The sequence below is a fragment of the Cervus canadensis genome, chromosome 11 (assembly GCF_019320065.1).
Source record: "Cervus canadensis isolate Bull #8, Minnesota chromosome 11, ASM1932006v1, whole genome shotgun sequence".
NCBI lineage: Eukaryota > Metazoa > Chordata > Mammalia > Artiodactyla > Cervidae > Cervus > Cervus canadensis.
Genome location: NC_057396.1, coordinates 76123001 through 76265971, shown reverse-complemented (window position 1 = coordinate 76265971; position 142971 = coordinate 76123001). Strand labels below are relative to the sequence as shown.

Sequence of the window (142971 nt, the reverse complement as noted above, 5' to 3'; positions counted from 1 at the left end):
CTTCAGTGGTTTTCATCTTCCTCACTTGGTAAAGTGTCATCCATCTTAGAAGCACCTTAAGAATGAATACAGCAATGATTTAAACTCTTCCACATCTTCCTTACTTGCTACTCTCCCTACCCTAGTGCCTCACATAGTAAACAAGCTGCCTGGAATTCAGGAGACCCAGGTTTGATCCCTGGGTCAGGAAGATTCCCAGGAGAAGGTCATGGCAACCCACCCCAGTATTCTTACCTGAAGACACCCATGGGGATGTCCACGGGGTCACAAAGAGTTGAAAACAGCTGTGTGACTAACACACACACATACTCCCTTCCCTACTCTGGACTCTCCAAACCATGGAGCTCAGCAAAGATTCCTCAAAGTCCAGTCTGATTTTTGATCAACATTTTGCTGATTTGTTTGCTTATAACTTAATGATTGCCTATAACCTCAGGTATGCAGATGGCATCACCCTTATGGCAGAAAGCAAAGAGGAACTAAAGAGCCTCTTGATGAAAGTGGAAGAGGAAACTAAAAAAGCTGGCTTAAACTCAACATTAAGAAAACTAAGATCATGGCATCCGGTCCCATCACCTCATGGCAAATAGATGGGGAAGCAGTGTAAATAGTGAGAGACTTTATTTTTCTGGGCTCCAAAATTACTGCAGATGGTGACTGCAGCCATGAAATGAAAAGATGCTTGCTGCTTGGAAGAAAAGCTATGACCAACCTAGACAGCATATTAAAAAGCAGAGACATTAGTTTGCCAACAAAGGTCCATCTAGTCAAGGCTCTGGTTTTTCCAGTAGTCATGTACGGGTGTGAGAGTTGGACTGTGAAGAAAGCTGAGTGCTGAAGAATTGATGCTTTTGAACTGTGGTGTTGGAGAAGACTCTTGAGAATCCCTTGGACTGCAAGGAGATCCAACCAGTCCATCCTAAAGGAAATCAGTCCTGAATATTCATTGGAAGGACTGATGCTGATGCTGAAGCGCCAATACTTTAGCCACCTGATGCGAAAAACTGACTCATTGGAAAAGACCCTGATGCTGGGCAAGATTGAAGGCGGGAGGAGAAGGGGACGACAGAGGATGAGATGGTTGGATGGCATCACTGTCTCAAAGGACATGAGTTTGAGTAAACTCTGGGAGATGGTGATGGACAGGGAGGCCTGGAGTGCTGCGGTTCATGGCGTCACAAAAGAGTCAGACATGACTGAGGGACTGAACTGAATGACTGAGTTTAATGATTCTCAGACGTTCAATGCCGCGACATTCTTTTTACAACAAACACACATCCTTCTTTTTTGCTCCTCTAAGCTTTAAAAACAACATCATAGCTTTACAATTAAATTTAAAATTAGTCTTCATCGTCAAATTTTCAGGAACTCCTTGAGATAACCAGAGGCTATCTGATTTACAACAGTCCATCTCTATGGAGTCAGTATAGTACAAGTCAGTCAGTACAAGATGAGTCAGACCAAGCCTAAAGCTCTAGGTGGTGAGATTGTGGCTGAGATAAAGACTGGGCGTGGAAACTGGGGCTCAGAATTGACCAGGTTCACCCTTGGACCCAGTTGTTATCCATTTCTTTATATTTTAAAAATAACATATGGTTTTTTATGTAAATAAAAATAAATAATAAATTTTGGAAAAAAATGAGTTAAGAGGAAACAGAAGTGCAGAAAAATTAGAACGAAAATGGAGTTTAGTAACAAGAATGCTGTAGACAGGACCAAATTTGGCTCGAAGCTCTCTGAAGGCCAAAATAAGGAGAGAGACCTCTTTGTTCTGTGGGACTTACCACGAGATCGAAACCACGCAGTGTCCCAGAGAAGCCAGTTTCAGGAGGAGGTGCTATGTGATGTCCAAGAGCATCTCCCAGGCAGCTCTTGGTCCATCGGTCCCCGTTCTGTCCTTGGCTGGGATGGAGTTTCAGCAGCCCCTCCACCCTGCTCCTCAGAGCTCTGAAAGGAACCTGGAGACTCAGGGGTTCCCCCAGGCCAGCACCTCCCCTTTTCCCATGTTTTTTATTTTTTGTCTATCTGCCTTGAATATCTTGAGTCAGTGAAAACTGAGTTACATTGATCATTGTATTTATTCAAGCACTTATACTAGGCAAAATGATGCTTAAAACGCATTCATTCATGACATAATACATGTAAGTATCCCAGAAGGGCAAGGAACCTAAAAGGATTTTACGCCCAGTCTTATCACCTGGGGCCTCCCGAGATCTCTTCTGGTTTTCTTTCATCCAGCAAACTTGTAGAGCAACTCCTGCGTGTTCTGTCAGACAGTGAGCTCTGGAAATGAGTCCAGTGAGCACAGCGCCTTCCCTTCCCCATCCAGGGAGCTCCTGATCAGGCTGGATGAAGGGCTCATGCCAAGGGACAGCTCACAATTACGTGCTTAAAGAGGTTAGGAGGAGTAACAGACAGATTCTTCCTGGGAGATGGAAGGAATGTGTGGCTTTCCTGGTGGCTCAGATGGTAAGGAATCTCCCTGCAATGTGGGAGACCCGGGCTCGATCCCTGGGTCAGGAAGATCCCCTGGAGAAGGAACTGGCAACCCACTGCAGTGTTCTGGCCTGGAGAATCCCACGGACAGCGGAGCCTGGAGGACCGTGGGGTGGCAAAGATGCGGACGCGACTGAGCGACGACCTGAAGAGATGGTGATGTGGGGTGGGGGAGAGAGGGCAGCCAGAAACGGATTCTCCTGCGTCCTCGGGGAGGTGACCTTTGGCCCTAGTCCTTCTTTTCTTCCTTTATGCGCTTTTGGCTGTGCCAGATCTCCATTGCCACCCAGGGGCGTTCCCGAGCTGCTGTGAGCCGGCGGGGGTGGGGTTCCTGACTAGCTGCAGCGCACGGGCTTCCCATCGTGGAGGCAGCTCTTGTTGCAAAACCTGGGCTCTTGGGCCCTGAACCCAGTCTGGATTGATGAGCAGGGTTTCCTCAGCCGTCACTGGACGTGGAGGTCAGCGTGTGCAGCAGAGTGAGTGTGAGACACGGGGAGAGGCTCAGGGTGACAGGGTCGCCCTGTGCCCGCTGACACAGTCACCTCCAAAAGGAGAGCGGGGACTTCCCAGCCGGCCCAGGCGTTGGGCATCCCCCTGCCCGCACAGGGACACAGGTTCGCTCCCTGGTGCAGGATGATGCCACAGGCCGTGGGGCATCCGGGCCTGTGCACCACGACTGAAGCCCGAGGGCCTGGAGCCCCACTCCACAGACGTCATTTCAGCGAGAGGCGCCCGCACCGCGGCCAGGGTGGCCCCATGGCTCACCGTAACCAGGGAAAGCCCGAGCGAAGCAGGAAGACCAGTGCAGCCAAAACCAAAACAAACAAATAATTTAAAAAAAGTAGAGTGACGCATCTTTCAATTAACAGGCCCTAGGTAATTATTATTTGGGCTTCCCTGGTGGCTCAGATGGTAAAGAATCTGCCTGCAGTGCGGGAGACCCAGGTTCGATCCCTGGATCAGGAAGATTCCCTGGAGAAGGCAACGGCCACGCACTCCAGTATTCTGGCCTGGACAACTCCATGGACAGAGGAGGCTGACGGGCTACAGTCCACGGGGTGGCAAAGAGCCGGACACGACTGAGCATGAAATTTCACTTTCATGTAATTGTTTATAGTGCTTCTCTTTGGTCTCCACAAGGGTCCAGATTTGGATGACCAGTCACATAGTCAGTCTCCTTAAAGGGCGGTCCATCTTGCCCCGCTTCCTCTTATTCCACACCAAATCCTTTTATTAGGCCCCGATCCCCGCCCTGCTCTCATCACTCGGAGAGCTCAGCTGTTGAAGCCTGGAGGACTGCTCCAGGAAATGCATCGAGACCATCAGAAATGGGCATTCAGTTTTTGATGCAAGGACCCTCCCAGGCCTGTAGAACTGAACTAATCTGAAAATATGCCGAGCTGACCCGAGTCCAGTCCCATGCCAGAAATCCTGTGAGTGCCCCCCCAGCTAGAGTGTGTGACCCTAATTCGCTTTCCCATAATGTTTCATTTGAAGCTCTATGACATTCTTACTACGGGTGAGCTGTGTTTTGTAGGTGCCTTACCCACTCAACTGGGCCCCAAACATACACCTTTGTGTCCTGAGGCCTCGTGATGAGACAGCTCACTGGGAGCTGCCAGACGAGGGCCACATGCCAGGGGACTTCCACGCACTTCTCATTAAATCCTTGTAACAACGTATGACATCAGTCCACGATTACCCCCATTTACCAGCTGAGATTAGTTCTCAGGGAGGTGAGACCATTTTCTCATAGTCACAGAGCTAGGAGGCAGCTGTGCTGGGACTCAAACCCAGTTCGTCTGATTTGATTCTGGAATGCCGCTCTGAAAGCAGTGGCAAGTCAGACTCCATAATGCTGGTGTCATCAATTCCAGATTGAGAAAGGCCAGGCTTTTTCATTTTGGCCACCTGATGTGAAGAACCAACTCACTGGAAAAGACCCTGATGCTGGGAAAGACTGAAGGGAGGAGAAGGGGACGACAGAGAATGAGATGGCTGGATGGCATCACCGACTCGATGGACATGAGTTTGAGTAAGCTCTGGGAGATGGTGATGGACAGGGAGGCCTGGCGTGCTGCAGTTCACAGGGTCTCAAAGAGTCGGACACAACTGAGCGACTGAACAACAGCAAACTATTTCAAGGGACTTTGCATCCATTAGCTAATTTAATCTTCTCAGGTAACCTGAGAACTTAACATGCTATCTACATTTAACAGAAGACCAAACTGAGGCACAGGGAATTTCCAGAGGCCCACATCTGCCCCAGACCAAGCCCGTAGGTGTATTGTGGTCCTCAGCAAATAATTAAATGAAATAATCTTTCCAAAGGGCAAATTCTAAATACTCACAAGGCATGAGCCATTTTTCTTCTTCTTCTTTTCTTTAATTTTCAGACCATGCCATGATGTATGTGGGGTCTGTTTCCCAACAGGGGATCAAACCCATGCCTCCTGCATTGGTAGCATAGAGTCTTAACTACTGGGCAGCCAAGGGTATCCCACAATTATTATTCTTAATATTTGAGTCATGTAACTTTGGGAAGGTCAATGTCTGAGCCTCAATTTCCTCACTCAGAGCATGAGAACTACTTACCTACTTAAGGTTTGTGAAGACAGAGTGAGATGCTATCATAAAGGTAACTTTCACGTAAAGAAAGCCTCTATAAATGGTAATGACCACACTCTGAGTTTGTCCTTGTGACAACCACAGACCCACACTCTGGGCTTAAATCGTGATGAGGCTTTTGTTGCAAGAACATTACAAATGGAACACTGGCCCCAAAAGACTTGTATTGGATTAAAGAATGACATTTACTCTGGTGTACTGGAGAAAAATAGAATCTGCAAAAGGAGACCTCTTCCACCGTGGGTGAGGACTCTGAGTTTTCCAAAGCTGAGTTTCACAGAATAGAGGATGAAATGGAAGAGTTTTCCCATGGCTTTCAAGTCTTGTGTGTGATCATAGTTTGCATCACATTTTACATTGTGATCCCATATATATGTGTGTGTATATATACCTGCCATTTTAGGGTGAGTTAAAATGGTTGGTTTTGGGCAATTTTATGTGATTAACTTATTTCACAAAATAATCGTTATAGCTGTTTCATGCAATATACTGTTTTCTGTCTTTAAAAAATTTGCTTTAAAAAAATGATTAAAAACACAACCTAATTCATTCTATCATCCACAAGTAGGTCAGGCCCTATTTGGAAAACAGAAATAACAGACCCTCTAACTTAAAACGAGTCCAAGAGGGAACTTTGGGGATTTAAGGCAATGACTCTGGGAAAACCAATGGACAAAATGAATTTTATAACAACAAAAAAAATTTCTAACACAAAGCCACATCATATGTCCTGGGGTCAATACTGATCCTACCTTGTCTGTTGCTTCCCCTCCTACCCCGTCCCATCCCCCACCAAAGAACACCAGGAACACACCTATATTTGAACAAAGTTGGGTTTATTGGCTCTTTGCAACAAAGAAAGTGCCCAACCTAAGAATATGGCAAGAAGAATGCGGGCGGAGGTGCTCGCAACAAGAGGGCTTCAGGGAAAGAGATTGTTCCAGGAATCGAGCTTGAATTCGGTGATTTGGGGCCCAACTTGAGAAAGTACAATTTAGTCCCTGAACCTTGAGAAAGCGGGGCCCATTCTACGAGCAGGTATCTCACCTGTGGTCACCCAGGCAGTGGAAGAAACAGACTGGAAGAAATCTCTGACCAGGGGCGAAGGATGCTGCCGTTTGGTCCAAGTCTAGACAGAATTGTTGGCATTCTCTGAGCAGTCAGACGGACCTGGGCTCGCAGTGGTTTCTGCGGTCCCATAGACTGTCTGCTCCTCTGCCAGGATGCCCTCCGGCAGTCTCCTGTAACCCCGCTTCTGGTAGCGCCTGAAGCCCCAGTTTACCGCCAGAGCTAGAGCCACCACGCCCACGACGGCCCCCAGGCAGGCGCCCGCGATGGCCCCAGCACTGGGCCGGGAACCCCCCTGACCCAGGAGCAGGGCTGCCAGGGCTGGGTCGTGGATATCGGCCTGCCGCCAGCGGCCGGAGCCCTGCAGCTTCACCCAAGCCTGCTGACCGCTGGCGTCCACCAGGACCGAGGCCCTGCGGCCGCTGCTGTTGCCCAGCAGGCCGGGGCGGGCAGCAAAGGGCGGCAGCCGGACCATGAGCTGCTGCGGGTCCAAGAGGAACCCGGCCCGGACGCAGTAGAGGATCTGGCAGCCGCTGCTGAGGTAAGCCGGGTGTTGGCTGTAGCCCGCGGGGCAGGTCATGGGGCTATCCGTGGCCACGTTCAGGTTGAAGATTTCCTTCAGGAGCTCGGGGCCCTGGCCCCTCGTCCGGGCCGCCAAGGGGTTGCCCGTCTGGCAGCTGAAGAAACCCCCGAAGGGGACCGCGTGGGCCGCGCCCAGCTCCCAGTCACTGCTGACGCACACCTTGAGGTCACCCAGGAGGGTCAGCGGGGAGAAGGCCGAGGGGCAGGCCTGGGCCCCGGTGCGCGCGTTGGGGCGGCCCGGGCTGTAGAGGCCTCCAAAGAGGAGGCCTGCCGCGGCCGGCTGGGCGGCTCCCGAGGGCGCGCACCAGGACGCGCTGACGCGCACCACGCGCTGGACCTCCACGAGGCCGCACAGCTTCCGGCAGCAAGTGAAGAACAGGAAGCAGGTGGGGCACCGCAGCCAGCACGCGTGGCTGCTCTCACGCCACACCTTGACCTCGCTGCTCAGCAGGCTGGCCGTGTAGTTGGCCGGGCAGGAGGTCCGACCGGTGAGCGGGTTCGGGACGGTGAAGGGCGCGCACAGGCGGCCCCCCTCGGGGCCCGTGATGGCCTCGCACTCCTGGAAGACGCCCCCGAAGCTGAAGTTGGCGTGCTGGACGTCGGTGCAGGAGCCGTCGTCCACGTTGGCCTGCGGGTCGAAGTTGGGGGCCCCGCGCTTCACGCACCCGGGGTGCATGTTGACGGCGTAGTAGCGGCCGATGGCGCCGCTCACGGCCGCCTCCACGCGGCGCACGGCGGGCGCTGGGAGCTCGGGCAGCGCCTCGGGCTGCAGCAGCGCGGGCAGCGGCAGGCCGGAGCGGCCGATGGCCACCAGCCGGTTGGCGACGCCCTCCTGCCACTTCTGCAGGGTGAGGCCCTCGTAGAAGGGCGGGCCCCCGCGGCTGTGTATCTTGGAGGCCACCGTGCCCCGCTGGTATGCCTGCACCAGCTGGCTCTGCTTGTCCCAGGACACCGCGTCGCTCACCCCGACCTTCCGGTCGAACAAGGCGGAGGCGGCGAAGGTGATGTTGAGCCTCTCCTCCTCCTCGTGGCCCACCAGCTGCCGCCTCACCTGGTCCTCCTGGACCAGGGTGGCCCCCACCTCCACCTCGGTGAGGACGTGCGTGCCGTATGCAAGCACGAGCATCTCCGCCAGGTACTCCGCCTCGCGGGTCTGGTTGCTCTCCAGGTGGTCGCTGAGGGTCAGCAGGCGCTGCCGGAAGTCGGGGTGGAAGTCGGGGGTCCCCTGGACCCTCACAGAATACATGCTGTGCCGCCGCTGCACGCGGGTGGTGACCGTCTGGTACTGCAGGCTGTACCTCCGGACGTTCTGGCAGTCCACGGAGAACTTGCCGTTGAGCATGGAGAGGAAGGAGAAGTCCGCGTTGACCGAAGCCGCCCAGGCGTCAGTGTAGTTGACCCAGCTGTCCATCAGGTCGGCGCGGGTCTGCACCACGCTCTCGCGCCGCGGCACCGCCAGCATGCCGTCGGGGATGAGGTACTCGCCGTCCTCGGTGGTCAGACACTGCGAGTAGGCGCGCCCGAGCACCAGCCCCAGCTCCATGTTGCGCAGGTTGTCCCAGCCTACCCCGGGCAGCGCCCCCAGCACCGACACATTCAGCTGCTGCTTGCAGCCTTGGAAGCCCCAAAGCCCCCCGTCCGCCCTGCCGCCTGGCCCGGCCCAGAGCAGGACCAGCAGGGGCGCCAGGCCCAGGCCCAGGGCCGGGGGTGAGCTTACCCGGGACAGCCTGCCGCCCCTCATCTCCTCCAGGACTCCGAGGTCGCTGAGGGGGGCTGTCCCCGGCCTGGAGCTGAAATAGGCTCAGCCTCAAAGCCCGGAGGGACTCAGCCCTACTCAGGCCCCTCCCCAAGCAGGCGGCCCCGCCCAGGCGCCTTTCTGGAAGTCCTCCCAACAGAGGAGCCAGGCGGTTTCTTATCACAAGCACCGAGGTGCATGAAGCTGATTCCAGGCTTGAGGTCAGTGCGGGGTAGAGTAGACCGGAGAATGACCTGAAGACCCACCGACTATCCAGGGCCCAAGAACTTTTCTCCTCCCTTGTATTTGCGAGGAGCTCTCTAGGGCCCCCTCCCTGAGATCGTCAGCTGCTCTAAATACCCTACGCTAGGGCTTTATAATCCCATTTTAAACTCTCACCAGTCTCTCTCTCTTTTTTCTTTCTGACCTCTCTGTACCTCAAACGGTAAAGAATCTGCCTGCAATGCAGGAGACCAGGGTTCGATGCCTGAGTTGGGAAGTTACTCTGGAGATGGGAATGGCAATCCACTCCAGTATTCTTGCTGGAGAATTCCATGGACAGAGAAGCCTAGCGGGCTACAGTCCGACTAACACACATGGTAGTCTCTTTTTACACGTTAGAAAATAGGCCCCAGAGAAGTCACGTAAAGTACCCCAAACCGCAGGTTCACATTGGAGCCAGCATTTGAATCCAGGCTCATCTGCTGCCAAAGCACAGTTTCCATCCACTGATCTTGGTTTAGGGCTTCTTCTTTCTATGCAATGTCAGGATCTTCTTCTTCTTTTTTGGAGGGGAAATTTATGTGCTGAGTCGTTCAGTCGTGTCTGACTCTTTGCGAACCCCGTGGACTGTAGCCCACCAGGCTCCTCTGTCCATGGGATTTCCCAGGCAAGAATACTGGAGTGGGTTGCCATCCCCTTCTCCAGGGGAATCTTTCCAACCCAGGGATCGAACCCATGTCTCCCTCATTGCAGGCAGGTTCTTTCCCATCTGAGCCATCAGGGAGGGACTTGTTCTTTATTTAAAAAAAATGTTTATCAATTTTCAGTATCAGAACAGCTACACCATTGTTTTTTTCTCCCGGTGGATCCCCAAAGAGACCACACCAAACGAAAGAACACTTTAAGGAAATTAAGCTGCAGCATACTCACCTAGCAGACCTCACTGAAATCTCATCCGAAAGGGGGGATTGGGTAGGGAAAGAAACTTTAAAAGATCAGCACGCTGCCAGCCCACAGGCTGTAGAGAGCTCTCACAGCCACGGGGGTCACCGGTGTGCCCCGACCCCAAAGAAACAAAGTTCCAAAATAATACAAAATTTAAAAACAGGTTTGTACATAAGCTCTTCAAGCTTTGTCCAGCAGTAACCGATACAAACCACAATGAGGTGGCACTTTTAGAGACAGCAGCTTCAGACCCAGAAAAGGGTGATGAGATGAGTTTCCTATGGTTAAATCAGTGCAAAACATACTTTTCTTTCCTGTCTTTCAAGGAGGCAGGAGAGCAAATGTGTTCACCTCAACATAAGGCACATGATCCACTCTATGAGTTCAGGTTGAGAACAGGGTAGAGCTGGGACAAAGATTTGGTTTCAGAGGTTTCACCATCTTAAATTTCTTGGGTCACTTCTGATGAAAAAAGAGAGGAAAAAGGTTTCAAAGATACCATAAAGTTGAAAACTGGAACAGCACTTTTTTTTTTGGCTAACTCCTCCTGCAATCATCTTTGTGGTTTGGCATGTACTTTTTCCAGAGCAATGAGGTTTCCCCAAATAGAGTCTTTCTCTGGGCTGAAAGGCTCTCAGTAAGGCAGGCCCATACCTTTTCCCCTCCCCTATGGAGAAGGTCTTTGAAAAGACCCTGATGCTGGGAAAGATTGAAGGCAGGAGGAGAAGGGAACGACAGAGGATGAGATGGTTGGATGGTATCACCGACTCAATGGACATGAGTTTGGCTAAACTCCGGGAGCTGGTGATGGACAGGGAGGCCTGGGGTGCTGCAGTCCATGGGGTCGCAAAGAGTCGGACACGACTGAGGGAATGAACTGAACTGCTGGAGAAGGCGATATGCATTAAGCCGAAACGTTACCTTCCAAAAGTGAGAGAAGGGTTAGATTGTTGCTTCAGAACCATGGAATTGTCTGGAACGTTTTTACAAATTGTTCTTACATCAACAGAAAAAGGTAATTACAAAATGTGTACATCACAGCAGGCTTTTAAAGACACTTTGAACTGTGCTCACATTCCCTTAAACTTTATCCCCAAAGGTGTTCCACCTCTAGCCCAGCTGGGGTATCTGGGGAAAGGCAGAGACAATTTGGCAAAAGGGACACGGAGGTGGGGGTGGGAGAGGTGGCAGAAGGAGAGAAGCGGGCTTCCAGTTAAATGAAGATCAGTCCTCAGTCTGCAGGTGAGCTTCAGACAGGCTGTTCTCAGCGGAGTCGGGGCGGTGGAGGAGCAGCGGCAGGGGGCGACCAGGCACTCTACATCTCATTCAGGTCGAGCAGCGTCTGCTCCAGGATCCTTTGCTTACAGAGATGCTCTTCTTGGGTACATTTCACTTTCTCTTCCAAATCGTCCATTGTCTTTTCCAGCCCGGCTACTGATCTCTCAGCAAACTCAACCCCGGTCTTTGCCTCCTTGAGTTTATAGGTAGGAATCTTTATCTCTTCCTCGTATTTGTCTCCTTTTCGAGGGTACTTCTCTTCAGCAGCACTCAGACACTTCAGGTTCTGCTCCATCAGTCAGATGCGCTCATCCATCTCTCAGCAGTGGCACTCTGCCAGCTCGGCTCGCTCCTCTGTGCTGCCAGGTCCCCCCATAATCCCTAGCTTCAGTTCAGTTCAGTCACTCAGTCGTGTCCAACTCTTTGTGACCCCATGGACTGCAGCACGCCAGGCCTCCCTGTCCATCACCAACACCCGGAGTTTACTCAAACTCACGTCCATCACATCGGTGACGCCATCCAACCATCTCATCCTCTGTCGTCCCCTTCTCCTCCCGCCTTCAATCTCTCCCAGCATCAGGGTCTTTTCCAAGGAGTCAGTTCTTCGCATCCCCAGCTTACAAGCAGCCTCTTCCTACTTGCGGTCTGCCTCTTGTGCAGTGTGCTTAGCATCTTTGAGTTGGATTTCCCGGAGTTCCATTTCTTTCTTCGTCTTTTAAGGCTCGGTTTTCACACCTTCATGCCTCTCTCGGGCTCATCGGCAGCTCTCTCGGCTTCCTCCAGCTCTTGCAGGGCAGAGGCCAGGCGCTCTTGAGCTCAGTCCAGCTCCCCTTCAGCCAGCTGGATCCTAGGCTCAAGGAGGCCACCTCAGCCTGCCCTGCCCCGGGCCCACCTCTCTCCCTGCATCTCCCGCTGGAGGCGCTCAGCGCTCTCGCCTGCATCACCAGCCTGCTGCCGTGGAACCTGGACCTCCTGCTTCACCGCCTCGATGGTGCTGATCCCGGCCGTGGGCCCCAGCCAGCTCCCGCTCGGTGCTGTAGTAGCCTCTCGGGGTCTTCTTGGTTTTTGTCTCTCCGAGGACTTTTGGTCCTAAGAAGGCTCTTGGAGAGGGCATAGGGAACTACCTGAGCAGTGATGTCCCTCCAGTTACACCTGTTGGCAGTGGTGTGTTGGGAGCAGAGGTTTATTCACCCTACCTTGTGTGGAGATGCAAGACTCTCCCTTCCCTGAGGGGTGGATACCGGCCTCGCCTTCACGAGTTGGTGCCCAGACTCTGTCATTTCATCATTTGGATGCTCCCACTAGCATGGTTTTCTTCTCTGAGTCCACTTCCCTCGTCTGCTGCACGATGAAAGTGATACAAAGCTGTTCAGGTTCCAGCCACTGATGAAATATGCCCAGCACGTTTCCTGGCACAAAATAGGGTGTTCACTCAGTGGAATGGGCTCAGGGGCTGGCTCAAGTTCTGCGTTTTCGCCGAGTTGGTGTGAATCTAAACCTAGTGCCCCTCTGGGGTTCCCTCCCATCTCTTTGCGTGCTTATGTTTGCATTTCTTTGATCCAGAAGTGTCCCCGGTTTATTATAAGATAATTTGGGAGGGATGATTCGCCAGGGAGAAGACTGTTCTCAGAGTAAAGCTCTCCCCCCAGCTCTGAGTGCATCTTCCTGTGACAAGGACAAGTCCTCACACTGTTTTCCCACAGTCTGGACTTGTGACCTAGGAACAAGCACCTCGTGTCATAAATTCAAAAGAAGCTGGGTATTTACCATGTTTAGTGATAACTCTTACATTTGATAGCAGTGGATCCGAGAAAAGATAGACCTGCTTCAGTGGAGTGGTAGCCTTTGCCAGTGGGGATCAGATGCCAGCAGGAGGAAGGCAAGGAAATCTGTGAGGGTGTTTCCTTACCAGCCTGGGCAGCATTGGTGAGACTCAGGGGTTAAAAGGGTCAACGGGTGCCCAGCACTCCTGTCCCCCAAATTCCCACGGCAGCATAAGGAAGACACAGGCAGGACGGTCTTGAGCCAGATGCCACTGCCCTTCGGGACCGTGGACAGAAAGTGTGACTTCCTGTAAAGCAGGAACGAACAGGACTTTTCTAGCTATTCATTCTAAGTGAAAGTGGAAGTCACTCAGTCGTGTCTGACTCTTTGCAACCCCATGGACTATACAGTCCATGGAATCCCCCAGGCCTGAATACTGGGGTGTGTGACCTATCCCTTCTCCAGCGGATCTTCCCGACCCAGGAATCTAACCCGGGTCTCCTGCATTGAAGGCAGATTCTTTACCAATTGAGCTATCAGGGAAAGCCCATTCACTTTAAAAATCACAACAAATGATTCTTACGGAAAATGAAAAGAGTCAAGAGATTAGATAAATGAAAAAGCCTCCTTCACCCAGTTTTACCTTCCACAAACAGACACTGTGATCACAGGTGTATATCCTTTCGGCCATGTGCACCCAGGCACAGAGACATCTTTGCATGTCTGGTGCTGGGCCATATGTTGATTTTACTGCGGAGAAGGGGGTTCTCAGGGAAAACGGGGTCACACAGAGGTAGACTTGGCAGGGAACCGATCTAAGCCCCCAAGTCCTGACTCGCGGGCTGAATCCACTCACCGCCCTGCTTCACAGCAGTGGGCCGTGGGGATTCCAGCTTAGAGCCTGGGGAGGACTCACAAGCGAGTCCCCTGGCACACGGGCGGGAGAAGCAGCCCGGATCCCTAACACCCTGCACGGGGCCGGGGAAGACTCGAGAGCTCACGGCCTGCAGCAGGCCTCCTGAGGTTACTGGCTGAATATTGATCCCTGCCTGGAAGGTCTTCTGGTCAAATCCAAGTTCCGGTGCGCGATGCTGTGACCCTAAGAACCAGAGGTTTTTATTTTTATTTGTTGAGTATTTCTTTCCGGCTACCCTGAGTCTTTGTTGCTGGTGCGGACTTTCTCTGGCTGCAGTGAGCCGGTGCGGCTCTTTGTTGCAGTGGCCTGGCTTCTCTTGTTGGGAACCACAGGCTGGAGGTTCTCGGGCTTCAGTGGCCGCTGCACACAGGCTCGGTGGCTGTGACTCTCAGGCTCTAGTCCAGGCTCCGTAGTGTGGCACATGGGCTTAGTTACTCTGAAGCTTGTGGGATCATTGGATCAGGGCTCAAGCCTGTGTCCCCTATATTGGCAGGAGGATGCTTACCCACTGAGCCAGCACAGAAGTCCCGAGTTTGGAGCTCAGGAAGGGTTATTACAGGTTGCCAGGCCAGGAGAATGGGCAATTCAGGCTGAAAAGACCCTCACTCCCCCAGAGTTTTCTGGGGTAGAGTTTGAAAGGCTAAATTTGGGGTGAGGACCTGAGTCCATGAGTTTCTTCTGATGGATTGGTGGTGGGGTAACAGGAATCTCAGGAATCTCCACCTTCTAGTTCCAACCAGCCTGGATCTATGTGCCTGTAACCTTGTGGTCCGCAAGTGGTCATCATCCTCCAGCAGGGCAGAGTTGGGGGAGGAGGAGAGTAACTGAGAGATTAGTATCAGACTGTTATCTACAGCCCTTCAGGAGGCGCTCAGAGTCCTGTGATTCTCTCCTAATAACTGCTTGAGCCTGCTCTTTGGAACTTGGGGAAGGCCTAGAAGACTAAAATCTTTTTTTTTTTTTTAATTTTAAAAAATCTTTCTAAAATTTGAAATTATTTATTTTCTTTTTGGCTGTGCTGGGTCTTCACTGCTGCCTGCAGGCTTCTAGTTGTGGGGAGCAGGGGCTGCTGTAGTTTCAGTGCCTGGACTTCTCACTGCGGTGCCTCCTCATTGCAGAGCTCGAATGCTAGGGCGCGTGGGTTTCGGGGGCAGCAGCACACAGGCTCCGTCGCCTCACGGCACGTGGGATCTTCCTGGACCAGGGATCAAGCCTGTGTCACCTGGAGTGGCAGGTGGATCCCTGACCACTGGACCACTAAGAAAGTCCTTTCTTTCTTACCTTTTTAAATAAGAGACTGGGGACAGGTAGGAAGTTCTGTACCCAAGAGACCTCTTCAGGGTCCTGTTTAATTTCAGTCTCATTTCACTCCCTATGTGTCTCTAGATGCTTAGTTGAGAATGGAATAGAAAGGATGAGGATGAATGCAAAGTGATCTTCAATGGTACCACTAAGGAATAAATTCCTTTCAATAGAACCACAGTATTATTAACTGCAGCATTACATATGTATATATTTTTTAAATAAGGACAAACATCAAGTAATCATGCTGCTTGAACACTATCATGCTGCTTGTCAAAGAGAAGGAGGCAGTAGAGACAAAGAAGTCGTCAGGGGAGTTGAGGTTCAGCAGAGCAGGGTTTGGGGCAGAGCATGGAGCTTAGTCCCCAGTGGCTCAGATGGAAAGAGTCTGCCTGTGATGCAGGAGACCAGAGTTCAATCCCTGGGTGGGGAAGACCCCCTGGAGAAGGAAATGACAGTCCACTCCAGTATTCTTGCCTGGAGAATTCTATGGACAGAGGAGCCTGGTGGGCCACAGTCCAGGGGGTTGAAAAGAGTTGGGCATGACTAAGTGACTAACAGTTCCCACTCATTAGCCTGTGAAATTGCCCAGCCCATAAAAGCTAATCACACCATATTTCTAGGGCTTCTCTATGGCTCAGATGGTAAAGAATCTTCCCACAATGCAGGAGATCTGGGTTTGATCCCTGGGTTGGGAAGATCTTGTGGAGAAGGGAATGGCAACCCACTCCACTAATCTGGCCTGGAGAAATCTATGGACAGAGGAGCCTGGCGGGCTACAGTCCCTGGAATGGCAAAGAGTCAGACACGACTGAACAACTAACACTTTCACACTTTCACTTTCATGGCATTTAGTGGCTCTGTGATCTTGGACAAGTGACTTCATCTCCTTGAACTTCTTTTCTGAAACCTCTGTGAATGTGAGGGGGAGAAGAGGAACACAATGATTTAAGCAATATTATACCAACTAAGGGTCAGATAAGTCAAAGGGTCTGGGGACTTTTAGTTTGGTCTCTTTATAGATCAGTACCAAGGGTGGGCATGCTCATTTGCTCAGCTGTAGCTGACTTTTTGCAACCCTGTGGCTTGTAGCCCACCAGGCTCCTCTGTCCATGGAATTTTCCAGGCAAGAAGACTGGAATGGATTGCCATTTCCTCCTCCAGGGTAGCTTCCTGACCCAGGGATAGAACCCTGCATTAGCAGGTGGATTCTTTATCACTCAGTCACCTGAGAAGCCCCGGTATCAGGGGCAGCCCAGACTTCGGGATTTCGACATCCTGGATTTGAGTTGATGGGGGTTCTCAGTTATCTAAGTGACTCCTGTCTCCTCTGGGAGCACCCCACCCCCACCCTGCCATCCATACCTAAGAGGCACCTGACCAAGGGACTTGCAGGATCGAAGACCAGCTCTCCCTCCTCCCCTCCATCCCCAGGCACCTGGGAATCACTGCCTCCTGAATGCTCCCTGCCTTTCCCGTGATACTTTTCACCAAGGGTTCTTCCTGGGTTTGCCTCACCTGGCAATGGATATATGTATTCTCTGCGGCTTAGCTTGGAAAGCTCAGACAGTAAAGCATCTGCCTACAATGTGGGAAACCCGGGTTCGATCCCTGGATCAGAAAAATCCCCTGGAGAAGAAAATGGCAACCCACTCCAGGACTCTTGCCTGGAAAATCCCATGGATGGAGGAGCCTGGTAGGCTACAGTCCATGGGGTAAGCAAAGAGTCGGACATGACTGAGCAACTTCAGTGGTCACTGGTAGCTTGGAGAAGACCTAGAATCATCAAAGATATGAGGAAACTGGCAGGGGACATAAAATCTAGGAAAACCCTGACCACATCCCTGGTTTAACCTGTACTTATACCATCATTATATATTTTTTAATTTGTTTGTTTGGGCCGAACCTCGTAGCTGGTAGAACTTCCCCAACCAGGGATGAAACTGTGGTCCCCTGCAGTGGAAGCTCAGAGTCTCCACCACTGGGACCAACCCTACCCAGAATCATTATATCTCAACCTACATTGGTTCATAGGATTCCAAAGCGGCTCAGTGGTAAAGAGTCCACCTGCCAGTGTAAGAGATGCAGGATACTCAGGTTCAAGTCTTGGGTCAGGAAGATCTCCCAGAGGAGGAAATGGCAACCCTCTGCAGTGTTCTTGCTGGGAAAATCTCATGGACAGAGGAGCTTGGTGGACTACAGTCCATGGGGTCGCCAAGAGTTGACATGACTGAGCATGCACACAGAGTGGTTTGTAGCTTGGTAGAAGAGGAAAAATAATTTCCCTCCACCTTTCAGAGCTTGACTGTGACCCTCTGTAATAAAAGATGGGTCGACAAGAGAAAGACACATTTAAAACATGTCTATTTCATGTATGTGTGAGAGAGAGGTAGGGGGAAATGAATAGCTTAAAGAGGCTGGCTTTAGAATTTAGGCTTAAATATCCTCTTAATAGGAAAAGACGAGTGCCACATGGAGACTCCTTAGGGCAAGGGTCTGCAACCTCCAGGATCTAATACCTGATGATCTGAGGCGGAGCTGCTGCAATAATAATAGAAATAAAATGCACACAAATGTCACATGCCTGAATCATTGCAAAACTATCCCCCCGTGCTCCCTGGACCATGGAAAAATTGCCTTCCACAACAGCAGTCCCTGGTGCCAAACGGTTTGGGGACGGCTGTCTTCAGGAACAGCAAGTGATTTTTAGAAAAGGTGAACGGGCCCTTAGGAGTCAGGTGGGAGATGTGATTGTGATAAAGTTCATCTGGGTCTGTCCGGTGTTAACCTGTGTTGAGTCCATCTTCCCTGGATGATGAACTCTTTGGGAGTGAGTTTATGATGATAAAGTTCCTTTGGGATTATCTGTCTTCAGGAAGATAAGGGAAGCTAAAAAGGAGTCCCTTCCAGCATTTGCTATTTTTCAAATGCCTTTAGCTCAAAATAAGCAAAATGCCAAAGCCCCCTGTTTGTGGGGACCTGCCCTGCTACCCACCAGCTTATAGCCTTGATTCCAAGCCTGTGAAAAATAGATTTTTGGGTTCCACCGAACAGGAGCTTTTGACAATGAGTTCTGAGAATCTGTAAATTGACCATGTTCTGAGACCCTTACTACCTATGCTTCACAGAGCTTGCTCTTCATCATAACCCACCACTCCATCCTCTCATTAGCATAACTTTACTGTTCCAGGAGGTTCTTCTCTAGGCAAGTGGCCTAGTTATTCATCACTGAAATTTTCCAAAATATTCCTCAGCTCCTCGAGGACAGCATCACCAGTTTGCATCCTAAGATTATGCCATTTCTTTGCCGTTCCTTGCTTCTGCTGCCAGCCTTAGACTGTTGCGTTGTGATCTCTGCTCAGTCTGAATCAAGACCACCCCCTCCTCCATCCCAGGACTTCCCTAGCACCCCAGTGGCTAAGACTCTGTGCTCTCAATGCAGGGACCCCAGGTTCCACGCCTGGTCAGGGAACTAGACCCCCCATGCCACAGCTAAGAGTTGGCATGCTGCAACTAGCTGGCTAGGTCACCTAAGGCCAGGAGTAGATAAATGAATAAATTTTTTAAAAGGACCTTCCCTACTTCCCCATTGAAGGACATGCCTTAAACCAAACTTCCCATTCTCAATCAATTCTAACCTTGCCCTTCCTTCTCTGAGAGTCTGCCAAATCTCTGTGGAGATGGAGTTCTCCTTGTCTCATCAGGGGCTTGTTTTGATGATATTTGGGGAGCTGGCATTCCCTGGGCTCCAAGAGATTCCAGGGCACAGTTTGGTCAGAGAACTACTGCACAAAATCACGTCCCAACTGCTGGGCCTGAGGCACAGGGTCCCCTGGGGTTTGGCTGCTGCCTCAGTTATTGCTCAAGCCCTTTGCCCACTGACTCTTTTTAAGAAGCCATACACCGTCCCTCACTCTTTTGTGTCTTTAGATACTCTGTTTTTCTCCATGCTCTTCTCTCTGCTCATCCTTCTATATCTCAGCATCTTTTCCACACCTGTTCTTGGAACCAGTCTCCGATGGTCCTTAATTAACCATCCCTCCCAGGATTCACGCACACTGTGAGGTCCTAACCCACAGTGAATCCGGACTGGCACTGTGACTTGCTATAACTAATCCATTGTGGTAAGCATTCAGCTGGGTCATCACTGGGCCTAAATGTAAGGCCTAGAAACAAGGAAGCGTGTTATCCTGAGAGTGCTGAGACATCCGGCTAGAGGCCACGCAGAGTGCGCCAGACCAGGAAGGCATCTGGACAGCTGCAGGGTTGCTTTGCCAGCATCCCGGCTTCGCTCAGCCTTTGCGTCATCTCTGTGGAGACTACGTAGGTGAGCTCCCAGCCAGCGTGCCATGGATAGAAAGAGTGTCCAGGGGCTTCCCTGGGGGCCCAGTGGCTAAGACTCAGGGGCCGGGGTTGGATGCTGGGTCAGGGAACAAGATCTCGCATGCCTCAACTAAGACCTGGTACAACCAGATTACTTGCTTAATTTTTTTTAAAGCATTTAGCTCAACCCAAAATAGTTAGTCATACAGAATTGCTATTTTAAGCCAGCAGTTTTGGGGGTCGTTTGTTACACAGCAGTAGACCATAAAATATGCATTTTTTAGACTTACCTTGAGAGCCACTCCTTGGTGAAGTTTTTTTGCATTATCTCACTCAACTGCCTTCCCGTGGCCACAGTGGGAAGGAGAAATCGCCTAGTTCCCTGCTGGTGTGGGAAAGAAGACATGCAGCTTCCAGAATGGAAATTTCCATCTTTTTCTGGCCTCCTCCTGAAGCACCTTCCATAAATTCAACCTGTTTTATGGCCAGTGGGCCTTTTTAGGTGAGACAGCAGTTTAGGAAAGACTCTGCCAAGGATCAGAAAGATTTATGATATACACTACTGCCAGGAGATCGTGTCTTGCCTTACAGAAATTAAATCACTTTTCTTTTATTACTTTCAACTGTTTGATTTTCCTGTGATTAATATGTCTGCAAGAATATTTAAGAATACACGTGTGTGTACGTGCCAAGTGCTTCAGCCGTGTCTGACTCTTTGTGACTCCGTGGACTGTAGCCCGCCAGGCTCCTCCGTCCATGGGATTCTTCAGGCAAGAGTACTGGAGTGGGTTGCCATTTCCTCCTCCAGGAGATTTTCCCGACCCAGGGATCGAACTTGGGGTCTCCTGCATTGCAGGTAGACTCTTTACCCTGTGAGACACCAGAAGTCAGAATTGTGGAGTCAACCGTTGGACTGACAGGGAAGTCCTACCCTGAGAGCTTTAAAAAATATATTTTAAAATTTTTATTATTAAAATCTCTTTGTATTGAAATATATTTGATTTATAATGTGTTAGTTACAGTTGTACAGCAAAGTGATTCAGATTTATATATATAAATATACACACACACACATATGTATACACACACACATATATAACATTTGTTAAAGCTATACCACTTTGTAGAGGAGACAGCAGGCCTTCCCTCATAGCTCAGTCAGTAAAGAATCTGCCTGCAATGCAGGAGACCTGGGTTCAATCCCTGGGTTGGGAAGATCCCCTGGAGAGGGAAATGGCAACCCACTCCCAGTATTCTTGCCTGGAGAATCTCATGGACAGAAGAGCTTGGTGGGCTACAGTCCATGAGTTCACAAGTTGGACACAACTTAGCGACTAAAGAGAGAGAAGAGAGATACATATATATGTATATACTTTTTAGATTATTTCCCATTATAAACATTGATGGACTCTGCAACCCTATGGACTGTAGCACGTCATGCTCCTCTCCAGGCAAAATACTGGAGTGGGCTGCCATTCCCTTCTCCAGGGGATGTTCCTTACCTAGGGATTGAACCCAGGTCTTCCACATTGCAGGCGGATTCTTTACCAGTTGAGCCCCAAGAGAAGCCCAAAACCATTGCTGAAACCCGGGATTGAACCAGGGACCTTTAGATCTTCAGTCTAACGCTCTCCCAACTGAGCTATTTCAGCTTTTTTTTCTCCTTCTCTGCCTGTATTTAAAAGCCCTGACAACAAGATAAATGGCTCCCCCTCAATTCAGTTCAGTTCAGTCACTCAGTCGTGTCCAACTCTTTCCAACTCCATGGACCGCAGCATGCCAGGACTCCCTGTCCATCACCAACTGCCGGAGTTCAGCCAAATCCATGTCCATCGAGTTGGTGATGCCATCCAACCATCTCATCCTCTGTCATCCCCTTCTCCTGCCTCCAATCTTTCCCAGCATTAGGGTCTTTTCAAATGAGTCAGTTCTTCTCATCAGGTGGCCAAAGTGTTGGAGTTTCAGCTTCAGCATCAGTCCTTCCAAAGACTATTCAAGATTCATTTTCTTTAGGATGGACTGGTTGGATCTCCTTGCAGTCCAAGGGCCTCTCAAGAGTCTTCTCCAACACCACAGTTCAAAAGCATCAATTCTTCAGCGCTCAGCTTTCTTTATAGTCCAACTCTAACATCCATACATGACCACTGGAAAAACCATAGCCTTGACTAGATGGACCTTTCCTGACAAAGTAATGTCTCTGCTTTCTAATAGGTTGTCTACGTTGGTCATAACTTTTCCTCCCTAGGAGCAAGCGTCTTTTAATTTCATGGCTGCAGTCACCATCTGCAGTGATTTTGGAGCTCCCCCCCCCGCCAAAATAGTCTGTGACTGTTTACACTGTTTCCCCATCTATTTGCCATGAAGTGATGGGACCAAATACCGTGATCTTGGTTTTCTGAATGTTGAGTTTACATGAACAGTATGAAACGGCTCCCCCTGGTGGTATTTTATTCTGAAAATGGGGAATACCCAGCAGAAGGCAGTGCGGACAGCAAGCTACATCACTTGGCAGACTGTTTTGTGAGCCAGAAAGTCATTTTCCGTTTCCCTCAATTACGGTGAAAAGCACACAGCATAAGATTTACCATCTTACCCTTTTCTAATCGTATTGTTCAGTGTTAAGTATATTCAGTGTTGTGGAACCAATGTCCAGAACTTTTTCTTCTTGCAAAACTGAAGCTCCACACTCATGTAACACCTCCCGGTCCCCACTCTGCACCCCCTCAGTCCCTGGGACAGCTCTCTACTTTCTGTCTCTAGGAATTTGGTTATACTAGATAGCCAAGGTAAGTGGAACCACACATCATTTTCCTTTTTGTGACTGGCTTGTTTCAAGCAGCTTAATGTATTTCAGTTAGCTTAATGTCTTCAAGTTTCATCTGTGTTGTAACATGTATCAGCCCATCTGAAAGAAAATCAACCCTGACTATTCATCGGAAGGACTGATGCTGAAGCAGAAACTCCGATACTTTGGCCCCCTGATGCAAAGAGCTGACTCATTGGAAAAGACCCTGATGCTGGGAAAGATTCAGGGCAGGTGGAGAAGGGGACGACAGAGGATGAGATGGCTGGATGGCATCACCGACTCAATGAACATGCATTTGAGTAAGCTCCAGGAGCTGGTGATGGACCGGGAGGCCTGGCGTGCTGCAGTCCGTGGGGTCACAAAGAGTCGGACTGAGTGACTGACCAACAGCAGCAGTGCATCAGAATCTCCTTCCTTTTTGCAACAGTTATTTTTGCACATGCCTCCTCTCGCTTTCCTTTTTTGTTTAATCTAAGGGTTATAGGGCATTTTCGTAATTTTACTAATCTACTTATTTATTTTTGGCTGTGCTGGTCCTCCGTTGCTGCACACAGGCTCTCTCTAGCTGCAGCAAGCGGGGACGATGCTGTGTGATGCCCCTCTTCTCACCGTGGTGCTTCTCTTGTTGCAGAGCTTGGGTCCTAGGTGCTCGGGCTCAGTCGTTTGGTGCTTGGGCTTAGTTGCTTCCAGGCATGTGGAATCTTCCTGGACCAGGGATAGAACCATTTTCCCCTGGACTGGGAGACAGGTCCTCATCCACCGTGCCACCAGGTAAGTCCTGTCTTCTCTTTCTTGATTCGACACTTCACAGTATGTCAGGCAGCCCACTCCAGCATTCTTGCCTGCAGAATCCCACGGACGGAGGAGCCTCGCGGGCGGCAGCCCATGTGGTCGCAGAGTCAGACGTGACTAAAGTGAGCTAGCGTGCATCTATTTGTAAGTGGAGTGTGCCAATGTCTCCCTTCAGTTCCTTCCTGGGCCGGCCACATATACTTCTTTACGTACATGGGCTGCGTACCTGGGGTTCTATGGAGGGAAAACTGATGCAGTCACTGGGCCATCCCTCAGCAGGGCATCTGGGTCCGCGTATCGGAACTGGGCCATTGTTCCTTCTTTAATTCAATGTCTCTGTGTCTGGGAATTTATTTCAAAGAAATGACTCAAGGAGGAAAACAGTATTCATATGCAACAAACTTGGAGCGGTGCATGGAGGTAAGACTCTCCCGTGAGAGCCCGCTCTGCGGGCGGCAGGGGGCTGACTGCCCCCAGCTGCTGGCCCTTCAGGATCTGCTGTGCCATTTGCCCCAAGTCTGTACTCTGCTTGGGAATAAGAAGGGCCTCTCTTAGAAAGTGGGCTTTAAGGGACTTCCCTGCTGCTCCAGTGGCTAAGACTCTGAGCTCCCAGTGCGGGGGCCATGGGTTTGATCCCTGGCCAGGGAACTAGATGCCCCATGCTTCAAGTAAGTGTTCACTGCTGAAACTCAAGATGCACGTGCCACCATGAAGGTCGAAGATCCCGCATGCTACAGCTAGGACTCAGCCCTGCCAAATAAATCAGTAAGTATACAAGGAAAGGGAAAGTAGACTTTAAGCTAAAACATCAAGGATGAACACAACCTACTCAGGCAAAGAGTGGATAGAAGAGTGTTCTATCAGATGGGTTATTCGTAAGACAGAAAATAATAAAGTTTTACCCTATTACCTTGGTTACCAAGGGCTTTTCTTCCAAAGAACCCATCTTTTTTTCCACAGATGGCCCCAAAGATGCTTTCCCCTTGAATCTGTAAATGCTACTTCCAGCTGAAAACCCCTGGCCAGACAGGGACCTCTTATCAAGGCCCTGGATCTTTCGAACAGACTTGGTAAGTGTTCGTGTCATGATTAAGGTTATCCGTCATTTCCTGGATGGTTAGGAAAAGAAAGAAAAAGAAGGGCCTCCGGAACACTGGGGAATCCGTGCAGACAGAGAGCTTGTTCATTTCAGCCCTGGTGTAAATATCACAGGGCAATGAAGTGGGGTTTCCACAAAAGAACACACACTCCTCCCTGTTTGGGTGGACGGATGATGCCTGTGTTAACATTAGTCCACCTGTCCGCCAGCAGCTGAAGCTTGAATGGGCTCCTCCTGTTTCTGTGGAGAAGGGTATCACAAACCTGGAGAAGCCCAAAGACTGGGGAGACTCAAGATGTGGGGAGAGGGTCACAGAGCATCCCATGTCTGTGGACAAACCTGGAAATAAATTCCTAGATGTTGAGGGCTGCTGGGGTTGGGGTCTGTGTGCAGCCTGTTCACCGAGTGGGGTCTGCTTGAGCAGCTTGAGAACAGGGAGATCATGACCTTCAGAGGCAGCCCAGTCTGTCCCTGGTCTGCTCTGACCATTAGACTTGCTTTTTGCTTAATAGAAATTGGTCTCCTTGATGATTTCACATCTCAATCTCACACCTGGAGCCACGGTGAAATTAAAATTTTTTTTTGTTTTGTGTTTCTTAGTGCTAGAGCCCAGTTGTGTCCAAGCATGGGCCGTAGCCCACCAGGCTCCTCTGTCCATGAGATTCTCCAGGCAACAACAGGAGTGGGTTGCCATTTCCTTCTCCAGGGGATCTTCCCAACCCAGGAATTGAACCCGCGCTTCTGCCTGCACTGAAGGAAGATTCACAGTGATGTTTCGTTGTTGTTCAGTCGCTCAGTCGTGTCCAACTCTTTGCAACTCCATGGGCTGCAGCACGCCAGGCTCCCCTGTCCTCCACTATCTCCAAGAATTTGCTCAAACTCATGTCCACTGACTCAATGCCATCCAACCATCTCATCCTCTGTCGCCCCCTTCTCCTCCTGCCCTCAATCTTTCCAGCATTAGAGTCTTTTCCAATGAGTTGGCTCTTCATATCAGATGGCCAAAGTATTCGCACTTCAGCTTCTGCATCAGTCCTTCCAATGAATATTCAGGACTGATCTCCTTTAGAATTGACTGATTTGACCTCTTTGAAGTCCAAGGGACTCTCAAGAGTCTTCTCCAACACCACAGCTCAGAAGCATCAGTTCTTCGTCACTCTGCCTTCATTATGGCCCAACCCTCACATCCGTACATTACTGTTGGCAAAGTGATGTCTCTGCTTTTTAATACACTGTCTAGGTTTGTCATAGATTTTCTCCCAAGGAGCAAGGGTCTTTTAATTTCATGGCTGCGGTCACCATCCACCATGATTTTGGAACCCAGGGAAATAAAGTCTCTCACTGTTTCCATTGTTTCCCATCTATTTGCCATGAAGTGATGGGACAAGATGCCATGATCTTAGTTTTCTGAATGTTGAGTTTTAAGCCAGCTTTTTCACTCTCCTCTTTCACCTTCATCAAGAGGCTCTTTAGTTCCTCTTCGTTTTCTGCCATAAGGGTGGTATAATCTGCATATCTGAGGTTGTTGATGTTTCTCCCGGCAATCTTGATTCCAGCTTGTGTTTCATCCAGCCCAGCATTTTGCATGATGTACTCTGCATATGAGTTAAATTATCAGGGTCACAATATACAGCCTTGACATACTCCTTTCCCAACCTGGAAACAGTCCATTCTATGTCCGGTTCTAACTGTTGCTTCTTGACCTGCATGCAGATTTCTCAGGAGGCAGGTGAGGTGGTCTGGTATTCCCATCTCTTTAAAAATTTCCCACAGTTCCCACGGATAGCGTAGTCAATGAAGAATAATTAGATGCTTTTTGGAATTCACTTGGTTTCTCTATGATGCAGCCAATGTTGGCTATTTGATCTCTGGTTCCTCTGCTAACTTCTTTAGCAACATGTAACTGTGAGCCTGCCCCTTTGCATGAGTTCTTCTTCCAACCTGCTCAGGAACTCTTTGAATGGCAGGGGGGAAGCTGCTGTGCTCATCAGAATCATTTCCAGAGCTCAGATTCAGGCAGAAATCCGGCAGATGCTCTGTAAGCTTGCTGATTGGAGAAAACCAGAAGAGCTCTTGGGAGGCCTTGGGTATGTGACTCAGCTGTCAAATCATTTTAGGTCACCTGCCCTTCTGAGATTCATAAATGTATTATTATTTCAGGTATGAAACAATTCTAAACTTCATTTTACCTACTATATGTGCTTGAAGAAATGCAATGATCAATACAACTCATTTTCATTGCTTCCAAATATTGGAGGCAAGCAGACAAAAAATAAAGATAAAAAGGATGGGAAAAGGGGAGGTGGCAACATGGGGAAACCCCTGAGTCTCCAAGTTCCTTTCAGAATCCTCAGAAACAAGGTGGAGGGGCTGCTGAATCTTCATCAGAGCCGACGACAGAACAGGGACTGATGGACAATGTGCTGCCTGAAAGGTGCTCTTGGACATCACACGGTGCCTCCTCCTGAGACTGGCTTCTCATGTACACCGTGAGTCATGTCTCTTGTACACTGGGTCGCTGTGATCTCATGGACACTGTGAGTCGTGTAGAACAAAGAGGTCTTTGTCATTATTTTGACTTCCAGAGAGCTCAGAGCTAAATTTGGCTCCTTCTACAACATTCTTGCTGCTAAACTCAATCTTAGTTCCAACTTTTCAACACTTATATTCCCCCTTGATTAATTCACTTTTTCACAATTTTATGAGATATGCATTTACATAAAATACCACATTATTGTTTTTAAAATAAAGAAATGGATAACAGAACTGAGCAGTTGTGGAGGGAAATTCTCAAGGGTGAACCTGGTAAATTCTGAGCCCCAGCTTACACGCGCACTCCCATCTCAGCCACAGTCTCGCTCCCTGTAGCTTTAGGCTTGGTCTAAACCATCCTGTACTTTACAGAGGACAGACTGCTATCAACCAGATAGTCGCTAGTTCACTCATGGAGTTCCTGAGAATTTTACAATGAAAATTAATTTTAAATTTAATTTAAAAATTATGATGTTGTTTTTAAAACAAGTTGGAGGTGCAAATAAAAAGGGACTGTGTGTTTCTTGTAAAAAGAATGTTGCAGCATTGAAAGGCTGGCAATCACTAAGTGATAAGCAGACAAATCAGCAAAGTTGGGGGTTCAAAACTCAGACTGGAGTTGGAGGAATTTCTGCTGAGCTTCATGGTCCGGAGAGTCCTGAGTAGAGAGGGTTGGAGATAAGATGTGAAAGAAAGGAGGGTTTTCCATTCTTTCATTTCAATCATTCATGTATTCATTCTTTGGGCTTCGCAGGTGGCTCTGGTGGTGAAGACTCACCGGCCAATGAAGGAGACGTAAGAGACGTGGGTTCTATCTCTAGGCCTAAAAGGTCTCCAGTCTTCTTGCCTAGAGAATCCCATGGACAGAGGAGCCTGGCGGGCTACAGTCCATGGGGTCACAAAGAGTCAGACACGACTGCAATGACTTAGCACGGACACACACACTCATCCTTAAGGGGCTCCTAAGAAGGAGGACCCTTTACGAAGTGGGGAAGATGAAAAACACAGAAGAAAATATAGGAAAGCAATCATTGTGGCTTGAGTTAGGCAAAGGTTTTTAGATATGGTGGCAAAAGCACCATTCATAAAAGTACAAATTAATAAGTTGAACATTGAAGGAAACCAGAAAATTATTTTGAGCTAAAGGTCATTAAGAAGCAGCAAACACAGAAGCTCCTGCTTTTCTGCCTAAAGGCAGGATTTAAATTCTACCTTTTCTAAGCCAGACTCTTAGCAGCCCAGAGACGGGACCAGAGGAATCTGCAGGTAAACTTTACTCCATTGGTTTTCCTCTCAGCCCATATATCTTTACCTTCCCAAAGTTTGCCCACCTCGGAAGCCTGAGTTTTTGTTCATCTGGTCATTTTTCCACATGTGTATTATTCTTGCTGCAGACGCTACATAAATTGGAATTTTAAGCCACCACGTTGAGTTACTTTTGGTTCGGTTTTCTCCTGAGTAAAGTGCAGTGCGTGCTATAATAAAGTACTTTAAAAAAAAAAAGAGCTTCAGCTGAGAATATAAGGTGGGCAGAAATGAAGTTTTGCCTTCTCTACAACTTCATCAAAGTTTAAAAGCTGGGCTGAGAGGAGATGGACCCAAAGCTCTGAAACATAAAATTCACATAAATCTGGGGTCAGCAGACATGGCCCACAGTCTGGGACCTGTTTTTTGTCAATAAAACTTCATTGGAACGTGGCCACACTTATTTGTGTGTGTGTCCCCTATAGCTGTCGATTTTATAAAACTGTAGACCCTAGCACGTCACCACCTCACAGCTTAAAATTCCCAGCGCTTTCTCTCTGCAGTATTGACTCCCTTTAGCCAAAGCCCACTCTGCAATGGCAGAGTTGAACAGTTGCAACAGAGACCTTGAAACGCAGAAGTCTAAAACACTTAATGTCTAGTCTTCAGGAAATAGTTTGTTAACCCTTCATATAAAGCACAGAATGTCCAACCGACACCAAGAGCTGTTGACCCCTTCAGCAGTAGAGTGACTGAGGACAGAGGCGGCCAAACACACAATCCTCATCATGGTCGTCCGCGTCCCTCCAGCCCGGAGTGCCTCTCTCCGAGAATCCAGACCCCCTCTGAGTTAGCCTGTGTGTCAGACAACCGGTGTCATTTCCGTGAAAAAGTCAGGGAAGCATCGATGTGAACAGTGACCACCCTGCTGCACACCGCCTGCCCTTCCCTCCGTCTCTGTCTCTAGCTGCCTCCCTCCTCTCGTCCTGGTGACCTGGGGTGAGCACCTACATTACCGCAGGGAAGACGCAGCCCGGGCCTTCAGGGAGCCCAGCTTCCAGCAGAACAGAGACACGGACATAAATAACCGCTGTGCTGGGTGCTGAGTGATGTCATAGTTACGGAGACAGAGGATGGCTGGAGCCTCTCAGAGGGAGAGAATGAGCTTGTGATCGCCTGTGCTCGGCGCTGGGTTTAAATGGATAACCGACAGGGGACTCTGCTCAGCGTGATGCGTCAGCCTGGATGGGAGGGGAGCTGGGGGAGAGCAGATGTATGTACACCTGTGGCTGAGTCCCTTCACTGTTCACCTAAAATGATCACAACATTGTTAATCAGCTATATCCCCATATACAATTTTTGAAAATTTAATTAAAAAGTATGGCTTTTATTGAAGGCAGGAGGAGAAGGGGATGACAGAGGATGAGATGGTTGGATGGCATCACCGACTCAATGGACATGAGTTTGAGTGAACTCCGGGAGTTGGTGATGGACAGGGAGGCCTGGCGTGCTGCAGTCCATGGGGTCGCAAAGAGTCGGACACGACTGAGCGACTGAACTGAACTGAACTGAACTGATGGCTTTTATATTCAAATAATTCAGTTTGAATCCCAGCTCAGCCAACTCCCAGTTCTGCAACATTGGGCGAGTCACTTATCCCTTCTGAGCTTCAGTTCCCTCCTCTGTAAAGTGGAAACGACCATGGCCTCCAGTGCGGTGGGTTTGTGGGGATGAAATGAGTTGCTTCGCGCAGAGCACCCAGTTCAGTGTCAGAGCGCGCCGCTGTTCTCAGCAGCGGTCCTCACGGCAATCAGTAACAGACGCCGCGGTGATAGCCGGCGATGTGCCAGCTGAGAGCGGCGGCAGGCAGGAGACGGCCGGGACGCGGGGCACAGACAGAGGGGCTTTCACAGAGAAAGTGGCCTGTGACCTGGGTCTTCAGGCGGGATCAGGAGGCAGTCATGTGGAAAGGGAGGTGCGGGTACAGGCAGAATAAAATGAATACACTGAAACCCTTCTTGCACGATGCGCATTTGTCCAAGACGGGAAATGCAGAGCGGGGTGATTTTCTGATGCAGCCTCAGTCTCCTCCAGCAGTCCTGACCAGCAGAATCAGAGGGGTCTGCACCTGGACGTGGACAAGGGGACCCTTTTAGGTGCCCTTAGGACTGAGGCAGAGGAACTCTCCCGACCCCTGGGGGGTTTATTTTTCCTTTCCTTCCTTCTTGTCCAGGTCTCTTTTCTGTTGACTTTGAAGAGGGTCACTGATCTAAACCGAGACCCTGGTGGTTGAGCCCCAACTTTCCCTTTCAGCTTCTTTCTCCCCCACCCCTTGCACCCTGCTTCTGTGCTCCACACTCAACTCATTTAAAAAACACACTTGCCATCTCCTATGTTACCTGGTAGCTCAGCCAGCAAAGAATCCACCTGCAACGCAGGAGACCTGGGTTCGATTCCTGGGTCTGGAAGATCCCCTGGAGAAGGGAACCCACTCCATTATTCTGGCCTGGAGAATTCCATGGGCTATATAGTTCATGGGGTCGCAAACAGTCAGACACGACGGAACGACTTTCCCTTCATGTTACGCCCAGTGTCTGCAGGCACGGATGTTCCGTGTCTCCTGCGTGTTCACTCTCCTCCTGGCTGGGAGGGCTGCTTTGCGGTCTCTCCCTCTTTCCGGGGCTCACCAGCCTTACCACCATCTCCCCACCCCAAGCCCTCTGTCCTGGTCTTCAGAGGTGTTCTCTGTGCTCCATGCCCATGCCACTTTTAATTCAGGTGTTCCATCATCTAGATTTTTTTGTTTGTTTCTGGTCTTGCCCCCATAGACCCATCTGTGCATAGGGGCTTGATTGCTCACTTGAAAAATGTAGACCCTGACATGTCACTCTTCAGCTGAAAAATTTTCCAATGCTTCCTCTTTGCAGGGTTGCTATCCTTTAGCCAAAGACCACCAGAACACCACCTGGAGTCACCAAAGCCGGGTTTATTGGCTTGTTGCAACAGGCACCTCAAAATGGATATGTTAGGAGGGGTTTGCAGCCATAGGACTCAGCCTTGGGGAAGGATTCACTGAGGCGTGGTTTGTTCTGGAGCTGGCTTCTGTCAGAAAGCAGGGCCGGCTCTGTTACTGATGTCTTGGTCATCTTTGTCTGCAAGGAGCCACCCTTGGTTACCTATGTGGAAGTGCCCATCACACACTGACGTCTGTCAGAGCTGGCTGTCAGCCCGTTGTCTGTGGTCAGCAGTGCAAAGAAAGCTCGGCTCCCTGTCCTCAGAGAGCCTTGTTGTTAGGGAGGGAGGAAGAAAGCAGCCCTGGTGTCCAGGGATGTCCAGAATGGAAACTGACCCCCTGGACCGTGATGATCCTGCAGGCCGGCCTGAGGCTCAGGGCCAGTGACCCCAAACGTTTCAACAACTTCACAGAATTGAAACCTCAGGCAGAGTTATCCTGAGCCCGTGATACGCGCTGCAGAAGAGGTCACTGCGTGGATGTTTCTAACCACACACCAAAGTAGGGTCACGGTGCCACCGACAAAATAACCAGGCATGGACTTGCCTCACTTTCTTTCCTTCTAAACAGTATTTATTCATTTATTTGGCTGCACCTTCTTGCTCACATAGACAGACTTTTTTCCTTAAAACTCTCTTGAAGCGTGGCTTTGCGGACATATTTTTCCCCCAGAAGCTAAACATTTATCTTTTTATCTGGTGGCATGTGAGATTGTCCGTCTTCGCTGTGGAGTGCGGACTCTTCCTTGCGGTAGGTGGGAGCTGGCCCCCTGACCAGACGCGGAGCCCAGGCCTCCCGCACTGGGAGCTGGCAGCCCCAGCTCGCCCCTACCTTCCCAGAGCATCCAGACCAGAGCAAACCTGATTCCTTCCGCCCTTCGCGGAATCACCCAGCCACAGCCTGAATGCGACACCAGGCTCTCTCCAGCAGCATCTTGAGGACAGGAAGCTCCCTCCTGCCTGGGATCCGCGGGTAATTCTCCCTTTGACGTGGTGCCTTCCCCGCAGGTCTCCTGGCGGCTGTCCCCGGTCAGCATTCAGGTCTCGGGGGACGTAACCGGTTGGGAAAGGCCTTGATGGCTTCCCTCTCAGTAATCCTGCATCGCATTTTCAAGCTTCTATATGCATTCTCTCACTCACTCGGTCATATGATTATCACTCTTTAGAGGCCGTGTTTTAACGCATCATGTCTGCCTTTGGCGGTGCTGGGCGTTGGTCACAGGGGCTCGCTCTGCGGGCCGTGCGGGCTTCTCGCTGTGCCCGCTTCTCCGCCGCAGACCGCAGGCTCAGAGGCAGGCTCAGGAGTTGTGCCCCGGGGCTTACTGACCCTGGGCCCGTGGGGTCTTCCCAGACCAGGCAGGGAACCGTGTCCCCTGCACTGGCGGGCAGACGCGTAACCGCTGGGCGCACCAGGCAAGCCCCTCGGTCGTATCACTGCACGCTGCCCGCCTCGCCCCACCCGAGCGCCGGGTCTAAGGGCTCAGGGGCTGTGTTCACAGCCTGGTGTCTCTAACATTTCCACAAAGAGCCGCAGCATACCTTACCCGGAGCAGAGGAGCACCTTTTCAACGAGTCTCTGTCTCCGGCAGCTCCCACCTCTGATTGCTGTCTGAGTCTGTTTTCTAAAGCAAAGGGCAGATACCAGAGCTACCCCTCTGCACAAACCTTCCTTAGAGTCCTTCTTCAAGACGTCATCCGCTTGCTCCTCTTGCCGAACCTCCCACTGGGGCTCTTGGAGAACCCCAAGCTGCAGGCATGAAGAACATTCTGGAACATGCCACAGGCCTTCTGGCGGCCAGACCTTGACAAAGGCTGCTGCTTCTATCTGAGACGTTCTTGCCCATCCCTTACCCCCCCTTATATTTTTTCCTGAGGGCAAAATCCTCATCATTTTTCAAAGCCTGGCTCCCAAAGAGCCTCTTTTAAGAGGCTCTCCATCCTTCCTTCCTCGGGGCATCTCCGTGGTTAGACTCTGGAATGACTGACTCTGCACCCTGTTTTCTGCTGTCTTTTCTCAGGGGAACATGCGTGTTTCTGGGGCAGGGTACCCTCAATCCTTCATGCCTCTGTTTCTCCAGCTGTAACATCGGAACCTCAGTACCTGCCTCACAGGGTTCTTGGGAGATGCCTGCCACTCTGGGTGTGAAAGAGTGAACGCGTGCAGAGGGACCGCCCAGAGGCCCCCTAAGACGAGGCCGGTCTGATGGAGAAGCTGGGAGCCCAGTGCGGAATGCCCCGGACCAAGCCAGTTCCAGTGTGCAGCTGGGGCCGCGGGGCGCACCTCTGGCTTCCTTGTGCAGTGCGTCTTTGGTTTGCTCTTTATTCACCTAGTTTTGGCTGCCCTGTGTCCTCAAGGCTGCGTGAAGGTCTCTCTCTAGTTGCCGGCAAGCAGGAGCTACTCTTCATTGTGGTGTGCGGGCTTCTCACTGCGGTGGGCGGCTTCTCTGCTCCTGGAGCACCGGCTCTAGGGCGCCAGGCCTTCACTAGGTGTGGTGCATACACTCACTTGATCTGCGGCATGTGGGATCTCTCTGGACCAGGGATCGAACCCGTGTCCCAGGCATCGCAAGGCAAAGATATTCTTAACCCCTGGACCACCGGGGAAGTCCTCCTGCAAGGTGTTTAATGATATGATTAAACTAAATGACGTTTGAGCTCCCTTCTGTGTGAGGACAAGGATGCTGGTACACGGCAGGATGACTCCAGGTCTAAACGCATGCTTTAATGCATCCTGGGGGGTGTCTTGGATCTTTCCTGCAGCTCAGATGGTAAAGAATCTGGCTGCAATGCAGGAGACCCAGGTTTGATCCCTGGGCCAGGAAGATCCTCTGGAGGAGTGGTGGCAAAACCCACTCCAGTGTTCTTGCCGGGAGAATCCCATCACCAGAGGAGCCTGGCGGGCTACAGTCCGTGGGGTCGCAGAGTCAGACACGACTGAGCGGCTAACGCTGCTCCCGGAGGGTGCCTTGGTTTGCATGTTTCCTTGGCTCTCTACCACGCGTCTCCGGAACGAGTCTGATGCTTGTGGAAACTGTCTTTTGGATGCAGTGGACAGCCTGGTCTCAGCTCTCCGGGGCCGGGGGCGGGGGCATGGGCGGGGCCTGATTTCCTGGAGGCTCTGCGTGAAGCCACGTCGGCCTCTAGTGGCCAAAGGCCCACGGTGCAACAAGCCGGCTGAAGTCTAGGCTCTGGCCGGATGACCCCAGGAAGCCCCCGGGACTTATCCCTGAGATGCTTGCAGAGCTCTGTCCTCAGTAAGAAGTCTGACATTAGTCCCAGCTGTTGGAGGCGTTAAGTATACTCGATGTTCACATGTCACTGACAAATACTCTCAGATACTCAAATGTGTCTGTGCTGTATAAAATCCTGTGAAGTGAGTTGTTATTGCCATTTCAGCTCAGAAGAAACTGACTTGCTCCCGAGTTTGGAAACTTAGTACAATTTGTTAGAGAGATCGTATAAAGTCTGTCACTGGCAGCGTGCATGGGGAGTGAATCACAGGGATGGAGCATGGATATCTCAGACTAGAGTGATCTGGATTCCTAGGGGTCCCACGGCAGCCAGGGGTAGAGGGGTGAGCTTTGGAGCCAGAGCTCTCCAAACCTCTCGTATACCAGAGGAGGGAACTCGGACAAGTTAACACTCGTTGTTTGCCCTGTTAGTGAAAGTATTTCAGGGGAGTTGTTGTTCAGTCACTAAGTCCTGTTAGACTCTTTGTGACCCCACAGACTGCAGCACGCCAGGCTCCTCTGTCCACCACTGTCTCCCGGAGTTTTCTCAAATTCATGTCCATTGAGTCAGTGATGCCACTGAACCATCTCATCCTCTGCCACCCCCTTCTCCTTTTGCCTTCGGTCTTTCCCAGCATCAGGGGCTTCAAAAGAGTCAATGACATAAAATAGCGTAGAGATGTCTAACGGTAAGTCAATGCAGCATTCCCTTTCATATGACTTTGAACATGTGGATAAAAATGCAGAATCTCCTGGGCGTGTTTTAATAGTTTCCATTGTGTATTTTCCTCAACTTAGTTTCTGCCTAAGGTTTCTTCTGTTGCATGTAAAACTGGATAAAAGGAAATCTCCCTCAGCTGCAGGCAAGCTGGTAAACGTAGGGGAAATCTACCTTTTTGAGGCTGCCTGGCCGGCTGTGCCCCGGGGCCTGGCATCAAAGAGCTTTACCCAGCACGCTCGAGTGAGCCTGGCCCTGGCTGGAGGGATTACGTTTCATCCCGTGTTGAAATCACTTGAAATTCCCCTTGCTCATCCAGATACAGAAATAAAAGCAGCAACTCGTGGTCTTGCTGAGGCAAAATCTTTTTTGTTAGCCAAACCCTTATTCTTTCATTTTTGCATCCATCTGCCAAAATAGACTGATCAAAATAGGATATTTTAAGAACCGCATGCGTGTGGATTTTCATATCTCACACCCCACATGTATTTCATCAAAATATCAAATTATATTTTTATCGTTTTTATCTGTAGACCTTAGAATTCTATAGAAGCTTCTAATGAAATGATGACTTTTTTTTTTATCATTTTCATTTTTAAAAAATATTTATTTGGCGTGCCAGGTGTTAGGTGTGGCACACGGGATCTTTGGCCTTCACTGTGGCACACAGATGCTTTAGTTGCAGCATGTGGGATCTAATTCTAGGACCGGGGGTCAAAGCCAGGCCCCCTGAGCTTGGAGCTTGGACTCAGCCACTGGACCACCAGGGAAGTCCCTCATTTTCACCTTTTAAATGTACTGCCATTTGGACGGCTGATTCTTGGGTCTGAGGCTTGAAGCTGAGGCAGGATGAGAGGCAGGAGGCCAAAGCATCCTTTTTTCAATGCCCTGGCCGGAACACTCACGCAGACACACACAGATTCATCAGTTGGAGTGACATCCACGTCTTTCTTTTCCCCCCTTTTTCTCTCCACCAATCCCTTTCTCATCCCCCTGCTTCCTGCACTTCTATTTTACCCAAAAGAAAGAGAAGGCGTCCAGCGACGTCAAGAGCTGAGGGTTCACAGACAGAAATTCTTCTAAACGACTGTTCAGCTGTTTACCGGTCCTGTCCCTCTTTGACCAGCGGTCACAATGATGAGTCATCCATCGGGCTTGAATCCACAGCCGCCTGAAACAACTGTGAGTCCAGGGCTGTGACCTCACACTTTCCATTTGTATTAAAACTCTCACTTCCTTCAAACCTGACTGTCTTAACGTCAATTTTCTTCCAGGCGTGGACTTTCAGTTTGTGCTCATTTTCGAGTCTTCTTCCAAATCACCTTCGGAAATCAATGCATGAAGAATTTTCCAACTCTCATCCATGCAGTTCCTGGACAGGTTCAGGAATCTGTCCTCACAGAGAGGACTGCTCCACGGTGGTGTTTGTTTATTTCTGCTGCGCTGGGTCCTCACTGCGGGGCGAAGGCTTCTCTGGCTGTGGAACGCAGGCTTGGGTGTCAGGCAGCACGTGGGATCCTAATTCCCTGACCAGGGATCGAACCCATGTCCCCTGCGTTGGAAGGTAGATTCTTTACCACTGGACCATCAAGGGAGTCCCAGTTCTCTTTACAAAATAGGAGTTCGGGGCTGGGAACTACATTTGTACCTTTTCAGACCTTATTAAGCCTGGTGTTCTGTGAGAACCTAGAGGGGTGGGCTGGGGGGGGGTGTTCAGGAGGGAGGGGATGTCCGCATGCCTGTGGCTGACTCATGCTGACGTATGGCAGAGCCAACTCAACGCTGCAGAGCAATTACCCTCCAATTAAAAGTAAATTTAAAAGAGACCTTACTATATGTAGCATTATATACATGTATTGGAGAAGGCACGGGCACCCCACCCCAGTACTCTTGCCTGGAAAATCCCATGGACGGAGGAGCCTGGTGGGCTGCAGTCCATGGGGTCTCGAAGAGTCAGACAGGACTGAGCGACTTCACTTTCACTTTTCACTTTCATGCACTGGAGAAGGAAATGGCAACCCACTCCAGTGTTCTTGCCTGGAGAATCCCAGGGACGGGGGAGCCTGGTGGGCTGCCGTCTATGGGGTCACACAGAGTCGGACACGACTGAAGCGACTTAGCAGCGGCAGCAGCATATAAATGTATGGAATACTGTCAGTCCCTTACTTAGTCTGTTTCATCTATTTCAGATAAGCATGATGCAATGTCTATGCATTCAGATCCACACGTTTATGTCTTTGTTATTATGCACAAGTGCTCGTTTCCCCTTTATCCTTTTCTAAGAAGTCTGTCCACATTTCTCTTGAGGCATATTGCAAGTTTCCTGCAGTAGAAAGCGGCACACAGCTCCTAGCATGCTGCCGCGGAATGCCCTCAGAAGACACGCAACTTTTGTGACCTGATCTTTCTACCTCCTCTCATCCAGTAGTTAGTACTTACACTTTTCCTGGACCCGCTGCCACTTCAAATGTGCGTCTGGTAGATAAAAATTCCTTCAGGTGTGACTCAGCAGAGCTGAAGCCATGTTCCACTGGCGTCTGAAACTCCTACACGTCTGCCCTGCCACGGCCGCTCAATATGAACACACAGCAGGGACGTACGTCCCTGGGGGTCCGCTGGCTAAGACTCCTCGCTCCCGATACAGGGGGCCCAGGTTCGATCCCTGGTCGGGGAACGAGATTCCGTAGGCCCCACCTAAAGATCCTGCATGCCACCACGAAGACCAGAGATCCTGGGCACCGCAGAAGACCCAAAGAAGCCAGAAAAATAAATACACTAAAAATTGCACAGGGACGTCCCTCTGAGTCCAGTGGTTAGAACTCTGCCTTCCGATGCGGGGAGCAAGGGTTCCGTCCCTGGCTGGGGAGCTAAGTAAGAGCCCGCATGCCTCCTGGCCAAACTAACCGAAACTTAAAACAGAAGCAATATTGTAACAAATTCAATTAAGGTTTTAAAAATGCCCCCCCACCCCCCCCACCCACACACACACACACAAAATCTTTTCTAAAAAAATTGTAATGATTGGGGGCCTTAAAGGTGTAATCAGTACTTCTCACAAAGAAATGTCAGTCAGATCATTCTTCATTAAACCAAAAGAGCCTAATACACTGTACAGATAAGTCTAAGCACTTCATATTCATAAGCAAGTATTTTATCAAAGTACTGCTCTTAAGCAGAAGAAGGAAAAGGAAAACAAGGAAAAGCTTGAATGAAATACTCCTCTATGCATTCACTGCAAAGTGATACATGCCATGACCAACGTTACAAACACAGCAATAAACTTCCAGTGGTGACCGGACCCAACTGTGTGTTGTCGCCTCATTTTCTTCGAGTAAGGCCACTCGTCCCTGGTTCTTCTCAAGGTTTTTCTGTTCCTCATCCCGCCCCTGAGACACGCTGGACCCCTGCCTCCTCGGGAAGCCTTTCTGCCCGCCCCTGCCTGTCTTCAGCCGCGTGCCCCTTACACGCAGCTCAGACTGCAGTCCAGTCCCGGTCTGACGGAGCCTGGCCCGAGCGCTGTGCACCCTGAGGTCGCGGGGCGCGGGACGCAGACCCATCAGGCAGCCGGGCCTGGCTGACTCGGGGTCCTTTAGGAAGAAAAGAAGGCTCAAGTGAGCAAACCGAAGTGATCTGAGCCCCCAACCCTGCGCGCGCATCCATTGGCACCGTGAAGCGAATGACGCCCCGGGAACTTCTGATGCCCCTGCCCCGCTAGCTCATAAGCCGGCCTGAGTGACCTTTCCCTGTAACGCCCGCCTTTAGTTGGTGCCTTTCAGAGTTCCTCCCAAGAACATTAGGCGCAGAGCCGTGCCCTTTACTGAGACGTAGGAAGGCCGCGCTGCGTGGCTTCAGAAGCTCTGCATGCCCACGGGGAACGGAGCGGGCCTCACGCCCTCCGCGTGACTGAGGCCAGAGGGCGGCTGGTGCAGGATTTGGACTTTTTCACCCGAGCAGCGCCCTACGCGCCGCTCCGGGAGGTCTGGGCTGCGGGCCTGTCGCTCACTGCGGTGCGGAGTGCAGCGGGCTGAGGCAACCTGGTGGGCGCTGTGCCCAGGCCCGCACTCCAGGGCATCAGCGGGCACCTGAAGGCGCAGCGCATGCCCGCACAGCGCCAGCTTCCAGAAGCGGGCGGGCCGCGCCGAGGCTCTCCACGGCTCGCTTCCTTCCAAGTTCCGGCAGCAAGTGCTAGCGCCGCCTCCACGCCCTCAGGACACAGTTGGGGGCTCTTTTCTCAGCCCCGGGGATAGAGTACCCGGACGCACTTCCCAACCCTCGGGGGCAAAGAGGAGCCGTGACAGAGGCCCGTAACCAGGCGTCTAAAGTGCAGGGCACACAGGCTTTAAGATGCGAAACGCCTGGGTCCAAATTCAGGGTGCCATCTGCTAGGCGGGTAACCCTGAACAAGTTGTACCCATTTCTGCGAGCCTGTCTTCTCATCTGCCAAATGGAAATACCACCGCTTCCCTCAGCAGCATGTGGGAAATCATGATTCCCATAAACCCCTGGCAGGGCGCTTCAGTACAGTAGATACTCAACACATGTTAATCACGATCTTTATTATCTGAGAGTTTGAACTGGCGAGAGTCCATGATTTTTAACTCACTATTTCAGTCTTCTCAGAAGAGTCATCCACGACTGGTGTTAAAAAGTCTATTTATCTGTGAGGCTGTGACACGCCTGCAGAGGCTGTTGAGTGGGTAGGAGAGATGAGAGCACTGCACTGGGGGGCCTTGCTCCTGCCCGCGTCCCTTTATTGCGCGCGCGCACACACGTGCGTGCACACACACCCCCCAATAAACCTGTATGTCCATCATTCCTTTATGGCACATGCACACACACACCCAGAATAAACCTGTATGTCCATCATTCCTTTATGGCACACACCCACGCCCCCCAGAATAAACCTGTATGTCCATCATTCCTTTATGGCACACATGCGTGCACACACACACACACACACGCCCCCCAGAATAAACCTGTATGTCCATCATTCCTTTATCACCGGCGCGCACACCCATCGCCCCTAATAACCTGTATGTCCATCATTCCTATGACACATGCGTGCCACACACACACCACCCCCAAAACTGTATTCATCATCCTTTAGCAGCGCCGCGCACACTACACACACGTCGCCCCCCGAATAAACCTGTATGTCCATCATTCCTTTATGGCATGCTTGCGGGCACACACACGTGCGTGCACACACACCCCAGAATAAACCTGTATGTCCATCATTCCTTTATGGTACGCGCACACACACGCACACACCCCACAATAAATCTGTATGCCCATCATTCCCTTATGGCATGCGCACACACTCACATGCACTCACCCCAGAATAAACCTGTATGTCCATCATTCCTTTATGGCACGCGCGCACACACGCATACACACACGCACGCACCCCAGAATAAACCTGTATGTCCATCATTCCTTTATGGCATGCTTGCGGGCACACACACGTGCGTGCACACACACCCCAGAATAAACCTGTATGTCCATCATTCCTTTATGGTACGCGCACACACACGCACACACCCCACAATAAATCTGTATGCCCATCATTCCCTTATGGCATGCGCACACACTCACATGCACTCACCCCAGAATAAACCTGTATGTCCATCATTCCTTTATGGCACGCGCGCACACACGCATACACACACGCACGCACCCCAGAATAAACCTGTATGTCCATCCTTCCCTTATGGCATGCGCACACACTCACACGCATGCACCCCAGAATAAAGCTGTATGCCCATCTGTCCGTATCTCCAACCCTGTGAAAATGCCTGTGGTTTTAGAGGTTTTCAAAACCAAGACTGGGGAACCGAGGCCTCGGAGAACAGAGTCTATTCCGTCAGGAGAGAAAGCGAGGGAGAGGGAGCGGGAGCGTAACCACTACATTTTCCTGGGGAACCGAGGCCTCGGAGAACAACAGTCTTTCCGTCAGGAGAGAAAGCGAGCGGGAGGGAGCGGGAGCGTACGCTACGTCCTCCTGCCCCTGGCGGCAGAATGGCCCCCGCGTGCGGGGACCCCACTTTGTCGAGAGATGGCCCGCAGGTCATGCACGGACCTCACCGTCCACTGAGAGAGCTCTCGCAGCACCTTCAGGCCCCACAGCTTCTTCTCAAAGAGCCCGGCCTCCCCGGCGAGAGGGGGCGGCCCGCCGGCCTCGCTGGGGGGCACCCGGTGCTCCAGCAGCGCCATCAGCTCTTCCAGCTGGTACGCGAAGGCCGCCACCTGGAGGAGGACGGTGTGTATGGCCTGGTGGAAGTCGTCTTCCGCTGGGGTGAAGTGCGCCCGCTGGTCTTCCAGCAGCCGGGCCAACATCCCGTGGAAGGCGCGGTAGGCCTGGAGGTTCTCCTGCAGCCGCTCCGCCTCGGTCAGCTCGCTCCATCTGCTGGAGCTGGCCGTCGGCACACCTTCCAGGGCGTCCAGGTTCACGTTCCCGCTCAGCCCCTGGTGCTTCATCTGGCCGAGGATACAGAGAAACGTCACCGCTTCCGCAGTCACGCCACCGTCCCCACTTCACCTCTAAGCGCAGTCTACTCACTTCCCTGGCCAAGGGTCCAGACTGTAAAGAAAATATTCTAGAAGAGGACTTCTTCCTCTGGGATCCGTGGCTGGCGTTAGGAAGACCCTATTCTCCCGGAATTTATACACACCGCTTGGACTATCTGTTCACTTTTCTTGCGAGAATCTGCAGCTTTTGCTAGGTTCCAAAGGCTGAAAGCCACTGCCTGGTCCAGAATAGTTTTTCCTGCCCACCTGACACTCTCTGCTGGCACCTAGAATTTTACAGTCATACTGGAGTTTAAGTATTTTAAATATACCTAAAGACACTGGCCATCCCTAAGCAGCTCTACAACACAGCCTTGACGGAATTGTTCTAACGGCCCTCTCCACTGCCCACTCTCACTGGCGAGGACTTATTAGAAGTCAATAGCTATATATATATATATTTAATTTGTATTTGAAAGTCTGATTTCTGAACGCTGGGGCTTTAGGAAGATAAACCAGCCCTCCAAGAACCTAAATTCAGAACTTTCCACGGGAGCCTGCAGTGTTCCCACAGCAGGCCCTAGGTAAAGACTGACAGGAATCCTCCTACAGAAACATACCTAACTCCATGGTTAGCTCCTTAAGAATCGGACACTTGCCCAGTTCCCCAGGGATTCTTCCAGGAGACTTTTTTTTTTTATAAGTGACCTTTCTATTTAGACACACAAACAGTTCTGACTGTATAGGGTCCTAATACTATAATAGGAAAAACTGGTTGGTTTATGCTGCTCTTCACCCAGTTCTATACACCTCACTCAGACTTTTGTTTATGTAGTTAAAAAGGTCAGAACAACATATATATATGAAGAACCAAACTTGGGAGGGCTCATGGTTCATCTACTCTGCCAGAATTGAGACAGATATTCAAACTAGGAACAGCCTCCAAAACATACAGACAATTCTACCTAGAACCCCAAGTACGGCTTCCTTATTTAAAGAACATGTTTCCTAAATAGCGTATAGAAAAAAAGGTCTTAGGACTTTTCTTTAGGGAAAGGGCCATGTCAAACGACAGGTGCCCAGTGTATAAAATGACTGCACAATTAGGGCTTTTGAACCGGTAAGAGGGCAGAAATATGACGGTGAAGGGTGGGGTCAGAAGAGAAGTGAAAATAGACACCAGCAAGGTCGGCAACTTACGTAAGAGTCCACCAGAGCAGTCAGGTCTGAACGGATCTTCCGTGCTAGCCAGATGGAGCGGCTACACAGGTCCCGGCGGCGAGGGGGGAGCAGTGAATGCTCCGCAGAAGCCATCCCCTAACTCAGCGGCCGGGCCCAGCAAGCGGGGGAGCTGGGTCTGTCTACACTGGTCCCAGTCAGAAATGTGCCTCTCAGGCCAAACGCACTGGGCATCTCTCTCCTAACGGGACTGTGCACCCCCACCCCCAGCCTGACTCAGAGGTGGCGGCGAATTCCTGGCTGTGGATTTTTGCGCCTGTGGAATCAAAGGCCCCTTTTCAATCAGCTTTTTGTCCTGCAGCGTCTGCCTCCATCCCTCTCCTCCTCTGTGCCTTGGGTACTTGTTTGCACGCCATTGTTTTGCTTTTGCACTTAGCAACAAGGTCGCTGTCACACTCTCTCTCAGGACGCCCCTGCCTAACGCAACCTATCTCACACACACGTACCATCGGTTCCTCTTGCTACCACCCGCCCTGTGCTCCCCGGGCCCTTCTCTCTCGTCTCTGGCCTGGTACACAATAATACTGTTATTATTCCTGATACGGCTGCCATTCGTTAAGCATCTACCCTGGGCCAGACACTGTTAACTGCTTCAAAGCCTTTATTTGATCTTTAGAATAATTCTACAAGATAAATAGTTTTCTTCAATTTGTATATGAAATGCAGGCTTAAAGAAGTTACTTAATGTGCACAAAACCCAGTAACTAGGTTCAAAATTTAAATATAGGTCTTTGATTCTACAGCTGTTTCTCCCAGTGACTTTCCAATTTCATTCTTTGGGTGGGGTTCATATTCTGTTCAAGACACAAAGTTTACATGAGATAGATCCTGTAAAAAATACAGCACTTTCCCCCACTCCCACCCTTTTGCTGTGTTTGAAACTGAATTTGCACTTGATTACAAGTCAGCTAAGGGGGCATCTCTATCATCGCAATCATGGTGCCTCCCTTGTAGCTTCCAGGACGAGGCAGGGACTGTTTAGGCCTGTTCTCTTCCAAAGCGGAGGAAATGCCCAACCCTGACTTGCTGACATTTGAGGCAGCCTCACTCAAGTGACAGCAGGCTTTTCTTCTCCTTCCTTACCCCAGTGATACCAACCACACTGCTTCTTCACAAAGTAAGAGAGTGAGCCGGACTGCAAAGCAACGGCAGCATTTCAAAGTGCCTACAGCGTCGTTCGAGCGCGTGTTAACTGTAGGTTCGAGGGTGATGCCAACTGGGTTAAGAGTCGCATGTTTCATCCCCAAATGAATCAAGCAGCTCTCACTATTTTATCACAGACACCACCTGTGAACTAAAACCCATGCCCTCTCAGGGGAAAATTCCCACAAACAATGATCGAGGGACGTAGGGGTGAAGAAATGGGCGAGGGTGGCTGACACAGCAGGCCTTTAAGGAAGGCAGCAGGAGTCTATCTTTTCTTTAACTCTCTACTTTCATGGACATTGAGTTTTGTGAAGAAGCACCGATATTAAATGCTATCAGGGTTTTGTCATTATCAGAGTGAAATTAACCCCATAGCTTCCGTTACCACATTAACATGGCCACCCTTTCCAGATCGTCGAGACATGGAAAGGATTTCCAACCCTGCCAAATGATCAGAATGGCATCTCAGTGTTAGAAATCAAGAACTAAACAGTCAAAAGTTAACTGCCTGATTCTCAGCAAGTGCAAACACCAGTTTCTGCCACATAAAGCTGCTCTGAGGGCACCTGGTTTTCTGACCAAGCAGCATCCATCATTTCACCCCAGCGTAACTATAACTCAGTACAACCAAGGAAGACCAGTTGCTTCCATGAAGACAATTTTTATTTTTCTTCTTTACATTTTATTTTGGATATGCCTTAGCTAGATTAAGAGAAAACAAGGATTTGAAAAGCAGAGTATCCCTTTTATTATAATTTCTTTTTACATAACCTTTTCGACCTAGATTCAGGTAACTACCTGTCTCTCTCCCATCAAAGGAGAAGGGTCCTGCATATTACAACAGGCAAAAAAGGCTTTTAGGAAATAAAATATTTTAAATTGATTCATTACAATTTTTCAATTTTCTTGAGTACATTGGAAGGTGGGAAAAAGGCAGGAGGGAAAGATGGTGCTTCAAACAGCCTGACCATAATAACCTTAGTGAGGTTTAGTACACTCTATATTTTTTCTCCAAACAGGTTCTAAGGAGGTTCAAGTGCTCTATGTGGGTGCTTTTCCATACTTTAATGTATCTATTTTTCACTCCCAGTCATCCTGGCCAGTGTTTATCTAAATTCTCTGAAACATATTAAGTCTCAATTATGCAAAATAACCCCGGGCAACCACAGGCAAGGGGAAAGCACGCCTTGGAGAAACAACGCCTGTTTTCAGAATCCAGAACCGCCCAAGATGGAGAACGTGCTGTGGGAAGAAGGTATTAAAATGTAGCAGAACTTGATTAAGAGTAGGAAATGGAGAATGTTAAGACTGAATTCCTTAGAAGGACAGTGATGTAGATATCTGAGGAGCAGAAAGTTAAAGGGAAGAGAAACTGGTGACAGTTTACTTAAAACACCTCTTTCCTTTGCTGGCATCCCTTTCTCAAAAGGGGGGGAAAAAAAAACTAAATCCATGAAAAATACCTGAAAATTCACCGCAATCTGCTACAATAATTTATTGAAGCAAATTACAGGCAAATGGTAGCTATGAAGAGTGAAAAGGGGAGCTTGAAATCATGAGGACTGATGAGTTGCTTTTGGTGGGGAGGAGTGTGATAAAGGGAAGAAAATATTTTCCCTCTGTCTTCAAGTTTTCTTTTAAAAATGCAGCTTGCTTTTGTGTAGGTGGCTAAAACATTCGATGGCTAACTGCTGCAAATAAACGTGACACTGACAAGAAGTGTCGGGTATGGACGCCTGCTAGTGAACCAACGGACTTATACGGGAAAAGAACTTCGTTGTAGGCCCATCCGATTAATCTTATAGTAGTCCCACATCTACTCAACACACCAACGTCAACTCCAAGTCCTCAGTGTGGCCAGGAAAGCACATTCCGTATTCCTCCCATCCTCACTCCTCTCTCTGCCCCGCCCTGCAGGCGACGGCTAAGCCTCCACAGGGAACACAAACCTAAGACTCTCACTGCAGACTGCCCCCCGGCATTCCAACACTCACACCAGTGGGTGGAGAGCCAGCCTCTTTCAGAGATGACATTTTGTTACCCTTCTTTTTTTGGGGGGGGGGGGAATGAGAGAGAAAACTGATAAACTTTGTAGTTTTAGTGTTTGTGAAAAACAAGCTGTTCCTTATTCTGTTCTCAGCAAAGCTCCATTCTTTCTAACAGCTGTTACACATCTCTAACAATGAACAGGGCAAGCCTTTAATTCCAGTTTCTGAGGTATGTAGGATAGAAACTGCCCTTCCGGTTCTCTAAAAATGAGCCAAAGTAGGTTTTTAGTCTTCTGAAAGTTATGAAGTTGAACAAAACTGTCACTCTCCCATGGACAGCAGTAAGCAATCCAGCCCATGAAAATCCCTACCTCAAGGGCAATGGTAATTCCTGGAATTTCAGGTGAAAGCCAAAGCACTGTACAGGTTATTAACTGTGCTGAAGACTGTCTTCTTCTGAAGTGTTATTACAAGGGAAGCAGAACAGAACGATTTCCTTTGACTTAAAACCGTCTGACTCAGACGATTCCTTCTCTGACGGCAGTGCTCTTCACCAGCTGGGAGCTGGGACGAACCCATGATGAAACAAAGCAAAGACAGAGGGGCCAGAGCTGGGCTACAGAGGGTACGTACAGAGAAATGACGGGGACAAAAAAGCAAATGAAGAATTCTCAAGAGAAAACCTTGCATCTGTAGTTCAGACCCTGAATAACCTCCTTCACCCCCTCAAAATTCCTGAACCTCGATGCTCTGCAAGCTCAAACAGTGCTAGTTACCACACCCCCACCGTCCTTCCCTGAAGAGGCTTCCAGAAAAGCACTGTAGTGATTCTGTTAGTGCTGAGGACCAGCTTTTTGGAAAGGCCACTGGAGCGCTATGATTTCAGGGGCTGGCTGTGCTTCTTCAACCCTCTATCTTGCCTTCTACAAGTACCTCTTATGCAAAGGACCCCACGTCAGAATAATGTAATCTTGCCCAGCCCCACAAAATATAGCAACAAAGACAAAAAAAAAAAAAAAAAAAATCCGACTTTCCGTTAATAAATAAGGAATCTCAGGTTCCACAACACAAAAACACACATGTTCAAAGTGCAAATTCTGTCACCAGTCTGGGGCTTCTCACCGATAGAGCCCTGTCTACGGTCAGAGGCCACGCGGCTGGCGGCCCCTCCTGGCTGGGAGCCTGCTTGCAAACGAGTGAGCACCACTGAAAACCTTACGGAGGAGCTGGGGGCGGGCGAGGAAGGCGGAGCAGGTCAAGAGGAGGGAGGTGGTCCCCACGCAGCCTGCCTGCCTTCCTTCACCCGGAGGGAGTGGAGGGAGAGCGGGTGAGAGATGTGTGCTGTTTTAACAGCTCACGCTGCTCAGGGGCCCTAAAGTGCCAAGTCAAGCTGCCAGCCTCCGGAGATGAGAAGTATGTGATCCTTGGAAGATACATGTGCTGCAAGGGTAGAAGCCAGAACCACGGGGCAGCGGGAAAGCAGAAGGGGTTGAGAGGATATCAGTGTATTATTAAGAGTTAAAAGCTGATCCAGAGCACATCGAAGTAACAGGGTGAAAGGGGCAGGGGGTCTGCTGATGAGCAGGAAGTCTGCTTGGTTGAAAATGAGTTTAAAAAGAACCCTTCCTTTAAGAGCTGCTGCAGCGGCTTCTTTGTCGAGCTTTCTGGGAAAGGCAACGTCAATTTTATAAAGGGGACGACAGAGGGAGAAGAGGGGATGTGTGTGTGTGTGTGTGCTGTGACCCAATGGAAAGAGCAGGCCCTTCAGTTATTTCACTAGATTTTTAAATGCTTTAAATTTTTTTTGTCCTTTTTGTCTTTTAAATACAAAGTCTGAGCCGTCCCAGCGCCCGGTCCGCCCCTGGCTACGGCCCCGCAGAGTCCGAGTCCTCGATCAGGACCTCTGCGGTAGCACCAAGGATGTCCGAGTTCATGACCAGCCCGTCCGCGCCCGCGCCGCCCCCGCCGCCCACGAAGAGCTTGCCGTCGGCCACCAGGCTCACCCGCTCGGGCCCGCCGCAGAAGGCCTTGGACACGCCCTCGGCTTCCAGCAGCAGGCAGTCCCCGGGGGCGGGGGCGCCCAGGGGCCCGGGCAGCAGCGGCAGGCCCTGGCCGGCGGCGGGCGGGCCCAGGGCCTCGGGGCCGGCGCCCAGCATGTCTGTGCTGGTGATGAGCGCGCCAGCGTTGGCGGCCAGGGCCTCGGCGATCAGCACCTCGGGGTGGCTCTTGGCCTTGTGCGCCACCACGCTGTCCTTCTTCTCAAACTTCTTGCCGCAGATGTTGCAGGAAAACTGGTAGAAGGAGTCTGCGTCGTGTTTCTTCATGTGCCAGTTAAGGGACGCCTTTTGCCGACAAGTGAATCCACAGATCTCGCATCTAAGGAGAGGGAGAAAGGAAACAGCTGATCAAAGACAGAGAGGAAGCGCCCTCTCACCCAGGGTCAGGGTCGCATTACAGACAACTCAGTCATCAAATCAGGTCCCTGGGCGCTAGCCCCGCCAGTCACGCCCGCCCTCACACTGCGGAAAAGCCACGCGCCGCGGGCTGGAGCCCCAAGAGAGGCACTGGGCCTCCAGTGGGGCGCGGGCCCGCCTCTCCCGGGTGCCCCAGGAACGAGCACTCACTGGAGCGGCTTCTCGCCGGTGTGAATCATCCGATGCACTGCCAGGTTGTGGGAACTCTTGAAGGCTCGAGCACAATATTCACAGATATAATCTCTTTGATCTAAGAAAAATATGTGATTAGTTGGTGTTCCATTTAGATCCCTCTTAAGTATTTTTTCCTAGCTTACAAAAAGCAAGCAGATAATCAGGCAGGTGAATTTAGAGTAAAAGCAATGTAGAATATAAGCACTCTGGATAACCGAAACTTAAAAATAAACAGCACAAGGGAATTCCCCGGCAGTCCAGTGGTTTAGGACTCCACAGTTTATTGGCCAAGAGCAGTTCCTGGTGGAGCAACTAAAATCCCGCACAGACTGCAGAGCACACCCAGAAAAGCAAAGTGTCATTTTAATCTTTTGTTTTTCAGTCTAGTCATTAACGTAAGAACCTGTTTACATTAACAAAAATAAAAAACACAGCTAGAGAGAAATATGAGAACTGGAATCCTAATCTCAGTTTTACCAGTAAGTCAGATGCAGGATAAATTGCTTAGCAAGTAAACAATTATATTTCTCATAGCTTTTATTCTTAAAACAGCTTTTTCTCAGATTGTGAAAGCTGAACGGTTACATACAAAGAAGCTGGCATTCAACCAACAACATTAAAACAAGAATGTGACGTCACCTAAAGAAAACTGATCCATATACAAAGTGGTACTCCCATCTTGTTTCAGGTTTCAAAAAAAAAAGTTACCCAAGATAAACAATTTAAACTTCTCTCAAAAAGCCCTACAGGGCAAAGGAGCCCTGGACTTATTTTCTTCTTCACCAACTGGACCAACAGATGCTCAATGTATACTTGATGAACAAATGGCCACTACACTCTTCGTATGCCTTTCACTTAAAATGACTAGAAACACAGTGAAAACACAAGAGGCAAACAACATCCATGTAATCCTACCCTCCATCCCAAACAGTTCTAAAAGCAAGTGTGGGAGAAGAGCCATGTCTCTCCCACCTGAATGCACGGCAGCAGCTAGGGGCCCTAGGAGACTCGGAGGCAAACGCAGGTCTAGGCGGGGCCTGAGACGCGCCACCTCTAGCGGGGAGCTCACGACGCCAGGCCTGTCCGTCTGCATTCCTCATGAACAGTACGGTCTGAAAGGCACACTCCTAACCCAGGGAGAAGGCTTACCATCTCTCAGGTCTGGGCCACATTCCCAGCTCCATGGGAGCATGACGGACACATGTGGAGCGTTTCACATACTTACAGAAATTATATTTTCAAAGGACGTCAATTCACACTTATTTGGAAAAGTAAAACTCTCTAACACTGACATCATAAAATTCTATTAACTAAATACAAGTATTTGGAATGGACTTAATTTCTAAAGCACTGTTTGTCATAGTTGGCTTATAAAATCTACCTAAAGTAGTCTAAACTGGTTGTCAGAAACTATATTCTAGAGAATGAGGCAGTGTAATAGGGAGAAGCAGCAGAGAAATGGCAGCTCCTGTAGAGAAACAGTGCAAACGGCACGCTCACTGAAGAGACCCAGCGGAATGCAGACTGCAGCCTTGGAGTGAGCAGAGCTCAGGCTGAAGCCCAGGGCTGAGGCTGCGAGGCGCCCGGCTCTGAGCAGGACTCGGCACGTGACCATCACGGCGTTCCGCCGGGTAACGGTGCAGCGTCACTGGTGTCCTCACTGACCCTGCCCAGCCCAACCCGTCCCCATGAGCTGCACTGCACCAAACTGTCAAGCGGCTGAAAATGAACGCTGTCTGAACTCACTTGATAACAGGTACCACAAAGGCATTCAATCTCTCTTTTCCAGTCAACAGCTCCTACGGTAGAGGTCATGTGCGTGCACAGTCTCCTCATGACCCCACAGGCTGTAGTCTGCCAGGATCCTCTGTCTGTGAGATTTTCCAAGCAAGAACACTGCAATGGGCTGCCAGTGCCTGCTCCAGCGGATCCCCCTGACCCAGATATTGAGCCCGTGCCTCCTGCGCCTCCCGTGCTGAGCCACCTGGGAAGCCCCACAGGTTACATGCGGGCTCGCCAGCTCGCCTCTGTGACTCCAACAGCAGCGGAAGTCTCGGGAGACTTTTAGCAGGCAATATAAACTGTGAGCAAGCCTCCTTACCATCAAGGCTTCCTCTACACACTCCTCATCTCGTCCAGGTAGTTACTACAAGTATCCATCTAATTCAAGCAGAATTAGAAATCACCCCCAAAATTATTATTGTTTTATGCTGAAAACTAGCTGAATAACCACTGCCAAGTTACCTAATGTTGCTCAGCCTCTGGTTTCTTGGCTATAAAACAAAGAGTACTATAAACAAACTTGGTATAATGGATGGATAGTTTAGAAAAGAACAGTTACCAAATTACACACTTAACAGTGCATTTAGCTACTTGATAAACATTTTAAGAAAGTACCTGTATGATGTTTGGCATGTCGAAGAAGTTGCTTCTGGAGCCTGAAGAGTCGTCCACAGGACGGATGGGGACAGACATATTTCTTCTTCAGCAAATGCTGGTATTTAATGTGGTGCTAAAGCAATAAAACAAAGTGAAGACATAAAAATGACGGCTTCCAGAAAGCTAAGCTCATTCCTCTGCAAAGTCAAAGTACTGAAGGAAACCAAACCCCCTGTATGTCAACAGGGAGCACCGTCATAACTGCTTAACCTCCTGGCCCTGTCGCTCGCGAGCAGTGTGATCCTGGGAGACACACTTCAACACTGCGAGCTTCAGTTCTCACCTGTAACACGGAGATGACGCCAACTGTGTCAGACTGTTGTGGGGATAGAGATCGTGTATTATACAGCGCTTAGTGAAGCAAATGGTACATGACCAAAGAATCATAGCCATCATTATTATAACAGAACCAGAATCAGGGCGGAAGGCCTGAGTCGCATGTTATACTTGCTGCTAAAGATCAAACACTTCTTAAGCTTTAGTAATTAATATTTCATGTCTTCTGCCAGACCTAAAAACAAGCTGTATCCTTTCTCAATTAAAAAAAAAAAAAATCTACTCACTTAAAAACCTCAGACTAAAAATTTATTCAAAATAGTAATCAAGAAATCATAGGTTTTAGTTGTTAACCTTATTATTTAATAATCGCTAAAAACAAAACCTTTTTAACTGTGACTTGGTGTGTTATCACACAATCATCTATTATATCAGATGCATTCACACCATGAGAAACACTGGAATATCCCAAGATTCCAAGGAAACATTTACGTTCAGGTTCTTAATCACTTAAAACAACAAGAGCCCAACTGAAGTAATTTGATGTTTAATAAATGACTGTCGTTGACATTACATATGTAACAATGGATCCTACACCAGGTCACAAACTAGAAAGTTTCAGTGAGCACGAGAACTAGTGACGGGACGCGCCCGCGAGCCCGCCTCCTCCGGAACAGCCCCACCAACCTGCAGGTAGCGTGGGTGAGCAAGGACGGTCCCGCAGCCTTCCATCTCACAGCGGACGTACTGGATGGGGGGCTTCTTCCTAGTAACAACACGGAAGAGAAAAGTCAGCAACAGCAGGGAGGCAGTATGCACACTGGCCTTTAACTCCAACTGCACCACAGGGAAGAGCTATTCTATAGTATGAAGAATTAAAATCTTTTTTACTAGTTTATGGCTTGCACAGAATTTGTTAGAAATAACCAGAAACTGCCAAATGTTTAGTTTTTTTAAAAGAGCACAAAATAAACCAGTAATCCCCCAAAGGCAAAGAAGTGTTAAATTTTTTAGAAATTTTAAGATCCTGCAATGGAAATTAAAACATAGTAGCTCTGCATCAAGGACACCAATGGAGCTCCTCTTGTGAAACTCTTAACTCGTCATTCCCGCAGGATAATCATAAGGGCTTAAGGTATAAGTGAAGGGCCCACCACCAGAAAGCAAGCACAACCCTGCAGGGCTATAAATTACTCACCTCCTTTTGGGTAATCGTGGGCTTTTGTCATCTTTTCGCCTTCTTCCTCTCCTGTAATTAAAGAACAAAGTTACTGTCCACACAGTCCAGACTGAAGCTTATACGGTAAAGATTAACTGAGGACGTACACTCAAGACCAAAAAGCTGGTGGCAGAAACGACGGGTAACCCAGAATACATAAAGCCAAAGACAAATCCGGCAAAACCACAGATTTCACTCTGAAGCAACTTTACTTATAAATAAGACCGCACCACAAGTTAACTGAAAAAGTAGAAGAAATTAGTCTATTATCTAAAAGCCCTAAGACTATAAAGGATACATTCTCCTTGTAACAGAGACAAAAGCCTACACACTTAAAAAAAGCTCTCTCCGCAACAGGAACTAACTGCTAGGCATGAGCTTTTACCTGATCAAAGTCATTACATCATGTGCCTTATTTGCCATATTTTTTTTTGCTATCTTTACTCTCCTCTCTGTGTCCCTACAGCCACTGTCCTACCATACTCAATGGAACATCTTTAAGGACTGCTGTGAATGAAACTTTTCAAGCTTTTGAGAGAAGTCTTTCCAATCAAACTGTCAGCTGCTGGAGACAACAATATATACCTGTCAACATCTCTCCTCACACTCCTACCCTTTTCTCCACTAGTGACTTGAAAATCTGTTAAGCTTCCATTTCCGGTAGTAACTGCCTACTCACTTCCTAGGAGGCTCCTCGTCGTCCCTAATTTCATTCTCTTCTTCTTTCACCTCCACCTCGACTTCCACTTTTATTTCTTTCTTCTCTTTCTCTTCTTTCACCTTCCCTGATTTTCTCCGTGGCTTTGGGGTTTCCCTGAAAATACAAACACATTTCAACATTGGTATCCAGCAAAGGACCTTTTCAAGAACACCTGTGACAGAAGGGTAAAGCCTGGAATTATCACTGATTTATTATAAAATTATGCTCCTCAGTATATGAAATGTCGTTTCCAGCCACTATTCGTCATATGGACAGTAACCATACACATATTAAAAGCCAATGAGATGAACCCCAGCCCCAAGCTAACAAAGCCTTAGAATCAAATCTCACTATAGATGTAAAGAAAAACAAAAGTAAAAAAATTCTAAGTATTCAGGCAACTCATGACATCTTAAAACAGGCAGATGTCATAATAATTTGGATTATGAGCAACACAAAGTTCTATAAATAGAAGAGCGTGCTGTAGCAGGGAGCAATAGGATAATGCTAGGTTTGTAAAACAAGTGCAAAATTACTCCTTTAAAAATTAAGTCCATATCCATTAGTTTGGCAACAAGGTGAAATAAAAGCATGCCAAAATGTTTTCCTAACTTAGTTTTCACCAACAAACCCGAGACATGCCTTTCTAAGTGGGGTTTGTAGGTCTCATCTCTTGGATCATCTTTGAACGGTATTTCTTCTTCACTGATCAACATCTCTTCTTCCTCCTCCTCTTCCTCATCACTGCTGGAAAGAAGCCAACAGAGATTAGAAATCCCAGCTGTTATAAATCATATCTGACTGATTTTATTCAGCAATTTACCTAGACGCAGCCAAAGGTTCACAGCATTATCTAGGATCTTCATTCTCTAATAATCTAACTGGACTGCAACCTAGCTGCTTTCCCCCAAAGAATAACAACTGGAACTAAACACACAAAAATCCTAGCCATGCTCTAATTTCATTAAATAAAGGCAAGGCAAAGATGGCTCAGTGACACTAAGAGTTAAAAAACAACTGACTCAAGTATTTCAAGTAGAAAACCTCTGAGTCATGTGATCTGACTGACTGGTCTTCATCCCCTTTACATCCCCAAGGGTTTAAACTATGAAATATTGCAAGGTTTCTTACCTAATGCCACCTGGAGACTGATGCTCTTCTGTAGCATCTAGAAAAGGTATGAAACAGAACTTTTGGTATGAAGGTAGAGATATTTTCTCTCTGCAGCCAAGAGACTCAAACCAAAATACAGTTTAGGGTCATTACACAAATGGAGAATTCTCCATAAACTATCAAAAAGGATCCTTCCTGTAACACCACATGTGACCCTAAAAGTCAGGCTGTTCTGGTAAATGTTCAACATTACACAAAAATCAATAGGCAACTGGTGGTTAAATGATCAGACTCTACTGGCACTGTACCATAATCGAGCTGGTCTGTATTTGGCTCTGACTTGCAGATGAGCTGCAGTGAACCAGTCTTGGACCGAGAGCTGCGGGTGTTCTCTGCTTCGCGATGCCGAGAGACGGACGTGCGGCTGCTGCCGCGCCAGCCCCGACTCGGCCGAGCTGCTGCGGCAGGAGCTTCCTGAGCGAGGGCAGACTCTTCCTCCTCTTTCTCTTCCTTGGGATCTAGAGGAAAACACAAACCATTCTTTTAGAGTTTACAGTTGACCAATAATCATCTCTGTGTATCTCTCCAGATAATATCCACCCCTACCACCCGGGGACAGAATTTTACTGATATAATAGAAGCAAGATGAGGGGAAAATCTGATAAAAACTTATCCTTACTGTAGTAAGTCTAAAGAAACAGCTTTGAAGGTTGGAAAGCAGCAATTTTATATTTATAGTTTACATATATACTAAAAAATGAAATGCTAAGAGAAATATACCTAAGATCTAACCTTTTATTCTCTGTTAGATCTAAGACAGAAGAGAGTGGTCCCCAAAAGATGACCATTCCTACAGAGGCATGAGCCAGAAAGAAACATACGCTCTGGACAATTTAACAACTGGGCAAGGCTGCGAGTGAGAGCAAGTCCACTGCTCTGGGACTAAAACACATCTACTCAATTTTACTTAGTATATTAAAAGTGAGTCTATTTGACCATGGAAGATCCTTTCAATAATCTCAGACTGGAAAAGTCCTTTCTAAGAACAGCACAGGATTTCAGGTCTTAAAACTAATACATCCAACTGTATAAACCAAAAAAGTTTTTGGCATGCCAGATTCCGCTATAAACAAAGTCTAACAGCCTAACAGAAAGACAGCAACTCAATAAAAACGGTTTTCAAACGTGTGAACATAATGTGTGAACAAACAAAAACAATAACAAAGCTCAATCCACTCATAACAAGAGAGACTCCAATGAAACCGACAGTGCCATAGTAGTGTTCCCTTAGAATAGTGGCAACAATCCAAATGTCTGCCAACACACTGTACTGGCAAGGTTGTGGGAAAACAGGAACTCTGGACAGAGATTAACAGTGTGTGCATCAGTAAAACCTTTCTATAATGGACAATTTGGCAATATCTATCAAAATTTTAAGTACATATTCAGTTCAGTCGCTCAGTTGTCTCTGACTCTTTGCAACCCCATGGACTGCAGCATGCCAGGCCTCCCTGTCCATCACCAACTGCCGGAGTCCAGCCAAATCCATGTCCATTGTGTCGGTGATGTCATCCAACCATCTCATCCTCTGTTGGCCCCTTCTCCTCCTGCCCTCAATCTTTCCCAGCATCAGGGTCTTTTCACATGAGTCAGCTCTTCACATCAGGTGGCCAAAGTATTGGAGTTTCAGCTTCAACATCAGTCCCTTCAATGAACACGCAGCACTAATCTTTAGGATGGACTGGTTGGATCTCCTTGCGGTCCACGGGACTCTCAAGAGTCTTCTCCAACACCACGGTTTAAAAGCATCAGTTCTTTGCCGCTCAACTTTCTTTATAGTCCAACTCTCACATCCATACATGACTACTGGATAAACCACAGCCTTGACTAGACGGACCTTTGTTGACAAAGTAATCTCTCTGCTTTTTAATATGCTAAGTTGGTCATTACTTTGCTTCTAAGGAGTCTTTTCATTTCATGGCTGCAATCACCATCTACAGTGATTTTGGAGCCCAGAAAAAGTCAGCCACTGTTTCCCCATCTATTTGCCATGAAGTAATGGGACTGGATGCCATTATCTTAGTCTTCTGAATGTTGAGCTTTAAGCCAACTTTTTCACTCTCTTCTTTCACTTTGATCAAGAGGCTCTTTAGTTGTTCTTCACTTTCTGCCATAAGAGTGGTGTCATCTCCATATCTGAGGTTACTGATATTTCTCCCGGCAATCTTGATTCCAGCTTGTGCTTCCTCCAGCCCAGCGTTTCTCATGATGTACTCTGCATATAAGTTAAATAAGCAGGGTGACAATATACAGCCTTGACATACTCCTTTTCCTATTTGGAACCAATCTGTTGTTCCATGTCCAGTTCTAACCATTGCTTCCTGACCTGTATACAGGTTTCTCAAGAGGCAGGTCAGGTGGTCTGGTATTCCCATCTCTTTCAGAATTTTCCAGTTTATTATGATCCACACGGTCAAAGGCTTTGGCATAGTCTTTTTCACCTTAAATTCAGCTACTAGGAATTTATCCTACAAAACTAAGATCACACTTATAAAACCCACATCCATAAAATGTTATATATGTGTGTATACACATAGTGTAAGTCTACCTATCTACATATCAATCTATATATATCACAACACTTCTGTACAGATTATAAGAAACATAAATACTGGCCCCACTTCAAAGTATCTACCCTCTGAAAGAAACTGGCACACAGAGGTTCACTATGGCCCATGTTTAAAATACTTTAAAAATGGAAACGACGTAACTTTCCATATTTAGGGGAAAGTGTTTATTTAAAAAGATAGGAGAAATTAGCTTCCTTTACTGCAGAACAAGGTGATGACTGGGAGTTGTTCTGGTTTTAACTACACTGGTTTGAAAGTTTTAATGAGACCACATCAAAGTAATGAAATAAAATTCATTTGAAACGCAGAGATGAATAGCAGTGGGAACTTCAACTTGTTCAAGATCACAAAATTATCTAAGTAGATCTCAAATTAAAAATCCTGTCTTGGGCTAGTAATCAAGGACTTTTACCTCTAGGTGACCATTGCTTTTAAGAAAACTTCTTCAAAGGGAGAAACTCAACACCCTTTATAAAGTACTGCAACATTAAATAATAAAGGGAAAATTATTTCTTTTATTCAACCTAGCTACACTAATGTGGACTTGAAACCTATTCCATAACCTCCTATACTCAATAAAGCTCTTCTCTACTTCATGATTAAAGAATGTGCCCACATCTTCTCATATCGGTGATATTATCCACGGGACAAACGCTGGCAATTTGATGAGAACTGCTTATCCTTACAAATAAAGCACAGCAGCCTGTTTTATTGAGTAACCCACACATCACCTAAAACTCTATATAGTTTTTTTAAAAAAACATGGTCAGAGAGTGACAATAGCAAAAGTGTCCCCATCAGGAATGCAGACACACCACCTGCCAGAATCAGCTCTGTAAGAACTCTGTGATACAGTCACAGGTCTACAGCAGCCAAGCAAAGCCCCAAGTAAGAAACAAGTCACACAAGCCATGTGAGGAAATCTCTGTCAGACCATGAGCTGAGCACAGGCTTAAGGAAACAGCTTTAAGACAGACCACATAGGACAAAGAACATGATTTTTCAAAATATGCGCAAACAGCTAAAGGAAATCTCAAAAAAAGATAGCAATTATATAAAAGGAATCAAATTCTGGAGCTAAAAAAGTGTAATATCTGAAATGAAAAGTTCATTAGAAGATTTCATTCAACAGCAGGCTTTAGAAAGGAGACATATCAGCAAACTCAGATAGGTCAACTGTGAGCATTCACTCTGATGAACAAAGAGATGAAGAAAAAGCAACAGAGACTAAGAGCTCAGTGGGGACCATAAAACACATCACCATGCAAAGGCCCAAAGGAGAGCACAGACCAGAGCGGAAAGAGCCTGTTCAGTTCAGTCGCTCGTCATGTCCTACTACTTGTGACCCAATGGACCACAGCACGCCAGGCCTCCCTGTCCATCACCGGAGTTTACTCAAACACATCCATGGAATCAGTGATGCCATCCAACCGTCTCATCCTCTGTCGTCCTCTTCTCCTCCTGCCTTCAATCTTTCCCAGCATCAGGGTCTTTTCCGATGAGTTAGTTCTTCGCATCAGGTGGCCAAAGTACTGCAGCTTCAGCTCCAACATCAGTCCTTCCAATGAATATTCAGCACTGATTTCCCAGGATTGACTGGTTTGATCTCCTTGCAGTCCAAGGGGCTCTCAAGAGTCTTCTCCAACATCACAGTTCCAAAGCATCAATTCTTCAGCACTCAGCTTTCTTTATGGTCCAACGATCACATCCTACATGCCTACTGGAAAAACCATAGCTTTTACTGGAAAAACCATAGCTTTGACTAAATGAACCTTTGCTGACAAAGTAATGTTTCTGCTTTTTAATATGCTGTCTAGGTTTGTCACAGATTTTCTTCCAAGGAGCAAGTGTCTTTTAATCTCACGGCTGCATTCACCATCTGCAGTGATTTTGGAGCCCCAAAAAATAAAGTCTGACACTGTTTCCATTGCTTCCCCATCTATTAACCATGAACTGCTGGGACCAGATGCCATGGTCTTAGATTTTTAAACACTAAGTTTTAAGCCAGCCTTTTCACTCTCCTTTCACTTTCACCAAGAGACTCTTCAGTTCCTCTTCCCTTTCTGCCTTAAGCGCAGTGTCATCTGCATATCTGAGTTTACTGATATTTCCTGATGATCTTGATTTCCTACAATCTTGACTCCAGCTTGTGCTTCATCCAGCCCAGCGTTTCTCATGATGTACTCTGCAGAGAAGTTAAATAAGCAGGGTGACAATATACAGCCCTGAAGTACTCCTTTCCCTATTTGGAACCAGTCCATTGTTCCATGTCCAGTTCTAACTGTTGTTTCTTGACTTGCATACAGATTTCTCAGGAAGTAGGTCAGGTGGTCTGGTATTCCCATCTCTTTCCACAGTTTGGAGAAGGAAATGGCAACCCACTCCAGTATTCTTGCCTGGAAAAGTCCATGGACAGAGGAGCCTGGCAGGCTGCCGTCCGTGGGGTTACATGACTGGGCATGTGTGCACGAGGGTGGAGGAAGATGGGTTGGTAGCAATAAAGTGGTAGAACTAAAAAAAAAAAGAATTTTCCACAGTTTGTTGTGGCCCACACAGTCAGAGGCTTTGGCCTAGTCAATAAAACAGATGTTTTTCTGGAAGTCTCTTGCTTTTTCTATGATCCAACGTATGCAATCTGATCTGTTTCCTCTGCCTTTTCTAAATCCAGCTTGAGCATCTGGAAGTTCTCGGTTCACATACTGCTGAAGCCTCGCTCGGAGAATTTTGAGCATTACTTTGCTTATGTGTGAGATGAGTGCAATTGTGCAGTAGTTTGAACATTCTTTGGCATTGCACTGGAAAGGAAACTGACCTCTTCCCGTCCTGTGGCCACTGGTGAGTTTTCCAACTTTGCTGGCATATTGAGTGCAACACTTTAACAGCGTCATCTTCTAGGATTTTAAATAACTCAGCTGGAATACCATCACCTCCACTAGCTTTGTTCACAGTGATGCCTGCTTGATTTTGCATTCCAGGATGCCTGGCTCTAGGTGAGTAATCACACCATCATGGTTGTCTGGGTCATTAAGATCTTTTTTGTATCATTTTTCTGTGTATTCTTGCCACCTCTTCTTAATATCTTCTGCTTCTTTAGGTCCATACCGTTTTTGTACTTTATTGAGCCCAGCTTTGCATGAAATGTTCCCTTGGTAACTCCAATTTTATTGAAGAGATCTCTAGTGTTTCCCATTCTATTGTTTCCCTCTATTCTTTGCATTGGTCACTTAGGAAGGCTTTCTTATCTCTCCTTGGTATTCTTTGGAACTCTGCATTCAGATGGGTATATCTTTCCTTTTCTCCTTTGCCTTTTGTTTCTCTTTTTTTCCTCAGCTATTTGTAAGGTCTCCTCAGACAGCCTTTTTTGGATTTCTTTTTCTTGGGGATGGTCTTGATCACCACCTCTTGTAATTTCACAAACCTCCATCCACAGTTCTTTAGGCACTCTGTCTATCAGATCTAATCCCTTGAATCTTATTTCTCACTTCCACTGTATAACTGTAAAGGATTTGATTTAGGTCATACCTGAATGGTCTAGTGGTTTTCCCTACTTTCTTTAAGTCTGAATTTGGCAACAAGGAGTTCAAGATCTGAGCCACAGTCAGCTCCCGCTCTTGTTTTTGCTGACTGTATAGAGCTTCTCCATCTTTAGCTGCAAAGAATATAATCAATCTGATTTCAGTGTTGACCATCTGGCGATGTCCATGTGTAGAGTCTTCTCTTGTGTTGTTGCAAGAGGGTGCTTGCTATGACCAGGGCATTTTCTTGGCAAAACTTTCAGTCTTTGCCCTGCTTCATTTTATAGTCCATTGCCAAACTTGCCTGTTACTCCAGGATCTCTTGACTTCCTACTTTTGCATTCCAGTCCCCTATAACGAAAAGGACATCTTTTTGGGTGTTCGTTCTAGAAGGTCTTGTAGGTCATCACAGACCCATTCAACCTCAGCTTCTTCTGCATTACTGGTCAGACCATAGACTTGGATTACTGTGACATTGAATGGTTTGCCATGGAAACGAACAGAGATCATTGTTGTTTTTGAGATTGCAACCAAATACTGCATTTCAGACTCTTTCGTTGTCTATGATGGCTACTCTAGTTCTTCAAAGGTATTCTTGCCCACAGTAGTAGATATAATGGTCATCTAAGTTAAATTCGCCCGTTTCAGTCCATTTAAGTGCACTGATTCCTGAAATGTCGATGCTCACTCTTGCCATCTCCTGTTGACCACTTCCAATTTACCTTGATTCATGGACCTCACATTCCAGGTTCCTATGCAAAACCATTCTTTACAGCATCAGACTTGACTTCCATCACCAGTCAAATCTACAACTAGGCATTGTTTTCCCTTTGGCTCCATCTCTTCATTCTTTCTGGAGTTATTTCTCTAGTCTTCTCCAGTAACATATTGGGCACCTACCAACCAGGGCAGTCCATTTTTCAGTGTCATATTTTTTTTCCCTTTTCATACTGTTCATGGGGTTCTCAAGGTAAGAATGCTGAAGCGATTTGCCATTCCCTTCACCAGCGGACCATGTTTTGTCAGAACTCTCCACCATGACCCGTCCGTCTTAGGTGGCCCTACATGGCATGGCTCATAGTTTCATTGAGTTAGACTGATCCACATGATGAGTTTGGATAGTTTTTTGTAACTGTAGCAGAAAGAATGCTTGGAGAAATAAAGGACAAAACACCCCCAAGTCTAAAAAAAGACACAAATTCATGCAAACAAGAAGCTTTATGATCCTACTTCCAAACAATCTTACATTCACAGGTTCTCAACATCTTTTGGGAGGAAACAATCCAATCAACAGAAAATGGCTCTGCAAGTATCAGACAAAATAGACTTCAAGTCAAAAACTGCTTTAAGAACACAAGGTTAGACACTGTATACTAATAAAAGTCAATCAAAACAATGTAAGAATTATAAATCTACACATACCTAACACATGAAGTAAAAATGACAGATTTGAAGGGGAAAACATATATTACTAAAATAAGAAACTTCAATATCTTACTTTCAGTAATGGGTAAAATGACTACTCAGAAATTCAAATAGGAAATAGAGGACCTGCACAACAGTATTTAAAATAATGAAAACAGCGGGGCGGGGGGGAACTAACAGATACAAAAACAATAGAACATACAATTTTCTCAAGTACACACAGAAGATTATCCAGAAAAGACCACATATTAGGCCACTCAAGATATATAAAAAGATTGAGTGAATTCCCTGGTGGTCAGTGGTTACAACCCCAAACTTCCATTGCCGGAGGCATGGGTTCAAACCCTTGTCTGGGAACTAAGATCTGACATGCCGCCCATAGAGGTAAACAACACCCGCCTCCCAACAAATTCCACAACATATCATAAATCATGGACTGCAGCAAAAGCAGTAGTCAGAGTGACATAAATGGCTAAATTAAAAGACAAACAAATAAAAAACATATGTCTAATCAATAACCTAACTTTACACCAGGTCAGGAAGCAAGTTAGAACTGGACATGGAACAACAGACTGGTTCCAAATGGGAAAAGGAGTACGTCAAGGCTGGATATCGTCACCCTGCTTATTTAACTTATATGCAGGGTACATCATGTGAAATGCTGGGCTGGATAAAGCACAAGCTGGAATCAAGACTGCCGGGAGAAATGTCAATAACCTCAGACAGGCAGATGATACCACTGTCATGGCAGTGAAGAACTACTATAGAGCCTCTTGATGAAAGTGAAAGAAGAGAATGAAAAAGTTGGCTTAAAGCTCAACATTCAGAAAACCAAGATCATGGCATCTGGTCCCATCACTTCATGGCAAATAAATGGGGAAAGAGTGGCTCACTTAAATTTTTTTGGGCTCCAAAATCACTGTAGATGGTGATTGCAGCCATGAAATGAAAAGATGCTTACTCCTCGGAAGCAAAGTAATGACCAACCTAGACAACATATTAAAAAGGAAAGATGTTACTTTGCCAACAAAGGTCTGTCTAGTCAAAGCTATGGTTTTTCCAGTAGTCATGTATGGATGTAAGAACTGGACTATAAAGAAAGCTGAGCGCAGAAGAATTGATGCTTTTGAACTGTGGTGTTGGAGAAGACTCTTGAGAGTCCCTTGGACTGCAAGAAGATCCAACCAGTCCATCCTGAAGGAGATCAGTCCTGGGTGTTCACTGGAAGGACCGATGCTGAAGCTGAAACTCCAATACTTTGGCCACCTGATGAGAAAAGCTGACTCATGTGAAAAGACCCTGATGCTGGGAAAGATTGAGGGCAGGAGGAGAAGGAGAAGACAGAGGATGAGATGGGTGGATGGCATTACAGACACAATGGACATGAGTTTGGGTAAACTCTGGGAGTTGGTGATGGACAGGGAGGCCTGGCATGCTGCAGTCCGTGGGGTCGCAAAGAGTTGGACACGACTGAGCAACTGAACTGAACTTTACACCTTAAAGAAACAAGGGGCGGGGGAAGCAAACCAAACCCAAAACAGGAATAAAAAGTGGAGATAAATAAGAAAACAGTAGCACAACAGAGAGAAGATGAAATCAAGTTAGTTCTTTGAAAAGATCAATAAAATTGACAAGCCTCTAGCTAGACTGAGGGGAGAAAAGGAGGCTCGAACTTCCAAAAATCTGCACACACTTAATAACAAGTGAAGACACTGAGTTGGTAATCAGAAACCTCCCAATGAAAAAGAAAAAAGCCTAAAAGGAACCTCCCAACTTCCCAACTCATTCCATAAGGACAGCATAACTATGATATCAAAGCTAGACAAAGATACCGCAAGAAAAGGACAGACCCGTGTCCCTGCAAACCAAATCCAGGAGCACATGCAGACTGTGCAGCACGTGTGAACTCTGACCAGGCGAGCCCAGGACCAGGGGGTGGCTTCACACACACCAAACAACCCCAACTGACGTAGTTTAAAAGCATCTGACAACACCAACAACCTTTCAAGGTAAGAACACACAATAGGACGTCCTTGGCCTGGTAAAGGACATCAAAGCCCCAGAGCTAAGATACTTACTGGCAAAAACTCCTTCCCTACAATCAGAAACAAAGTAGCGATGCCCTTTTCCTTCTCTTCTATTTAACACTGTACTAGAAGTTCTAGCCAGAGTTAGGTAAGAGAGAAAAAAGGCACACAAACAGGAGACAGTAAAGCTCAATCTATCTGCAAATGAAGTGACCTTATTTCTAAAGAATCTGCAAAAAAAAAGAAAAACTATTAAAGGTAACAAAAATTTAGCAGAGTTGCAGAATACAAGATCAACAGGCAAAAATTTATTGTTTAAATTATACCAGGAAAGAGCAATCCAAAAAGGAGAATTAAGAAAATGATTCCATTCCACTTACAACTCAATCAAGAGAAAAAACATACTTAAATACTGCTAAAATGACAATCCTCCCCACAAAGATCTACAGATTAAATAGAATCCCTGTCAAAAATTTCAGCTTCTTTTTTGTAGAAATTGACAATGTGATCCTAAAATTCATATGAAAATGCAAGCAGCCTAGTTTAACCAAAACAATCTCAAAAGTGAATTTGGAGTACTCTGTCCAATCTCAAAACTTACGACAAAGCTGTAGTGATCAATCCGTACTACAGCGAGGGACTGGCAAAAGGGGGGACACCCACACAACCAGCTCTGCCGACGGTCCAGACATAAACCTCTCTGTGTGCGTGCTGTCGTGTCTGACCGTGACCACGTGGACCGTTGCCCGCGAGGCTCCTCTGTCCACGGGACTGTCCCAGCAAGAACACCCGAGTGGGATGCTTTATTTCCTCCAGGGGATCTTCCTAGCCCAGGGATGGAACCTGCATCTGATGTGGCTCCCGCACTTCGGGGGATACTTTACCACCGAACCACTGGGCAAGCCCCCAGAGCCCAAACACCTATGGTCAAATACTCTGACAAGGTTGCCAAGACCGTTTGTGGGGAAAGAACAGCTTCTTCTACAAACGGATACACACACAGCGAATGAAGCCGGACCCTTACCTTATACCATACACAAGGATTAACTCAAAATGGATCAGAGACCTAAATGTGAAGAGCGAGCACTAAATAACTCTTAGAAGTGAAGAAAGTCCATAGAATGGAAAAAAATATTTGCAAGTCACATATCTTATAGGAGTCTAATATCCAAAATATAAAAAACCTCAACAAAAGACAAACCATCCAACTAAAAAATGGGCAAAGGGCTCGAACAGATATTTATCCAAAAAGAAACGCTCAAAAATGACACAAAAAGATGCTCACTGTAAGTCAGTGAAATGTAAATCAAAACCACAATGAGACTACTACTTCACACACACTACAGTGCCTACAATCATAGGAATTTTTAAAATGGGAAATAACAAGTATCAGAATGTGGAGAAACTGGAACTCTTTGTATACTGCTGGTGGGAGCGTAAAATGACGCAGCCACTGTGGAAAATATTTCACAGTTCCTCAAAAAAAATAAACATAGAATTACCACTGGTTGTTGTTCAGTCGCTAAGTCATGTCCAACTTTTTGCGACCCCCAAGAACTGCAGCACGCCAGGCTTCCCCGTCCTTCATTATCTCCCTAAGATTGCTCAAATTCATGATCACTGATTGAGTCAGTGATGCCATCCAACCATCTCATCCTCTGTCGCTCCCTTCTCCTCTTGCCCTCACAGTCTTTCCCAGCACCAGGGTCTTTTCTAACGAGTCAGTTTTCACATCAGGTAGCCAAAGTACCTGTCAACTCCACTCCTACATATATACCCTCAAAGTTGAAAACAGGTATTCAAATACTTGTACATGGATGTCTGCAACAGGACAATCCACAAATGTGCAAACAACGAAGACATCTATCAAACACCGAATGGAAAAACAAAATGCACTATTACTCCTAAGGAGGAGTCAAGGACCTTTGGGATTGACAGATACACACTGTTATATTTAAAATAACTAGCTAACAAGGGCCTACTGCACAGTACAGGAACTCTGGTCGGTGCTCTGTAACAACCCAACCGGGAATGAGGAGGACACCTGTGTATGTGTAACTCAGTCACTTGCTGTATACCTGAGATAAACACAGTGCTGTTAAACTACACGAACTACACTCCTCTACAAAAGTAACTGAGTCAGCGTTTGCTAGAGGCTGGGTGGGAAAGGACCCCCTGTAATGGGCACAGGGCCTCTGCAGATGGAGGTGACGGGAGCACAACACTGCCAACGTCCTGAACGGCACTCAGGTCTCTGTTTCATGCTGGCTAACTCTGTTCCACCAGTCAGACACCAGGCAGCCACTGCCGGTGCAGTGAACACCACACGGTGGGATGAGAAGAACGGACAAACCAGGAGTGGGTGAAGCTACGAACTGAGACAGAAAGATACTGGTAGCACTGGCAGGCATGCTTCTCCCAATTCTTCCAGGTACCAAAAGATGAAACATAAAGTGAATTTTCTCAATCTGAGAGCAGCCGACAATCCTTTTAAAACAATCTAACATCAAATCCAAAAGGTGACAGCCATTTCATCAGGAATAAAACTCTTGAAGTTTTAAGTTTTATCCTAATATGATCTGGTCCTCCTTCAGACTGGCTCCTCACTTTTCTAACAGGCTGACAGAAATTAAACAACTTATCCAAGATTACAGAGTTAACACTGATATGGTGAACAGGGAATGGCTGGCAAACAGGCTGGAGCTAGAGCGAAAGTCTTCTTATCTCTAATTAAATATTTACAATTTTTGGAGGAAAACTAACAAACTTTAAATACTTGTTAGGTGCCTAATATTTTCTCCATTTTTCTAAACTTAGTCCTCAAAATCTTGCCAAATAATATTTTTTTTTAATAGTTGAGGAAAACAAATAACTGACTTTCACAAGCTCACATATTAAATGGTGGGGCTAAGATTGGAACCCAGGTATATCTAAGTCCAAAGTCTATATTCATTCCACTATACCACACCTAATCATATAAAAAAGAAATGGGAAAGTGCCAGTCCAAGAGCTTAATTCAGATTTGAGAGTTAGTTTCCACCAAGTCTCAGGTTCAAGTGCCAAAAGAGCGGGTCATTTATGTAAGATATTGACCTAAAAGACCACAAGAAGAATTATTTCAAGAAAGTGAATTCTTAATCTAAAACTGCAGCGAACATTCATAGCATCATTATTCACAGTAGCTATTTAAAAAGTAGATCAAGTGATGAACAATCTGTTCAGATCAAATGGAGTATTTTCACACAAAGGAATGAAAATATTTACACATGCTACAACATGGAGTAACCTAAAAAATTTTGTGCTAAGTGAAAGAAGCCAGACTCAAAACGGAAAACCTCACATATTTTAAGTACAAGTCTGTATACAACATGTCAGAAGAGACATATCTACACAGACAGAATTATACACTTAAAAATGTGTGTATTTTAAACTATCAATATGTAAACTGTGCCTCAATAAAACTGCGTTAATAAAATAGGCATTGCAGCATTGAGTCATAAAGGCCAGTAACTCAAACTACCCAAACGCCCACTAGCAGTAAGATGGATACACTGTGGTATACTCTCACAACAGAACACTAGCAATGAAAATAAACACTCTGTAATACATGCAACCCAGAGGAATGTCACATAATGGGGAGCAAGAGGCCCTACACAGAGTACATAACGAATTACTCCACTTACATAAAATTCAAAAACTGGCAACACTAATTTGTGCTGTGCAGAGTAACAACAGTGGTTACATTTAGGGATGGTTGATCCTGTTCTGTTTCTTGAGCTGGGTAATGTCCACATGACTGGACTTGCCTGTGGGTATACACGATGCTGCACACTTCCGTTAAGTGTACTTCTGTGTATGTACGGCGTATGTACAGTGTATGTGCGGTGTGTGCGGTGTATGTGCAGTGTATGTATGGTGTGTGTGCGGTGTATGTATGGTGTATGTGCGGTGTATGTACGGTGTATGTGTGGTTTATGTAAGGTTTATGTGCAGTGTATGTACGGTGTATGTGCGGTGTATGTGTGGTGTATGTATGGTGTACCTTAATAATTTCTTAAAAAAAGAGAAAAAAAAGAAAATCACCTGTAATCTACCCCAGCCCCGGGGGGTGGGGGGAGAACCTGAGAAATACCACATGTCCTTCAATCAAGTAATAGTTAAATAAACACAGAACACCTATGTGCAGTACTTCATGGCTGGAAGCCCGTGAAGTAACTCATCTCTTCCTCTTTCCTTAGAGAATCAATCCCACTGTTAAAAACATGTTGGGATTTCAGTGTAAACTGATGGTTTTCACAGTGTAGTTTGCAAACTCCTATGGGTCCCCAATACTTTTTCAAGAAGTTTTCAACGTCAAAATTGGTCACAAAAAAATCTGTTGGGCTTTTGATTTTGATTATACTGCACTTATAGATCACTATGGGGAGAAATAAAATCTTTACAGTGAGTCTTCAAACTCATGAACAAGGCACACTGCTCTTTCCTTAGGTTTTTATTAATAACTTCATTCAGCAGAGTTTCACACTTTTCAGTGTATACATCACATCTTTTGTCACATTTATCCCTAAGTAATTCATACTTCTGGTTCTATTGTAAACAATATTTTTACACAAATACAACTGATTTTGTATGCTCATCCTGTATTCTGTGGGATGACTTCAAGAGGCCTTGCAGCTTTTGGACCACTGTCCTGAGACCACATGACATGAAGATGTCTGAACTGAGACCACTGATGAGAACGGCCAACTGAGAAATAACAAAGCATTGCATTTTAACCCGCTAAGCTCTTGGACGGTTTGTTATACAACATGTAACTGACAGAAAAGTTTACAGAGAGAGTCACAGTAAAGAAAATGGGTTTAGAAATTCTCAAAGATTTAAAGTTACAAACAGAATCAGTCAATAAGAAGGTAGGATATAAGTTGGGAGTCTAGGATCAAACAAGTAAGCCACATTAAAGTAAGTATGTAAGCAAAAGACAAAACCTCAGTAATTCTCAGTAGGGAATTAACTGTACTAAAGCTAAAGGGAGTATTTGCCTGGGTGTATTAAGTTAGATCAACCTAGTTAGTTTTAATTCAGAGGAGCTTGATCCTTCTTGGGACTTAAGATCAGGGGTCATTAACTCAGAGCTAATTTCTCTGTGTCAGAGGATCTTGCCCACCCATAATCTCCGCATAAGGATAACACTGTGTCTGCGTGTCGAGACGAGAATCTCTCAGGGGCTTTCTACTCTTATCTGCTAGTGTAGGTTTGCCCACTCAGGACCTCAGGCCTCCAGCGTGTTCTCTTGCAACTCTCACTGGTTCTGGAGGAAAAGGGGTCTCAATATAAAATAGTTATTATATTTAACAAGATAAACTTATAACTGTGTCAACATAGTTCTGATATGTTGAATCATAATAAGCAAATTATTATAAACCTATCTTCTTCATATGTAAGGGACAGAAAGACTCATTGACCTGATTGATAAAAACATCCCATAATCGAAAGGAACTGATAATAAAGGCTTTGTACTCCCATGTCACAATCCACACTGATCATAAAAGAGGTACGTCTGTACGTCTAGGAAACTAGAACAGAAAGGAAGACACGTGGGAGGTCTGGATACTTGAAGTAGAAAAACCGTCTGAAGGCTATGGGGCATCCCTAACAAGGAACAAGCTGTTGAGCAGATCTCTCTTACCCTGAGGTTCCTGTCGCCTTAAGATAAAGGGCCAGGAAGGAGACAGGAGAGATACAGTGACTGTCCAGTGCGCTGTCAGCCCTGAGACAGAAGCACCACGACAGTCAGAGCCTGGGTCTCAGAAACCTGACCACACCACTCTGCGGGTTTCTATAATTAGCTCTCCTTTGTTTTCCATAAATAATTAGTAAAGTCCGTCTTGAAATATTAATATTAGCTGATCTCAACATATTTAAAGAAGTCAGGGAAAGCAAGTCCTTTGCTTTTTTAAAAAACAAAAACAAAACTAGTATTTAAGCCAACTTTACAAGAGTATCATTGTGAAGACAATGTTTTTTTGTACATCCTTTGTGCAGAAACTAAAATGGTAAAAATTAAGAATTTAGATACCATCACAGGAAAACAGAAATGCTCTGATGAAAACAATCTAAATAAATCCCTAGATCTGATTAACTCATTTGGTGATTCTGTCTAGACAATCTTTTCTAAACATCACTACAACAGGAAGAGTAACTAAAAACAGCAAAATTATATTAAATAAAGGATGAAGCCCACACTTTAATACAATCAAATTTTTAAACAACCAGGATTCCAAACTGTTTCCTCTAAGCTCTAATTTCATGAGATATTAAGGGAAAAAAAAAGGAGGGGCTATCTTACATGCAACCACTATGTATTTTGGTATCTACATGGCATACTACCCAGAAACAAAGTCTGTGAAATTAAAATTAGCAGAAAAAGCAACACTGGGATTATTAATAACTACACTGAAGCAAATCATTCCTTTACCTTCACTGTGTTACACGGTTAGAATGTCTTCATCCCCACACTTATTTACCACACAACCTAGTATCTATGATGGTGCTGGACACACAGTGAATGCTCAACAATCTCTTGCTGAATGAACTATTTGCGAAGCAATTTTCTACTGTGTTCTATACACATCCATCAGGCTTAAATAAACACAGTAGCCACAGGGACCTAATGCGCTTCTTCACTATTATTTCAGCTTGAAAAATGACAATGGCACTTTGCAATTTAATAATTTAAAAACAATAGCCAGTTCCTTTTTGGTGTGCAGTATCATTTATTCACACATGTCCAGAGTTCTCACCTTTAATTGAAGGAGAGCACTTAATTTCCAAGTTGTTTGGCGTTAAGAGTAAAAATAATCCTGAAAACATCTTTTTAATACTAATGAAACAAAGAGATATCTTTAGAAAATCATCTCTATTTCCATATTCAGTGATCCAGTTGTAGAACTATAAGATATACTTACATACCTATATATGCACTTCAGAGTTGAACAACTACCATAGTAACTAAACTTACAGACTGAGATGGGAGTAAGAGAGGATTTCTTTGAAATTTTATATGCTTAACAACAGTTACTTTTTCCTCAGTCTTTAGTAGATTCAGTTTACTAGATTATTTGCAATAAAAGGCAGAAATTATCCCATCCAAGTACTAACCAGGCAATAAAAGGCAGAACTTGAACTCAAACCCTGAGCTCTAACACCAGATGCAGAGCATTTAACTAGTGGATGAAAGTGGGACTTACAAGACTGACTGGCCCATAATGCAGGTGTTTTTCTTTTTTAAATTTTCGCACAGCTGATTTACAATGGTGCATTAGTCTCAGGCGTACAGCAAAGGGGCTCACTTTATACACGTACCACCACCACACGTTCTCAGAGTCTTTTCCATCATAACTAGATACTGTCTATACTTCCCTGTGCTATACAATAGGTCTTTGTTGGTTATCTATTTTATATATAGTAGTGTGTATCTGTTAATCCCAAACTCCTTATTCCCCCCTCCTTTCCCTTTTAGTAACCATAAATTTAAGTTTCATTTGTATCTTTTTCTTCAGATTCCACATACAAGCGATTATGTGTTATTTATATTTGTCTGACTTACTTTACTTAACATGATAATTCTAGATCTAGTCACGTTGCTGCAAATGTCATTATTTCATATGCTTTTGTGGCTGAGTTAATACTTCAGTGTGTGTGTGTGCGCCCATACAATGGAAAATACACATATATACACACACAATACATCTTCTGCATCCACTCACCTGTGGAGGACACTCAGGTTGCTTTCATCTCTTGGCAAATGTAAACAGTGCTGCGTGACACTGGGGCATGTGTATCTTTCTGAATTAACGTTTCCATCTTTTTCTGATAATACACCCAGGAGAGCGAGTGCTGGATCATGACAGCTGTATTTTTAGCTTTTTAACAAACATCCATACTGCCCTCCACAGTGGCTGCACTAAGTCACTCTCACACCAATGGTGTGGAAGGGCCCCCTTTCCTCCATACCCTCCCCAGCACTTACTATTGTAGACTTTCAGATGACGGGTGATTCTGACCAGTATGAGGCAGTACCTCATTATAGTTTTATTTCCATTTCCTAAATAGTTAACACTGATGAACATCTTTTCATGTGCCCGTTAGCCATCTGTATGTCTTTTTCAGATAAACGTCTGTTTAGGTCTTCTGCCCATTTTTTGATTGTGTTGTTTTTTGATATTGAGCTGCATGAGCAGTTTGTATTATTTTGGAAATTAAACCCTTGTCAGTTGCAGTGTTTGCAAATATTTTCTCCCAGTCCACACTGCTATCATTTACGTAAGAGGATGTTTTTTGCCTACCTTCTCTGAGTTTTATGGTGTCTTACCTGATATTTACATTTTAAGCCAATTTGAGCTTATTTTTAAGTATGCTGTGAGGAAGTGTTCTAACTTCACTGATATACATGCAGCTATCCAGCTTTCCCACCCCACTTGCTGCAGAGACTGTCTTTTCCTCACTGTATATTCCTGCCTCTCTGTTGGAAGATTAATTGACCACAGGTGTATGTGTTTACTTCTGGGCTCTCTATTCTGTTCTATTGATTCATGTCTGTTTTTGTGCCAATACCACTGTTTTGACTGTAGCTTTGTAGTATAGTCTAAAGTATGGGAGGGTTATGCTTCCAGCTTTGTTCTTTTCTCTCAGAATTGGTCTGGTAATTCTGAATCTTTTGTGGTTCCGTATTTATTTCTTTGAATCACTTTCAATTTCCTTTATCAATGTTTTACAGTTTTCCAGATTTAAGTCTTTTACCTCCTCAGTCAGGTTTTTTCCTGGGTATTTTATGTTATCTTTTGGAGGCAATTTTAAGAGGGCTTTTTTTTTTTTTAACTTTCTCTTCCTGATATTTCAATGTTAACACAAAGAAATCTGTTAGTATAACAGGTTTCTGTATGTTACTCTTGCATCCTACTACCTTGCTCAATTTGTTCATCAACTCTAATAGTTGTTGTGCAGAGTTTATTTGCAATAAAAGACAGAAATTGAATTCAAACTCTGAGCTCTAACTCTAAATCCAGGGCATTTAACTAGTGGATTAAAGTGGTACTGACTGAGATTGAATTACCCATATGCAGTTTTAATCTCTCCTCAATGCAAAACTTTACATAACATGCCAACTTCTGATTTAAGAAATCAACACCAAAGATCAATTAAAAAGTCATCTACAAGAGAGTTCTAAATTTCCACCACATTCTGTGAGTTCACTGCAAGGCAACCCAAAATAATTTCTTTAGACACAGTCTTTAGACACAGGAGATAATCCTAGCTCTGATAGATGCAGGTTGTGGTTTTTGTCTTAATAGAAATTGCTCTGGTACTTGTTACCTGTCACAACATTCCCCCCACATCCTAAAATTTCCAAAATGATCTCTAAATAAGGAACACACGAGCTTCCATTCTTGGCAGACATATTCTAATTTCCAAGTATCAACAGCAACAAAACCCAAAACTTCTAAACAAAACAGTCATGCAAAGCTTTCTACACAAAAACCTGCCTAGTACGAAATACTTCTGCCTGGTATACTATGAAATGAAATATTAGCAGATTCTAAAATTCAGAGGAAAAAAAACAACCTGGTCACTGATACCTAATTACTCACAGAGTAATCAAGTTACCAGTTCTTAACCATACTATCATTCTTCTAAATGGCATAAATTCAGGTTTTACACTTGGCCTATACATGCATATTGCAAAGCATTCTTTAAAAGAGAAAAGTCCACACTGAGGATAACATATATTCATATTACATATATACATAATAAATTAACCAATTAATACTTTAGAACTGGACCAAGATTAGACAAAGTAAATGAAATATGCTTAAATGTATCTTTGTTTTAATTTTAAGAAGGATGTATTTGAATGCAGTATCAAGGAACAGAGTCAATAACTAGGAAAAAAATTTTAATAAATGAGCAACTGACTCAACATGGTATGAGCAATTTTAATAATCCAATCTGCAAAGCCAGAACAGTCTTTTAAAAAAGAAAACAACTGAACATTAGCTTCCCTTCATAATCCAGATAAGAATACTTTTTAACACATACATCTGGCTTGCTATTTGAAATAACCTAATGAGCCCATTTAATTATTCATCAGGCTGCAGTCTTAGAACGCTTTTCCTTCTGCATTCTTCAAAGTGCGCTTATGACTCTCCACAAGCACCAAGATTTCTGTCTACACTGCGCTCTGTGTGCCGTGTGTCATTCCTCTCTACTGAGAAACCAAGTAACTAAAAATGACAGTAAAGTGACACCAAATAATCTGATTTCCCTTATTAGGTTTTTAAATAACACTAAAATGTTTCACTTGCCCAAACCTGCCACTACTTACCTATCTATCCCAACAATTCATTACTAAATAAGTCACTTTTAAACAGGAGCAATTTGAATGATCAGGTTGAAGCTCATTCTATCTTCTATCAGATTATAAAGTAGTCACGTAAGGTTTATGAGTGCTAAGAAGGACCCATCTTACCTTTCTCAGTTGGTACTTTTTCTATGCATCTGAAAGAAAAGAGAATCAAATGGTAAATGAATAATCTCACACATTTTCTTAAAATACAAAGATTTATCCTTTTCAGGTTCATCTCCAGAATGATACAGAAAACATCTGGAGCAGTACTGTCCAGTAGAACTTTCTGCAATGATAAAAAATATTCTACATCTGTACTGTCCAGCATGGTAGTCTCCATGTGGTTCCTGAGTGACTGAAACAGCTATGTAGTTGAGGACAGAATTTTCAGTTTTGATTAATATAACTTAAATAGCCACAAGTAGCTATCATATTTGACAGCACACAGCTAGAATATCATTCAAAATAGTTGTTTTTAACTGTAAAAAAATATCGATACAAAGAAACTATTGCTAATTTTGTTGTATTAAATGGTCATAGAAGAAAAATGTCTTCACTTTACACAAATGCAGTAACTAGTTGTGCAATGAAATATTTGAGATATCCTCTAAAATACCTCTGCCAAAAGAATCAGAGGGAAGGAGCATAGAGGTAGGAAGAATGGTAAAATCTTGATAACTGTTAAATCTAGGTGGTAAATACTGAGGATTATTATCTCTACTTTGGATATATTTGACAATTCTCATAATAAAAATTTAATGAACCTAAAAAAAATCCTAAAACTACTCATTTGTTAAACTAAAGTCAAAATCTATTTCTAAAATGGCAGCAGACTGGACCTAGAAATAAATGTAACTTGAACTTTACAAATTAGATAGGAAGAGTAGAGAGTCTAATGTGTAATAAACTGGCAGTTAAAAAAATGTCATTCACATGTTTTTAATTCGGGGAAATTTCTATCAAACGTTAACTGCTGAGTACAGTACAATGACTCTCCTCTATGGCCCTTACCCAAATTCAAAGTTTACCTGTCTTGGATCTTTCCCAAGATGCCAAACAGCATCTCTGAGCAGTATAAAGGTTTCTTTTTTTTTTCTTTTTTGAAAATAAACCTAATACAAACGAAGACTCTTATGTTACAAAGAATATCCAAACAGATACTGAAGCCACAGCATAATACAAATTCTGTTATCTTTAGAGAGACTAGATATCATCTTCTCACCTCATTCATTTTCTTAAAAGCTTGGTATTATAACTTATTATATTTTTAATGTCCAAATTAACAACACAAGAATACTGCTCATCATCCTAGCTCTAAATGAAAAGTACATAAATCATTGTTAGATGTTGAAACACTATGCAATAAACCTTCTGAAAGCCTATAGGAATGGTTCAGTGTTTTCTTTACCAAGATCATCGCAAAAGGAAAACTCAGGATTTCGGGCTTATACAATTGAAGCCTTCTCCAAAGAGCCACAGAATCCAGAATTTTTCCCACTTCGGACTATTACTGCCTCTTCATTCTCACTATCATGACCATCACTTTCTCCTTACAAAAAGAAAGTGTGAAGCAAAGGCTTACTACCATTTTACTTTCTGCAAGAAAACAAACCCCAAATGGAATTCCACATACTGGAAAATTGCAGTATTTGTTTCATTTGTAACCCATCTGAACCTGTAGGTTTACCACTAAGAATACTGTTTTAGCCTATATTCCTATATTCCTTACGGTGAGGAAAGAAGAGCTTTTCTCAACAGCTAAGTGAGAAATTAAAAAAAAAAAAAAGTAAGTATTAAATTTTGAAATGCATCAGATAATCAAAGAACTTAGTATCACACAGTAGGAAGAAAATAAGCCTTCTGCATTTAAAGTAATCTTATTTTAACAATTATAGTGTTACCCTATTAGTAGAGAATGGATGTTTTAACTTCTAAATCAGAAATAAGCTGGAGTGTGTGTGTGTATACACAGATACCTGTATATACCCATACATAGATACTTACACATTTTTAAGTTAGATGAGGGTATAAACATCTGCATTTGAAGCATAAGAAACTTAACTCTGGAATTTATTGGCTAAAATACAGCAAATAAGAGCCTAATTCTTAGTACTAATATATAACCTTTCTTCAGATTTGGTTTATCTTTCCTTACTATTAGCTTTTAAGCTTTTAATTTAAAATGATTATAGATTTAACTTAATGTCTTTTGCTTGAGCACATTCCCTGGAAAATTCTTTTTATTCTCCTTCACAAAGAGTTCCTATTCTTTTCATTAATTTCTGAGTATGTCAATGCAAACAGAAAAATTGTTATAAGATTAGGAAAGTTTATAAAAACAGTAATTGCCATTAACTGTAAAGCTCATTCCACAAATCATAAATTATCAGCTAAAGATGAAGAAGCATATTCAAGGAGGTTAAGTGACTTGCCCAAGTTCACTTAGTAAGCAGTAAAAAGCAATGCTTTTTTCTATTTTGCCTTGTAAGAGGAAGAGATTACTATCAATTCAAGTCTATTTACTGACACTTGAAGCTACTGTTCAAGTCACTTTGCTGTTTCCTTGATCAAGAAACAAAAGTAGGTTAAACAGTTGATTACTGGGAATTTATTGGGAGAAATGTTATTTGGAAACAGAGCTCAATGAAGGTCACAAGGCACCTGACCAGGGTTCAATGATCAGACATTTCAAAACCTGAAATGTCTTAAAGGGTAAAGTTTCTCAATTTTTAAAATTTATCGCTCTGAAAATCTGTAAACCGTGCATACATGTGACAAACCTCCACTACTCAATGCATCTACCCCCTTTACTGAAATCCATGTCTCACTTTTCTTTATAAATCCTGGCTCAGCACACTACCAGACCCAATTATTTGCTTAATCAAGGTTTACTGAGCTGAAATGCTTTAGGAGTTCTTTGATTTTCAGAGTATGTAGTAAATTGAAAACGTGTAACAAAAAAATTATTAAAGTGACAAATTATCAAACAATCCAATCAAAACTGCATAATTTAAAACATACAGTTAAGAAATAGTTCTGAGGCTAAAAGAACACTATAACCTTTTATGATACTGGATGTGAGAGAGAGGGACTTTTAAGAATCAAGACTTTTCTTTCCTCCCCACAAGGAATACTGGGGAGAAAAAAATTGAAGGGATTTAATTAAATCATCCTTATCCAAGTTCAACTGCTGTTAACATTTACATTGTGGAAATAAAGACTCAGTACTTTTTTGACAGAAGTTAGGGAACATAATAAACCATGAGAGCTGGTAAAACTAACACTTAAGAGATTTTCTCTAAGTAAAACTGATCAATCAGTGGGAGGGAAAGGTGCTAAGGAGATATAGCTATATATAACTTTCAAATGAGTAGATGAAAATGGAAGGAAATTTTAAAATAAATTTAAAATAAATTAAATAAATTTAAATAAATTAAATAAATTTAAAATAAATTTTAAAAATTTATTAACCTTCCTGTGTATGGATATAGAAAAAAGTAAAAATCCAATTTGGCAGAATTTACATGAAAAACTCCACTACACAGTAGTTATACCTCTACTGTATACAGTACACAACTATACTACTGTATACTATATACTATATACTACTACACTGTATACTACTACATAACTATATATAGTAGAGGTATATAATAGGTAGCATATCACTGCTCCAAACAAAAACTTTCAGTATTTCCTACGTATCATGCTTTGCATTAAGTGCTGCACTTAAGTCTCACAAACTCATCTCATTGAGCTTAACATTATCTTCTATAGATAATAAAACTGAGGCACAAGCAGTTTAACTTGTCCAAGGAATTTATATCCAAATAAGGCCAATGACATATCTTTTCAAATTTATGACAGTAAATACTGTTTAAATTTTTTGCGTCTATGAAATTCATTTACAGCAATTATTAATCGAATCCTAACTGCAGCTCAATCATTTATAAGTACAGATTTTTGTTGTCCACAGAAATTTAATTTACACAATTCTCTAAATTATGTTAATTGGTGAAAGTCGCTCAACTGTCCGACTCTTTGCGACTCCATGGAGAAACCCCCAGGCCAGAATACAGGAGTGGGTAGCCTTCTTTCCCGTCTCCAGGGGATCTTCCCAACCCAGGGATCGAATCCAGGTCTCCCGCATTGCGGGCGGATTCTTTACCAGCTGAAAGAAAAGTGAAGTCGCTCAGTCGTGTCCGACTCTTTGCAACCCCATGGACTGTAGCCCACCAGGCTCCTCTGTCCATGGGATGTCCCAGGCAAGAATACCGGAGTGGGTTGCCATTTCCTTCTCCACTTTACTAGCGGAGACACATGTTAATCAAATAACATCCAATACTTTGAAAGCACATCTAAAACACAATATACCTTTGAATGTTCTTTCTTTCTGAGAGTCTTCCAAGACATGTATGCCAAGGTCACAGACTTCACTCTTAATTTTGGAATAGGTGTGTTTCAAATTTTAAATTGACCGGGCCTGTGTAAGCCAAATATTGTCAGGATCTCTACTGGGGAGGTAGGGTGGCGGCGGCAGCCGGGGGCATTTAAAACTGATTTCTCCCCGCACCTTCAATTTTTCCTGCTTTTACTTTTTTTTTTCCACTTGAAAGTCCAAAAGACACAAAAGTCTTCAACGAATTCCTTGGCTAATGCGCTTCATTTCTACAATTCACAAACACGTGTAGGCACAGAAACATTTTAATGAAAAACTTAAAAAATATATAGATTCCTGGTCATCTTGGTTCCTCTATGACCTCTCGGGGATGAAAGAATTCCTTTCATATTATTCAAAATTTTAAGGACGAAGTCCCTATATTAAAACATATTCAAAACACACAATTGTGTGTGCCTCAGTTTTATTATCTATAGGAGATAATGTTAAGCTCAATGAGATGAGTTTGTGAGACTTAAGTGCAGCACTTAATACAAAGCATGATACATAGGAAATAAAGTTCTTGTTTTTGACACTCGTCAAAAAAAAAAAAAACCGCATTTCAGAACCTACACTTAATTAAAATTGGCAAGCCATGTTTTTATCCTACTAATAAGTTCTTTTTCAAAAATCGAGTGAAAAGTAATGTGAAAATTTAGTACGTTTGAAAAAAAAAACCCAAACAAACTGCATAACGATCCTAGTACAACTGAGGTTGATCAGGTGGGAAAGGTGGGGGAACGACCTCATCCTGCGCGCTGAGATCCAAGCCCCCGCCGCCCGTTTCCCAAAGGGGACGCGCCGTAAAAGCGGAGACCGCCGCGCGGGGGAAGGGGCCGGCGGACGAAGGGCGCGCGGACAGCCCGGGACAGCGGGGCCGGGCGGCAGACGCGCGCCCCGCGGGGGCCGCTGGCAGACCGGCGGCGGGGGCCGCTGAGGCGGGAGGGAGGAGGCAGGCAGGCGGGGGAGCGCCGAGCCGGCCTGCAGGGGGCAGAGCGGCGGCGCGTCACGTGGGGCTGCCGCTACGGGAGCCGCGAGGGCTGCGCGCGGGCGGAGGGGGGTCGCTCCCACCGCCGCGGAGACGGCGTTACTCACAGCAGGCGCGGGCTCCTCTTGCCCTGGGCCGGGGACGGCGGCTTCGCGGCCTGGGCCGGCTGCCCTGGGGCGTCGGCGGGCCTGGCGCTGGGGCTGCTCCTCCGCCGGCGCGGGTACTCGGCCTTCCTCCGGCGGGACACGGCGGCGGCGGCGGCCGCGGCGGCGCGGCCCCGGTCCCGGCCTCCCCTCAGCACGCGGCTGCTGGGGGCCCCCGCGGGCGCCGCCGCCGCCGCCGCCGCCTCAGGGGGCTGTGGCTGGGGCTCCGCCGCCGCCGGCCCCCCTCCCTGGTCCTGCCGCTCCGGGGGTCGCGGCTCTTCCGTCTCCCCCGGCATCGGGACGCGTCCGCCCCCCCACCCCCTGGTCCCGGCGGCGGAGGCGGCGGCGGCGGCGGCGGCCGCGGCGCTGCTCCCCCCGCCCCCCGGAGCGGCCGGCTCACTCACTCTGCGCGCCTCTCTCCCCCCTCCCCTCCGCCCGGCTCCGAGGGCGCCCCCCCCGCCCCCTGCCACTCAAGGGCCGGTACCGCTGGCGGCGCGCGCGCGCGCCCGCCACAGGCGCGCAGCGGGCCAATCAGGGGGAAGGAGCGGCTCCTTGGCCCCGCCCCTCGCGGGCTTTCACGTCGCGGCGTCCTGGGCTTCCGCCCACCCCCACCCCGGCCTTCCACCAATCAGGAAACGGCTCCAAGGGAGCGCGCGAGGTTTCCTTCCCCGCGCACCCGTTCTCACCGTTAAACGGCTGCGTCTCGCGACAATCCCAAAGTGACCTTTTTTTTTCCCCCACCTCCGAGCTCAACGCGCGCCCGGGGCAGTGGGAGGGGCAGGCCTCGCGAGGGGGCGGGTAGGAAACGCACCTCCTTCCCCGCCTCGCGCGCACCCTGGGCTGGCTGCGCGCGCACCTGCCGCCCTACGGAGCCACTAACGCCACAAGGGCTTTCTATCCTTCTCCCTTAAGCCGCGGAGGGAGCCTCGGCGTCCTTCCGCCTCCACCCCGGCCCCACTTTCCTGTCTGTGGCCTTTCTGTCCCCAGCGCCGCGAGGTCTTGCGGGGAAGAAGGGGGGAAATTTTTTTTTTTTTTTGAGCTGTCGCTTCTCCTTTAAGAAAAAAAGCCCCGTCGGCCGCCGGATGAAAGTCTCTGAAAAAATGGCGGCGGTGGAACAGAGGTGGGGTCGTGAGGTCAAGGAGGACCCGCCTTCTGGCGCATGCGCGTAGTCGGCTCTCCTCGAGGCATCCTGGGAAGTGAAGTTCCGCTTCCCCCTGAGCCTTCGGAAGACAGATGGGAACCCCGAGGCGGAGAGGATGCTGGGAGGCTTTGACTGTTGCGCGCTGGGAGAGGTAGTCGACTGTCCTGTCAGTTCGAATTAGCACTTCCGGGAGGCGGCGTTTCCGGGTTGGGCCTGGGCGCCCGCCCGCATCCGGGTACGCCTACCAAGCCAGTCGCTGGTTGGAGTCTCCTGGCAGAGTTTCCCGTCACTTTTCGCTTGGTGTTGGCGAACCATGTCAGGGTGCCACGCAGTAGCCCTCACCTTTGGTTAGACTGCGCCGCCGCAGGGACCGGCTAGCGTTCACATACATCTCCTGCATTATCCCGTCTTCTATGCGCGTCTCGAGGTCAGGGGTTGACTTTGGTGCCGTCGGCTCTTAGTGGGTCTGGCACAATCCCTGCCTCTCATCTGATGCTTAATAAAACTTTGTGCAAAGACTTGTGGAATTGCTTTCTTTCCCCTGGATATCAGGGCTGAGGACTGGCACCCGCTGCTTAGGCTTGGCCGCGCCCCCTGGGTTGGAAGGAAGGGTGGTGAAGCATGGTTAGCGTGACTTTGTGACCTCCCCAGATAACTGAAGGCTCCACACCACCACCATCACCAGCACCACCTGCCGCCACTCCCCACCCCGAAACCATCTGCTTCTGCGGTTTTAAGATGTCGGTGCTACACAGGAAGCACGGTCGGAACAGCAGCTTTGTCAGAATTTTCTTTTCTTTCCACCAGCGTGTGCAGCTAAATGACTCTAATGCATCAAACGGGAGTTTCCGTTTGCTGATCTCCAAGTTGCCTTTGGTGATGGCTCTGAGCTTTTTGCATTGCTTACCCGCCCCGCCCCCCCCGCCTTTTTTTATCCTTTCCTCTATATAATTAAAGAGCGATCTGCAGGAATGCTTCTCAGTCCCGGAAACGAAAGCACCCGGGGTTTAAAGTCTCCAAAGTGAGTGGCTGGAAACAAGCTCTCAGAATCTAATTCTACATTTCACATGAATCATTTAGTTAAAGTGCAGATGGAGTCCAATATTTTGCAAGCCAAGTGCTGAAGAGCCTTTTTCCTTCCAGGGTTTTGGCTTAGTTACCACTTCAAATTGGGCAAATGTTCATCTTCTCTGTGGAGTGTTTTGCACTTTGATTGGGGCTAAAGGCATTTCAGTTGTAAAAACTGGCATAGTGTGGGTGGGAGTTTTTCAAAGCTGTGTTTGCTGTGAGCAGACTTTTGGAATGACGCTGACATCCAATGGCTGCGAAAAGTAATGCAGAGGTAGGATCTCCTTTACATTAAAAAATAAAAAAAGTTTAAAAGTCACAAAGGAATGGAGAATGAGTGATTCCTTTCAGTTAACCTTTAAAAAACACTGGGTTGTAGAGGAAAGAATACAGGCTTTGACATTATTTGTATTATATGTATTATAGTAAGTAGCAAAGCTACCTACTAATTATGTTAACTTTAGCAAATTTCTATGTCACTACTGGTAAAAATGGGGATAATATCTATTTCACAGGACCATAGTTTTAGTTCTTTATGTACTGCCACCTTATAGCAGACCTTTTGAAATTGCTTTATTTTAATCGAGGTGAATAAAATCCCAGGAGCCAAAAAACGGAAAGTTGACCCCAGTGTCACTTTTGAGAGAAATGAAGGCCATTTAACTGGACAGCAAGTGTTTATGATGGAAACATCTGCCGTTAGAGCCTGGTGTCAAATCTTCCAGCTTCATTCTTCATGACACCTCTGTATGATTGCATTTTAAACCACTGAAATAAACCTGGCCCGAGAATCCAGCTGTAAGCCTGGTCCAGAGAATCCTGTTCTGCCTTCAATGGGTTAATGATCTCTTTAGAAAAGCAAGGAAGCGTAATTTCTGGATAATTGGGTAAATAAAGACAGCAAAATGAATTGAGTGCTAGTTAACTCTGATGGAAATTTTATGAAGGAGATAATGCTTCCATGGTCTTTCACAGGAAAAAAAAAAAAAAATCTGAATCTTTCACGCAGTCACAGCAGGCTACCCTACCCACTCTGGGGAAAAAACACAAATGCAAATCTGCCATTCCCATGAATTCAAGATAAATCCAGGTGCATAGTAGGTTCTCAAATTTTTCAAAATTAATTTTGCTTCTTATTATCTTGGCCAGTGCACAACCAGAACTCAAATCCAACAACCCATCTTTCTACGTCTCATTTTTTAAAACTCTGACTTAAAAAAAAGGAAAAAAAAAAAAAAACTCATCAAAAGAGAGGAAGTGCTAAGCAAATACAGGAACCAAAAAGGGTTATAGAGGCTGCTTCACACTGGCTCATTCAGTTCCTTTGCGGTCCTCTTCTCCAGCATATGCCAACGCAGTGCTCTACAGCCTGTGTGTGGTACCAGGGCATCTTGGGTGTGAGACAATGGAAGAACTGGGTGAGTGAGGAGCTTCTTGGAGGAGCAACTCAGAAGGGATTGAAGACTTGGCTGTCATCTCCATGTGTGGTGGGGTGTACTTCTAGCCAGATGGAGTATAGTGTTGGAAGATTTTATTTTCACTGCTTTCCTGACCTCAGGCCAATCAAGAGTGAAGCATGAGGAACTATGTTATTTTGGGGAACTATGGGTTCGCTGTTTTTAGAGGCACAATAGGCAAAGAATTTGGTACTAACCACAGAGTAAACTCTGCACAAATACTTTTGAACTGAATTGTGCTTGAAATTGTGATTTTGTGAGGAGCGTTTTTGCTCCTTGGGGGGCTGCGAGGAGATCATAGGGGGGTCAGAGTTGGTAAGTTCAGAGATGTGATTTGGGGAGGAAAAAAAATAGGGGGGATTGGTTAAAGGGTGTTACGAGGAGAAGAAATGGACTAGAAGTATGAGAATGAGGCATCCGCAAAGGGTGGAGAAAGGCCAGAGTGTTTTATTTGTTCCATCGTCGAGCATTAAATCAAGAAGACACAGCACTGTCACTCCAGTGCTTTCATTGCTAAGCTTTTTACTGAGAGCAGCTCTGAAGGAACAGATGACCGTGGCCTGCACATATGATACCTCCTTCCACTCCAAAGCAACTGAAACCAGCGCTGAAGCTGTGGGCCGCATTGCTCGGAGAGATCCCTGATTTTAAACCTTGGGCGTGCCGTCAGGCTTGTCATTCTCGGGCCTCATGCCATATCCTTTGCCAGTTTTTGTTGCCATCGTGCTTATGAACACTGAGTCACTAAACTTTACCCAGTGTCCAAGCTGTATAATTCCGTGGTGTCTTGGGTGGTTGTATGTCAAAAGTGCAAGTGGCAGCAACGAAAAAAAAATCTCACTATATTGTCTTTTTTTTAAAACGTGTTTTGAGAGCTAGAGGAGGAGAGGAAGGAAGAAAGGCAAGTTACCGAAGGGAAGAGGTGTTCATGGAGAGGAAAGGGGTGTTTAATATTCAAATGTGAACTGCTTTGGAAGTAAAGTCTATTTTAACATGTGGAGTATAATATATTTTGAATGTGGGGTAGAATCCCAATTCTTTCCTTCTGTGAGGGTTGGCGAGATTCACGTTTTTGGCTGAGTTCCACCTGAATCCAGCTCTGCTTTTTTAGGGATACATCATGGCTTTCATGGAGAAGAAAATGGGAACCCACTCCAGGATTCTTGCCTGGAGAATCCCATGGACAGAGGAGCCTGGCGGGCTATGGTCCATGGGGTCGCAAGAGTCAGACACGATGGAGCAACTAAAGAGAGAGAGAGAGATAGCTTTCATGTAGTCATTGGAAAGGGAACTAATCCTTATTCAGTGACTTAAGCTGAAACTATACATTTTTATATGTTAATCATTTTAGTGTTCCAAACAACCCTCTGAAATAGGTATTATCCACTTCTTTTTTTTCAAATAAGGAATCAAAAAAACAAAATAACTGTTCAGTGTCCCTCATAGGAACACCTGACTAAATGACTAAACCAAAACCTGATTAAATGACAAGGTGTTCTCCTTTTAGAAGTCTGTTGGCCCTGGTGTTCCAGCCAATAGGACAACCCAGATAATTAAAAGATTAAAACAAATAGATTGGCACAGTTTTACATTTCCTCAGCAGGATGAATGGCGGAGAAATTTGGTCCAGAAACACAGAAACTACCGAGTGGCCTGGAAGGTAACATCCATTCATGTGTGTTATCCAGGTGGCCGAACCTCATCAGGCTGTTAACAACTGCACCTCAGTCACTTCGTCAGATAGTCGTCAGCTCAATATCCACCTGAAAGACTTAGGGTGGCTCTGTCTTCTGCAATGTGGGGAAATAGTGGGGAGGACAAGTCAGCCCAGTGGGCCAGTATTTCCTCTTGGCAGTACTGCCTCCAAGGTGGGTAGTTTATGTCCACTCAGGAAGTCTCACCCAAACCCTCATTATGGGAGGATGCTACATAAGGGGGAACCAGGAGCAAACTGTGGCTCTGAATGAACTCATTACAATCCAGTGAGACCCTCAAGAGACCTCCCTTAATTATTTTCCTGTGAATGTTGACATTGTTTGATTTCCTCAGACAAAGGGCTATAAAAATGGATGGTAGAGTTTTCAGTCTAATACCCCAAACCCCGCACCAGTAATCCCATATTTGTCATACTGAAATTCAGTTCAGTTCAGCTCACTTCAGTCGCTCAGTCGTGTCCGACTCTTTGTGACCCCATTGACTGCAGCACGCCAGGCCTTCCTGAGTTTACTCAAACTCATCTCCATTGAGTCAGTGATGTCATCCAATCATCTCATCCTCTGAAATTAGTCATCTTCAGATTACAGAATCTGACCAAAAGAGAAGATAATCTCAGAGTGCTGGTGATATGTATATGCATAGGAAACAGGAAGAGAAAGGCCTGTTAACTCATGACCCAGAAAGGAGTTTTAGAAACTCTGGTTAGCTGGTGCTTGTAAGGTTAACCTTCTACCTTTAGGGGTATGGTTTGCTTCTCTTGTAGAGGGTCTTCCCTCTCCCCTCATCTTTATTGTAAATGCCTTTTTATTTTGAATCCAAGAGGAACCATGACTTCTGTTTGGAACAAAGCTTAGGAAAAAGGAAAGAAAGAAATTGTATCTTAATAGAGGGCTACAGAATAAAGATATGGAACTCAGAAATTTGGCATTCGGTCTGAGAGAAAAAGTTTTATTTTCTATTTCTACCCTTTCATTATAGAGAATTTTAAAATTTACAAGAGGAAAAAAAAAATACTTAAAGAAATCTGATGTACCCCTGAGTCACCTTAAACAGTTAACAACTCTTGGTCAATCTTATTTCATTGGTACATCCACCCATTCCTTCTACTCCTAGATTATTTTAAGGCAATTTCAGGCATTGTAAGATTTCATCTATAAACATATATATATATCATTATACAAGTAACCATATCATCATATCCATAAAATTCTTACTCATAATTCCTTAACGTCATGAAATACCATTATCACACCTAAAATACTAACAGAAGCTACAATATTATCTATGGTGTTGGAGAAGACTCTTGAGAGTCCCTTGGACTGCAAGGAGATCCAACCAGTCCATCCTCAAGGAGATCAGTCCTGGGTGTTCATTGGAAGGACTGATGTTGAAGCTGAAACTCCAATACTTTGGCCACCTCAGACAAAGAGTTGACTCACTGGAAAAGACCCTGATGCTGGGAGGGATTGGGGGCAGGAGGAGAAGGGGACGACAGAGGATGAGATGGCTGGATGGCATCTAGGACTTGATGGGCATGAGTTTGAGTAAGCTCCGGGAGTTGGTGACAGAGAGGCCTGGCGTGCTGCTATTCGTGGGGTCGCAAAGAGTTGGACACAACTGAGCAACTGAACTGAACTGACTGACTGACCATATTATCAAATATCCTTGTCAAACCTGAGTTACATTAACAGTGCTTACCACTTATTGAATTTTCAATCACTGTTTACTATTTCTAATTCTCTTTTTTGGTGGTTCTTGCTTGTTTATTTAAAGTTCATCCACTGAATCAGTTAAAAATCTCTTGAATCTTTTTTAACCTCTTGGTCCCCCTCTGTCTCTTCTTTTCCACTAAAGCTTATTTGTTGAAGGATCATTAGCCCTGAAGAGTTTAGCTCAGTTTCTTTATCTCCAAAATGATCCATACAATTCAATGTATTTGTGAGATGGATGCTTGAGAAAGAGCTGTAGAAGATTTCATTTGTAAAAAATGATCAGATCTTTTCTTACACCATTAAGAAATACCCATCCCCCAACATCAGAAATTTAAATTCATTTTTTAATGACCTGTAAAGTTCATTTTCCTCATCTGAAGACTTCAGACCTAGGCAGAGCCTTAGGAATAATATAATCCAGTGTTTTGTAAAGTTTAAAACACTACAGTCTCTGGTAAGAAATTCACAGGAGTTTCACCCCTGGGTGTGAATCTGCAATTTAAAAAATACTCTTGTGATAGAATTGCTTCATTATGTGGATGAGAAAACAGTCTCAGAGAAGCACGTGTCCTGCAAAGATGACCCAGAGAATCTGCATGGGAAAGAGGTCTGGCCTTTCTGACCTGCAGACGTCAGGGATCAGATAGTTCAGGATCAGCCAGGTTCTGCATTCAGTAGACTGAGTGCTTAGTCGCTCCGTCGTGTCTGACCCTTTGCAACCGTGTGGACTGTAGCCCACCAGGCTCCTCTGTCCATGGGATTCTCCAGGCGAGAATACTGGCCTGGGTTGCCATTTCCTACTCCAGGGGATCTTCCCGATCCAGGGATTGAAGCTACATATCCTGAATCTCCTGCATTGGCAGGAGGACTCTTTACCCTCTGAGACATCAGCTGGCGCCCAGTAGCAGTGTGACCTTAAACAAGATATTTTCCTCTTTCTTAATCTACAAAATAAGGACAATACTTATACTTAGGATGACTAATATATAAATATATAACTATTATATATCATTTATTGTATTAATATTATATTTAATTTATATTTATATAAATAATATAAATAAATATATTTCCTTGTTAACTTTATTAATTATTAATATTAATTTCCTGAAAACAGAAAGTTGATAGTGAAATACTCATACAAGAAAGTCCGTTGGTTTCTCCTAAGAAAACTACAGGGAAACAGATTTCAACTGTTTGGACTGCAGCATCTTGTTCGATTTTGCAGTATGTTTCCAATCAATCCATTTTTCTCCCCATACTCCCCGCAATACTTTGAGAATTTTGTTACGTGCTGGGGATATAAGGAAAAAAAATATCAGGATTAAGAATCAGTTTTACTGTACTGGTTGGTATGTTTGGGAAAACTGTAAAATAATTGCTTATATTTTTCTGATAGGAAAATATGTAGCATTTACGCCTAGAGTCTATTATACAGAGCCAAGTAAGTCAGAAAGAGAAAGATAGACATCAAATATTAACACACATATACGGGAAGACGGTACTGATGAGCCTGTTTGCAGGGCAGCAGGAGATGCAGACACAGAGAACATGCGTGTGGACACAGCGGGGGGTGGAGACGCTGGGAAAAGCTGAGTGGCATTGAAACGTATATATTACCATACGTAAAATCAGATGGCCAGTGGAAATTCTCTGTATGACGCAGGGAGCTCAAATCCACTGCTCTGTGACAACCCAGCGGGGTGGGGTGGGGAGGGAGGTGAGAAGGAGGTTCAAGAGGGGAACATACGTCATACCTATGGCTGATTCATGCTGCTATATGGCAGAAAACAACACAGTATTGTAAAGCGATTATCCTCCAATTAAAAATAAATAATTTAAAATATGTTTTAACATTTATTTTTTAAATTATTTATTTGCTTATTTCCTTGGCTGTCCCAAGTCTTAGCTGCGGCCCGTGGAATCTTTGATCTTCAGTGCGGCCTGTGGGATCTAGTTCCCTGACCAGGGGTTGAAACCAGGCCCCCTGCATCGGGAGTGCAGAGTCCTAGCCACTGGGCCCCCAGGGACATCCCCATTTACATTTCTCTAATTGGAGATCTTCGTGGGTGATCCACTCTCAATGATAAAAGTGAATACGGGGCAATATAGAAAGTTAAGCTGTAGAGTGAGACTATGCGATTGAGCACAGCTGTGGGAAATAAGAAATAGGCCACAGTATACAGAGGGCATGAAACATCTCCTGGTAAAATAGGCCGTATTCTTGAAGTCAAATAAGGCGTAAGGGAGGATGTCTGAATTTAGACTTAACTGTTAACCTATGAGAAGAGAGAGATGAATGCAGCGCAATGGGGATGCTCAAGAGGATAATCATTCTAGAGGATGCTCATAGTCCGTGTCATGACTCCCTTGTATCTGCTGATACAGATGCCTTGTTGGAGGAACTGGAACACTCTACCTTCCAGGAAAGTGATGACTACTCCAAGGCAGCTTCTCCCGCCTTGGATCAGCATTCCAGAAAGGAGAGTAACCTTGCTGAGACTTCAAAGGTCCCTTCCATTCCTGATGACACGAATCCCTTTCCGGTAACTTTTCATTTATTGAAGTACCTTGGGTATACATATTTGAGTGCATTTCTGAAAATTAATTGTATCTCAAATAAAATTATGCAAAGGGAGAATCACATATCCAAGAGAGAGAAAAAAATTCCTCCTTAAAAATTAAATTTTTTTTAAAAATGATAAAGGTGGTTGTTTTTGGAAAGAGGAGGAGCACTGAGAAAAGCATCATAGAAGAATAAGTCTTTGGAAACTTTTTTTTCTTATGAAGGCCTGGAGCTGGCAGAATATTCTGTAATTCACTTGGGATATTCTGATATCACCATCTGGGTATCAGACATGCATGTTGCAGTTTGATTGGAATGTCACTCAATAAGGCCAGATATCACCTGGGCAAGGTCAGGTGACAGTTTGGCTAAATCTTCTCAGGATGACTTTTTTTAGGGTCATCATTTTCCAGCTCTTATTTTCTGCTGAATATATTAGGAAATTCGATTATTAGTATATCCAGAGGTGAGTAAGCTCTAGGGAACCAACACAAGAAAACTACACTCAGGAAAGATTAGGAATTAACCTCCCCCTCCCGAAATCCAATTTATCAACTTCTGGTTAGAATTTAAACTGTCAAGTAGAACAGATACGAATAACATTTGCTGATATATGTATTCCTTTCCTATGGATAAGTCTACATGCATCTACTTTATAATTAGAAGCTTACTTGGTGAGAATGGGTTAGTATAGGAGGAATTAAGACGATGCTCTTCATACCTGGTGTTTCTGAACGATGCTTTGTTTTCTTTTTGGCCACACTGTTCTGCACGTGGGATCTGAGTTCCCCGACCAGGGATCGAACCTGTGTGTCCCGCTTGGGAGCGCAGAATCTTAACCACTGTACCACAGGGAAGTCCCTGAACTATGGTATTCCGACTCATCCTTGTACTCTATGTGAAATCACCAGTAGCACAGACTTGAAGTCTGAGCCTGTGGGAAGGCTTCCTCTTGAACTGTTCTTCCTTCCAGCTACGCTTGTACAGTTTTCAGGATACACATTTCTCTCCTTACTAGGGGGCCATTGTCTCTGTTCCAGCTCTGAGGTATAGCCATAGACTCCTAACTGATCCCCTAACCTGACCCCCTGCAATTTATTCTCCAACTTGCAGTCAGGATAATCCTGTAAAACTTGAATCAGATCACCTCATTCTTCTACTCAGAACCCCACGATGAATTCTCATCTCATTTGTAGTAAAAAGCCACAGTCTTTACACTGACCTTATTTATGGGCTGACCATATTTCTTGGTTCACTTGGAAGAACCTGGGTTTTTGCTTATTTTCTTGACATCCTATTATTGACTTTACCTTTTACCCCAGATTTTCCATTTTTTGTGTGAAATTTTTAAAATTAGTATCAGCTTTAAAGTAAACCAGCGTGGATTATAAACCTTCACTTGGTTCTTATGGCTTCTCTCACAGTCTCATGTGACAGTATATGAAACACATGTGCAGTGAATAGAGTTCTTATTTTATTCTTGCTGTTGTTCAGTCGCTCAGTTGTGTCTGACCCTTTGCACACCAGGCTTCCCTGTCCTTCACTATCTCCCGGAGCTTGCTCAAACTCATGTCCATTGACTCGGTGATGCCATCCAACCATCTCGTCCTCTGTCGTCCCCTTCTCCTCCTGCCTTCAATCTTTCCCAGCATAAGGGTCTTTGCCAGTGAGTTCACTCTTCGAATCAGGTGGCCAAAGAATTGGAGCTTTAGCATCAGCATCAGTCCCTCCAATGAACACCCAGGACTGATCTCCTTTAGGATGGGCTGGTTGGATCTCCTTGCAGTCCAAGGGACTCTCAAGAGTCTTCTCCAACACCACAGCTCAAAAGCATCAATTCTTCAGCGCTCAGCCTTCTTTATGGTCCACCTCTCACATCTGTACATGACTATGGGAAAAACCATAACTTTGACTATATGGACCTTTATCAGCAAAATGATGCCTCTGCTTTTTAATACACTGTTTAGGTTTGTCATAGCTTTTCTTCCAAGGAGCAAGGGTCTCTTAATTTCATGGTTGAAGTCACCATACACAGTGATTTTGGAGCCCAAGAAAACAAAATCTGTCACTGTTTCCACTTTTTTCCCATCTATTTGCCATGAAATGATGGGACTGGATGCCATGATCTTTGTTTTTTGAATGTTCAGTTTTAATTATAGCTGGACCTAATAGATGTGGTTTAGTCGCTAAGTCATGATCGACTCTGTGACCCCCTGGACTGTAGCCAGCCAGGCTCCGCTGTCCATGGGATTCTCCAGGCAAGAATCCTGGAGTGGGTTGCCATTGCCTCCTCCAGGGGATCTTTGCCACCCAGGGATGGAGCCTCGGTCTCCTGCGTTGTAGGTGAATTCTTTGCCAACTGAACTACGAAGGAAGTCTAGGATCTAAGAGAGGACTAATGGCAGTTACTAGTCTCTCATTTCCTGATGCTGTTAAGACAAAACCTAACTGGCAGCACCCTTTGAAGGGTGCTTCTCTGGGTGCTGGCTGTCGTAGCTAGAGCTCAAGCCCCACAGTCAGTGGCTGCTGACTCCTCTGGTTTTGAGCGGCGGCAAGAAAAATGATGAGGTATTTTTTCCCCTGCTGGCCACTTGTCATAGCACCACTGGTGCCCTGCTGTGGTCGTGAGATGACCTGTGAAATGCAGAGAGTCTCCTCAGGGTCAGAGAGAAATACGGGAAACTGCGGCTTAACGTCATACACATCTTGCTGAAGAAACGAGGCTGAGCACTCTTGCCATAGGCTGCAGTGTGATCGAAATATTCTTGTTAAAGCAGTGTTGTCACTGATTGTATACTAAAGATGTTAGTTTTATTATTTGATAATGCTTTTAAATTGTGTAATGAACACTTCCAGCAGCATTTGGCTCAAATCCAAACTGAAACCAAAACTACACGTTTAACTGTCTCCAAAAGGTGATGTTTGAGACTCCTCTGGTAGTCCAGTGGTTAAGCGTCTGCCCCCTAAGTGGGATCTGTTTATGCTAATAGTAACTTTTGGAGTAGATCTTGATGCTTCTTTCTAATATTTGTGTCTTCTGGTTTTCGAACTGACAATGATATTTCTACTCCCCCCCATGTTGGATGGTAGATATTAACAAAGTTGAACAAATACTTTGTGCAGAATACACACCCATCATCATCTCTTCTTTTTAAAAAAGCTTTATTATTTATTTACTGGTTGGGCTGGGTCTTCATTGCTGTGTGTCGGTTTTTCTCTAGTTTTGGCGAGATTTCTCTCGTCAAGGAACATGGGCTGTAGGGAGTGCAGTCTTCAAGAGTTGGGGCAACTTGGCTCAGTATTTGTGGCGAACAGGTTTAGTTGCCCTGAGACATGTGGGGTCTTCCCAGACCAAGGATTGAACCTGTGTTCCCTGCTTGGCAGACAGGGACCCTTAACCACTGGATCACCAGGGGGGTCCCGATCATCAGCTTTCTTGTGACAGTGAAACGTGTAGTTTTGAGAAGAATTTAAGAAGAATCTGGCACATTTAAGAAGAATGTGCCAGATGACAATTCAGTATGTGAAGCTGCAGGAAGTATGTTTACACGCCATTGTGATATACACCTTCCGTACAGATCAAATGACTCTCCTCAATTAATTTTGCTCATTTTCAATTCTAAGTTTTCTTGGGCTTGTAACTAAAGTGAACTAGTGATAATTAATTGACTCCTTTTGCAAGCCACCAGATAATGTCAGATTAAATCAGTTAGAGGCCTCAATTAGAAACTTTAGTTCCAAATTGGTTTAATTGTTAAAGCTCATTCAAAGGACCACAGAAAAGTACCTAGAAATTCATTCTTCTGTCTAAAATGAAACATCTGATATTGCTAATGCCATGGTAAATTTAGTTGAAAAGTTCAAGAATGGAGACCAATGTTGTTTTGGGGGAGGTGATAATACTAATAGAAATTTTTATGGAGCACAGCCTAATGGGAAAATCAATATTTTTGTGTTTTTTCCCCATACTTAAAAGCCTGTGGAGCAGATAGGTAGTTGGAACTGGTCGTGATGTGCACAAAATTCATGACTGCATCCAAATAAGCTTCGGTATTCTACCAATCAGAATAGAAACTGTGGTTGTTAAAATTTACCAAGTCTTTATATATTTACACACAATCAGCGGAGAAGGAAATGGCAACCCACTCCAGTATTCTTGCCTTAGAAATCCCAAGGACAGAAGTGCCTAGGGAGCTACAGTCCATGGGGTCACAAAGAGTCAGACATGCCTGAGCGACTTATGCGTGCACACACACACAATCAGGGTATCTGTGTGTGTGTGTGTGTGTGTGTGTGTGTGTATATAGCTCAACTAAAAAACTTCTGTGACAGAAGGTGTTGTTGAATCTAAAAATATATATTAGCATGGCTGTATACATCTTCTCTATTCAGTGCCTGCCATCAACTGGGTTTTAGAAATGTCTGAGCCTTTGAAAAGTCACTTTGTAAAACAACCTCAATGTAGGCCACGTTATGTGCAAAATCAGTTGGAAATATTTAATCAGATTATTTAACGAATGTAGCATGAAAATTCAGCTTTTGAAGTTTTTTAACAAGTTGCAATTACTTGCAACAAAGTTTGCAAAAAGGAAGTAGCTCAGATTTCTCCTTACAAAAACCTGGGAGGAAATGAACCAAGCAATAAATGAGCACTCAGATATTCTAACGACCTCACTGGAAAATCATGTTTTGGAAACATCTGGACTTTGATGGACCTCCTGATTTTACTTGAATAAATTTATATTCCCATCAGAATGGGATGAAATTATGAAGGCCTATGATTTTGCAGTATCTACATGTGATGAAATGTTAGAAGGCGTCATTTAAGAGCTTTGTCTTGTAAAAATACCAAAGAAAGTTGCACCGAATGGAGGCAGAAATACCGCACGTGTGAAACATTGGAGCTGAAATATTTACACATTTTAACATAAAAAATAGGATTGAGAGTATCTTCCATTCAGCACAATCTGCTCCAAACAGAGGTCCATCAACACCTAGACAGGGAGCATCTTCTCAGTTAAAATTATTACGGGCTATGGGGAAACCGTGTCAACAATTTCAGGTATATTAGCCATAAAACAGCTTCACAGAAGACTGCAATTTAATAAAAAGTGTAAAAATAGATAAGATCATGTTGAAAAAAGGCACTTTTTCAGAAAAATTTTAGCATCACCATGTTAAAGACAACAATGGCTAAGTAGCCAATTAAGATATGCATATACGTATATATCAAGAATATTTAGTCCTGCCATTTTAAAATGCTCAAGTAATCAATATAAAAAGTTTAAAAAATTTTTTGCTTTCATGTTCATAGCTATATGACATTTTGAAATGTTCTAGAAATTTTTATTTTGAGTAGAATTAGTTGTTAGGTCCACCAATATGATAAAATAAAAATATTGGTCGATAAATACACATTTAAAAAATTAATGTAATATTAGTTATTTTTAGTACTCTCTTTCACTCCCAAGGGCTTCCCCTTGTGGCTCAGCTGGTAAAGAATCCGCCTGCAATGTGGGAGACCTGGGTTTGATCCCTGGGTTGGGAAGATCCCCTGGAGAAGGGAAAGGCTACCCACTCCAGTATTCTTGCCTGGAGAATCCCATGGGGTGTACAGTCCACGGGGTCACAAAGAGTCGGACACGACTGAGCGACTTTTACCTCATGTCACTCTCAAAGGTGTCCCATTCTGAATAATGAGTTATGTGGTCACCGTACATGCATGAATTGGGCCCTGACTCTTTGAATAATGAATTATGTGGTCACCGTCCTGCATGAATTGGGCCCTGACTCTTTGAATAATGAGTTATGTGGTCACCGTCCTGCATGACTTGGGCCCTGACTCTGTTCTTGTCTCACTGGTGCCGTCTACTGAGGTCACGCTGGTCTCTGTTTGTTCCGTAGATGCTCCAAGAAGCTCTCTATCTGGACCGAATTACCCTTGATATTGCACAGTGTCCTCACTCCCTTTAAGTCCTTGCCCAAGTGCTCCTTCTTCAACCAACATATTGATGAATGTCATCCCTCCCCCATCTCTTATCTCCTTGGTTGCTATTTAGTCTCTAAGGAGTGTCTGACTCTTTTGCGACCCTGTGGACTATAGCCCCCACCAGGCTCCTCTGTCCATGGAATTCTCCAGGCAAGAATACTGGAGTGGGTTGCCATTTCCTTCTCCAGGGGATCTTCCTGGCCCAGGGGTCACACCTGCATGTCCTGCATCGGCAGCTGATTCTTTAGCAGTGAACCACCAGGGAAGCCCTTTCTTATCTCCTACCCATCATTAATGTTTATGATTTTTTTACATATTAGTTTGTTTATTATCTGTCTCTCACCACCGTGATGTAAGGCTCAGGAACAATTTCTATTCTTTTGTTTCATTTTTTGACTCCTGCATCCCCTAGCCCTCACACCTGACGGGCACGCAATAAATATTTGCTCACGAAATAAACTCTGGGTCAGCCACCCTTTACAGTCACTCGTTATCTCTTCTGGTGTGTTAAATTGAACCGCATTATACCCTTCCCTGACTCCATTCTGTCTAGTTCAAGGTGCTTCGCCCTGACTCATGTTGTTTTGTGGTTTTTTTCTGAGAATGGTGCCATCTCTGTGTCAGTGCTTTGAGGGCGGTGGGGTGGGGGGTGGGGTCCCTGTATTTGATCACAAGCCAGCAACTGTGCTAAGCATTTGGCCTTTCTCTACGGGATGGCTGCTGCTCCTCTGCCTTGTGAAAGATTTGACGTATGCTAGTGATCAGGCCCCTTTAGAAGCTCCAGACAAACATCTTCTAACTCTGGCTGTGGGTAAGTACTAGTATTCTTGTTAAATTTATTTTGTATTCAAAAATTTTATTGAAGTACAGTTGATCTACAATGTTGTGTTAACCCCTGATGTACAGCAAAGGGATTCAGTTATCATATACACACACGAATATATATATATATATACACACACATATGTACATATATATATATATAATCTATTTCTTTTTCATGTTCTTTTCCATTATGGTTTATTGCAGGATATTGAATATAGCTCCCTGTACCTTACAGTAGGACTTTGTTGTTTATCCAACATTCAAATAATGAGAAATTCATTCTTTATTCTTCTCTGTTACTTGCGTGTCTCAGGTGCAGCTTGTGTATACTACCAAGATCCAGGAACCCAATGTCTACAGGTACCTTTTTTTCAATTAAGTATTCAAACATTAGGGTTACCAGAGAATTGTTACCAACCTCTGTCTGGACCATCATTTGCTTTGCAAGCGTTTGTTACTAGCATCCCTATTTCCCTCCCCCTCATGCATGGTCTGTGAGCAGTGGTGGAATTCCGCCAGCTGACGTGTGGCAGTTTCTCAGGGAGCCTGGCTTCCAGACGGGTCTAGTCACCCGGGCAGGCGGGCGCTGTTGTTTCCTTCACCTCCTGAAAATATGTGAACAGTCTGAGTCATCACAGGTGCTTCGGCCCAGCTATTCCAGATACCGAGCTTCAGTTCACAGAAGGGAAAACACCTAAGGAAACGTCAGCAAGATGCTGACAAAATCAGAGCTAGGATCAGGGCTGAACTAAGACAGTGTGTCTCCATGGCAGATTGATGAATACATGTTGTTTTTGTTCAGTTACTAAGTCGTGTCCGACTCTGCAACCCCATGGACGGCAGCACGCCAGGCTCCTCTGTTCTTTACTGTCTCCCGGAGTTTGCTCCAATTCATGTCCATTGAGTCGGCGATGCTATCTAACCATCTCACCCTCTGTCGCCCCCTTCTCCTTTTGCCTTCAGTCTTTCCCAGCATCAGGGTCTTTTCCAATGAGCCGGCTCCTCGCATCAGGTGGCCAAAGTCTTGGAGCTTCAGCTTCAGCAGTAATCCTTCCAGTGAATGTTCAGGGTGACTCAACATTTATTTAGCGGTGGAGGGATTTCCTTTTAATAAAAGTTACATATTGCTGCAGATTCTACTTTACTAAATGATCTCTTCTGGCCAAGGGAGAGTTTGACGATCTAAAAAAATTAAAGGGCCACTGTTTCTGTTCCCTCTTCAGTTATAGCTTGAAATTAAAAAAAAAAAAAAATCAGACAGCATTCTGGGAAGCAAATCAAAGGGTTTAAAATGTAGATGCTAAAGCTTCACGTTTGGTGAAGAGAAACTGCACCACGTCTTAACTTGGTTTCAGAATTGCACACACAAAATACAAGAAGGGCTTGTGCTCGCTTTTGAAGCCTTGGCACGACTTCCCATCTTAGGGGCTTTCTGTTCTGGTTAGAGTGAGGGCAACTTACTAACACGTAGGGCCAGCTTACTCCAGTCCTAGGAAGCTGCCTGCTGGGCGTGCCCCTTAGGCCTTCCCATCTCTCTCCTTTGTAAAAAGAAAAAAAGAAAAAAGAAAACAAAGCAAAACAACAGCAGCAAAACAGTAAGTACGCGGTACACTGTAGGTTCTCAGTTAATCTTTAATTCTTGTTTATACTGAGGAAACCCAGACTTGAATGGAAACGCTAGGAAACACAGGGACACGCAGTCTGAAGCCCAGCCCAGCCAGCAACCACTTTGCTGTCTGGCCTCGGGACCGCTGATGGAGCGCGTGCCAACTTCCGGGCGCCTTTGCTCTGGCGTGCAGACCCCGTCAGACCCCGTCTCCCTCTTCTGTGTCCCAGGAGAGCTGGCCGCTGCGGGCTGGGTTTTACCGGCTCCAGCGGCCGGAGGTCCGTCGGGTCCCACCGGCTGCAGACAACGGAAGGCGCTGTGGGGAGACGGCCCGGCAGGTGGGGATGCTGGGGGGAGGGCTGCAAGGCCAGGATGTCAGGGCGTGTGCTCGCCCGGCCTCTGTCTCCGCCGCGTCTCTGACAGCACTTGTATCTCCTTTAATGGCTTCTGATTCCCTCCTCTGCCTGGAAACCTGGGCTCCTGGGGTCTGGTGCCTTTGACCTAGTGGCTTCTTGCTGTGCCTGATCTCTGGGATCCCTCAGCGCTTGCTGTTTGCTTCTGAGCTCTCCATCACCTGTGGAATCAAATTGCTGGATGAAATTCCTCCTGCTTTCTCTCAGTCTTTGTATTTTCCTGAGCAGATCTCAATCGATACAAATGCCATTACTGAACGATACCCAGCGTGTCGATCTGTGTAGGAGAGCAGTATGAAATCCAGGTGGCCTAGTCAATATGTAATGGGCTGATCCAAACCCGAGGCTGCTATAATTCAGAGCCCGCAAGGCTTCCATGTACAGATTCAGCATGAGACACAGAAGCAAGTTTCCTGCATGCTGTTTCCACCGTTCCCTTTGACTTGCTTAAATTAACCAAACATTACTTTCAACCTTGCAAGTATGTTCAATACCAGTTGTGGATATAACAATATGATGATTTCGAGAAATGTATCTTTTATATGACCCAAAATAATTTTAGTTAAGAATAGGGAGGGACATTTCATAAACATATTGCAGAGGAATAAATAGGGGAAAAAATAAAGCGCTTCACTTGAGAAGTCTTGAACTCAACTTTTATATTTGTATTTTTTAATGGTTTATCATAGGATTTTTTTTTTTAATTGGAGGACAGTTGCTTTACAAAGTTGTGTTAGTTTCCGCTGAACAACCACGTGAGTCAGCTCTCAGTACACATGTGTCTCCTCCCTCTTGACCCTTCCCCACCCCAGCCCTCCCCTCTCGGTCATCACAGAGCTCCGAGCTGAGCTCCGTCTGCTATACAGCAAATCTGGTACCGTAGACCCCTGGGCCATCCTGACACCCCTGTTTGTATTATTCAGACCTCTGCATAATGAAATTGTTACTGACGGCATACCTAAGTACTTTTATCAGGTGGTGCTCATGGTAACGAACCCGCCTGCCAGTGCAGGAGACGAAGAGACACAGGTCTGATCCCTGAGTCAGGAAGGTCCCCTGGAGAAGGGCCTGGCTACCCACTCCAGGATTCGTGCCTGGAGACTCTCATAGAGGAGCCTGGGGGTGGGGTGGAGGGGCGGGGTGCGGTGCGGCTACAGTCCATGGGATCACAGAGAGTCAGACTGGACTGAAGTGACTTAGCATGCACACATCATCTTTAAGAGATCAAGAGACAAATCAAAGGAGCTCTGATTTGAGGCTTTCTCTCTTTTCAGGAGCATGTCCTGTAGTGAAGTCATCATCGACACTTCAAGAGGTCTCTCATTTCTTATTTAGAAGTTGATACTGTTGACTCAGTTACTCTTAGGGCATTATGACAGCGATCTCTCTTTCTACACTGCACTAGGCGTCTAGTGAGCAACTCGTCAGAGGGACTCCCCTGGCAGTCAGCTGTTGAGGGTTTGCCCTCCCAGTGCAGGGGGCGTGGGCTGACCCCTGGTTGGAGGACTAGGATTCTGCGTGCTGCATAGCACAGCCAAAAAAAAAAAAAAAAAGGGGGGGCAACAAACCAGTGAGAGGCCTTTCAATAAGAACAAGGATGCCCATCTGTGAGATGAACAGGTTTTTGTATTATACAGGGCCGCATGAGAAGCTGCATTTGTTCTACGCTGGGACACAGGAGAGAGGTGTTCAGTCCTGCCACCTACTGTATTCCTAAGACACGTGCCTGTGGCAGCAATTCCCGAGGGATTAAGACTGAAAAGAGTTGTGAGAGAGAGCTCCTTTGCACTTTGTTGGAAACCTCCAAGGACTAAATCTGTCACTTGCATACCTGACCATTTTTGTTCTTCCATTAACTACCCGTCTCCAAAAAAAAACCAAACCCAAGCTTGTGTCTGGTAGGAAGCCATATTGCACCTAAAGGACAAAGTCTTTTAAGAGGGGAAAAGATCCACTTTCCTCCTACATTTTCCTTGTTGTTAGATATTCAAATGTACGTGAGCCAGTAGCAGGACATGTTGTATCCAAGAGACGGTCCTTTTTTTGTTAAGAGAGGAAGATATCCATCTTTCTTCTACTTTCTCCCTAGTTGGTAAATATATAAAATAAGTAAAATAGTAAGACTTTGTTGTCATTTATGAAAACACATTTAGTGAATGATTTAGAATATATATTTATGGCTTTCTGTGTGTTTCTCTCTCTCTCTCTCTCATACACACACACATAGTTTGGTGGGTTGTTAGCTAAGCTTCTTGATTAATTTGATGACAAACACTTCTCCAGATTCCGTTACTTGTATAACCCAGTAATTCCACTTCTCAGAATGTACTCTGTGGAAGGGAAGGTATCACGCATTTATTTAGCCGTGTTGACTACAACAGTGAAAATCAGAAACAGTCTAGGTGTCCAACAATAAATGACTGGTTTAATAGATTATAGCACATCGTGCATTTGAAAACTGTATAGCCTTTATACATCATTTTAAAAGATAATTTAGTGACAGAGAACACAAGCTTAGCAGCCTGCAGGCCCAAACTATGTCATTTGCCTCTTGTATAGGGTAGAGCAAAGGTTTTAACATCCCTAGGCCCCAGTTTCTTCATCTGGGGGTAGTACTACTTACCTCTTATTGTTTTTACGAGGATTTAAAGAGAACCCGTGTAAAACCCTTTACAGAGGGCCTAGTGTTATATACACACTCAATAACTGTTAACTATTGTGGTTGCAAAGGATAGATAAGGATGTGAATTAGGGTATGGAAAAATGTTAACTTTAAAACATGAAGAAAACCAGTGCTATTCAAATTTCCTAAAATCAAACACAATCATAGAAGAGTGTAAAAACATAAGCCATCATGTCTAGAGTATTCAGGGCCTCTCAAAAGGAAGAGAATATGTGCTTTAGTTTTTTTCTTTGTATTCCTCTGCAGTTTTAAAATGTTCTACATTTGACTCATTTTATATTGAACATAATTTTTAATAGGAATCGCAGCATTATGACTATAGTAATGTAGTATACTGAAAGTTATTTAATGGAATCATAATTGATGAATGTGTGCATGCATCTAAGATACACATGTACATGAGACTTGCACTGTTGATGCCCAGCCTGCCCCTCCTGCCGTCTCCTCTGTTTCTATCATTGTCTCTTTCCTAGTATAGCTGACCTTTGTTTTGAAAATATAACTTCATACACACTATTATTTTATAAACTCATGTATGTAAAAAGCCAAAGAGGTATCTTCTGCTTACTATTGCATATAAACCTACAACTGCTCTGAAAAATAGTCTTTTTAAAAAGTCAAAGCAAAGAATTCCCTGGCTGTGCAGTGGTTAGTATTCAGTGCTTTCCCTGATGGGCCCAGGTTCAATCCCTGGTCGGAGAACTAAGATTCCACAAGGCTCACAGCACAGCCAAACACAAACCAAAAAAAGTTAGACAAATCGGAAATACCCAGGGTAAAATGTGAGACCACCTCCAGCAGAGTCTCTCCCCCCACCCCCTGATGACCAGCTCGACAGGTCTGTCTTCTTACAGGTCTCTGTGCGTGCAGCGTCATACTTAATGTATCTGTGTTTCTAAAATGATGTAAATGGAAGGATATTTTTCATATTGTTCTGGGCCTTTTTTTTTTAAGTTAGCAGTATAAATTAGAAGTTTTCCTTAGTTCATATAAATCTGTCGACATTTCCTTTTTTTTTTTAGCAGCCACAGTGCATTTTATAGTGTGAGTGGACCATCATTTATTTGAGTATATCTCCATTTAGATTTAATTTGCTCATAAAACTATACCGCTTTTGTGTTTCAAGGATTGTCTTTGTGCATATATCTTTATAGATATGTCCAGTTTTTCTGTAAGATAGAGTCTCGGAAGTAAAATTGCTGAATTGGTCTAGTTTTAGTCAAATCTAAAGGGTTAGTAGGTCTAACCAGGTGGCACAGTGGGAAAAGGACCCACCTGCCAATGCAGGAGACTTAAGAGATGCCGGTTCAATCCCTGGGTCGGGAAGGCCCCCTGGAGAAAGGCATGGCAACCCACTCCAGTATTCTCACCTGGAGAATCCCAAGGCCAGAGGAGCCTGGAGGGCTACAGTCCATGGGGTCTCAAAGAGTCAGAGATGACTGAAGCGACTTAGCATGCACGCAAAGGGTTAATACTTCAAACTGCATTTTCTGGTATTTTATGCACGGTCTAACGCTTATTTGAGTTTTGATGCGTTGGTATGCTTTTTTTCTTTCCTCCTTACAGTGAGATTCAAGAGCCGAAGGCATCACCACCAGCTTCTAAAACCTCAGCCGCCGCACAGCTGGACGAGCTGATGGCCCGTCTGTGTGAAATGCAGCATCAGGTGAGCACACTCTGTGACCCAGCCCGCAGGGCTCGTCTCTGTGGACCTCCGCCCTGCCCTCCCACCTTAGAAACCCTCCGAAGTCCTTATGGATTCTGCCGGGCTCAGTTTAACTCAGTGGAGGAGCCCACTGAAGTACCGCTGATTTGCAGCGTGTTGTATCTGTTTCCGGTGTTCAGCAGAACCATTCAGTTCTGTATCTCCATCTACGTCTCTGACTTTTTTCTGTTAGAGGTTATTACGAGATACTGAGCATGGTTCCCTGTGGTGCACGGCAGCGGGTCCTTGCTGGTGGTCTGTTTCATATACAGTAATGCGCCCACGGTGATCCCAAACTCCCGATTTCTCCCTCCCGCCCTTTACCCCCATGTGTGCTGAGCCGCTCCCGTCGGGTCCGACTCTCTGCGACCCCATGGACCGTGGCCCCCTCTGTCCACGGGAATCTCCAGGCCAGAATACCGGAGTGGTCGTCATTTCCTCCTCCAGGGATCTTCCCGACCCAGGGATGAACGCTCACCTCTTACATTTCCTGCATTGGCAGGTGGTTCTTTGTCCTCAGCGGCACCTGGGAGGCCTTTTACCCCCTTGGTAACCATACTTTTTTTTTTTTTAGTCTATGGATCTATTTCTGTTTTGTATATGAGTGCATTTGTGTTGGGTTTTTTTTTTTTTAGATGTCTTAGCTGGACATAAAAGACTCTGCAATGCAGGTGCTGATCTCAAGGGCCTTGGAGTGTGCTTGATAAAATGAGACATAAGGCTAGGTGACATTTATTAGACTAAAAGATAGACTGTTTGCCACTAAAACTGGATGAAGTGTGGAAGGGCTGTTAAAGAGACCTCCCTGAGTGAGGTGGAGGAGACCCACGGCAAGCTGGAGCATAGCAAGGGAGAGCAAGCGTGGCTTTGAAAGGAAAGATGAGTCTTAAGCTCTTACTAAGAGAAAATCCACCCCTCCTGGTCTAGTCTCTGGGCTTCCCTGGTGGCTTAGAGGGAAAGAACCCACCTGCAGTGCGGGAGACCCGGTTTGATCCGTGGGTCGGGAAGATCCCCTGGAGAAGGAAATGGGAACCCACTCCTGTATTCTTGCCGGGAGAATCCCATGGACAGAGGAGCCTGGTGGGCTACAGTCCACGGGATCGCAAGAGTCGGACACGACTGAGCAACTAAACCACCACCACCACCATAGTGGATCAACAGTGTGATAACTTCAGGGGTACAGCAAAGTGGTTCAGCTATATATATGCACACGTGTCCCTTTCCAAATCTTTTCCCATGTAGGTTATTACAGAATATTGAGCTAGAATTCTTAAGGTAGAGAATCCAAACATTCTGAATTGGTTGGGGTGTTTGATATGCACACGTGAAGTGACTATGAAGTAATTTCAAGGACGTGCATAAAACTGTGTGTGATTGAAGGGCAGGAATCTTATCTCTGTGGCTCACCTTTGGCTTTCCAACGCTGTTTCTGATATATTATGTATAATCATATTATTAGAGATACAATGAATAAATATCAGAAACAAGTTTTCTTTTTAATATTTACAGAAAAGCTGAGTGCATTCCTCATTGCATTGTATATCTGAAAATTGTTGTTTAGTTGCTGAATTGTGCCAACTATTTTACAACCTCATGGACTGTAGCCCACCAGGAGCCTTTGTCTTTGGGATTTCCCAGTCAAGAATACTGCAGTGGGTTGTCATTTCCTCCTCCAGGGGATCTTCCCGACTCCAGAATGGAACCTGCATCTCCTGCAGCGGCAGGCGGATTCTCTACCACTGAGCCACCAGGGAAGCCCATGTCTGAAAATACTAGAAAAAAAAAATCTACATTAGCAGTTTTAATTGTGTGATGTTTTTAAATTGATTTAGTGTGTGTCTTAGTTTATTTACATTTAAAAATTTATGTTTATTTTTTGAATTAGCCATACCTTTACACTATACAAAAATCCAGAGTATAACAGTGTACAGTGAAGCGTTCCCAGCCATCCGGTTCTGCCCCCTGGAGGTACTCAATATTTTCTGTTTCCCACATAATCCTTTCAGAAACATTCTGAAATATACCAGCAAATAGATTTAATTGTATACATAGACACAGATACATTGCTGCTGTTTTTACTGAGTTACTTTCAGGCCTTTTTGATGTAGCCTTTAGAACACTAATCTCTTGAGCATTAACTAACATTATATAGTAGGAGAGGAAGGAAATGTGTCAAATGGTAAGTTTCTTGAAGGGAAATGAGCATTTTGGATTAGTGAGATAGTGGGAAGTTGTCCCAGGCAGAGGCCTGAAGGCAAATGGTAACAGATCACTTTCGGGAGACGGCCGGGAGCCTGGCTGGCTTTAAACAATGGGGGCTTTTTACTGAGTAATCAGAGATGAAACCGGGAAGGTAAAGTGAGGGCAGTGGACAGGAGACGCAGTGTCCGTCTGTTGCTGCAACTTCAGTGCCGGAGGCCGTGGAGAAGCGCTGCAGCCCTCTGGCCCGGAAGTCCCGGTAGTCTGGAAACTGGGAGTTGAGAGAGACGAGTTGGGCAACTGTTCTGTAATTTGAAGTTTTCCCTTTGAATGTTTTATCACAGCGGCACTGGAGTTTCTCTTTAATAAATCCAACCGGTCACCAAGTTTTATCTGACCACCTCTTACCTCCTTCTCCACCATCACTGACCCAAGGCATTTCTGCTCCGAGCTGTTTTGAAAGTCTCCTGCCTAACGAGCGCCTCTGATTCCACTCTTGCTTTGTCCACACCTGATTCCTCACTCAGCTACCCCAGGGATCTTGTGAATCAGATTCTCTCCCTCTCATGCTTGAAGCGCCCTAATGGTTCCATCACCCTTAGAATAAAACCAGAGCTTTATTAAATAATAACAATTATTTATTTTCATTAAATAGTAAAACCGAAGCTTTATCCTGCGGGCTCTGCGTGATCATGGCCTCTTTTCCCATTGTTTTCTCCTGCCTCACTCACCTTCACTCCCTGTATTCCAGCCCTACTGACCTCTTTTTACTTTTTATGTGTCAGACTGTCTCACTCCTCTGGGCCGTCCTTCCCTCTAGAATGCTTTCCTCACAATTATCGATATTTCTGTGTCTCAGTACATCACTCAAATATCTGCTCAAGTACCAGCTTCTTAGCCTTCTCCGATCGCCCTCATCTGAATCAATTCTTCCTCACCATCCCACGCTCTTTTGCCTCAATATATGATTCATATCTCTAACCTGACATCATATTGTCTATTATTTCTTTAATTGCTTACTGTCTGTTACTCAGAGAAAATAAATTCCATGAGGGCAGGCACTTGGTTAGTCTTGAAAATTGCTCTGCACCATGAGCCTAGAGCAGTGAGTGGCACAAACCAGCTGCCCAAAAAACATTGCAACATAAATGAGTAAAAAGAAGATGAATTGCCGACCTGCAGTCATCATAAGAGATAAGGTATCAGCTTCCGAGGTTCAACTTCCTACTGCCAGAAGAGATTTGCAAACAGGAAGACTAGTCAGATTTCATTCAGCCTGAGGAACTTAGAATGAAAGGGAGATGAAAGCTTTTTTTTTTTTTTTTGGTGTTGCAATGTTAGATTCTTCCAGCGCCTTGCAAGTTCAGGGGAAAACTAAGACAGAGTGCAGAAGATGCTAATGAGGATGACTCTCTTTACGGTTCTCTTCTTGGTACAGGTTACAGTGAAAGCAGATGCCAGCAAGAAACCCGCATCCGACAAGCAGGATCACCAGGCCTCCCTGGACTCCATGCTGGGGGGCTTGGAGCAGGACTTGCAGAACCTGGGAATTGCCACAGTGCTCAAGGGCCACTGTGCCTCCTGCCAGAAACCGATCGCTGGAAAGGTGGGATGGGCCAAGACATTGATTCCGTGTCTGTGTGTCGGTCTCCATCCTCCAAGGACTGCTCTTTCTTCTCATAATCTGAGACAGTTTAGTAATGCCGATCCTTTACAGTGCTCCAGGCGTGGACTAAGCACCGTACAAGTCTTCTTTTATTTAGTGGCTGCATTATCCCTTCAGTCCTGCATTGGGAAGATCCCCTGGAGAGGGGCATGGCAACCCACTCCAGTATTCTTGCCTGGAGAAGCCCCATGAACAGAGGAACCTGGTAGGCTACAGTCCATGGGGTCGCAGAGAGTCAGACACGACTGAGCGACTGAGCGTATGCACGCAGACACACAGCACTTCAGTGGTCACAAGCTCTTTGTAAAGTGAGGAAACTGAGGGCCCGGGGTCGTTGACTGACACGGCCAAGATCTAGTAAGAGGTCGATGTAAAACCCAAACCCAGGAGATTCTGGCTTGAGAGTTTGAGCTCGTAACCGTTTTCCTCTACTGCCTTATGGAGAATAACTTTCCCTCTGCTCCCTCGGTTCAAATTTTCCCAGTGCAAAGTGACTGATTATGACTTTCAGCCACTCCCAGCATCATAGCATGACCACAAATCCTGCTTGGGCACCATCCTTCATCCAAGGCATTATAAAGGGCACTGAGACCCGACTTTCCACAGGGTGTGAGATGAGGTGTCAGATCAGAGGAATAAAAACTGTCATTGGCCTTCTCCTGTTCCCGGGATCCCTTCCAGGCCAAGCGTGTCGTCCGTCACCACTATGCTCTGTTTCGTGTCTGTGATTTTCTGGGGCAGTATAGCGGAATGAGCATTTATTAAGTCGGGACAGCGGACACCATGCCATTGTCCGTTAAGTATGGACCACAGGTGGAGAAGGGAATGGCAGCCCACTCCAGTACGCTTGCCAGGAGAATCCCAGGGACAGAGGGGCCTGCTGGGCTGCAGTCCATGGGGTCACAAAGAGTCGGGCATGACCGGGCGACTCACACATACACACATACCCATGGACCACAGGCCGCGTGAGTGCACCCGAGGTCTCGGCCTCAGTGCGGCGTAACTGCGGGGGTGTCGTTTCCATGGATGCTGTTGAAAGGGCACGCCCCAGAGTCGCGCAGGCTGCGGGCCCCCGCGTGCCGGGCCCCCACGCCAGGTTGGCTTCACCCTGCAGGTGATCCACGCGCTGGGGCAGGCCTGGCATCCCGAGCACTTCGTCTGCGCCCACTGCAAGGGGGAGATCGGCTCCAGCCCCTTCTTCGAGCGGAGCGGCCTGGCCTACTGCGCCGAGGACTACCACCGCCTCTTCTCTCCGCGCTGCGCGTACTGCGCCGCCCCCATCCTGGACGTGAGTGGCCCCCGCCCCCGCCTTCGCGCAGCTTCTGTGAGAGCCGGCTCGCGTTTACAGCCCTGCAGCCTCCTAAACCCTCCCTGTTGCTTTTCCAGAAAGTGCTGACGGCCATGAACCAAACCTGGCACCCGGAGCACTTCTTCTGCGCTCACTGTGGAGAGGTGTTCGGTGAAGAAGGTACGGCCCGGGTGGTCACAAGAGGACCGGGAGGGCTTTTCGCTGATCTTCTCTGCTGGTCCTGGTTCCTGCCTCGACCACCCAGGTGCCCGTTTCGGTGCCAAGCGCCATCCCTTCCTACCTGATCTGACATTGATACCTCTTGCTTAAATGAAAATTTTAAATCAAAGTCATACAAATGCATAGTTTAAAATGCAAATACTATGCCAAGAGCAATATTAAAAAAGAACACTCCCTTGCTTTCCCTTTTTCCACCCCCAAGTCCAGTTCTCCTCTCTAAATATTCTAGCTGCTTCTATTATTTACTTGTGGGGCTTCCCAGGTGGCGCTAGTGGTAAAGAACCTGCCTGCCAATGCAGGAGACGCAGGTTCCATCCCTGGATCGGGAAGATCCCCTGGAGGAGGGCATGGCACCCCACTCCAGTATTCTTGCCTGGAAAATCCCATGGACAGAGGAGCCCGGCGAGGCTACAGTCCACGGGGTCGCAGAGAGTCGGACACGACTGAGCCACGAAGCGCAGCACATCACATTATTTACTTGTATATTTTAAATAGTATATTCCGCTATATTGATTTTTTGTCCAATTTTAGCCATTACATGTTAACGTTCTACCAAGAGAGATAAGGATTTAGAAATGTTATTACGCCTCCACCTACCCCCAACATAATTCCCCACCCCTATTCTCTCAGTTATAATTAGGTCGTAATTATAAGTCAGATGAGTATTCGATGTGTACATGTTGGCAGTCACATAAATATTGCTCACAGTTGAGTCAGGTAACAAACTGTGATATAGTACAGTGTGGATTTGGGGGTTCGTCTGCCTGGTTCAAATCTGGGCTGTGGTATTTATTAGCCATGTGATGTTTAAGTTATTTAACCTTCTTTGGAGCTCACTTTCCTCATGAGTAAAATGGATCTAATAATAATGCTTACTTTAGGACTTCCCTCCTGGTCCAGTGGTTAAGATTCTATGCTTCCAGTGCAGGGGGTGTGGGTTCGATCCCAGTTGGGAATCTAAGCTCTCACATACCATGTGGCACGACCAAAAAGTTTTTTTTTTTAAGTGAGAAAAAATGATGTTTACTGTATAGGGTCATTATGAGGATTTTAAGAGACAATATCAATGTAGTGTTTGCAATGGTGCCTGGCACGTGAAGACTGGTAATGAAGATGACGATCATTGCCTTGGTGTCCTTTTCATACACATGTGTTATTTACTGAAATTAACATCTGGATCCCTTTTTCATTCGCTTAATTCTTATTGTAATTATCACTAATTTATCTGATAATAATCACTAATTATAGTGATAATAATATCACTAATAATCCTTCTCAAAATGGTCATCCACTTCTGGTAATATATCAGTTCCATTCTTTTTTTTTTTTTTTTTCTTGGAGACATCTGTCCAGGAGACTTTCATCCTTCTGCTCCAGCCTGCCTGCTAAGAAACAATACTTTATCTCGGGAATCCCCTGTACTAAATCCTTCCCTCCATCTTTGAATATGTATTACTGCTTTTATTTTGGTGGAGCACAGCCTCCAGTAGCTCCTGGTAAAAGCTTTGAAACCTTGAGCATCTGAAAATATCTTGTCTCCCTGAAGTGTCCTGGACGTGGAATTCTAGGTAGAAGTTACTTCCCTTATCACTCTGAAGACATTGCGCCACTGTCTTCCAGCCTCCATGGCTGAAAGTTTCTTTTATTCAGATTTTGTTCTTCTTCCTGACACTTTCTACGTGACCTGTTTCGCCCTTGTTGCAAGCTTTTTGCTCCCTTCTGTTTTCTGCGTTGTCTTGATTTTTTTTTTCCTGACTTCTTCTTTTTATGTTTGTTTTGAACCAATATGACTCATTTATGAAAGCAGAACACTTCTTTTTCTTTTCCTGTCCTTTTAGAATTAATTCACGGGGCAAGTTTTCTTCTAAATAAAAATTTGAGGCAGTCTTATGTCTTTTTTGATTATTCTTAATGAACTACTCTAAATAGAAAATCAACTTAAGACACAGAACACAAATCCAAGTCCTTAGGTAATTCATTCTGTGTGATAACTAAAGCCTCCAACGTATTTAAAGTGACAGCTACCCTCTCCCCTGGTGGGTCCTTTAAGCTGCAGGAGGCCGGGGAAGCGGGCTATGGCCGGTCATTGGTCCTTTCCTGCTTTTATTCTCACACCCATTGCTAATCTCCACAGCTGACCCCTCCAGGGTTGAATCAGGGGTGGATGGGTTTAGCCTGGAGGGCAGAAAAGTTCTAAGTTGTCTCATTTGCTTTGGCCTCTCTGGGCCTGGCATATATTTAACTCCGACTTTCTTGTTGTTGTTGTTTAGTCTTTAAGTCGTGTCCGACTCTTTTGCGACCCTATGGGCTGTAGCCCACCAGGCTTCTCTGTCCTTGAGATTTTCCAGGCAAGAATACTGGAGTGGGTTGCCATCTCCTTCTCCAGGGGATCTTCCCGACCCAGGGATTGAACCCAGGTCTCCTGCGTTGCAGGGAGATGCTTTACTGTCTGAGCCACCAGGGAAGCTGGCTCGAATGACTGCACTTAATTTCAGGTGCCTCGCTCCATTCAGCGGCTGTAGGCCCTTTAACCAGACTCTCGGCTGTGGGTGTTTTCCGGGGATGAGTCAGATAGCACCAACTGTACCCCACGCCTGCCAAGCACCCATACCCAGCTCTCGGAGTGGTTCCATTGCAGCCCCTCTCTTGACTTGAGGTTCCCTGGGACCGCCCCTCATGCCTCTCGGCGATGGTGGGGCACACACAACACAGCTTTCTGAGAAACCCCTGTCTCAGCTTCCCTTTCTCTTTGCTGCTGTTCAGTCGCTCAGTCCTGTCCACTCTCTGGGGCCCCATGGACTGCAGCACGCCAGGCCTCGCTGTCCTTCACCATCTCCCGGAATTTGCTCAAACTCATGTCCATTGAGTTGGTGATGCTCTCCAGCCATCTCATCCTCCATCTCCCCTTCTCCTCTTGCCTTCAATCTTTCCCATCATCAGGGAAAAGATCCTTTCCCTTTACCTGTTTTATATCCTCAGTGTTAAGTGAAGACTCCAAGCTTTGTGCAGATTTGTGCAGCTAGGTAACTGTCTACTTTGAGGGACGTCTTGCCGCCCACTTTGAACTTTGACATCTATCACGTCTTGATTCCCTCTATCCTGTTGCATTGGTCTTTGCCAAGTGCTGCTGGCCTTTGCTTGCCCATTCTTTATTTAAGAATGAATGAGACACTTTAATGCTAACCGGAAGCTCTGTGGGTGAGGCAGAACGTGCTGACTGGTGGGCTGGTACTCAGGGAGGGTGCTGCAGGACCCTCGATTATTAATATTTTAGGTCTTCTGCCTTGAATAAATTTTACCAAAGAGTTGCACTATCTGTCAGCTTTACAAAAATTAGTTAAAGGGATTAGGGGATGGGTTTTTTACCATTCAGTATGCCAACTTTTATTTGATTCCCATTTTCTACTAAAAAACGTAGAACTTCCATTCCATCAGGCTTCCTCGGTGGCTCAGACAGTAATGTCTCTGAGCTGCCTCGTGGCTCCGCCTGCAATGAGGAGACCCGGGTTTGGTCCCTGGGTCCGGAAGATCCCCTGCAGAAGGGAACGGCAACCCACTCCAATGTTCTTGCCAAGAGAATCCATGGACAGAGAAGCCTGTTGGGCTATAGTCCGTAGAGTTGCAAAGAGTTGGACAGGGCTCAGTGACTAATACTTTTAGTAGAAAGCTTGACTTCTTTTCTCATAATAAATGTCCAGTATCCTTGAACACTGAGACCCTCTCACTTGAAATTTACAGAAATAATCATTGCATTATGTTTCGGATGGGGAATCTGATTTTCTGACAGTTCTTCAGACTTTGAACCAATCCTGCTTCCAGCCTTGAAGACTATTTTATGAATTTAAAATAAGCTGAGCTTGAGCCCCTTTGATGTTTTGGAGCTCAGGATGGTTGAGGGTTTTTTTGGCCATGCTACTCAGCATGTGGAATGTGGGATCTTCGTTCCCTGACCAAGGATCAGACCCATCCCCCTGCAGTGGGAGCACAGAATGTTCACCACTGGACCACAGGAAGCCCCAGGATGGCTTCAGTTTTACCAGCGTCTCCCTCTTTCATTATCTAGGTTTCAGGTTTTTGCTGTTGTTGTTTGTTTATTTTGTTTTGTTTCTGCCAAGCTAGATGCCACTCTAACAGCTAATTTAAATTTTAGACGATTTTGATATTTCACCTGTGGCATGGTCTTCCCTTTTCTCTTGTTTCCCATGAATCTTTCTGTTTTAAATAATTCTTTACCTATTGTGATAGTGATGTTTCAAGAGGGTATGAAGATAAGCCCCATGTTATGCTACTTCTCCTGGAGGTCAGGTCTTAAATATCAGGCAGGTTAACATGTATGTGTGCTAAGTTGCTTCAGTTGGGTCCAACTCTCTATGATGCCATGGACTCCAGCCTTCCAGGCTCCTCTGTTCATGGAATTCTCCAGGCAAGAATACTGAAGTGGGTTGCCCTGCCCTCTAGGGATGGAACCCGACCCAGGGATCAAACCCACATCTCTTACGCCTCTTGCATTCGCAGGCAGCTTCTTTACCACTAGTGCCACCTGCGAAACCCTATGTATATTGCTAACTATTATTCATATAATCCCCACCACAACTTTGGGAGAATAATTTTACCAAGTATTAGATGGAAGCACTGAGCATCAGGGAGGTAAAGTCATTTTCTTTTTTAAGTCATGCAGCTAGAAAATCAAAGAACTGGAATTTAGACTCAAGTCTCATGTCTGCAAGTTCCATGTTTTTTTCTGCGCCATTGTAACTGCCCCTTGATGGAGACTGAATCCCTCTTCTGCTGTTGGGTCTCTTTACTTTCTTGGCACAAACATGGTGCAGTTTATTTTAAGACAGACCTGGGTAGAGTAGCACTGATAAAGTCTGCTAGCAAAGTGCTTTGTAGTCATTTGCTTGCTCACTGAAGCTTGTTCAGTGCTTTTCACAAATCATTAGGTCTTTCATTTTTAGATTGCACTTTAGTTAAACAGCATTTTTCATTGAGATTTAATCTAAGTCATGGTCAATTTATATTGCACTGGTTGCCATAGAAGTCTGAGGGTTTGTTGGGTAAAAGAGTCAGCAAGCGAATACTGCCCATGGATAATTACGACGTGGAAGGTGCCTGAGAGCAGACAACAATGCATACATATTTCAAGAAGAGACATAAGTTAGATACAAAAGAAAAATACCCTATCCATAGGATAACCAGGAAGTGCCATGAAGGTAGCTAGTTCATATTGTCTATGGCTTGGGCCCCTTCTAACTAGACAAGGCTAATTTGGTCATTTATGACTTTATATAATCAATATGAAGCCACGCTTAAAGTGTATTTACTGAGATAAGTGATAGAAAAGGCCCTTTGCTAAGCAGAAGCTCCTCTTGGAGCTTGGAGCTTGGGTTGTATGTTTGCTTTCATCGTTGTTTTCTGTAAATGCGCCTCTTGCCATATGGTTAGTCCATTAATTAGGTGGCATCCTGCCTGGCCCCAAGTCACATAGTCACACATGAAGTTTCTGTAATGACTGCGCGACTGCTGAGCCTCCTGGGAAATTAAATTCATCTGCATCTTTGTTTCAGTTCAGAGGGTTCCTCTCTAAGGCTCACGTTGCTAAGTACACCAGCCCTTAGCATCCTCCCACAGGGTCCGGGTCCCCAGTGCCCGTGACTTTCTCTTTAATTGTTCATTATCCAGGCCACGCAGGTGCCCCCTAATTTCCCGGGGGGCTGCGAGCCTCACCGGAGTACAAACACCCTTCTTCTCTCGAAGGTACTTTTGCAAATTGTTAGTGTTTCTTATCCGTCCTCCAGAGTAATTGGCCCCGGAGAGAGCCGCCAGGAAAGTTAAGTGCGGAAACTTTCTCAATTTGTTGGATTACTCACTGCAGGGGTATCACAGCAAGTTGGGCTGATTGCTTTCGAGTCCTCTCCCGGGGCTCACCTGAGCTGAAACAGAGGCTGTTACTTCCCCGCTGTGTCATGCTTGAGACCAGTTACCCTGTAAATGCCTAGACGAGGGTCTTTCCTAGGGCAGTCGGCCTGTCTCGCAATTTTCTCAAGTAACACCTACTTCTAGGCAAGCTCAGTTCTACCCCATTTGTTTTATGAGACACCAGCATCAGCTTGGGGCCTTGTCAAGAATGCAGAGTTTCGAGCCCCAGCCCCGACCTCCTGAATCAGAAGCAGTGGGTGGGGTGGGGCCACGCAGTCAGTGAGAGTGTTGACCCAGTCCCCAGGTGATGGATGTGTGCTATAGGCGTGTGCCGCGGAAGCAAGAAAGATGGTTGTGGGTGTTGGTTTGCTTGGCTTCCCCTGATGGCTCAGCAGGGGAAGAATCGGTCTGCAATGCAGGTGACATAGGAAACGTGGGTTTGATCCCTGGGCCGGGAGGATCTCCTGGAGGAGGAAATGGCACCCCACTCCAGTATTCTTGCCTGGAAAATCCCACGGACAGAGGAGCCTGGTGGACTACAGTCCAAAGGGCCACAGAGAGTCGGGCAAGACCAAAGTGACTTAGCATGCCCACTTTCAGTTGTCCTTGAGCAGACTCTAGACGTTCTTTGACAAAGAGAACAGCTGAGCTCTTCTTTGTCTCAGAGGCAGAAAAGAAGGACACAGGACAGCTTAAAACATTACTGGTTTACATTCTTAGATCTAGAGGCCTCAGAAATCTATCAAATCGTCTGCTTTTAGAAGAAAGCGTAGTTGAACAAGGCAAGGCATCTCACAAGATGACCCGAGGTTATGGGCCACTGCAACTGCACGATTTGGGTTTGAGCCCCCGGCTCCTCCTGTTGCCTTTTTTGGATCTGGTTGCTACTGTCAAAGTGTGTTTATAGAAATAATGTTTCTTGTGTTTTGCTCACATGCTGTTTGAGTGGGGCGCAGTTAGCGAGCTCTCCTATTTAATGAATTATTGGGTTATGATATTTGAGCTCAACTGCTCCCACAGAGAGATCAAGGTGACAATGCGTTTAAGGTCCGGGACGTGACATCCAAGTTAGACTCTGAAGTTAGGCCTAGATTTGAATCAGTTCCTCCACCGCCTAGTTGGTTATTTGTAATTTCGCTGAGCTTCCCTTTTCTCCCTTGTAAAATGGGAGGGTTGCTATGAAGAATCTAATTTCAATTTAGTCCTGCAGGGAGAACCCTCAGTTGGAACCAGTAAAACAGTAGGTGCTGCAAAAATGGGATTGCTACTGGTCCTCTTTGTTTTAGGTGGAATCTCCTTGTAAATGCTAAGGAGAGTTTCTTCTAGAAAAGTTTACCTGTTTATACATGTTCTAGTTAATCTTGATGCGGGGCGACCGTTTTCTGAAGCCGATGGTCTCAACCTTGTCGTTGTAGTATTGTTCACAGGTCTGCTGATTCGATGCATCTTTTTTGAGCAGCTTCTGTGAATGTATCAGGTGCTATTCTAGGAACTAGGGAGACAGTAACAGAAGACAAAGTCCCTGCGTGCGTGGTGTGTATGTTCTAGTGAGAAAGACAGATAATAATCAAACTAGCCAACTGACTGATAACTAACTTCTCTGTACCTTAGGAGAGGGGGTGAGGGAGAGGAATAGGGTTCTACTTGAAATAAAGTGGTCTAGCTGTTGTTCCCTTAAGCAGACCACTGAGTTAAGATAAGAACCAAACCATCTGGGTGTCTTAGGAAATGATTTTTGAAACAGAGGGAATATATCACACGAGTAAGTGCTTGAGGATAAATCAGTTTATTATATTTTTCTTTTTTTTTTTAATGTGAAGACAGTAAGACCTTGTGTAAAATTTTATTTGTAATCTATTAACTTCTTGACCTAGTGCAACAAAAAATTTGTCCTACCAATATTTTTCTACATTTATTAATATTTATGTATATATAAAAGTTACAGTATACCTGAAATTCCTTTTTTTCCGCTTAAGCATTTTCCCATGTTGTTTAATAGTTTTATAATAATTTTAATAATATCAGTTATTCCATCAGGGCTTCATGTAGACAAATTTTAAAAGATTATATGCCTGAAGATGTTTACTAAAGCATTATTGATAGTTCCAAATACTGAAAACAACTAAATGTATTTGTAACAGTATATTTAGATTTCTTCTGTTGTCTGAGTAGAGCTGTAATGACTATCTGTAAACATAGAATTTTCTTCTATTTAATTATTTATGTAGATTAATTTCTAGGATTGAGATATTTATATATTTTAAGAGTATTGATACACATTATCAAATGACTTTCTAAAAGAATAACGGAATAGTAACATTCATCTTTGTCACTAGGAATATAAAAATATGTGAATATCTCCATATGCTTTGTAGCATTGAGTATATATTTATTTAACACTGTTTTTACTACTTAGCTAATTAGAAATTAAACTACTAATTAGCAAAACTTGGAACTTCAATAGTTTCTTCTATGTTTCACCCTTAATCATCATGTTGAACACAGTACCCCTAAAAGTATTTCTTCTTGGGCTAGTTGTCTATTTGTGAAGCAGACTTACTTCAAAGATTTTTAAAAGCGGTCACCGTGGGTTTCTTATCTCGCATCATCTGGACACAGGATCTTTACGAGCCAGGGGTTTTCTAATCTGCACCTCACAGTGAACATTTCAAGTATTAAAACGAAAGCACTTACACCTTAATATATCTATTTTTAAGCTTTTTATTATGGAAATTTCAATAAATACCAACATTTTGCCAAAGAAATTTCCTCTAACCACTACTAAACCACCTAGCCTTTTCTTTTGAGGGAACAATTTAAAAGCAAATCCTAAAAAATCATATCATCTCACCATTAAATACTTCAGCACACGTCATCTCCAACTGATAAACACCCTTCGTACTTCACAAAGTTAACAGTTCCTTATTTTCATTTAAAACCCACATCCCAATTTCTAAAGTTTCTAGATGGTGTTCTTCAGTTGCTTTGTTTGAATCAGGATTCAAGCAAGATCCTTTAGGTACTGCCTTTGACTGCTTTATCCCTCAAAATTTTTGAACTCTGTGACAATCTCTCTTCCTCACTTTTTTGTAGCATTGATTCATTAAGAAACTGGCACCTATGTTCTGTAAAATGTCCCATATTCTTGATTTGACTGGCTGCTGCCTCATGATGAAGTTTACATTATTTGCTCTATCTTCATCTTACCCCGCCTTCTCCTGTATTTTCTGTAAGTTGTTAATGTAGACCTAGAGACCTGATTCAGTTTAGGTTTAGTATTTAGGGGAGAATAGGTCATAGATACTGGCTGCTATGTACTTGTTGTTGAGTCATGTCTAGAGGTATGTAATGACTGGTTGACCTACTTTTGAAAAATGAAAGTGTGGCTTGCTCAGTCCTGTCTGACTCTTTATGACCCCATGGACTGTAGCCCGCTAAGCTCCTCTGACCATGGAAGTCTCCAGGCAAGAATACTGGAGTGGGTTGTTATTCCCTTCTCCAGGGGGTCTTCCCGACCCAGGGATCGAACCCAGGTTTCCTTTATTGCAGGCGGATTCTTTACCGTCTGAGCCGCCAGGGAAGCCTGACCTCCTTTTACTGATGCTGATTGACCACTGGTTGCAAGCAGTGTCAGGCTCACCCCTCCGTTTTCAAGCTCCCTGTTGATGATCATTGCCTATCACCAGTGATCTCAGTTGTAAAATGGTGACTTTTCCATCACTCTATCAGTGTTTATTAGATGGGATTACATAAACAGTACCACTTCATCATTAACTATTTAGTTAGCTTGAAATACATCTCATACAGGAAAACTGAAAAAATGTTTTACTATGAATAAATGGTTTTACCATGAATAAATGCTTTTATAACCTTATTGGAAAAAGTTTAAAAGATTTTTGTAGCTCTTTTTAGAATACAGCCTATGTATAAATAAATTATACAGTCAAAAAACTGTGTTTTAAAGCCATTGAATGAATTATTGCCTTCTTTAGTCGTGTTATCAATTTGATGTATGGTTAATTTGCTAAAACTTGCTTAAAAGTTTAGAGATTGATTTTTCTATTTTTTTTTTACATTTTATAAAACAATAATTGAAATCATATATCCAGTTTGGAACTCCTTGATTTAGTTATATTTTTCTGATACATGATTAGCAAATATTTTCCTCAGTTTCTCTTTGTCTTTGCTAATGATCTTTTTTGGTAAGTCATTCCTATATATTTTTAATGTAGCTAAATTTATTAATCGTTAGCTTCCTTTTGAAATGTGAGCCAATTTTATCACAGTTTTCTATTCCCCAGTTAAAGAGGAACCCATCCATTAAAAAACCGCATTCTTTGTTTCCTTAGGGCTGGCTGTGCTGGGCCTTCTCACTGTGAGGGCGTCTCTCCGGCTTTGGCAGGCGGGCGCCTCCCTAACCGCGGGGCGTGGGCTCCTCCCTGCAGCGGCTTCTCCTGTCGGGGAGACGGGCTCGAGGGCGCTGAGGCTCCAGTAGCCGCAGCCCCGGGCTCTGGGGCACAGGCTCAACAGCTGTGGCGTACGGCTTATTTGCTCTGTGACACGTGGGATCTTCCCAGACCAGGGCTCTAACCGTGTCTCCTGCCTTGGCAGGTGCAGTCTTTACACTGAGCCACCAAGGAAGCCCCCATCCGTTTCTAATTCACGTGTTTGTATGGTTTGAATTATTACATTTGGATTTTGCATCAATTTGGAAATTATTATTTAATATTGCTTTCTTTTTAAATGTTAGGCACTTTTCTCCCCCCCAGATACTGTTCTAGATACTGGGGATTATAAAGTGACCAGACCAAAAATACCTAGTTTCTTTCAGAGCAATCATTCCAGTGAGAGAGAAAAGGCGATGAAAAAAAGATGAAGAGATAGATACAGGCTGCAGAGGTTCTCTCTGATTCGAGGACCTTTGAGTTGATTTCTGAAACACGAGGCGGGGCTCGCCATATCAAGGTCTGGGAATGCAGAGGCCGATGGAATACTTAGTGCAGAGGCTTTGAGGAGGTATAGACCTTAACGCTTATTAAATGCTTGCCCGAATCAGGCAGGCTTCCCTGGTGGCTTAGTGGTAAAGAGGAGACGTGGGTTTGATCCCTGGGTCAGGAAGATCCCCTGGAGAAGGAAATGGCAGCCCATTCCAGTATTCTCGCCTGGAAAATCCCATGGACAGAGGAGCCTGGTGGGCTACAGCTCATGGAATTGCAAAGTCTCGGACACCATCTGGCAACAGAACAAACAGCAAACATGAACCAGGCCCGGTTCAGAAATCGCTGCACTGTGCCGTGGGTTTCTGCTAACAGCCCTTTGACGTAGGTGTCTGTTAGCACATTGTGAACGTGGGAGAGTTTAGGTCATTGCCCTCTCCTCCGTCTCTAACTTGGTTTAAGGTCTCAAACCGCAAGAGCAAACCCTTGCTTTCCCTCTCTCCAGGCTTTCACGAGAAGGACAAGAAGCCGTACTGCCGGAAGGACTTCCTGGGCATGTTCGCACCCCGGTGTGGCGGCTGCAACCGGCCAGTGCTGGAAAACTACCTTTCGGCCATGGGCACCGTCTGGCATCCAGAGTGCTTCGTGTGCAGGGTGGGCACACTCCCTTATCTTCTGCGCTTCGGGAGAGGCAGGGCTCTCCTTTCTGGGGTGCAGCTGGTAAGAGGGTTCACAGCACAGGGCGAGAGTTTGACAGGGGCTTCTTAAAAGAAATACAAGTGTTTCTCGGCCGTGAGAAGGAATGAAATAATGCCATTTGCAGCCACATGGGTGGGCCTAGAGATTGTCTTACTGAGTGAAGTCAGGCAGAGAAGGAGAAGTACAGTATGACATCCTTCTGTGCGGAGTCTAAAGAGAAACAGGCTGCCGTCCATGGGGTCGCAAAGAGTCGGACACAACTTAGCAACTGAACAACAACAGCAGAGGAAATGAATTTATTTACAAAGCAGAAACAAACTCACAGAGAGTGAATTTAGCTTGCCGAGGAGGCGGGGAGGGTGAGCAGGAGGGAAAGTTAGGGAGTCTGGGATGAATATGTACACCCTGCTATGCTGAAAATGGATAACCGACAAGGACCTACTGTATCTCACGGGGAACTCTGCTCAGGGTTATGTGGCAGCCTGGATGGGAGGGGAGTTTGGGAGAAAATGGATACATGTTTATGTATGGTTGGGTTGCTTTGCCGTCTACCTGACACCATCACCATCTTGTTCATCGGCTGTGCTCCAATACAAAGTCAAAAGTTTCTTTGAAAAAAGAAACACGAAACACCACATCCATGTGGGCATTTGCTCGTCTGGCTTGCAGAAGGGCGATATTCTAACCTCTGAGTGTCCACTGGTGGGAAACCGGCAGGGATTTCCAGGCTGAAATCTTGCTGATACTTTCCTTCTTGACATCCGCACCCCTTGTCTTTCTCTTCCCCCCACCTCCCAGGACTGCTTTAGCGGTTTCTCTACGGGCTCCTTCTTCGAACTGGACGGGCGCCCCTTCTGTGAGCTGCACTACCATCGGCGCCGGGGAACCCTCTGCCACGGGTGCGGACAGCCCATCACGGGCCGCTGCATCAGCGCCATGGGCTACAGGTTCCACCCCGAGCACTTCACGTGTGCCTTCTGCCTGACGCAGCTGTCCAAGGGGGTCTTCAAGGAGCAGAACGACAAGACCTACTGTCACCCCTGCTTCAACAAGCTCTTCCCGGTGTGATCTCAGCTGAGCCCACACGCGCCCTCTTCCGATCTGCGCGGAAATTTAAGCCAAGAGAGGCAAGCGTACATTTCTAGTTCCTGACCTTCTTCTGCTCAGTAGGCTTAGAGAGAAAGCCAAGGTGATGGACAAGGAAGGGAGCGTCTAGAGGTGACGTGACTAGGCTTCCGGCTTAAAGTTTTGATCTCAAGCCTTCTTTTTGTTTTAACAATGCGGTTGAATTTTGATCTGGGGCCTGCTGTCCAGTGCCTGTGCGGGTGTATTTTCACATGCACGCATTTGTTCCACTCCTGCCCTCCTCAGCTTTCTCCACTTTCACCTCTATTGATGGTCCCGCAGATCGATCTTCTCTGCTTGGCCTTAGGAACTGGGTCTTTTGAGCTGCCCCCATTTCCCTGTGGCCGACTTTCCCACGGTCACTGCTGCGGGCTTTGTCCCTGCTTTTTTTTAATAGAAGGATGATTGCTTTACACCGTTGTGGTGGTCACAGCTGTAGGGCTTTATTCTTGCTGTTGGGCATCACGGTGTCACTCTTGTTCCTTGTCTTTCCCCTCAGTGTATTTCTCCTTTTCAAGAGAAAGTAGATTTTAACTGGAAAACTTTGAATCCTGACATCACTGATAAATAAAGGAACCTGTGGTTTTAATGACTCAGTGTCATATTAGTTTGATAAATTTTCTGCTTCCCATGTTATATACTAGACACAATGTGCAATTAAGTTTGTATCATACCCCTTGTTTACTTCCATACAATGGCCCCTTTCCTTTAAATCAGAAGAAATGAAAAGGAGGGACTCCTAGTCATTGACTTTTAATTTAAGCCTGTAGCTTTCACTTTATTTTTTTGCACTTAAGTGATTGATTAAAAGATGGCAAAGCTTCTTAAATTTTTTTATTGCTTTGTTTACCTTTGGAGGAAAACAGTTTCCACTGGGCGGTTGTGAATTCATATTTGCATGTGCATGCATATCTCCAAACTCATAAAGCTGTATGTATTCGTTCAATTTTCTTGTATATCAACTATATCTCAATAAAGCTATTTTAAAAAGTGAAATGTGCATCTTCCTTCGACTTCACAGTTGTCACATGAAAACAAGCAGGATGGCTGTTCTTAGGGCATCTCTGAAGAAGGATGCTTTAAACCTCATTTCACCATTTTTCAGTTTGGATTAGGAAATCCAACCTCCCCCCCGCGCCCCCCCCCCAAAAAAAAACTCCACTTAGTTATTTGTTCCTCTGAAAAATATTATGAGTAAACTTGTAGAAAAGCTTGTCAGACTATTCAAGAGTCTGACTTTCTCAAGTTCTTCCTCAAGTCAATTTTAAAAGGAGTCATGCTTCCTCAAAAGAGATCTTGATACACTCTGTAACGTATCTCTCTTACCATGATATTATTAAAAATAACAGTATGATTATTTGTTATGAAAAAATTTTAAATCACTGAGGAAATCCCCTTCCCTGGAAGTATTTTTTTAAAATAGGACTGAATTTTTAAAACAGATGGAAGTCTTTAGAGTATTAATATGGGGACAGACCTTCTAGGAGGGCAGAAGTGGATGCAATGATTCTTGCCAGCTTTATCCTATTGCCCTTCTTTACTGGAGTGAATGGTAAGGGGGATCTGAGGGTTAGAAGGAAGTGGCGATAGTGACATTGAACAAAACAGGAAGTCCACATGCGCCCCAGCTGTGAGGGGGCTGATGAGGCAGGCGGCCAGCTGGCCGTTCGTCCTGGCCGAGCACCAGCCTAAGCAAAATGCATGTTCCGTTTCTAGACATCCTCTTGACTGCATGTGACTCTGTATGGTGTTTGCAGGTGTTAATATGGTGGTGTTCATGGTTGGTTTGGGGTTGGACAAAATCAACTTGGGGTTTTAACCAGAAAGAACGTTCAGGTGGTAACTTTTTTTTTTTTTTTTTTAAGGATTGGCTATTTTGAGATTTCTGTAGAACCTATGTATTTAAACATGTCAAAGAAAAACCGCAGTTTACTAAGGTGAAATTAAGAAGTGAAAATTTTTATTTTCATAATGAAAGTGGTTTTATATTTGTCCAAAAGGGGATTCTGTCTTCTGGACTAATGTTTTAGCAACAAGGAAACCACTCAAAAGTTAAAAGTTCTCCTTTTTAAAAAAGTTAATACTTCTCTCACACTGATGTGTACCTGTTTACTCAGTTCTGAGTAACTTGTAGGTTTTATTTTATTAATTAAATTTTTTTTTTTTGGCTTTGCCACATGGCTTGCAGGACCTTCGTTCCCCAGCCAGGGATTGAGCCCAAGCCTCCTGCAGTGAAAGTGCAGAGTCTTAACTACCAGACTGCCAGGGAAGTCTCCAAAATTTTGTTTTTATTTTTCAGCCGTGGCATGTAGCATGCAGAGTCTTCGTTTTCTGGCCAGGGATTGAACCTGTGCCTCCTACAGTGGAAGCGTGGAGTCTTAGCCACTGAACTGCCAGGGAAGTCCCCTTATAGCTTCTAAAAAATAAAACCTACTCTCAAAAGACAGGGTTTTTCCTACCCATGAGGATATATATTTTTATAGAAGAATGTGCCATTGATTAAGAACTCTATTCTCAAGGAGGAATCACTCAGTTTGGCCAATGGTCCTTTGGAATAGAGTCCTCCAAGGTGCTCCTTAGACAAAGACAACAATCATTTTTCCTAAGAGTTCTAGATGTAACCTTGTAGGATGGCTACTGGGCATAAGCTCCCTGTTTGTGACCAGTGGAGGGAGACAGAGCGCTTTGCAAGCAAAAGTCCTGAGATTCACCGTAACTGCACTAGCTTAGATCACATTAAAAAAGAAAAAAAAAATCACTCAGTTGTGTCTGACTCTGCAACCTCAAGGACTGTAGCCCGCCAGGCTCCTCTGTCCATGGGATTTCTCAGGCAAGAATAATCGAGTGGGTAGTCTTTCCCTTTTCCGGGGCCTGGGGGTGGTTTGGGGGGGTGTCTTTCCAACCCAGGGATCGAACCCGTGTCTCCTACATTACTCTCAGATTCTTTATTGTCTGAGCCACCAGGAAAGCCCGCATACCCACCAGTGACGTTTGCTGGGGGAATTGTACTATGCAGCCCGCCTTAAACCAAGCTAGATCATTTCCAGGGTTACGGTCAGAACTAAGTTTGTAAAAACACAAGGGCCCTGTGCAGGAGATGTGGATACTTAAAAAATCTGGGGACTGGCCAAAAGAGGTCAATGAATCTTGACTCTGTATGAGTATATATGTTCAAGAGCAAAAGAGTTTCAAGGTAATACAGAAGGTAACCAAGCAGATCTTTCCGGTGCCCTGAGGGGACATGCCCAAGAACTTCACAGAACGTAAAAGCAGAGGGGAGCCCAGAGTGAGGATGTGAGGGAAACACGCGGCGGAGACTGACCTTCCTTGGGGCCCGGGTGGGAGGCAGGGGCGGGCACAGCATTAAGAAACATCCCAAGCAGCTTCAGTTTGAGAATCTGAGAAAGGAGATCTTCCAGCTGAAATAATAGTGAGAAAGAGTGGCAACTGTGTTTAGGAGCAAACGTCACAGGTGTGTGTGTGTGTGTTCAGTCGCTCAGTCGAGTCCAACTCTCTGCGACCCTGTGGACTGTAACTCACCGGCTCCTCTGTCCAGGGAGCTTTCTAGGCAAGAATACTGGGTCTGTTAGTCACTCAGACTAACACTGCGTCTGACTCTGCAACCCCATGGACTGTAGCCTGCCAGACTCTTCTGTCCTTGGGATTCTCCAGGCAAGAACACTTGGAGAGGGTTGCCATGCCCTTCTCAATTGGATCTTCCCAACCCAGGGATAGAACCCGGGTCTCCTACATGGCAGGCAGATTCTTTACCCTCTGAGCTACAAGGGAAGCCCGTCAGGTGTCAGCAGGTCCTTAACAAGAACAGAGGTGGCAGTCATTAAAATAAGAGACAGAAAAAGTGACTACTTGCCCTCAAAATGCTGTGAGGTTAGTGTTCTTAGATAAAACTCTCCATCAGAGCGGCATGTGCGTGCTGAGAACCCAGAGGTCAAAGGGGAAGTGGAAATCTACTGGGAGACGCTGGATCACCAGGGAAGAATCCTCAGACCAGTGCTGGAGCTTGAGCTGTGCTTGTTACGATGTACAACTTAGCCAGAAGGCAGCAGTGTCTCACATCTATTCTCAAATCTATACAGAGCGAGGTAAGTCAGAGGAGAAAAACAAATATCGCTTTTTAACATATAAAGGTGGACTCTAGAAAAACGGCACTGATGAGCGTATCTACAGGGCAGGAATAGAGATGCAGACATGGAGAATGGACGTGTGGACCCGGGGGCGAAGGGCTGGGAGGGACGGGCTGGGAGACTGGGGCTGACCTACACACACCACCACGTCTAAAATAGAGAGAACCTCTGTGGCACGGGGGGTCAGCTCGGTGCTCTGTGATGGCCTTGGGGGGCGGGAGGGAGGTCTCAGAGGGAGGCCATATGTGTATGCACACAACTGTGTCATTGTACAACAGAAAGTAGCACCACGTACTAAAGCAATTACACTCAATGAAACATGAGCTGAAATTCATGCTACGTAGGCTGCTTTGTCTAGGCCCCTCCGGAGAAGATGGCTAAATCTGTAATGTCACTGTAATACTGTGTAGTTGTAGTAAGAAAATGTTTTAAAAAACTTGATGTCTTACTTGCAAACAAAAAAGAAAGACAATTTGGAAAATGATAAGAGAATTATATTTACCTTTATCCTGAAAATTGGTACTTGAAGAAAATTGGGTTAAAAAGAGTTGAGGAAGAGAAAGAAGATAGTTATAGTAATTCTGAGAGGAACTTGTAGGGACACTCTTTAATGTGTTGGAGGCTGAGGGTGAAGGTTCCATTATGTCCAATGACACTTGGAAAAGATGACTGTCCCTGGCTGGCTCTTCCGTCTTCAGACACGAGTTCAGGGATATTGGAGGCTCAGAAATGAGGTGTGCTTAAGGTGTGCCTGTAAGGGGTGCTTAGGGGGAGAGAGATTTTCCTCAGATAATCTGAAAGTTTTGAAATAGATGGGGAAAAAAGAAGGGAAGGGAGTTATGGGCTCTATAAGTGCATGTGTGAGTTGGACAAGTTGAAAATTCTGGTGCTTCCAGGAGACATGGGGAAGCAAGAAGGATGGCATACAACACGCTGTCTGTGGGGGAAAGAGACAGTGGTGGGGTGGGCCCCGTCACTCAGCTCATCCCCTTGCACAGACTCAGCCTGGAGCGCCTCCTAGTTTGGGTTCTCCTGGAAGTGGACCCGTGACTAGGATGTGTGAGCAACAGTTTATTTAGAAGCGTTGTGGGTGCACGGGTAGGAGAGTGGGGAAGTGAGACAGGGACTAACATGCACTAATAAACTGCTTACTGGGGTGGAAGTTCGGAGCTCAAAACTCTTGACTTCTGGGGTTTATTAGACCACACGCGATGACAACCATCCCCCACCCGACCCCTGCTGCCTCTGGCCCACCCTCCTCACAAGCTGGATACGCTTCTGACCAAAGAAAGCCCTTGATCGGAGCGACAGGCGCTTTCAGTAGGAAGCACCAGCTTGCCCTAGGCAGTGAGAACCAGCAGACGCCGGAGCTTAGAGCATCGGTGGGGGAAAGTTACGAGGCGGTAAGCCGGTTCGAAGAGATTCATTGGAAACGTCTGCAAATCACGTTTGGAATGTGTGCTCCTACTCAGCCGCTCGGTCGTGTCCGACTCTCTGTGACCCCATGGACTGTAGCCCGCCAGGCTCCTCCATCCGTGGGATTTTCCTGGCAAGAATACTGGAGTGGGTTGCCATGCCCTCCTCCAGTTGGGATGTATAGCAAGCCGTTTGTTTTCAGAACTTTAATAGGGTACATGTATGCAGTAGAATCAATGGCACCCCACTCCAGGACTCTTGCCTGGAAAATCCCATGGATGGAGGAGCCTGGTAGGCTGCAGTCCATGGGGTCGCTAAGAGTCGGACACGACTGAGCGACTTCACTTTCATTTTTCACTTTCATGCATTGGAGAAGGACATGGCAACCCACTCCAGTACTCTTGCCTGGAAAATCCCAGGGATGGGGGAGCCTGGTGGGCTGCCGTCTATGGGGTCGCACAGAGTCGGACATGACTGAAGTGACTTATCAGCAGCAATGCAGTAGGATATTACTCAGCCATAAAAACGGACACAACTGAGTCATTTATGGTGAGGTGGATGGACCTAGCTAGAGTCTGTCATACAGAGTGAAGTAACTCAGAAAGAGAAAAACAAATATCGTACGTTAATGCATACCTTTGAAATCCTGAAAAGTGACACAGATGAGCCTATTTACAGGGCAGGAATGTAGACACAGATGTAGAGAACAGACGTGTGGACGTGGGAGTGCTGAAGAGGGCCAGGGTGAGCTGGGAAATTAAGACGGACATATATACACGACCGTGTGTGCAGTAGACAGCTAGTGGGGGGCTGCTGCATAGCGCGGGGAGCTCAGCTCGGGCTCTGTGATGACCTAGAGGGCGGAGGCGGGTGGGAGGGGAGGCCCCGGGGGAGGGCACATGTTTACATCAGCCCGTCCGCTCTGTCATGCAGCTGAAACCAACCCAACATTGTAAAGCGACTCCGCCCCAATCAGAATAAAATAAAATGTCCCCAGTTCTAGAAAGCTTAATGCATTTCATCAAGTGTAGCGATGGTGGAGGGGATTTAGGGAGGAAAAGAGTGGGCATTTCCATTTTACCCATGGAAAAATGACCACTACACGGCTTGGCCAAGATCACTCAATTTTAGTGATAGCACTAGAACGAGGCCGATGCTTGCTTATTATCCCTCACCTGGGACACTTTCTCCTGGGCTTTACTTCAACAGTGTGAAATACATCTCAGAAATAAGGTCCGTGAAGTGAATTTTCAAGGGATGAGTGAGGGCCCTGGGACTAGAAAGGTGATCCAGTGGTGTAACCTATGTTGTTTGGGATATAGTGGCCAGAACTATAGCCTTGACATCAGACAAACCCAAGTTCAGAGGCTGAGTGTACCATTTACCATAAATGTACACCATTTATGTACCATGTACATAACTAAGGTGTAAACCTTAGTTATTTATCTTCTGCAGACTTCAGTTTCATAATATGCTAAATGTGGGTAAGAATATCTCCCATGTGGGTTTGCTCTGAGGATTAACCAGGATAATAAGTGCGAAAGAGCTTTGTAAACCTCCAAGAACCACACATAAAAGACATTAACAAAATAGTCCAAGAGGTACGTGAGGGAGTCAGTGCAGCTTCCACCTCTAGCATTTCCATGGAGACTGGGAAAATATAGCAGGCTTTTAGTTGTATTTTTATGATTTTAGAAATCTTTTTTGGGGCTCAGGATGAAAGCTGGTGGAATTGAAAATGCTGGGAGATTAGGAGAGAGCTTGAGTGTGAGCTGATAATCTCCCTTTGCAGCAACATATTGACAGCGTAGTGCTCAAGACGAAATGATTTCCACGGTACAGGAAATCCATTCGGTTAGCTGCTTCCTGTAGATAGGAAGCAGTGAGCCCAGGTCAAGGAAGCAGAGCCAAGGGGAAAGGAGTTCAGGGGCCTTCCAAGGCTGTGGCAGTCACTGCCCGTCAGCGGCCTGACCATAATTCAGACAAAACCCCAGGAAAGTCCTTGTCATCATTATCACCTGTATTGCCAGCGGTGCCATACCAAAATACCAGACTGGGTGGCGAAAGAACCGAAATTTATTTTCTTATGGATTAGAGGCCGGAAGTCCAAGAGCCAGGTGTCCCCAGGCCTGGCGTCCCCTAAGGCCTCTCTTTCGTCCTGCGGACGGCCGCCTCCTCCCGGGGTCCCCGGGTGTCCTCTCCTCTGTGCACGTGTCTCCCTGCTTCCTCCTCCTCTTAGACGGACAATAGTCCTGTTGCTTTAGGGTCCCACCCTCATGGCCTCATCTAACCTACATTAGCTCTATCTCCAGGGCTTCTCAGGCGACGCTAGTGGTAAAGAACCCTCCTGCCGGTGCAGGAGACATAAAAGACACGGGTCTGATCCCTGGGTTGGGACGATCCCGCGGAGGAGGGCATGGCGACCCACTCCTATATTCTTACCTGGAGAATCGCATGGACAGAGGAGCCTGGCGGGCTACAGTCCATGGGGTTGCAGAGAGTCGGACACAACTGAAGCGACTTAGCACCCATGTGTCTTCAGATGAAGAAGATGATATTAAGGGAACAGATGAGATGGAGGCTGAGATGAGATGTTATAAGAAGGGCCCAGCTTCTCTGCGTTTACACATGCCAATGTTCTGGGACATAGCTGACCCCGCTGGTTTCTCTTTTAAAGGCGAGGGGGAGAGAAATTTCAAAGCACCAGTTTAAGCTGCTCTTTTTTATTTTTCACAGACAAAGAAGCCCTTAGGGTTTGCAAATCTACAAATAGATACGTTTCTGTTTTTATTCCTAATGAGAAGCATACAGTGCTTTTTTAAGATCACCACATCTGATGATCTGAATGCTAGTTTGGTGAGTTAGAGACAAATACATTTCTTTTAAGTTGAGCTCCTCAAATGACATCTCTGTTCCTAGTCCATTTTATTAAACCGAGAGTCAGATAGAAGGTGCAAAATTCGGTAGGCTCATTCTGTTTTCAGGCACGTCTCTAGGCTCCTGGAGAAAAATCTAAGATGAGTAAGCCTTAGTCTTTATCTTCGAGGAGCTTACAGCCCAGCAGAGTCACATATCCAGTCGTAATATGAGCTTGTCTGTACAGAAGGACTTCTTGCCTGGCAGCAGTGGTCAGGGTGGCGAGAGATATAGGAACTAGGAAGGAAAACGAAAGGAGGCAGATGATGTACAGAACTGAACAGATGGTTGGATGACATCACTGACTCAGTGGACGTGAATTTGAACAAACTCTGGGAGATAGTGGAGGGTAGAGGAGCTGGGCGTGCTACAGTCCATGGGGTTGCAAAGAATCGGACACGACCTAGCGACTGAACAACGACAACAAAATATTACTAGGCAATTTGGAAAACTGTTATAAATAGAAGGCCACACATATGTTTTTCATAATCTTAGCAAAAAGCTTCATGGTGGAGATGGCCTTAATTTGAATCTTCAAGTGAAAATGAGAAAGGAAAACTGGGGCATTCCAACCCTAGGGGGAAAGGCAAGAAGTAAGGCAAAGGGGAAAAGTGCTTGGGGTGCAGGCGGAGAGGAGTTCCTCTATTGAGGATCCACTGTGCGCCTTTTCGGGTGTGTGTGGATGGAGTAGGATACTTGGTAGCAATAAAAGAGAATTAGCATATACGTACTACTATTTGGGCTTTCTGGGTGGTGCTAGAGGTAAAGAACCCACCTGTCAATGCAGGAGACATAAGAAATGTGGGTTTGATCCCTGGGCTGGGAAGATCCCCTGGAGGAGGGCATAGCAACCCACTCCAGTATTCATGCCTGGAGAATCCCATGGACAGAGGAGCCTGGTGGGCTGTGGTCCAGAGGGTTGCAAAGAGTCAGACACAACAGAAACAATTTATCACACAGCACACATTGAATATATATAAAATAGATAATCAACCAGGACCTACTGTATAGCACAGGGAACTCTACTCAATATTCTGTAATCACCTGTATGTGAAAAGAATCTGAAAAAGAATGGGTATATGTGTGTGCCTAACTGAATCACTTTGCAGTAGAACTGAAACTAACACAACATTGTAAATCAACTATACCTCAATATAAAACAAAAAGTAAAATAAAAAAAAAGAGAAATAAAGCAAAAAATGTGTTGGGCTAGCTGTGTTTGAATGTCAGGCCGGAGAAGCTGCATGTTATCCTGTTGGCAGCAAGCAAGTCGTCGCAGTTCTGAACACGGTGGATTGAAGAGAGAAGGGGAAGTGGAGGGAGGTATGAGCTGAGGTCCCAAGCCTCCTGTGCGTGCTCGGAGATTTTACCTGCAAAATCACATATTTACACATCAAAATCACACATTTGAAGATAAAATTACTAATAACTTGGAGATGGCAACTGCAGAGCATTAAACCCCAGGGATGAAGCCCTTCTGAGCACGGGTCCCTGTATGATGACAATGACGGCATGTCTGTGAGGCAGGCTCTGGAGTGGCCTTTGAGAAGACAGTTTCAGTAGAGCGGACGTGGAGACAGTTGAGGCTGTGGGACAGTGGGTTGAGGGTATGGCGGGAGATGATGCAGATGACAATCTCATGGTGGAAGGAGGGACCCTCGTGGAGCACAAGGGTCTGGGAGGGTGGGAGAAAGCCTTCTGAGAGTTTCGGGGAAAGGATGGGTAACAAGCATGCGTGTGGACACACAGGCTAAGAGCAAGTGGGAGAAGGTGTGAAGGATGGGACCAGCAGCTACGGTAAAGCTCTCACAGGAGTAAGCAGACACTGGATCAGCAGTATACTCGGAGGAGGAGGAAAAACGAGAGGGCAAGGCAAGCTCCGAGCCAGGAAGGCAGGAGGGGGCAGTGTGAATTTAGACGGGGTGACTGAAGTGACATTAACATCAGGTGGCCCCAGTCTTAGTAAAGAATATGACGTCACCCGTGGAAAGGGCCGAGACCTCAGTGGGGCTGAGGATTCAAGAGAAGCCTGGGAAATTCTGGGTAAATTGATGGGTGGAAATGAGCCTGGGGTCTTAGAGCCACTTGTTCAGTCGCTCAGTCGCATCCGATTCTTTGCGACCCCATGGACTGCAGCACGCCAGGCTTCCCTGTCCTTCACTATCTCCTGAACTTGACTATGTCCACTGAGTTCCAAATATATTGCTAATCAGTTTTGTGGCTTTAGGTGGATCACTTCATCTCTATAAATCTGTTTAATCCTCAATCAAATTAGATATACAAAATAACCCATATTTGTAGTGTTCAGTATTCTAGGTACTTTATGTCTGTTAACTTGATTCTTACAACAACCTCACCATGCGAGAGAGAGGTATAGAGAAGCTGAGTGACTTGACTGAGACTTCCAGTCTTGGGGCTTGGGCATGGGGAGAGCTAGGCTTTGAACCCGTCCCTCTGGCTCTAGGGATGGTCCTTGTCTCCACCGGGTCACTGCTGTCTTGGGTACCTTAACCCCTCGTGATCTCTTGAGTCTTAAAGGCGCTGACATCCATGAGTCCATAAGATTAGCACTTTAAGAAGACTAGTAGCTTCTCCACTCTTTGTAAGTCCCCAGCGTCCTTCCTCAGTGAACTCACTGGTCAGGGTGCGGGGGAACGCAGGCTCTGGTCCCCCAGCCGGCGCCCCAGCAAGCTCATCGCAGGAAAGCCTTGCAGTGGCCGCGAGGTGGCAGCATCCAACCAAAGATACGTGGCCTTGCACTAACCAAAGGCTCAGGATTGGCCCCTTCCTTCTCCTTCACTTTTCTCAAACCCCAGAGTGTACGTGTTTGAAGGTGAAGTCAGGGCTTGATCTTCTGAGGCTCTCAGCAGTGAAGGAGCCACAGGAGTCCAAGCGGACGTGTCCCCCTGGAAACCCAGAGCCTTTGGGAGAGAAAAGGAGGGAGATAAATTCAGGACCACAAGGAACTGATGAGCAGCGGGGGCTCGGTTCTCACTCACCAAGACTGAAGACTATTCCATTTTACCTGTTAACAGTCTCCATTTTAAGCTGTTTAATTTTGTTTATAACACTAAGCACAGATAAAAGGGAGAGCTAATCTATTTTATGGAAACAGTTGTCCTGACTAGATTGTCTCAGGATGTTAGACCCCCGAGGTGAGGCTTTCTCCTTCCCCGCTTTCCACTTCCTTTGCCACTTCTTTTCTCTTGTCCTTCTGTTCTTCTTCCTCTTCTCCTCTCCTCCCCCTCCCATCCCCCTCCTCCCTGTTCCTCCCCTCCCTCCCCTCCCCCTCCTCCTCCCCCGCCCCGTTCCTCTATCCAAGTCTTAGAGCCAAATCCTGATACTTACAAGAAGTCTTTCCATGGGCTGAGTGGGGATGGTTGGACCCAACAGTTGCTTTGAAGGCATTTTGATGGAACGTGATCATCAATCATTTTAGCCTTTGCTTGAAGGCCTGGCCCTCCCCTGGGCCTCTCAGCCTCTTTCATATCACAGTGATGTCTCATTCCCTCAGGAAAGCGGTGCTTTGATTCCTTGTTTGCACAGTACTGAGCCCTGGGTTGGGGTTGAGAACTTAGGGAACATCCTCCCCGAGGATTCCACATCTACACAGATGGCTGGTCCCAGGCGTCTCCTATAGTTTGGTACCACTCGCTTAAGCTCTGAAACAAACTAAAGGCGGCTGAACCGCCTTTACACTGACTCCGTAGCCTCAGGAAATCTTTTACTCTTTGAAATCTGAGGCCTTCAGAGACTGAACAGCACTTCTTTTCCTTTGTAGGCTTCAAAAACCTTGCAGTTGAAGGCAGTACTGAATTAAGACCTCAAAATTCCCGGGTATGATTGCTCTGACTTTTTTTCCCCCAGCATTCTTCATACTGTTGATAAAAACAATGGGTTTGTCTAAGACAAAGGGGCTCAGAAGAAGGTATAAAAAAGGACTCAATTCCATTTTCCCCACTTTATTGTGTGAAAACCTGAGACAAGACAAAATTACCTGGGCAATTTTTTGGTCACCTTTTCTTAAACAGAAAATGACGTAGTCATTTCTATGTAGAACACTGATACCAACTGGTGTTAATAAAATTCAGGAACTGAGGATGTATGATTGACAAGTTGGTTTTTAAAAAAAATTTTTTTTTAATTGAAGTGTAGTTCTAGGACTTCCCTGGTGGCTCAGAGGGTAAAGTATCAGCCTGCAATGAGGGTTCGGTCCCCGGGCTGGAAAGATCTCCTGGAGAAGGAAATGGCAACCCACTCCAGTTCTCCTGCTTAGAAAATTCCATGGATGGAGGAGCCTGGTGGGCTACAGTCCATGGAGTCGCAAAGAGTCGGAAACGACTGAGCGGCTTCACTTTGATTTACAGTGTTGTGCTAGCTTCTGGAACACAGCAAAGTGACCAACTATGAGTATGTGTATACACTATATATTCTTTCATGTGTACACATGTATTCTTTTCCATTAGGCTTTATCACAAGATGTTGACTATGGCTCCATGTGCTCTACGGTAGGACCTTGTTTATCTACTATATATACACTAGTGTGTATCTGCTAATCCCAGACTCCTCACTTAGCCCTCCCCAACCTCCTTCCCCATTAGGTAACCATAAGTTTGCTTTCTCTTGATTGACCAACAATTTAATAAAAAAATAAATTCATTTGTATTGAGGACCCACCATAGACCACACAGTGGCTAGATTTTCTCATATTTTATCCTACTTAATTCTCTGTTATTAGAGGAAATTGACTTGCCAACAGTCCCACACTCGTAAGCATTAAAGCTATGATTCTCACTCAACTGTTGAGTTTCTAGTCCATCTGTTCATTTGACAAATATTTAAGAATCTGCTCTGAGCCTGGCACTGGCCTAGGCAGTGGACATTGACACACAGAACAGGTATAAGCTTTATCTCTTTTTCATGGAATTTAGTCTAATAGTTTTCCACTGAGATTCTTCTTTGGAAAACGCCCCCGTGGAATGTGTTGGCTGAGTGTGACTGATTCTTCAAAACCCGTTAGAAGCAATGTTGATAACACTTTTATTTTCTGATTACGTGTCTTGCTGATTTCGACTTCATAATCCCTTCATCCTTAAAGTTTTAACATTTTTCAGTTTTCAGCACACTTTCTTATTTGTCATTTATTTATTTGGCCACACTGCGTGGCTTGTAGGATCTTAGTTCCCTGACCTGTGATTGAACCTGGGCCCTGGGCAGTGAAAGCGCAGCGTCTTAACCCTTGGACCACCTGAGAATTCCCTCTTATTTGCTACTTATTAAATAAAGCAATATCTTTAATACTTGTTAAAATGTCTTTGCTTTTTCAAGGCTCCTGCTGGTGTTTATTTCAGGGCTGTGCAGAAAAGCTTGTCCTCTGGAAGGCTTTGGTGGGAAGGGCACAGCACTCAGCAATGGGGTGTGGATTCAGGCCTTGAGAGAGGGTGCTGGGGACCGGCAGGACCGTCCTGTCTCTGCCCTAACTCCAGATTCTCTCCGCAGCCCTCGGTCGGGACACATTTATGAACAGTGACGGCAATGCATAATGGAAAGGCTAGTCCATCAGGAGAACAGAAACACCTTGATCGCTAATAATGTACCAAGATGCCATTCTGGAGCAATTCAACATGGGGAGTGGGAAATAAAGGTTAGAGATCAGACCTACAGCTTAGGTACATATAATTGGGTGGTCAGCATTAACCAAGAAAATTGACTAAGCATTTGAGAAGATGTTTTGGAATAGAAATCAGAGATCACACTAAGTCAGCTGTCTTTCATTCTTGAAGTTTTTCCTTCTTGTTTAACCTACCTCATGTTGGGGAAGATATTTGGTTTATGAAATAAGAAGGTCAGTATCTCGTTAGTTGAGGGACCACTGTACTAGGCAAGCAGTTTTCCCTTCTTGGACTCCCTCTCCAATGAGCAGGAGTATTTGGCTGGAGCTCTAGATCTTGAACCAGTCAGTTTATCTCACCAAGTCTCAGTTTTTCCATATATATAATCTATACATGAATATAGATGTATATACATCTATACATATATGTGCATCTATACATGAATATGGGCTTACCTCATAGCTCAGTTGGTAAATTATCTGCCTGCAGTGCAAGAGACCCAGGGTCAGGAAGATCCCCTGGAGAAGGAAATGGCAACCCAGTCCAGTATTCTTGCCTGGAGAATCACATGGACAGAGGAGCCTGACAGGCTACAGTCCATGGGATCGCAAGACTTAGCGACTACACCACCACCGCCACCATATATGAATACGGAAAATCCCATGGACAGAGGAGCCTGGCGAGCTACAGTCCATGGGGTTGCGAAGAGTCAGACACCACTCAGCGACTGAGTACACACACCCACATATACTGGAATATGGTCTATAATATATGTACGCTGTGAAATATATAATGCACATAACTCATGACATTGTGGTTACATGAACTGTGAACACAAGAAGAGTTTTATAATCTCCTGAACAGTGGTTCTCAACCAGGGACGACGCCACGGACCTTTGGGACTTCTGGCAGGGTCTAGAGACATTGCAGGTGGTCACAACTCAGGAAGGGGGTGTGTTCCCGGCATCGAGTGGGCAGAGGCCAGGGATACTGAAACCTCCTCCAAAGCACAGGACAGCCTTTCCCCCGCCGCTCCTGCCGCCTACAACCAAACAGCTGCTCAGCTCGTACTATTAACGGCGCTGTGGTTGATAAATCCCACCCGGGGACTTTGCACAGACACTGCAGTTAAGAGGCCCCTGTTTTCTCATGTGTGCTACCAGGGAACTGCCTCCTGTAGGTGGTAGGATATTGTGTCTGTTCACCTAGAGAGCACACACACGAGCCAAATGTCAAAAGGAGAAAAAGAAAAACGACTGGCTCAAACGTAACAAAGTGGTGCAGGTTGGGAAGTTAATTCGTACATTACTGAATGGAAATCTGTTGATAAGTAGGAGAAAGATAAAAACAGAAAATTCTAGGAATTTATCTTAAGGGAAAAGAGAGAGGAATGAGAAACATCTACGGGGCTATACCTTGGAGCATTGTCTACGATGGTGGAAAGTGGAAGCTAGGACCGGAGTATTATCATGGTTCCTGAGTGATACCGTTTCACAGGCTAGCTGAACCCATCTTCTGATGCCAGCTGCCACACTTGTGTGTGTAATTATCATGTGAACTCAAGAGGCTGGACTGTCTCCTTCCATGTAATAAAAAAGGCTCTTTATCAGTCTGATCACTGCAGTTGCAGATAAACCAAGGCCACGCAGAGCTGAAGCGTTTTCTCCCTTGAATTCCTCCGTTCTCCCTTTCTCTCCTTCCTCCACAAGTTAAAAATGGATAAATAAATTCTTAAAAACTAGTCTACCAGACATATCTTGGTTTTCCCAAGGATGTAAACAGGTAATAATTCGAACTTTGAGTGTACGGACTTTGGGTTCAAAAGTATAAAGCTGGGAATTTAGTTCTGGCCTCTACTAATTAGGTTGTTCTGGTCAATCTTAAGTGCCCAGGCCTTAACTTCCTCATCTGTAAAGTGGGCATAATCAGTTCAGTTCAGTTCAGTTCAGTCGCTCAGTCGTGTCCGACTCTTTGTGACCCCATGGACTGCAGCACGCCAGGCCTCCCTGTCCATCGCCAACTCCCGGAGGTTACTCAAACTCATGTCCATTGAGTCGGTGATGCCATCCAACCATCTCATCCTCTGTAGCACCTGCCTTGCAGGATTAACTGTTGTATAGAAAGGTCTAGCATGTGCCTCATACATGGACTTTCTCGATAGATGCTCGTTTTCTGTTTTTATATCATTCCTCCGTACTTTCATCTGAGTTCACGGCTCCTTTTCTTAGGCTGAGTTGAAGAAAGCCTCAATGGAGAACAGCACAGGAGCAACAGAGTCCATCCTCTTGGGGTTGACAGATGACCCCGACCTCCAGGTTCCCCTCTTTCTGGTATTTCTGTCCATCCACCTCATCACTTTGGGTGGGGATGGGGGGATTACGGTGGTCATCTGCTCGGACCCCCACCTCCACACTCCACGCACTTCTTCCTCAGCAACCTCTCCTTTGCAGATCTGGTTACTGATCAGCCGTGCAGCACTGCACTCCGGGAACAGAGTCATCTCTGACAACGGATGTGCTGCTCAGCCCTCTCTTTGGGGGATTTGCCGCCAGTGAGTGCTTCCTCCAGGCCTCCATGGCCTATGACCATCATGCGGTGGTGTGTAGGCCCCCTCACTACACCAACACCGTGACCGCAGGTGTGTGCCCTCCTGAGAGCGGGCTCTTAACCTCTGTGGCTTCCTCAGTGCCTCGATCCACACGGCAGACAGCTTCAGACTCTCCTGTGGTTCAAATGAAATCAATCACCTTTTCTGCGACATCCCACCACTCCTGGCTCTCTGGTGCTCCAAAGCACGCCATCAGCAAGCTGGCGGTCTTCTTCGTCGTGAGCTTCAGCGTCTTTTTCACCCTCCTGGTCATCTTCACCTCCTCCCTCTTCATGTGCATTGCCGTGGCACCGACGTGTTCTGCAGAAGGAAGGAAGACGGCCATCTCCACCTGTGCGTCCCACCTCCAGCCGTGTCCATCTTCTCCGGGACCATCATTGTCATGTAATCACAGCCCAGCTCCACCCAGCTGGTGGACACGGACAAGGCAGCATCTGTGCTTTACGGGGTGGTGATTCCCATGCTGAACCCCTTGATCTACAGTCTCAGGAACAAAGAAGTGAAAAATGTTCTCTGGAAAATACTCAACAAACTTAATCCCCAGTCTTCCAGTGTGAGTAGGAGGTAGGCCAACACACAGGCCACCTGATGTGAAGAACTGACTCATCAGAAAAGCCCCTGATGCTGGGAAAGATTGAAGGCGGGAGGAGAAGGGGACGACAGAGGACGAGATGGTTGGATGGCATCACCGACTCAATAGACATGAGTTTGAGTAAGCTCCTGGAGTTGGTGATGGGCAGGGAAGCCTGGTGTGCTGCAGTCCACGGGGTCGCAAAGAGTCAAGACTGAGCGACCAAAAAACAACAAGAAGTAAGTAGGCAGGAAATAATGGATAACATTTCCCTCAGACTTAGATGCCATCTCATCTTTTGAGGTTTGGTAGATTTAAGTTCTCTCTTCTCTGAGAATAGTGCTTACTTCTGCACTTAGGTGAAGTGGCAAAAAGCAGCCCTTTGAAATGTCTCACTTAGAAGAAATAACCTTATATTTAGTGAACAACACCCTGGGATGTTTAAATCTTTCTTGCATTCATTTCCTGACATGCTTTAAAGCAGAAGATCAAAGCATAGACCGAATGCACTGAATTTCCCTCTCCTTATTTTAATTGGAGGAAATTTCCATTTGTTACTAAAATTGGGTAGAAGGACTACATCTTCATTGAATAATATTTATCACAGAATTATGCTTTTTGTTCCTTTGATCCACGAATTTGAAAGTTAAAAGTTTCTAATGCTGACAAAGGAGGTTTCAATATGTTTAATAGTGTCTCAGAAAAGGTTGTAATTGAAAGGATAGAAAAAAAAAAAGAAAGGATAGGGTGCTGGTCCAAGTATTAAGTCCTTCTACCCACCACCCTTCTGTGCCTGCTCGAAGTCCCAACCTCACTCACAGGTTGTATACCTTTGTATTCTCCATCTCCTTCTGTTAAAATGTCCCCCATTTTATTTATTTATTGACTGCACGGTGCAGCCTGAGGGGTCATAGGTCCACATCAAGGGACGGACACTCTGCATTGGAAGCTCAGGGTCTTAACTACCGGACGACCAGGGAAGTCCCTCACGTTACAGCGTGAGCACAACCTTGGTAGAAAACAATAAGCCACCTTGTTTCAGTCGTTAAAATTGTTTAAAATTTAACTCGCATAACTATATCTCTTTTTCGAGTGCCTGCACGCTGTTCTATGCTTTTGGCCTTGATCTAACATAACTACCAAAGGTTGCAGAAGGTTTAAAGAAAAAAAAAAATGTTTGCCCAAGGGCTATGAGAAAGGATATTTGTCTTTGAATGAAACACTCTCGTCTCTCACATCCTTAAGTTTGGTGAATCTCTGATGAATACACATGGTAGTTTTTTGTGCCTTCATTCCTTCTGCTTTTTCAATAATTCAGTTTGCTTCTGTAAATCCTGTTCCTTTCAGATGTTCTGTAATTAGATGAGCAAAAATTAAAAAGCCTGCTGAAATGTACTTCTTAAGGTCGGAGTGACCATGACTCACAGCAAAAGTCCACCTTCAGGTCTGCTTTCCTGGGCTAGGTGGTATGAACAGATGTGTGTGGGTGGGAAGGCAGTGGTGATTAATCTTACTTCTCATCAACTGCTTGATGTTTATAGCTACGAGGAGTCTAAGTTGTCACATACTTCATGATTTCATGATCTCAAAAATTTTTTATTCTACCTTAAGTGTGAAAACCAGAAATCTTTTTTTAAAGAAGGTTTCATTTATTTGTTTATTCTTGGCTACGGTGGGTCTTCACTGGTTGTGCTGAGTGGCATCTCCTCTCTAGTTGTGGTCTGCAGGCTTCTCCTTGCAGTGGCTCCTCTTGTTTGGGAGCACAGTCTCCAGGGCCCACAGGCTTCAGTAGCCAAGGCCCAGGGGCTCAGGAATTGCGATGTGCGGGCTTAGTTGCCCCACCAAATGGGGAATCTTCACAGGCCAGGGATCAAACCTGTGTCCTCTGCATTGGCAGGGGGATTCCTAACCCCTAGATCACCAGGGAAGTCCAAAACCAGAAACCTCGGTGGGCTAAATCAGGGTGCTTAGAAGGTCAAGTTGATTTTGAGATGATCATACTCCATGGTGCACAGGGCAGCCTCGGTCTGAGGAGCGTTGACCGTGGGTTTTGTGGAGAGAGAGGCAGAAACGGACATGAGGCCAGCCTGGAGGAGAGACCTTCTCCCGCACAGGGTCACAGTCCCCTGAACGCACTGGGGCTTCTTGTGGGTCCAAAGCCTTGACAGCCTGGACCTGCCTCACCACCCTCCCGCCCCCTGCCTGGGCAGTGAGGACTTTTCAGCCACACACACCGCAGAACAGGCTCTAATGGCCAGGTTCTACTTCACCGAGGAGGTCCTTCTCAGCGACTCTGCGAGTTACAGGGCTCACGGTGCCTGATTTGGAGGTGAGTGTTGGAAGCAGCTATGTGAGCATTGAGTGTATTCCACTCATAGCTCAGCTTCTTTTCCTACCTTGACAGATATCATTACATTTTTCCTCTTCTTCCCCTTAAAAAAAAAAGTATTTATTTTGGCTGTGCTGGGTCTTAGTTGCAGCCCATGGACTCATAGCTGGAGCAGGCATGTGGACCCTAGTTCCCCAGCCAGGGGTCAGACCTGGGTCCCCTGCATTGGGAGCACAGTCTAAGCCCCTGGACCACAAGGGAAGTCCCTTCCTCTTCTTCCTGCTCCTCTTTTTCTGCTTCCTCTTTCCCCTTCTCCTCTTCCTGTTTTGTGTTCCTTTTTTCTTTTCATCCTCTTTTCATCCTCAGCCTGGGCAAGGACCTCTCTCACCACTAAGCAGTTAGGTCCTATGAAAAATTAAAGTTTTTTTTGTATTAAAAGTATGACAGTACCCAATAATGTGTGTTTCTGGGGTCTGCCTCTATCTCCAAGTTTAGGCCAAAAGGTATGTGGCTCTTCTAAGAGTTAAAAGCCTAATGCTTACACATTGCCTCTTTTTTATTTAAAGTCACCTCAAACTAACACTACAGTTGACAGCAAATGACTATAAAGGTCCTAGTTCTAGTATCAAAGGCTGCATGAAAATTCTTACTATTCTTCTCAGTGGTATGACTTCTAGAATGTCATTTGATTTCTTTGAACCCAACATTTGGGATAAACTGTAAAGACTGTATGTGTGCTTAGTCACTTACTCATGTCCAGCTCTTTGCAACCCTATGGACTGTAGCCCGCCAGGCTCCTGTGCCCATGGGATTTTCCAGGCAAGAATACTGGAGTGGGTTGCCATTTCCTCCTTCAGAGGATCTTCCTGACCCAGGGATTGAACCCACGTCTCCTGCATCTCCTGAATTGGCAGGTGGATTCTTTACCACCAAGCCACTGGGAAGCCCTAAATGGCAAAGATAACATGAAATAAAGTATGGCAACAGGCCCATCATAATGAGCGCATGTTTGGTGCTGTTGAGGTTCCTGCAATAGCTCTCACTTAACCGTTCTTGTGCGTTCCGCTTTTGGCTCCTGAGCTACTCCGCTCTGTCCACGCTATTTGGGTGCAAGCCTTTTTGCCCATCCACTACTTACCTTCCTGTCCCCCAAGCCCCCAGTTCTGCAACAGACCCATTTCACGCTGATATTACACGAGCATTAATTTACACAAGCTACTCAGAAGGAGACATCTTGTTTCCACTAAGACTTCAGTTACAGAATACAGATTACTGTGGGGAGTTTTTCATGTTCACGTGGGAAATCTGTCAAACAGAGACTATATGCTCATCTGGTTATTAGCAACCTTCTCCCTGCAGGAGTGGTCTGATATAGGGCAGACACTGTGGGTAAGGCCTGCAACTCAGGTTAGCACAATAAAGGCACCGGAGGAATTCCTTCCTGAATTGTCCAAAAGCAGAATGCAAAAAACGTAGAAATCAGGACAATTATTTACATCAGGGTAGATTATCCTTTTGAAAAAAGATTCATGATTGAATTATTTTAAATAAGAGTCTCCCTTTGTGCATGAAATAATTTGTTTAGCTTTTATGTATATGGAAAGAAAAACTAAAATATGTAGAGTCCTGGACAATTGAAGTGAACATTACAGACTCATAGACTCTTTAGCCAAGATGGACTTTAAAAATAATCTACACCAATTCTCTCATTTTACAATTGAAAAATCTGATCCCTGCAGTTTAACTTGCTTCACATTACAAGAACCAAATCTTACTTGACTCTTATTTATCCTTTACCTTCTGTAAAACTCTTGATGTATCAAAAGAAAATATTACTTTCATTGGTTCACCTGGAGATGGATTTTCGTGCTTCCATTTGGCAGCTGAGGAAATCAACTCTTTGAGAAGTTGACTTACTTGCTGAGTGGTAACAAAATGAGCTCAGATTTGAACATAAGTCTTGACGTCCCTGCTCAATCTTCTGAGAAAAGAAAAGTAGCCTTATATTGTAGTAAATTTCAATAGATGACTTATTTGATGTATAAATCATTAAAGACAGCCTTTCATGATAAGTTCCTGCTGTGTGGCAAGGCAGTCTGGAGAATACAAGCAGATTTAAGGGTATCAGATATAATTCCTACTTCAACAAAGCAAATCCTCCTGCATATATGATGACTGATGTGATGCACTTTGGGATTCATGACTCAGTGTTCACTGGCCTGGTTGGCAGGAAGTGTTCCTCTATCTTACGGAAGCTGCATGGACCAGGGCATGTCATTCTTGTCATTCTGGGCTCTTTGAATGAGGCATCCCGTGGAGACAGCCAAACCCCGGCCAGGATTTACTGGGTACAAGCAGCAGGAAAGGCATGGTGTGAGGTCCGTGAAGGAACCAGGAATATACTGCATTGTTCCTGCTTCGGAAGAAGCTTGCAAATAGTGCAGTGGAACAAAACACATACTTTGAGATGGGTGACCACTCAAGGCTTTTGTGGTTTTCTTTTTTTTTTTTTTTGCATCTTTTCAAATTAGTGTTTTTCTTTTCTTTTTTTTTTTTAATTTTTATTTTATTTTTTTCCAGTGGGTTTTGTCATACATTGATATGAATCAGCCGTGGTTTTCTTATTTTTTAAGATGTTTATTTTTGCTGCGCTGGGTCTCTGTTGCTGTGCTTGGACTATCTCTGGTTGCGGGGAGCAGGGGCTGCCCTTGGCTGCTGTGGCCAGGCTTCTCATTGCGTGGCTTCTCTCACTGAGGAGCACAGCCTCTAGGCACCCGGGCTCAGAAGTTGCAGCTCTTCGGCTCTGGAGCGTGGGCTCAGGGCTCGTGGCACACGGGCTTAGTTGCTCTGTGGCATGTGGGATCTTCCCGGACCAGGGATCAAA

The 142971-nt window shown here is 45.7% G+C and overlaps 4 protein-coding genes, 1 non-coding gene and 2 pseudogenes across 21 annotated transcripts; 2 read left to right on the top strand and 5 right to left on the bottom strand.

Annotated features, from left to right (window-relative positions):
- Nucleotides 1-6253: 6253 nt before the first annotated feature.
- Nucleotides 6254-8515, bottom strand: LOC122449389 (macrophage-expressed gene 1 protein-like). Its single transcript, XM_043480893.1, has one exon. The coding sequence runs from the start codon at nucleotides 8513-8515 to the stop codon at nucleotides 6254-6256; it is 2262 nt and encodes a 753-aa protein (XP_043336828.1).
- A 2476-nt stretch (nucleotides 8516-10991) lies between these two features.
- Nucleotides 10992-14057, bottom strand: LOC122449388 (annotated as a pseudogene).
- A 6781-nt stretch (nucleotides 14058-20838) lies between these two features.
- TRNAF-GAA lies at nucleotides 20839-20911 on the bottom strand. Its single transcript has one exon. It is a non-coding gene; the product is annotated as a tRNA-Phe (tRNA).
- Nucleotides 20912-39232: 18321 nt separating this feature from the next.
- On the bottom strand, nucleotides 39233-43861 carry CNTF (ciliary neurotrophic factor). Of its 10 annotated transcripts, none has more exons than XM_043481216.1 (4): nucleotides 42401-43861; nucleotides 39843-41170; nucleotides 39598-39669; nucleotides 39233-39545 (listed from the first exon to the last, which is right to left on the bottom strand). In XM_043481216.1, exons 1-2 carry the CDS (start codon nucleotides 42512-42514, stop codon nucleotides 40685-40687), a joined length of 600 nt encoding a protein of 199 aa, XP_043337151.1. In that variant the 5' UTR covers nucleotides 42515-43861; the 3' UTR covers nucleotides 39233-39545; nucleotides 39598-39669; nucleotides 39843-40684. The 10 variants fall into 10 exon arrangements, with proteins under 10 accessions (XP_043337151.1, XP_043337153.1, XP_043337156.1 ...); XM_043481218.1 differs by having other exon boundaries at nucleotides 39917-41170; XM_043481221.1 differs by having other exon boundaries at nucleotides 39233-39669; nucleotides 39843-40112; nucleotides 40383-41170.
- A 369-nt stretch (nucleotides 43862-44230) lies between these two features.
- On the bottom strand, nucleotides 44231-79965 carry ZFP91 (ZFP91 zinc finger protein, atypical E3 ubiquitin ligase). Of its 2 annotated transcripts, none has more exons than XM_043481213.1 (11): nucleotides 79501-79965; nucleotides 74091-74119; nucleotides 54277-54486; nucleotides 53987-54023; nucleotides 53498-53602; nucleotides 52835-52969; nucleotides 52135-52185; nucleotides 51624-51702; nucleotides 50619-50733; nucleotides 48198-48297; nucleotides 44231-47949 (listed from the first exon to the last, which is right to left on the bottom strand). In XM_043481213.1, exons 1-11 carry the CDS (start codon nucleotides 79830-79832, stop codon nucleotides 47439-47441), a joined length of 1704 nt encoding a protein of 567 aa, XP_043337148.1. In that variant the 5' UTR covers nucleotides 79833-79965; the 3' UTR covers nucleotides 44231-47438. The 2 variants fall into 2 exon arrangements, with proteins under 2 accessions (XP_043337148.1, XP_043337149.1); XM_043481214.1 differs by having other exon boundaries at nucleotides 53498-53599; nucleotides 79501-79964.
- Nucleotides 79966-83045: 3080 nt separating this feature from the next.
- On the top strand, nucleotides 83046-121486 carry LPXN (leupaxin). Of its 7 annotated transcripts, none has more exons than XM_043482257.1 (9): nucleotides 83046-83163; nucleotides 89019-89176; nucleotides 96324-96370; nucleotides 102279-102378; nucleotides 106055-106222; nucleotides 107397-107570; nucleotides 107669-107750; nucleotides 119172-119320; nucleotides 120164-121486. In XM_043482257.1, exons 1-9 carry the CDS (start codon nucleotides 83151-83153, stop codon nucleotides 120431-120433), a joined length of 1161 nt encoding a protein of 386 aa, XP_043338192.1. In that variant the 5' UTR covers nucleotides 83046-83150; the 3' UTR covers nucleotides 120434-121486. The 7 variants fall into 7 exon arrangements, with proteins under 7 accessions (XP_043338192.1, XP_043338190.1, XP_043338191.1 ...); XM_043482255.1 differs by having other exon boundaries at nucleotides 119172-119386; XM_043482256.1 differs by lacking the exon at nucleotides 96324-96370.
- Nucleotides 121487-130576: 9090 nt separating this feature from the next.
- Nucleotides 130577-137755, top strand: LOC122449387 (annotated as a pseudogene).
- Nucleotides 137756-142971: the final 5216 nt, after the last annotated feature.

Excerpts from the sequence above, each read along its gene's own strand:
- LPXN (XM_043482254.1), top strand. The coding sequence starts at position 83,092 with ATGCCAACGCAGTGCTCTACAGCCTGTGTGTGGTACCAGGGCATCTTG. Across the intron at positions 106,223-107,396 it reads AGAAACCGATCGCTGGAAAG|GTGATCCACGCGCTGGGGCA; the intron begins GTGGGATGGGCC and ends TTCACCCTGCAG. Across the intron at positions 107,751-119,171 it reads AGAGGTGTTCGGTGAAGAAG|GCTTTCACGAGAAGGACAAG; the intron begins GTACGGCCCGGG and ends CCCTCTCTCCAG.
- ZFP91 (XM_043481213.1), bottom strand. The coding sequence starts at position 79,832 with ATGCCGGGGGAGACGGAAGAGCCGCGACCCCCGGAGCGGCAGGACCAG. Across the intron at positions 54,487-74,090 it reads AAAAGTACCAACTGAGAAAG|ATCCCAAGGAAGAGAAAGAG; the intron begins GTAAGATGGGTC and ends GTTTTCCTCTAG. Across the intron at positions 51,703-52,134 it reads CCACGATTACCCAAAAGGAG|GAAGAAGCCCCCCATCCAGT; the intron begins GTGAGTAATTTA and ends TGTTGTTACTAG.
- LOC122449389 (XM_043480893.1), bottom strand. The coding sequence starts at position 8,515 with ATGAGGGGCGGCAGGCTGTCCCGGGTAAGCTCACCCCCGGCCCTGGGC.
- CNTF (XM_043481215.1), bottom strand. The coding sequence starts at position 42,514 with ATGGCTTCTGCGGAGCATTCACTGCTCCCCCCTCGCCGCCGGGACCTG. Across the intron at positions 41,171-42,400 it reads CTGCTCTGGTGGACTCTTAC|ATGAAGCACCAGGGGCTGAG; the intron begins GTAAGTTGCCGA and ends ATCCTCGGCCAG.